This window comes from Clinocottus analis, unplaced genomic scaffold, assembly GCF_023055335.1.
Source record: "Clinocottus analis isolate CAN_PGR_092001 unplaced genomic scaffold, fCliAna1.0.p SCAF_10, whole genome shotgun sequence".
NCBI classification, from domain to species: domain Eukaryota; kingdom Metazoa; phylum Chordata; class Actinopteri; order Perciformes; family Cottidae; genus Clinocottus; species Clinocottus analis.
In genome coordinates this window covers 5,341,914-5,486,092 of record NW_027175821.1, presented here as the reverse complement: position 1 = coordinate 5,486,092, position 144,179 = coordinate 5,341,914, and the positions used below count along the sequence as shown (strand labels likewise).

The following is a 144,179-nucleotide window of genomic DNA, read 5'->3' as shown; positions in this document are numbered from 1 at the left end:
AGGGAGTCAGTAGTTTTTTGACGTTACATTATGAGCAGGCGCGACTTTTCATGCCTGTTGCTTATGAATATATGCCTTCTCACAACCATTCCCAGCCCGAGCTGTCTGAAGAACCCCTGCAGCCATGTCAGATACATTCAAGTACCCTTTTATTGTCACCACCCGCCGTGCTCCAAATATGATCGTGTGAATTGATTTTAAGATTGGGTGACATTTTGTAACATGTATTTTATAAAATGGATATTATTGCAATATGTTTTCATGATATTGAACTGTCAAAGTGTGCGTTTGTAAAAACACCACCCGGATGTTTCAAACATTTAACCGTTACTAACCTGACTATTGTAACTGTTTATATCTTGTTTTTAGCTCATTAGCATTTTATTTTTTACAGTAACTGTTTTCACAGTCAACCCATTACTTTTAGGCTTTTTTGCTATACATTCATTCGTTACATTCAGCAAACTATTTCAGCTATTAATCCGGTACTTTTGGCGAACCATTCCACAGTTTATCCGCTACGCAAGCTAACGGCTGGGACTTCTCTGTCCGCTTGCTAGCTAGCTTTCAGACACTCTCAAACAGCAACACGTGATGTTACAGCTCAGTATTTTAATTGTACTGAAATATGTTCCTCTTCAGTGTTTGTACATACACTAGCACCTGTCGTAGAAGTACCTCTGGTCAGGAGATACTGCATTCAACAAAGAAACCATGAATATATGTTTTTGGTCATTCACCATTGGCCCCTATCCACTTTCTTGGTTCTTTATTGCATCATAGCTTCATAAAAACATTTTAAAAGTGACCCACGTTCAATCATGAAACTAAAATGAACAAAGCGCATTGAGCAACAAACAAACCGAGCCCAAGAGCGTTTTCAACAGACGGAAAATGAAATGAAGCAGACTGGCTTCCTTTTGTTCAGTGAAAGCTCTATTGTTTAAATGAATTGACCGCAGAGTTCAAAGAAAACAAATCTTTGCGCGTAGCCCGTGCTGCACACCGGTCTGAGCAACACACATGACACGAGTAGAGGGAGGATACAACATGTATTAATTAATTAAATCCGCTCGGTCAGCAACATCCTGAAAGCTGTGTGTTCTTTTCTTCTTCTTTTTTCTTCCTTCATCCTCGGCCATCTGGGCCAGGTTTGTTTCCACCGCCGACTCCTGTGCCTGCGTTTAGCTCTGGGGTTATGCAAACACAGCCAGCCACTAATGAAATATGGGGATAGGTGTCAAACCTTTTGGTCCAGATGCCTCCGCATGCTTCTCGCTCTCAGCAAAGAAAAACACCTTATGTCAACACATTCACCAGGAGAGTGGCGGCTTTAATATCCGCGTTAGCGCTGTCACGGCGCCTTCGTCTCGATGTTCGTTTAGTTTGTCATACTCTGTGTGTTTGCGGTCTATTTATGGTTGGTGTTGCTGGAGGTAGCAAAGTCACATATACCTGCACACATATCGGGCACCTCATCCTTCTCCGTGCAGCGTTTCTCTCCAAGGAAAGTGTAAATTACATAAACAAGGTGCGAGGGAAATGAATGGATTCGCTTCCCTAAAAAAGGAAAAAAGCCGTGGGTGCAAGACACGATCAAAAGAAGCTGGGGTTGTTTGAGCTGCTCGGTGAGTGACAGCTGCCCTCATTTTGCTTTCGTTTAGTGACATTTCATAGTCGCAACTTGATCATCGTCAGATGTCGCACCTTTCGCCTCAATTTGTGTTGATGTGTACCCTCTGCTGAAGCAGTACGCTGCAATGAGCGTTTGTACTAATTACTGTATCGAATTATTCAGCAGTTGGTGATGAAATTATGCGGCTCACTCTCTCAGTTAAACTTCTTTCACTTTTTCAAGTAGCTTGTAAAATAAGATGTGCACAATGTTGTAGTCATAAGATGTTTATTTTTAATGTGCAAGATACATTTTTTCAAACAAACTTTTGGTAAATAAATGTGCATTTCGTTGCTCTGTACTTGTACATGTGTAATGACAATAAAGTTAAATCTAATCTAGTCTAGTAGGTTTCTTTAGTGCACTTTTTTAAAAATAAGTATTTTAAAAGGTGATTTTGGTCGGGATTAGGTCGTCCCTGGTATAATTTTTTCTTTAACCGCACAGTGATGGTCTCCAGACCAAGTGATTTCAGTGTGACCGTCTGTGGGCACTCACTGTAATCATCCGACAAAGTATCAACCTCCCATATAGAAATATCTAAAGTTTATGTCGAGAGAGATTGCTGTCACTTTCCCCTGAGGCCGAGGGCCCGAGCATCAAAAAGTAACTCCTTGAACATTTGTCGTCAGGCATTGGTTTGGCTTCTGCCCATGGGGGAAGCGAGGAGGGTGGGAGAGAAGGAGGCCCACTCCTGCTGTCTGCCGCTCTGCGACTGTTGGGCTGTGGGGAGATAAAGAGTTGTTCCAATCAGTCGGTTTCATGTTGGGAAGGTGTCGCCTGTCTCTGGACCATGCTGTCAGATAAGGGTATAACAAGCCGGTGCTCAGATTGCCTCGGCAGCTCTTAGCTGCCACAGCGCCGGGAAAGGCAACACTTTGTGTTACATAAGGAACACGAGCGGGAGACAGTTACATCTGCAGTTGTCAGTCTGGGTATGACTGATTGGAGGTGAGATTTTGAGGCTATGCAGCACGTTCCACACCTTGGTAAAAACCTACCGAGCAAATGGTATCGCTCCAATTCTCATTCGCCGAGCCCCAGTTAACACTTTGAAAATTTGTGATTTCATTTTTTTTTTACATTTCAAGGAATTAGTTCAGTGAGAAATAGAATCAGAATCAGAAATGTTTGATTGTCAAGTAAGTTAGTACAAACGAGGAATTTGTTCTGGTGGAAGATGCATCATAACAACAACAACAACAACAACAACAAGTGAAAGTATAACAATTTGGATAAAAACAAGTAAGTAATACGTAAATAGTAAAGATGCAGGAAATATGCAGGAAATAAGTAAGGATGCAAGTAAAAATAAAATAAAAATTAAAAAACATTTAAATTAAAATTAAAAATTAAAAAATAAAATAAATAAAAATAAATAATTATAATAATAATAAATAAGGGGATAGCAAGGGTTTCCTAATGTGTCCCGTAGGTCCTACTGCACAGGGTATTTTTCATAATGCATTGTATCACAGGAGTCTTTGACCTGGAACAACAACAGGCAAACGGGGTTAACAAGACGGGTAAAACACCTTCTTCTGGAACGCTACGCAAACTCTGGCCGCATCTTAAAAACCAGCAGTCAGCGAGCGAACCCATTTGTGTGTTTGGAACCAAGCTGCCAGTGATTTAACACTATAGATGTGGGAGGCGGGGGAAGAGAGAGTTGAAATTTCTCTCTGATCACTCGCATTTACTGACAGATGGAAACCAGCCTACACCAGATCCGACAATGCTCGACTCGGATCACTCCCACTGTGGCATCAGCGGTGACAGGAAGTGCAGAGTAATGACAAGCGCTTTTGAATATAACAAGCTTTTGTCCTATTTAGGATGAGATGAAAGCACGCGGGACGGCAATGTGTACATTGTGCACAAATGATTAAGAAACAGACAGTTGATTCGATGACAAATTAAAAGAGGATTAATCCGGGAGTCTTTTGAACTTCAGCACATCTGAGAATGTTATTTTCCACGCGCGTCAGCGTGGAAACGGTTAAAGCATTATGTTGTTTTTCTAACCTTGTTATTGCTCAGGGAGCCCACAGGCGCCACACAGGGAGGATTTATTCCACTAATATTGATTACACTAATTACACATTGCTGATTGTGTGCCGAAACCAGTAAACGGCCATGCATCTTTCTTGGTCGAAACAATGGATTGCAATTATGTTCAATGAAACACATCCTCGATATTATCAAATTAAACATGATGGGAAATAGACATACTTTTGCTCCCAGTTGGAAAGAGAAACTGCCGTTGATTTCGAAAAACTAAAATACAATTTCTGCTATCGGACGCCAAATGTAATTTAATATTACAAAATATGATTGCCTCCATGCAGATCACTGCCTGTGTGCTTTTGAAACAACAAAGATGGTTGAAAGTCTTAATCTTTTTGTGACAATATGTCCAGAGGAATGTGGATTAATCGCTGATATTTTCCTTAGTTTGTCTCCAAGGAATCGTAGCACTCATCCAGAGGGCCTAAACGCTGCCTAAATGTATTATTTAACAACCTCTGGAGTGCCGATACAGAATGTCAATGACTACAATTGATTCGGTGTTATAGACATTAGTGTCTGCCAGGAAGGTGATTTTAAGTGACACTTAAAGGAAAAAATCTGGACCAGGGATCAATAACACAGAGAAGGAGACCGGCTGCCTCGTATGCTAAGCAGATTCCCGTCATGTGATGAAATGAACTTAAACAGAGTTGAGCCTCATGCTTAAGGACGTACTAGAACACACTCTGAGCTTGACCTTTAAAGATTGGTTTGACCTCCTGGTTCGATAGGATTAGTTCATAGAGTGCGACTGCAGCGAGTAGGTAGCACGGCCTGACTACGTCACCTCGTACTTAAACGTTGACGGAGGAGGAAACCTGTCCATGACTGTGACAGATTCCAGTTCAACAAAGGTTGTCTCATTTTTTTATTTGGGGTTTTACACATCATTGGGTTAAAGCCACATTTTCTTGGAAAAATCATGAAGCAAGGAAGGGATGTATTTCATCGTTTACTGAAGCAGCAGCAGCTTTTTTTTGCAAATGGAAGTAAATGGTTGTTACAACAGTGACTAGGCACAAAACATAAATACCTAAATGAGTTATTTATGTCTTTATCAGCTGTCCACTGGACTGATGTACTTCCTGCTCTCTGCAAAACAAATCCGAACTCAGCCAACAGGGGTTCAACTGCAACAAAGAGTCGAGATCATAATTCACAGGTTTACGAGCTAACAGCTAGCGCCGTGGAGGTGGTGGGAGAGGCTAGCTCACAAACTAGCGCAGACCTGTAGCGCAGACCTGTTTTCCATCGCTCCTTCTCGGGTGACCGTGGTGGGTGCCGGCGGACAGCCAAGCAGGGTGAGAGAGGCCGCGGGGCGGGGAGGACAGCAGGGAGTTTGGCTGCTGCTGCTGAGAGGATCCTGTTTTACGGTGAGAACACCCGTGACGGGGATTTGGGAATATTTCACCTGAATTTTGAATGTCTCTGGAACTGCTGCTAAATTTAGAATCGGAGAAATCCACAAATCAGCCCCACAGGTCGAACCCGCATTTTACGATATCACCTTTTAGGCCCTACGTTTTTTTTTTCTGAACTTGTTTCATTGCCTCATGTTCCCTTTCCCTTCCTGGTGTCCTCAGACACTTCTCTTCTTGTTGTTCCAAGATCAAGACTCAAAGGTTACAGGACTTTTGAGATAGGGCTTCAGATTGACTCGCCTTAGAAGATCAGTAAAGTCTTTTTAGAAACCTATTTGTTTTTTTACAGCGATGCACCAATCCAACACTGATTTTGAGCCAACACTGGTGTCTGCGATATGGGGCTGATCTATTTAAAAGTCTTCAATTCTATGTTAAAGACTTCACATCACACGTGCTGCTGAAGCGTGACCATAGCTGAGCTTTGAGTCGCGCCTGATGTTGCCCGACACGTGAAAGAATGACCCCAGTCGCAGTGAGGCAAACAGATTATTGGTATCACTGGTGTCGGATCGGTTCTCTGTCATGCTCCGAACAATAAGAGAGCATGTAGATACGGGACAACATAAGCAGTCCTGGTATTTAGCTTTAAAGCAGACATCAAATGCTTTCGGTTATTGATCGTAAGCAGCTGTCATAGAATATGCCCAATTACGTGCTTTCAATATTCATATAAAACTGGTGTGTGCAGGTAAAGGTTTCATTTTTATTCCCCACGCCATATTTTTGGAGTGTGTGTTTTAACACCTGTAATTAGCAAACTCTTCTGTGCACTGACTCAAGAGAGAGAGAGATATGAAAAGGGGAAGGGGGATGGGGGGCATCCGAGTCGGTGCTGTAAAACACTGAAGTCAGAACCGAGCCCGGGGGGGTCCGGGTTTGTACATTTGAAAAATCACTGAAGGATGAAAGTTCTCTCAAACTTTCAGCGGGAAACGAGCAGAGTGTCTTAAAATGCTAATTCAGGTTTTTGTGCTATGAAAACGTTGAAAAACGAGTTTTCCCACCATCAAAGGATTATATGAAGGAGATCAGCCAATTACTTGTTCACACCTTGGAGGAGATCAGAGAGGGAGAGAGAACAAAAGAGAGGTAGAGGGTGAAGGGAACACTGATAACGTGGACCAAAACACTGCTAGTAGACTGGGAGGGAGGGGGGGGGGGGCGAGGGGGGTAGTAGATTAAGCAGGACGTAGACCGTTTCATTGCCACCACCAGCAACAAATCCCCAAATAATAACTGCACCGAATTTCAGTGTTGCACAAAAATAAAGAAATAAAAAGGGACGCGGCTTAGGCATCAAAGCATGAAAAATCCCTCTGTGTTTGAGAGCTGGATGCATGTGGTCTCCCTCCTGGTATTATGGCAGATCTTATCAATGAGGTAAGAGGGGGGGGGGGGGGGGCATTTTATTGGCAGGATTACCCGGGCTTTGTGCGAGGGGATATTCATTAACTCCTGTTGACATCGCACAGAGTGATCATAATCCCACAGAGGAGCAGAGGACGGAGCCCGCGAACCGGAACAGAAGCTTTTCTGCTGCTCGGTGGCGCCGAGACGTAGCCGTCCATGTACGCCGACGCGAAAAATGCCAAAGGTTCACCGACGGAAGAGGGCTTTGCGCTCAACGGATACCGGGCCACTTAAGCGGCAAATGACATCAGATGGCGAGCACGGCGGCGTCGGCCTCCTCGGGTGTCTGAAGAGACTCTCGGTTGTGTGTTCGCCGCTCGGCGCCACCGCGGTCGGCACCTGTCTTGAAGTTACCGCTAACACGCCGTGTTGGACGACCTGGCTTGTTTTTTTCGAGCTTTAATGAGTGACGTACGGCGTGCACCTCGTATAATGGAGAACTATTTATAATTCAGTTGACACCGAGGCTTGTTCAGAGCTTGGGGAATGAGAGAAAAACTCACTCACAGATCTTTTTTTGACGCATGCGAGATTACTGGGAGAGGGGAAAGAAACATTTACGCGTACCCGCAGTATTCTGTCCACCTCTCTCAGCGGGCTCTGCAGTGCCCACAACACCGTGATGAAATATGCATCGGCCATCGCCGCTCACCTGGTTTTCTGTCCTCCCCCTTCCACCCGTGGCCGAGCAGAAAACCTGACCAAAGCCAGGTGAAGTTGTCAGTGCAGACAGACGTCCGTGCAACGTGGATCCACCAGGGAGCTCTTACCTCACTGAGGCGTGCCTTCCCCGTATCATCATTCACAGTGTTGGCAAGTGACAGAAAGACAGACCACAACGCGGTGGAAGCAGAGGTGGATGAGCACACACGATCTCCAGTGACCTGCATGGAACGAACGTTCTACTTTTTTTTGACTGACCTGGTTATCGCAGCATTGAAGATGAACTATCATACTGGAGCCTCTTTAATTATGTATTTGTTTTTGCAGGGTTGTCCCAGACGTTTGATGGATGATAATCCATCTAAATGCCAGTCGTTGCCCCTCGCTGTAACACATCAGATGACAAGCAAAAGACCACAATGCAACAATTTCATGAGCGTGTAACACATTCTGTTTTTACTTACTCTACATAAGTATGTTATTACCACAGAGATTGGTGGTAGATTACTAGTATGGGTTAAGTAGCAAACTATGACAGGTAAAGAGAGAAAAGGGGAGCACTTTTCCCATTAATTCAGTTTTTTTTCTCACATACGGACACGCTTACAATGATAACAATACGGTACGTGACACCTGAAGGCTGTTGTTATAAAACTGACACTTTCAAACAGCTTTGGACCAAACAATCTTTGGTTATCTTTGTCAATGTTTGGCTTCTTTTGAGTCAGGAGACAGGGGAATCTAATCGAACAGAACACCTTTCGGATGAACAAAAGCCTGTCAATCATCTTTAAAAGTCCCCTTGTATGAAATATGGAGTCACACCAGTGTCTCCTCTTACACAAATCTGTTTAATTGATTCAGTATTCGTCTCCCGCCTCAGTGATTAGGCCCATTAAAGCTCTTTTAATGGGACAATCTCCTTCAAGTGATTGATATTTGGGGAGAGGAAAGTACAGCTCCTCAGGGGGCTGGGCTGTACCGGAGTTTGCAACCCCCCCCAAAAAAACTTGCAATTAATTAAAACATGTTTCAGCTAGACTTGGTCAGAGCAAGAGGAGGGAAAAAGGGCCATTGGATAAGCCAATTATGAATTGAATAATCAATACTTCGGAAAGCAATTAAGACATTTGCTAAAATAAGGACTTGGTTGAAAATGTTTATTGTGCTTTATATTCTGGGCAATTTTTGATTTTTATTGTTTACGCCTTTTGTTACTTGTTAAAACATCTATTTTATTATTTTGACTCAATGTGCTGACTAAAAAAAAGCTGTATCATATCCACGGCTATTGTTTTCTTTTAAAGAACGCTAAATATGGCTTTCCCACTGTACTAGCCTTGAAAGTGGAGGCAGCCTCAGTATGATCAGTGTGCTAAAATGTGGAAAACAACCCGAGGCTATATATTCAGTCTGCCTCACTCCGGCTCTCTTGCCTGTAGGTAAGGCCCCTGGCGGCTCCATTGGAGTGATCATCAAAGGTATTTTTGTGCGTGTGCGTGTGCTCAATATGGCCACATGTTTGCAATAATCAAAGCCATTACTCATTGGTTGGGTGTATCCACAACGCACAGCGATCTGCAGCCATTTGTTTGAGTTTTCTTTTTTCTTTTTTATAAAAAAACGCCCTGCCACCGTCATCTATCACAAACGATCTCAGTGGATTAGCCGCGGGAGCGCAAACAATTCATACGGCGCGCGCAGCAAGTTAAATCACAGCACATTTCTTTTGAACTATGCTGTTGTTTGTACTACTTTTTCCTCTTTTAAACTCAAGCAAGAAGTCCAACAAAGTTCAAACCCTCTCCCGGGTTGCAGACAATAACAGGAAAAGCACAGGATCGTAATAAAAAAGAAAAACATTCACATTCATTGCTCAAAGTGGGCATCGTCTTCGTCAGACACTATTCTATCGTCCCACGAGTCAAAAGAAGAGGTCGCCGCTGCGGTACATTCATCCCGTAGCAGCTGATAAAGGTCGTAAAAGGTGCCGATCCAGAAAAGGTATAACCGGGTGATTTGAGACACACACAGGGTCCCGAATGCCTTCACAGACTCCAGTAGCGATCCGCCCAGCAGTTGTTTAGACATTTCAATCCGCAGCAAAGCGGAGGGCCGACCGAGCGCGTTCCCGCTGTGTCACAGCTATTACACCAGCAAAAGAGTAATGCGACGCCTTGAAGTCTCAACGCCCGCGAGAGATCAAATTAGCTCCAATATGGGGTGAAAAAAAAAAAAAGAGAAGCACCCGAGGAGGGAGGTGTCACGCCGCATTACAGAATCCTTCCACGCTGCCTCGTTCAAAGACGGGGTAGCGCAGGAATGAAAAGTGATACCAGATGGTGGAAGTGATGCGGTTTTTAAATGTGAAGGCACGAAGAAGATCCTCAACCGTGTTTGTGGGTTACGGACCGCTTCGTCAGAAAATTACCTTAAAGAGCAGAGTGTGGTTAGAAGACCTGGTACATGCAAATGGTGTTTTCAGATTTACAACCATTAGTGTGTGGGCATAGCCTGAGCTTCTGCCCAAGAGGATACACAAATTGCACAAAGTGAGGGAGAGACGGGAAGAGTGTGTGTGTGTGTGTGTGTGTTGGGAGGTCATGTCCTATTTGAGTAGGTGGATTAAGGAGGAGAGTAAAGAGAAGCCCTCTGATGATTCCTCATGTATATTTCGCGACACGATTCTCCGGTAAATAATCTCCCTTCCAGTGTTTCTGCTCTAAAGATCTCATAATGTTTTATCTGTACATCCCTGACCTCTTAAGCTCGGCTAAACGCTCTCGGGAGGATTAGATATCAATCGCTCTCTGGCTTGTTTTTACTTGTGTGTATATTTCCGATATCCGTCTTCATCTCCTCTCTTTCATTCCTACCTCCGGTCGAGATTTCTCCACATCGATTTCTTCCTCCTTGTTCGTCCAGCCCTCTCGCCTCCTCACATCTTGCCCTTGGTTTTTTTTGTTTGTTTGTTATGTAAGTGCCACTCTCCTCCTTTTATCTCCCATGCATTCATTGTTTTCTATCGCCATGGCAATCTGCTGCAGACATCATGGCACATCCCCCGAACAATACGATTAATCTCTCGGATTGATCCGCCGCTCACGAATGGTGCAGTTTACAGTGATTGCCGACATATCGCGGGATGTTTTATCTTCATTCCAGTGCTCTGCATACGCTCAGCCGCTCGCCGCTTTCTGCATAATTTGTGCATTTCGCATTGCCACGAGCGCTTTGAGCGGATGGGCTTGTGTTTGTGCTTTGATGTCAACTGTTTGGTTGGGTCTTTGCCAAAAAAAACTTGACGTATCCCCGCTGCTTTTTTTATTCCTTTCCACTTCCTCCAACATCAATGCCGGTCGTAGCGCTGCGTGCGGAGCGAGCGTTGGGGTTTTGCTCTGAGCTAATCTCCCTCTGTATTCACAAAAGCTGAAGGCCCACCGACTCCATCCTGCTGACTCTCGCTCCGCTGTCTCCCAGCAGCCTGTTGCCATGGTTACCTGAGCTCGGCGGCAGGCCGATGCAGCGGCAGCCTAATGTATGATGCGACCTCCTTCACTAAACACCATTGCTTTTGTTGTCGCTGTCAAAAGCCACCTCCCTGACGCCCTCAGCTCGCCCCTCCAACTGTCACGGCGCTCTACGGGCCTTTGCCCCCCCCACCCCCACCCACCTCTCCAAGGCCCAGGTCCTCTCAGGTGGCCGGCGCAGTAAACGGGGCAGGTGCAATTTAGTTTGGTGTGTAGGAAATGTGCAATGTTTGCGAAAGGAGGCGCTACGCGGGCACGGGCCGTGACAGAGAAACGGCCGAGGGTTTCGTTTCCACTCGACTTTAGCAAACTCATATCCTCAGCGAGAATAAAAAAAGAGTTTTTGTTTGTGGGCGACGATAATGAGCCGGTGGACGTGCCCTTGAAGGGATGCATTGAGAAAAGGGAGGACGGTGGCGAAGATGGGGGAGATTATGCAGGAGAGGGAACAGCAAGGAGAGAGAGAGGTGGTTTGAAAGTAATAAATGCTGAATGTCCTATCGGAGGGAGAGGATATGCATTTGTGAATGCAACAGTTGGATGCTGTATTGTTGGATGCCATCGAGAACGATTGATAAATTACTCGCAGTAAAAGTACGCTATAGGTTCCTGTTTGCACTGTATTCATGAATGTACACAACTACGATGGAATCACTCTGATACTTAAGGATGCTAAATGATTCACAAGCAGGTTTATCAGGAGCATCTTTTTCTATGATTTGTAAGTGGGTTTACATTATTTATCAGCAGCAGATACCGTAAATAATGATATCCTCGGGGAGTCACACTGAATCTATAAATATGTATATCTTTTTTGTTATGATTTAGGGAAGGAGGGTGATTTCTGATGCAAATTTAGGAAATGGGGTAGTCAGATGATTGCAATGGAAAACCACATCACTAGATGCCACTAAAATCCTACACACGCTCCCTTTATATGGTTGCATTTATTTGGAAATACTTATTTAAATGTTTTAATACCGCTGTATGTTGACGGGGCTAACTGAACTTGGTACCTACCACCTATGACGTCATTGCACATCAGGGCTCGTTGCATTAGCTGGACGAAGTTAGCTTTTATTATTACATTTTTTCAGAGCTAGAATCCTCATATGAATAACTTCATAGGGGGAGAGGACTCAGTCATTTTGGGCTGGTAGTTTGCTCGCTCAGAGGTTTCAGAGGCACGATTCGCGATTTAACGTAACGGTTGGAAAAGGTTAGGGTTTGCTTTTGATTTTTCTCCAATACAATCTTTTACATACACTTTAATATGGTTATTTATGGTTGTGGGTCATAGATTTATTTTTCCGAGTCACGCAGGGAGACTTAAAGGTTCAGACAAAAACAAAAAAATATATAATTTAGGACCCATTGTACATTTTGTAGAAAACACCATAGACAGAAAAATGCACTCTGCAATATCCTCGCTACAATAGTCTGTGTCTCGTTACAACAGGATACAAAATAAATACACAATTAATTTTATGCTATTCGGTGCTTTCCCGTATTTGGCTAATGAGGCCATGAGTTATTTAAAGGCAAAGGGGGATGGATGGAGGGGAAAAACGAGGAGGAAAAAAATAAGGGGGGGAAGCTTACAGAGAGAGCGAGGGGAAGGGAGAGAGCGCGAGGGTGTGAGAGAGAGAGAGAGGAGAGAGAGAGAGAGAAAAATTCCCAATGTCTCCCCTCCTGCCCCAGGCTCATTGTCATCCCTAACAGATTCATGTAATATTAACATGTCAGAGCAGAGGAGCAGAGCCTATCGCGCCGAGTGCAATAACCGCCGACGGTTAGGCTCACTTCCCACCACAGGAAGGCAATATGAGACTATCCCTCCTTCTCACCCAGTGGCCTAAATTCACAGCCAGGTAGACCTCGAGCCTCCCATACCTCCCCCCACGGGGATATGTCTGATTCGGTTTGTGTCACAAACGCAACAGCTATAATTGTCATCCCAGAGCTCCGCGGTGAGTTATCACCGCCATGGTAATACAATAAAAAACATGTGATATCAGAGAGCGTCGGCAGAGAGACTACAGTCAGCGTAGCGTGAGTTTACAAGTCAGCGAGTGGACGCAGTGTTTGTGTGCAGGATTGATTCAGCACCCTCGTCAGGGTTCTCTGATCCTGAGCTGCAATTGGTAGCCGAGAAGAAGGAACTATACAGTCTAGTGATACAACAGAACAGCGCGGTTCATTTCCCAGCCCAGCAACACACACGGACACCTCCAGTGTGGATTTTAAATGAATTTGTCGGTCTGCATGAGACAAGGCTTTCTGTGCTGCAAAACACAAAGAAGGAGCCCGGATGAATTAGAAAGAGCCCATGTTCAATGGAAAAGGTATAACGGATAAAAGCCAGAATGAGGCCTCTCGGCTGTGATTAAAAGAAACGATCGCCGACGGAGCGATTACCGGTGAGCCGTGTGAAGGTGACAGATAAACTACGGGGAAATTAACTTGGTTGAGTGAACCCAAACAGTAACTTTCCGTCGTGGCCAAAGCCAGAGAGGGACATCGGCGTCTCTCCTCTCAAAGAGCACGTCGAACGGGCGGCTGAGATCAAAGACGAAACAATCCCGTCATTATCGCAGCTATTCAGCTCCGCCAGGTGTGAGCTGACTGACCTCTGGGTAATTTTCCTACTTAATTACACTGCACGCCTCCCATTGATGGAGCCGAATGACGTCGTGTGCCTCGGCTCTTTGTTGTTGAGACGTGAAGGCGAACTGGTATCGATCAGTGGGATGCTTAGAAATGGAAGTTATTAGGATTAGGTCTTCCTAGTCTTTTGGAAATGTACGAGACAAAAAAATAAATGAAGGGTGCCCGTTTCTTGAAATGTCACGGAACACAAAGCAAATTGAAAAACTCTTGTATTTTTCCCTGCTCAGTGAAGTAAAACTTTCTATTTGCTTTCAGAGTTTTTAGTCTTGGCCAAGGGATTTTATTGTTTACTCTATTAAACAATAATTACATCCAAAACACTTTTGCAGGTGTTGGACTGCAGAAGAAGTCGTTCCCAAATCAATAATCCCACTATAGTGCACATTGACAAAATCACATTGACAATTGTAGAGTAACGCAAATGCAAAGAAACCCAATCTTAATTAACAATATGCACACCTCATGAATCTAGATAAGGATATTAAAAGATATACAGCATATTATTGTTTATTTAAATGAAATGGCCTTTAATGAGGATCATTTCCTGCATACTGTAGCATCAGTAAAAAAGTTGGAAAAGCATCAGTAGAAGAGAAGTGTATATTTGAAGGAACAAAGTTATGTGCACATGAGAGGTTTCGCAGAATAGTCGAGCATCAAAGCATCAGAATCGTGATTATAGCGCGGAGCGTTATTAAAGCTGTGGCAGCGCCTTGCACTACGCCTGCAACAAGCGCTTAAGCAGTAGCTGCAGCTCATACAAGCTTCCTGGGTTTAGTCCAATCAGAACACAGCGTCTCAGAGTTAACCCTTTACTGGTTGCAACGTGAAATGGGTTGAACCGACAGAGACTTAGGCTGTCGCCGGACTCTGCCGCCCCTCAGGGTGTTTTAATCACGTCATGTGTTGGTTTTACAACCCCAAAACGTCACTGTTTTGGTTTCACTCTCATTGTTGTCAGCATCAGTAAGCAGCTGATCTCCAGGAAAAAAAGTCCGGGAAAAAAAAAGCCCCTTGATGCGCTGGAGGTTTAGCTTTGGTAAAATCTCAAGGTCTCACCCTCAAATATCAAGAGCTTTTCTACAGTAGATGCTCATTTAGATTGGAATATGGATAATAAACCCAAGGAACATGTTTTAAGGAAACAGAAAGTATTTTCGGAACGAGAGCCTGAATTCTGAAAAGCTCGTGGAACTGAGTTCAGCCTGAAGGTGACGGCAAGGTAGTACGTCTTTATTACGGCACTTTTTGTACCACTCAGATCCGAGTTCCAACAAAGTGGAGAAATCTAGTGATCGTGCAGCGAGTGTTCACTGCTCTTCCCTCTCTGATAATTAGTGCACGCCTCAAAAGGAATCCTGACCGAACCCATTACCCTATTTCTTGCACTCAGACATGCATTAGTGGAAACCAAAGTGAGGCATTACTTAATCCTGAAGTGACGTTATCGTGAACTTCTTATTCTGCATGCAAGGAAATAAGTGAGGAACGTTGACGCCGTGTCCCGGGAAAAAAAACTCTCACACCCGGCGGCTAAAGCACTCTAAATTAATTACTGGAGTAAATATCCAATGAATAAAATGATTAGCCAAATTAGCTTGCCTCGATTCCACTGAGCAAACGGTGATAGTGTTGTTGCGCAGCGTCACCGGGAAGACAACTCTATCTCTGTGCTGTTAGATGAGGTGATGTTGTGCGGAAAATAATAATCTGATGAAAGCAGTTTGTCCCAGAGCTGTGAAAAGATAAATCACAGCCGTTTGATACATGAGTGCCTTTAGAGTCTCTATAGCTATTTCTCTCTCTCTCTCTTTTTCTCTCTCTCTCTCTCTCTCTCTCTCTCCTCCCCCCCTCCATGTCTTCTGGCCTGTATTCAGAAGCATAGAGGGCGCCATGACAACAGCTTTATTAATCACATCAATCATCGGTAACACCATGGCGACCAAAGGGAGCTCTAATCGCTTCTCACCGAGCTGACAATTTCTTTTCTGAGGGGCTCATTGCAGTCTGCATTAACTTGACACGTGTGTGTGTGTGTGTGTGTGTGTGTGTGTGTGCGTGCATGTGTGTGTGTGTGTGTGTGCGTGTGTGTGGGAGGAAATCTGATTGCCTGTCAGTGTATTGTCTGTGAGATCTGACGGCAGCGAGGAAAAATAAGTCCTTGAACTTGTTTGTAACATTTGCCCTCAAAACTTTGCTTTGAGGGAGAAGTAAAACGTTTCTGTTTCATAAATATCATTTTTGCAACTGCACACCCCCCTGATGGATTTCCCACCTCCCGCTGTGTGGACGTTTGAGCATAGATCCAATTTTATTTTTCGGCGAGCAGTTTGTTGTTTTTTTCTGGTACCGTGGACATAGGTGCGATATTTTGATTTGTAGCCACGCTATAGCAGCGCTGCTGTAGCGATCGCCATGTGGGTCAGTCAATTGTCTATTTTGCCCGTCCACAGCTTGTCTTTTAATTCTCAAGCCATCGGCTCCTACCAAAGCTTTGCACTCATCAAAGTAGGTCCAATGGGGCAACAAACACAAGTTTGCCCCACAAATGTCTTTTGAGAAGGAAAACCACCATGGTGAGTGGTAGCTAATTTGGCTTAACTTGTATTGCTTGCAAACCTGTATGCCTCTCTACTTTTTCCCCCCTTAGTTGGACCTGATATTGACAAGAATGGAAAGAAGCAGAAGTAGGTCCAACTGGGCAACAAACATGATCGGTTAGAGAGTCTAACAGGCAGTCAACAAGCCGCCAGTTTGGCCAGATTAGCTATCAGGTCTGAGATGCTATCAATTACTTGCAGCTACAAAGTTATTATAATCAATAGAAAGCTGGAACTATAAGAAAGAAAAAAAAAACAGCGTGTTTATAATAGTTTTCCTTTGGGAATACAAATCAGTACACAATCAAATGTGCTACTTTTGATTGACTTGTTTACTGCGCTCGCCCGTTTCCATCCTGGACAGTATTTCTGGTGTCTTGGCGGAGAATCAGCCGTCTGTAGCAGGTCCCGCTTGATCTTTTTTGTTGCTGCATTGCCGTGTCATTCACTGTCATCCTGTATCTGTGCCATCAATCAAACTGTTATTTCCATGAAATATCTCCACACAACACCTTCTCCGCTTTGAGAACGATGTCTCTTCTCTGCACCTGGCGTTCACAAACAGTCCGAAAGTTCCCGTTTCACGGAAACGAGCGAACACTTGGCCAACGGTACTCGTTTGTGGCGGTGTGATTCCCTGGCAAGCATACAATGCCTCATTAATTAAGCATAACATGGAAGGAATTCCTCACATCATGCACAGTTTCAGCTGAGCAGGCAGATGGTTCATGATTTGTTAATGGAGAGCAATACTCGCCGCTTTGACAGATCAATGGTAACGAGGAGCTGAAATTCAGCCTTTTGCTGCGCGTGTGCGTCGCTTTCCAAGCAGGGCCGTTTGTCAGAATGCCACGCCACTTGCATGGCGCGTATATGAGAAAGTAACGGCTTCACACGAGACTCGTTCAAAGTCAGGAGAGTTTGCGAGTTGTGAATAATAAAAACAAAAGATATTAAGATATTGCGTCGGCGGTGTTAAAGCCCAACGGAATCTAGCTCCGTGACGTCAGAATTGGGACCAAAAAGATAAAGCGTTGTATCAGTAAGTTTTTCTTTCTTTTATCTTTTCAAAGACTCGGAGCTCTGCCGGCTGGCAGTAAGGCTGAGGGCAAGCCAAGGCTGTGGGCAGATCTCCATCAGATAGTTACTAGCTAGTGTTGGCCGGGTGACTGGCGCAGTCTCACCGTGTGTTTATTTGACTCTCATCGAGGTTTCCTGGAGCCCCATGTGCCCGACATGCACAGACACACATGCGCCCCAATATTGGTCTCGGCTTTCATTCACGGCAACGCCTTCGAGTGATCCATTAGTCTGTGCATTTTGGAGCCATTCATCGGGCCTTCTTGTGTGCTGGCGTTTTGAAGTGCTGTTACAAGTAATTTCCGAAAAGGGCCGGACTGCTGAACCCAGGCTTTTCAAGTAGTGTTGGGTGCATGGCTGTATTTCAACAGCTCCTCTCACAGGAAGTCAGAGGGCATTCAGATGCCTTTTGAATCAATTATTTACAAATGCAAATGATGACGAAAAAGCATCAATGTTTCATCATAGGAACTTAGCCAGCACAACTCCAGTGGCCAAATGATATGGAATTGATTCCGCATCGTTAGAGATCCACATCGGAGTTGGATGGAGTCGGCTGCGGGTTGGGAATTGTGGAGGCAACAAATTGGAATCACTCCACCATATTATGAGGGGATTGTTCCATTTGAACACAAACGTGATCGTGTGTGACTAGATGACTATCAAATCTAGCTGATACAAAACCAGGTGTCAATGCACCTGCTGCAGCAAAAGATGATATTAATGCAGTTGCTACAATGACTTGGTGGGTGGCTTCAAATGCAACGGATCCATATGTTCCTGTCTCTCATACAGGATGTGATTTCACGCCCGTCGGCCACGTCAACTCAGCTGCAGTTCCTCTAATTGCCACCAGAGGCGGTGCCACCAATAAAACTGGGAGTGCACTGCAGAGAGACTGAAGAAAATCCCAACTTCTGTCTTGAAATGATTTGCTGAGGCTTTTTGAAAAGCATTGACCTCATATTTCCATTTTTTTGTAATGTTTCTGGGGCGATGTTCTTGCTTACTGAGCATTTCTTGACGGGCAGGATACTGCAACTCCAGCAAGACACCCACACGTTAGCCTACATTTGGATTCTACGGCTCCATTCACTGCAAAGCCGGCACACCCGAACTAAAGCTTTCAAGTAGCATATGGAGGAAATCGCAGATGCTATACTGCTATTTTCACGGCCTAGCGATTCACTCATGTGGCCATCTTGCATGTAGTTCAGATATGGAGCATCGAATGCTGCAGAAACAACAAACCGCAAAAAAATGTGAAGCATCACAAGCAATGAAGCACTGCTGACCGTCCACACACTCATTATTGAAATGAAGCAGACTTGCAGGAACATATGTTCATTTGCATTTCAATAGAAACAGAAAATTCTACATATATCTATATATGTGGGGGTGCAGATTGTTAGCACCCGCTCTGGTGCAATTGACACACTGATGGTGACCATGGTTACTGCTATACTGGCCGAACATGGGCATTTTAGCATGCTGACGTCAGCATTTAGCTCAAAGCACCCCTGGGCCTGTAGCCTCACAGAGCCGCTGGCGGGGCTTTAGATGATACGAAGAGATGATCACGTGATTTCAGTGGTTCACTTCTATTCTGCTGCTGCACCGGCTTCACTCGCTAAAGGGCTCGCTGCTCGTGGAGCTAATGAAGTCTGATCTCTACCCACACCTCATTGCTTCGGGGGAGTCTCCAGGGTCGCAGAACACACACTCTCTCTTTTTCTCTCTCACACACACACACACACACACACCTCTCCCTGCTTTTATCCCTGCCATGTTTGATAGTACACAGAAGAAAAGCTGTTCTCCTCTCATGTCTTTTGTGTACATAACGACACCACCAATGATCAATGTGGAACCCTTTGGCTGGTGCTTAAACAGTTTTTATTGTTTCCTTAACTTATGTATTTCAGCTGCAGGTGAGGCTAATGGTAGACATGTCGCGGCCCCCTTTTCTGTGTTGGAAATGCATGGTTTTTCCTGCATTGGTGTCCAATAATCTTCTTTCCCTTTTCTCTATTTTCGACATTAGAGCCATAGCTCCTTCCCTTGATGCGATACGTTTCCGTCCCGTCCCCAAACATGCACCATCACGCGGCACTTTGCAGCACACGCGGTTAGCCGAGACGCGCTAATGAAGGTCAGCGGGGCCCTCGCTCACGTGATACCCTGTTGGCTCCCTCTTAGCCCCCCCTTGAAGGCTCGCTGACCCCCCTCTTCACATTATCCTATCAGGTTAATTTGAGCCGCTGCCACGGAGGAAATCCTCAGTTTGATGCTAATAAGCCAAGACACTATGAAATGAATGAGAACTTTTTTTTTCTTCCAGCTTTTTACTTTCCCACTTCTTGCAGGTGGAAATGTTGAGAGCAAATACCGCAGTGCAGCCCAGAGTTGTACTGTGAAATAAATACTCTAAAGTGGATTTTTTTGTTCTCCAGATCGATAAACTCTTAAAAATAGAGGGACATTTATAATTGGGCGATGTGCCCGTCTGTACATGACACTGACAGTAAAAGTACTTAATAAGTCAAAGTGGATTTATTGAAATATTTAAGATAAGAAATATTGCGATACAAACATACTTTCTGGTAGCTTCCTTTTCTCAGCATAGTTGTATTACTAGATAACACATCATCCTTCTGACAGTGATGAGGCTCTCATAGCTGGTAGTGTGTAGCATTTACTAACGCTTCGTGATCATTTCACAGGAACCCTGACAGCATACATTTCCACACGCTTCAGTGTAATCTGATGATCTTAATTCATTTGTAGTGGTTTGGATGTGGCAGAATGGCTTTGTTCCCCTAATTGGTATAATGCTGATGCAAATGGAGATTTGGGTAGTAATGAGTTCTCATTGGATTAATAGTGTGTCACTACTACTAAATTATTCTTTGAGGATTTTTTTTTATAATGGGTGACGTGACGTCTACTGTGTTTTTCTCTATCCCGACCTGATTTTTTTTTTTTTTTTTAAAGAGCTCACGGAGAAAAAGTCCTGCTCGGCGGTATTTCTCTTCAGGTTCCGAGACAGAGATTTGAAAGCTATTAGCGCTCGCTCAACCTTTTCCTTCCATCCCGTCACCCCGGGGCGAGAGAGAGGGTCGGCCGGGGTGTGTTTGATTTAGCTGCGATGACAGCTCTGGGTTCACGTAGTCTTTTAGGATTTTTCGAAAAAGACAACAGAAAGTCTCCGAAAGCTCCGCGCCCAGGCGCGACAGGTGAGACGTTAGCACCGCCGCCTCCTCGCCATGTTTGTGGCTCGCGAAGGGGGGGCTGTGACATGTTATTTCTACAGAGCAAAAGCCACTCAATGTTGTTTTCTCCCTTTCCATTTTTCTGCACCGGCAAATTCCGCCAAGAGCAAAACACATCAGGCTGCACCCTGTTTGTTTTTTTCTTTTCACCGGTGTCGTTGTGGGATAGGTTTCCCGCCGCTCCGTGTGGAGACGGAGGCCGGCACACGGCAACGTCTGGAGATGAGGAAAGATGAGAAGAGGGAAGAAATATATTAGCTAAACAAATCAATAGTGCATTTTAGTCTCCGGAAGGCATCCTAAAGAAGAGTAATACTGAGAGGCAGTAAGCAGAGAGTCCCCAGCCAACTCTAAACACACACACACACACACACACACACACACACACACACACACACACACACACCGACAGCTAGACATTCATCCGTTGATGGTCCCATAGTAGCTGACGGTGAAAGCTACTGGCTCGGTAAATCGGATGAAGTGGAGTGTGTGCGTCTGTGAAATGGGAGGGGGGGATCTGTTATTCCAGTGATGTGGAGGATTTTATTACAGGAGCAATAACGGGATGAGGAGACGACCACTGTGGAGTTCAGTTGACGAGGAGAAACAGTAGGACTGTGTATGAGATATATATATATATATATATATATATATATATATATATATATATATATATATATATATATCAAAAAACAAGCCGTAAAGCCTCCCTGATTGCTAATCCAAATTTGATTGATGGTTTATCATTACTCTTATGTCTCATACTTACTCGGCTGCTGTGTTATCGTCTGCTTTTGACTGCCGCATGAGGTTCTTATCAATCCAGTAATTCTTTCTGACAAGCCGATAAATGATAAAACGTGGGATCAGAAGAGCAATTTGGACCATTTTCTTTTATTTTTTGTGCGTTTACATGTCATAACCAGTGAAGATTGAGACTGTGTGCGGCTGGTGCAGTTCACTTTAATAGCTGTGCCTGCTGCCTCGGGCCACCAGTAAATCACAAGCAATACAGTGTTTATGCAACTTAAGGAGTCAGTGATCGTCAAACGTGATCCCTGTGGGCTAAATAACTGTAGAGAGATAACTCCATCTCTTCATCTCATGCCGTTGTTGGGCTGTCTATGATGGGATGATAGTTCCAACCCAGACTGTTTTTTTATTTGTATTTTTTTCATTTGTTTCGCAGAACCGGTATGGCATGTGGAAGTCAGGGGGAAAGTTTGTGCAGAAACTTTTGGTTTGTGTCCAGGGAAAGGTCACGGTTGCAGTTGGGATAATGAAACTCTTAGTCAAGGAGAGATAATGGTCAGGGTTTAAGGGGAGTGTTAACTGCAGGTCTGTGACAGGACGCCGTCTCCTGCATGACAGTGGTTTATGGCGCCTTGCCCACTCCAGCTTAAAAAGGGCACACTTGCTACTTCCTGGCGCTGAACTTTGGCACTCGACTAATTCATGACCCTCTTGTTCTGCGTTTCAGTATGAGCAGCAGGGTGCACAGCAGCAGCTTACCGCCCGACTGAAAAGAGTGGCATCATTTTAAATGGATGAAATTAATGGATGGAGAGGTGGGACGAGGGACGGAAAGCTCCAGAGTGCCCGTCTCCGAAAGTGGAGACGTTCCTCTGCTCAGCGGTTTTTCTTGTGGTCGCGTCTGCTTGTGGTAACGGTCCATTTTTCGGCTCATGAAACTCGGTGCTAAGCGTCTAACTTTAGACTCAGCGTTTTCCACTCAACGCGCAGGTAAAGATCCTAAGAGTTGCTAAAAAATATATATTTTGGAGAGCTTCCTACAGTGAGCTAATTGTGTTGTTTTGGGAGAACTCTGTGCAAGCAACCTGCATTAAAAAGTCAGTTTTACATAGTTCAGTGTTCCTCATTAATTATCCAGGCTGCGGCGGCCCACCACAGTTTCATAATGCATCCATCTTGGCCACCTACCCGACCAGATACGAACCCTGTCTTGTTTACTGTGCTTTGTGGGTGGGTTTTCTTTTGCAGTGTCATCACTATTCACATCTATACAAACAACATGATTAATTTGTTGGTACCAGCTCAAATCTGTTTAAGAGATGAGAAAGTTCTTCACAGATCTAGCATCTTATTTTTGCTCCCAAAATGCACCAGACTGACGCATGTAAAATCTGCAATTGTTTTTCTGTGAACCTAGTAATTGTTTATCTGATATCATTAGCTTAAGGAGACATGTTAACAGCATCGGCACTGCCCTTGTTTCCAGCTGCATTTGTAAGGATTGCAAAGTTCTTACAACATTGCAACATGCATTGTCCGTCCATGAATGAATGGTACGTCAATATTATAATTCTCCGCTGGTCACAGGTCAGATCTCTCTCCCACTAAACTCACAAAGTCCATGTGCCACTGAGAAACCCCACTCCACAGAAAAGTGCTCTGCACTTGTGTAATTACCCAGGTTTTTTTTTTTCTATGTTCCTGTGTCTGTCTCAAGGGGTCTCCCTCTGTTGCAAAAGGAACAATTAATTTTGGGTCACTGCTTTGGGGCATTTGGAAATTAAAACTGTCTCTCTTGGATTATTCCTACTAAAATAAAACAGCTTGATTACTCCCTCTAGATGTTTTCCACACGACTCATTTCCCTTACCTCTAGTAGCCTTGATAATGGATGACCAACCCCTTGATAGTTTTTGGGGGACTGGGATATTCCTTGCCTCAAACTTGAAGTCAGTCTTTTGTTTTCTATATTAGATTCTGGCATACCAACCGCCAGGGACCGTACAAACTATTTCACCTTTTTTTAAACGACGCGAGACATATTTTCTTCCTATTAACTTAGTGAAAACCCTCCAACCATTATCATAAAACTAAACCACAGTATTGATTGGTAAAACTCCTTCAACAGTAAATAACTAAAAAGATCATTTAGTCTCTCAAAAATGACTTGTCCAATTTACTAAATATTCCCGCCAAATGTTTAAAACAAAAGCCACTGGGACACCAGGAAGTTCTTGTTTCATGCACAGGGACATGTGGTCCTCCATGCAAAGTAAGATGTGCAAAGCATCTTGGGTTTGCACTCACGTGACAGTGTAAGACTCGCCGTGGACAGTTTTGTAATGCAGGTGTAGCATACTGTTGAGTTCCACGCGGCCATCTTGTCTGCCCGAGACATAGCACCAACGTGACCCACAATGCAACTGGATTGCAGACGGTTCAGTTGCAGATGTGGGCGTGTTGTTCGAGTAAATCATCAGGCTTTGCACAGCTCCCACTGGAGCCGCAAAAGGCTTTCCACGACTTTTGTTTTCCATACACGGTTGGGAAAGAACGGACGATGAAGTGCGTTCAACTCACGGACGGACGGACAGACGTGGAGCCTGTTGAAATCTTAAAACAAAAGCCGAAAGCTCGGATCAAAGCGGAGTTGTGCTGTCACGTTTTATTGCACTGCGTAAATCGCTCTCCCACGCAGACCAGTGTCCTCCTTCATTGCCTCGTCATGAAAGCGATACGTGACTTTTTGGATCATCGATTTGTGTCTAGACGTCAGTGCGGCTATCTTAAAGGTTGGGAAACACTGGCAAAATAAATGTACACTTTTTTTTTGTCCAAATGACTACTTTAAGCCATTAGGAGAGGTACTCTCATTTTTAACGTTCTGCCCGGGGACAAGACAACCATAAATCTATTTTGAGAGCAGTTTTGGATTCTCTCTCCCGTCAATTATCACGGCAGACCCTCCCCCTATCCCCTCTCCCCTTCGTCTTTACTTTAAGAGTGTGGCACTGTGTGTATGGGGAAATGTGGGCTGTATATCGCAGGTGTCCCTCTCCTGATTTAATTAGACTTATCCTGATGGCTAAAGAGAAAACGCTCCGAATTCTATTAACCTCGACGGAGAGAGGGGAGGGGTGGAGGGGCTCTGCAAGACCCCGATGAAATATTTACTGGTGAGATTTACATGCTCCTTTAGGCAGCGGGCATCGGGAGAGGAGGTGGAGGAAAGAGGGATCTGGTGTTAATCATCCGGTGTTTATTCTCTCTGCTCTACGTTGTCTGCAGACGCAGTGTGTGTGTGTGTGTGTGTGTGTGTGTCTCAGATTGAGAGAGTGGGGAAAGGCGTTCAAGCATTACTTCCAGTATGTAGGTGAAAGAGTCCTCTTTTATGTAACTGAAACGTTGATCCTCATGCAAACGCCAGTGACCTTATCTCCCACCAGCTCTGAGTTAAGGGTCATATTAGGAGCTGGTGTACAGTACGTGGGGCCCCGCGCTGCCTTCTGCAGACACAAAGGACAATTCTCGCCAAAGGCAGTGACATGCAGCCGGGCTTGTTAACAATGTAGAAAATGTCACACTCGTGCTTTTTTTTTTTTTTTTTTTTCTTTCACTGGTTCAGCTATAAATAACAAGGGCACAAAGGTGCAGTTTATTCGACTGGCGCTCCACTTTCGGGATCACAGCGAGATGCTTTGAGCGTTTAATTTCCTCACCTTCGCGGCAGCTGGCCTCTCTAAAGAGAGCATTTAAGTGCTGTCGCACAGGGGGAAGTCTTGCGTTGGCAGTTCTCGAGAAAGATAATGGAATTTGAGCTCAAATGGGAAAATGAAAAATACCAAGATAAGTATTCCAATTTAGCGATGGGAGATTTAATTGAAAATCTTCCGCGTTTGATCGGGCGGACGGATTCGTGGCTGAGACGAGAGTAAGGTGCTGAACAAGGTCAATTTCGACGTCGAAGAGCCATCAGAAAAAGCTCATTCAATTATTTAGGGGAGGTGGTGTCTTTCCCGAAGGAGGTGAACTACATGTTTTTTTTCGACAGGTGGTGATTGGATTCTCCGTGGCGGGGTTCAGTAGTGTGTGTGTGTGTGTGTGTGTGTAGGTGTGTGTGTGTGTGTGTGTGACCGCGGTGTTGTGGGATGAACATGTTTACCTCCATGTGTCAGCGGGAGGTTATTTTGATGTTTTTGACTAGCAATTAAGGCTCATTGTTTGTTTGTTTTTCTTTTTCTTTCACTCGTGTTTGAGCTTTTTTCTCTGTTCATATCTTCAGGTCATTCCTGCTGAGGGAAAATCTTAGTCACTCACTTCCGTTTAGAGTGAAGCTCAGAAAACTGACAAGAAAAATGGGACCAAAACATAAATGAGCCCCGGAGTCCTGAAGAGAAAAAAGAAAAAGAAGCAACAACTAGGTTTGCACTGCAGGTAATATTTTAGTAGTCACTTGTTACGTGGATATTCATGTTGACAAGTCTGGGTGGGGGGAGGTAGGGAGACTTCTCAAACTGCCTCTCCAGCTTAATCCACTTTTCTGCCGTCCATCTGCGCTCTCAATATGTTCCAAAAATTCACATTTTCCCCAAAATACTTCAGAGCCCGTAGGAACGGCACGGAAGCCGTGTACTTAGCCGTGTTTTGGCAGCGCTGCGATTGTAACATCCTGAGCATACGGGTGGACAGTGGGAAAGGAGATTATGCTGCGGCAGTGGCTCGTGGATGTTTCAGAATCCATTAGAACTGACGGATTCAAGCTAACAACATAGCCGTTGGGGGGGTGGGGAGGGGGGGAGTCTAACTCAAATATGGTGGTGTATCACCTTGGCAGAATCACAAACGCCTCTCAGTCCGAATCATTTCTAAATCAATGCACACTTTGCAGAGCAGCTGAAGGAGCTCCCCCGAACACCGACTCACACAGGACTCCACGGGAGGTCACGCGGATGTGGAGGCGGCTGCGCTGTGTGTCAGGTGGAAGGCATAAATAAGCAGGTACACCGTTGGATGCGCCTGCACACCTTCTTCCATTAGCAGGAAACAGCTGAGACACTTTGTGCGTCCAGCTGTTGCCGTTTCCCTGGAAATGCATCGTTCCCTTAGACCGTCGAGCGTATCCTGCGATGAATACGGTGATGCGGGCGCGCACAGCACAGGCCGACATCAGACGTCAATGAAATATGCATAGGCATATTATTGGTCTTCAGCCGCCGTGACGAGCCGTCTTACCTGATGCTCGAGCGATGAGGATGGAGGGATGACGGTATCGCACAGATGTGATGGTTGTACTGCGCTTATGTGGCTATAAACGGCACGTATCCCACAGCTCGATGTTGGAAACATCAACTAATGCTGAACAATGATACCTCTGATAGTACAAATTAAAAAAAAAAAATCACACAGTTGATGTACAGCTCGTGAAATGATCACAAGTCCCGTCACCAGGATATGAATGTTTAAGGAAGGATGTTTAAGTGTGGTTGTCCAAGGGTCTAAAAGTTAAATATGGTTTTTGCATGGACAAGGTGGAATAATCAGCACAAAAGATTAGGAAATGGGTTGGAGAAAATAGAAGCGAGAAGGAAAAAAAACACACCAGGAGACTTTGACTTCAACTCCCACTGTGCATTTTGATAAGAACAAGTCCCTTAGCTTCACATGCTGTTGCCTCTAATGAACGGGGAGAAGCTACAGCTTATACTATTGAGAAATATAAAAAGCAATCTGCAGCTTGAATGCAATGTCCTAAATTATGGGTTCACTGACTTGCTTGTTCTGCCGAGCTACTGCAGCCGATGCTCATGGGTAATGCAGTATTTGGAGCGACACGCCATGAAGACCTTCGTCTTTCTATGTTGAGGAACATGAGGGGGGGGGAAAGAAACAAAATGTTTGCATTGTTTTCAAGATAAATGCCACTTTTGCCAAAATTGCTGTGAGTGGACTTCACCCCTCCAAATGCTGCGGCAGCTCATCCCATCAGTCGCGGTGGCCGCGGTACTTCCTGGCATTCGCAGCTCACCCCAATGATGCTTCTCCTCCCAGTAGTCACGCTCCCACCTGTTCGACTGCTCCCGTCTAATTGACACCGACTGGATGTCGTCACCCGGCGAGGGACCGCTAATGAACAAACTGCTGTTGGATTACTAACCATGCTAAGCTAGCTCGCTGCTCGGAGTGGCGGAGGGCAGGCACAGCGAGCGGTTTCCCTCCCACCCCTCAGCCCTCCCGGGGTGGAAGCCAGGCCTTTCATCCCCACCCAGGCCTCCTGCCAACCGCGCAGTGAATAATTCACAACCTTCTGGATGGATGAGCTGTAACAAAGTGTCTGCTTTTTCAATGCCTTGATGTCAACATATTACACAGCAGGTCCATGTTTTTATTCCTTCACAAAAGAAGTGCAACAAGTCTCCTCGGGGAAAGACTGGTTGTCAAGTGTCAACGACATTTGAGGAAAACAGACCGGCAAAACAAAATTGTTGCTTGCAGGATTTTCCACACTTTTTCTTTTGGAATTGCATCTTTTTACTCACCGTTAATCCTTATTATTGTGTTTCCTTTTCTTCCCCACATAGTGGTTACACAACATAAAACCACAATCTACACTGACAATTCAGAATGAAAGCAGGGATTTGTAGAATTTGCTTATTGTTTTCGACTTGCAACAAGAATATTCTTCTTGGTATATCACACATTCAAACAGAGCTGGGAGTGAAAATAAAAGATGAGATGGTGGAAGTGTGTACACTTACAATGTCAGCACAAAGCCATATGCTTCCTCGCAGCATAATGAAGCCGGAGAGAGAGAGAGAGAGGAAACAGTGTGTGAGCCACAGCAGTTGTGTCTGCAGGCATTAGATACAAACTTCTCTCTGTGAAGAACTCTGTGACCTTGGGAGTGCTTGCATGTTGCTGACAATAGCAACAGTTTGCATCATCAACAGAACAGACACAGCAACTCAAGATGCCAAAAGAAAAATCACAATGCAGATTTCGCGATAGTTATGAGATTTGATCTCAATTTCCCCTCTCTGAATTGCTATTATGTTCATAATGATGTTATAAACATAAAAACATGAGTTTTCCAGATACAGTAGTGTAGCGATAGATTTGTGTTATGGTTAGATGTTTTGCAGTATTTTAATTGTTTACTTCACACAATACTGCACATTTGTTCTGTCTTGTTCCTTTTAATCTGTCGATGTTTCGATGGCGGTTGGTCAGCCTTTGTACTGATGCCTCTAATATGGCTATTTATGTCCATCCACTCCAGTTATCGGTCACCTGCTCTTGTCTTAGCATAACACGAAGGCTACATTTACCTCTAGAAGCAAAGCTGCTCTAAACTACTCCTCCGCTTGGCAACTGTCATGACTGTCATTACACCGATTATTAGAGTTATTGCATCCACTATTATAGTCTCAACCCCTCCTTGACTGGCTCATTGTGGGAGCCAAAATAGAAACAATTTGTGCTCATTAAATACTTCCTCACAATGCAAGATGACGGGGATGGGGGGAGGGAGGGTGATACCATCAGATGTGCCAGTGAAGGGTGGTGAAAACCTCATAAACCAGAGCCAGACTCCCAGATAAATCAGCAACTGAATGTCAATATGGCCTTTGGAACGCTGTATTTATAGCTCGGCTACGTCACAGAACTCTCTCTCTCTCTCTCTCTCTCTCTCTCTCTCTCTCTCTCTCTCTCTCTCTCTCTCTCTCTCTCTGTCTGTCTCTCTCTCCCTCTCTGCACTTCAGGTGGGCATCAACAAGCAACAGCACAATCACACGTGTCCAAAGCTGCACCTGTAGCTCCTCGCTGTCGGCTGTTTGGGTTTCTTCCTCTTTTTTTTTTTTCCCCCCGTTTTTGTGTGATGTTATTTTCTGGCTGTGGGCTCTTCAGAGCAATCAGATGGAGGTCTTTGAACACTTAAATTTGTTGAGCGGAACCAGCTGAGATGTACTGCTGGCTCTTCATTCTCATTCCAATGAAACATGCACCTTGAGCAGCGATGAGCAGCGTTCTGCTGCAGTCTTCTGCCGGGATGAGACATTCTCTACTCGGCTCAACGGCGTGTGTTGCATTCAGGGGAGCGTTGACCTTTGCTGCGATGCTTAGGCCTTCTCACAAGTTGCTGACACTTTGAGTTATTGATATGAACTTCCGCCTGAAGGCCACATCCATGCATATAGTAGAAAGCTGTAAATGAGACTTTGCCCAGCAGTCAAAGCCGTATTATTAGCTTTTGCGTATAATCATGGAGCGGGGCGGTCTTCCCGCGGCGACTCGATAGCTTACGTTGTCTACTGTACATCCTCGCCTCGGCTCAGGAGGTGACTGTGACTTTGTGGAAGTGCGGATGTGCGACCAGTATTAAACAGCTGGCTTTGCACAGATCAGCCTACAGCTTTGATCCCTTTCTGCAAATAGATTTAAAGGTCGTTAAAGGTCGCGACCGCGAGGAGTCGTTCTGTGCTGAAAACAAATTACGTCCCGAGCCTCGTCTCGCTTTCGACACTTCCCCGACACGCAACATTAAAAAAAAAAAAAAAAAAAAAGGCAAGGTCTTGTTTTCCAGCGAAACCGTATTATTGGCACATTCGCCCATTACGTGACGGGACGGTGTGGAAAGGCCACGGGCTGGAACCGCTCGTCTTCCTCGGCGCCGCAGGCTCAAGGTGTCTAATTAGTAACGGTACGAGCTTGGTCTCGTTGTACCAGGTTACATAATGTCCCCGAAATAAACAATTATGAGATGAAAATGTAACATTCATGCTTTGAATTATGTTCAAACTGGGATCATTGCAGCTCTGTGAGCACACAGTAGCAGAAACACGCGGCGCGGACGGTTTGAGGACAAGCGTCGGTGTGCTGCAGAAGCCCTGGCCGGACCAAAACGGCCCCGGGGCCAACAGAAGTGTCCCCAGATGGATTGCCTAGGGCTTAGCCAGGCTGACCGCAAAAAAACCCAAGAGAGGAGATTCATCGCGCTTATGTGATCAACATGATAAGTGTGGTGACAACCTCACTCCCAGAGAAAGAAAAACAGAAAGTCACACAGGGGTGACTTTGTTCAATAGAAATAAGTTGCTGCATCACTGGCGGCTGTCTGGGAGGGAATCTGACCTTGATGAATGTTCACTCACTTTATTTGTGGGGCTCTGTGCTCCGGGGGGAATGGAAGATATATATGTCGGTAACGCAAAAATAAGTAAAACTCTCCAAACTTGTGTTGTATATTTCAGTAAAAGAAAATGAAACGAGAAGATTTACCCCATTGGACTTAAATATGTGAAATTAAAGCCGTTTGTTTTGTTAGCGATGGGGAAGAAGTGGTTCTGAATCAGTTGAAGAGGATATTAAAAAGCAAAGATACAATGCCACACACACAAAAAAAAAATCCATCCAGATCCAGATATGTTTCACTGTAAGTTATGAACGTAATAACAGATAATTAGCCAGATCCATTTTAATGGAAAGGCAAGCGCGTAGAGGGAAAGATAGAAAGGGTTTGAAGGAGAGCCGGCGTGAATCGATGATGGAGGGGAACCGGGTGAAGAAGAGGGAGAAAGAGAGAGAGAGAGAGAGAGAGAGAGAGAGAGAGAGTATTGACGAACCAACAGGACATCACAATAAAAGCATTATCTGATGTCTGAAATCGGCTGTCGGAGGCGACAGTGTGATAACATTAAGATGGGGGCATCTTTCATTCCTTTCCCTTCGCGCCCCAAGTTACGGGATGAATCATTTTTAATGCATTCCATCAGTATTCACTCAAGTTAAACAGGCCTCTTGTGAGGAGGCTTCCTCCATGGTGAGGTTTTATTAATATTCATACACGTGCTCTTCTCTGGATAGAGCCATATGTTTATATATGTGGGGAGCAGCACGGAGCATCTGCTGACACTCTGGCTCGCCAGATAAGACGTTCAACGGGAAATGAGCTTTTGGTCAAATTATATGTGAAGTTCCGAACTGAGACAAACTTGGGGAGGGGGGGGGGGCTGATGAAATGTAACGCGAGCAGAAAGTAAACAATCTCTCATTCAAAAAGTAATTGCGTTGCGTTGCATGTTGTCACTCAGCACAGCTCCGTCAATGCCGCACAAACGAGAACAAAGAACTCACAGACGCACACACACACACACACACACACACACACGGCAGTATGCGATCTCACGGGCGGCGCTACGTGGAGATCCCACGTAGAGACCACGGGAACTGGATGATCGGCCGCCGGCAGAGATTGATTTGAAGGGAAGCCACCGTTCAGGAACGCGGGGGGAAGACTCGGCGGTCTTCTGCTCCCTCGCCAACACACGTCTGCTGAGAAGGTGATTGGCTGAAATCTGCCATCCCTCCGGGGACTTGTTCGCCTGCAGTTCCCGCTTGGCGGGCAAGACGGGATTGTAGCCAAGCCAAATCTCCCTGGACACAAACTCTTTAAGTCCCTGGCCTCAGGAGGCGAAGATCCACAGTTGGGCTCATCAACAAAGCCCCCCCACTGACTCTGACTCTGACACCCCCAGGACAATTGCATACCTTCACACACCCTTAAACTCTTCACTTTATATACAAGACACTTTTATAACAGACTTGTTTTGTCTTCTCTTAATTTGTTTGACCTATTTTATTGTGGAATTTCATATTTTCTATTCTTTAATAGTGTTTTCGTCACGCACCAATCGCCAAAGCCGGATTCCCGGGCTATAAGATTGACCTGGATGTGTCCGTCATGTATGTGCGCACGTGAAGCCCAAAGTTACTCTGTATGACAAAGTAACAGTAACAGTTGGTGGGAATGTAACTATGAAGCACAGTGAGTGACACATCCCTCCAGTGTGGCAGAGATGCGATCAGTGGGTTAAATGTGATGTTGAACTGTCAATCAAAACTACAACTTGACATGACATAAAACAGCCTCGATGTTACTCATCAGAAAAGTAATCACATTACTGTACACATTCCTAAGCAAAGCATCGGTGCCCGACACCGATTGCTTTTTTGCTTTTTCTGATTTGTTCTCCGTATTTCTATATCTGGAAAATTGTGTATTCTTTTTTTTCCCCTTCTCGTCCATCTCTTTGCCTTTCACTGCCCTTCCTTCCTGGTATTCTTTGCTCTGTCACTTCTATCTCATGGTGTTTGCTATTTTTCTCCTGTAATCAGACACACAGATTCATCTCTGTCGCCCTCAGACACCACCGAAATCAATTTCCCGGCACTCTCCCCACCTTGGAGGGCCGCTGTCACTGTTTGGCACCTTTTGCAGCTTGAGACACACCTATACGCGTACACACTCGCTTTCTCTTTCATTCACCCACACAGTCACTAAGGCACACAGACAAGGCCCATAAAATACACACACACACACACACACACACACACACACACACACACTCACGCGCCAATGATTCACCACATCACTGTTCTCTAATGTCTTACTTGCTTCATCTTTGCAACATCCATTTGTCACCGTTGACAGGTACTGGCAGCAGCATCTATCCATCCTACCTTTATCCTCACTCCTACAGCCCACACTCTGTCTCCCTCAGCCCCTCCCGCCCCACCTGCCCTCCCTCTCTCCTGAGCTCGGTCTCTCCCTGAACTTCGGAGGACGACCTGAGGATGCCACCCAGACGGTAGCCATATTGATGCGGGGCCATGTCCTCGGGTGGCGCGCCGGCTTCCATGGCAGCCAGCGTCTTCAATCCCAGCGCGCGGCTTTGGGTTGAGCTGTTTGCCAACCGTGCAAGTCAGCCAGCTGCGATCAGTACGTGTCGAAGGGGGGCATGTGACGCATTAGAAAGAAGAATCGAGCTCAGGTCGGCATCTTGGGGAGAATTACTTAGACACGGTGTCATGGCTTGTGCAGCTCTCGAGGACGATATGTTTCTAAAGAGCCACAGTACGTGTGTTTGACTATAGAAAACTGGGCCTGCCAATAGGCTTGAGATTCAAGGTGGGGATGGCTACGTTGGCTGTTTGGTCGCGCCGCCACTTTGGTTGAGAATGAAACATCTTTATCTGTCTATCTATTAAACTGAGATCATTATGCTCCCCAGACGATAAACCCTACTATCTTTGTTGATCATCTGTCGTTTCATCTGACGCCATCATGAGGTTGCATTGGTTGTTTTGAGAGCAATCGCTTGACAACCATTTGGATGGATCGCCGTATATATATATATATATGAGTGGAGCGGTACATGTATTCGCCTCGAAGCGCTCAGTCCAGGGCGTTCGGCTCGGCAGGCGACCTCCGTCGGGTACGCCCGGTGACCCGACTGTCCAAAACAGTTCATTGATGTCTACGATTCACAGTTTGCGTGCTGACGTTGTCCAACTGCAATCGGGTATGTCTCTTGATATGCGGAACGAATGCAAATCAGCACGAAAAACAAAGCTCGGCTCACAAAGCCTCAGCATGGCTGTGGACTCTTGTCGCGTAGTTACGTGTACTTTGGGTACGATGTGCTAAGCTTGTAGCCACAGTTACTATGAATGTAATAACTCAGGAACACATTCTAATTAGAAGATAGTTTGGAGCATCTTGGTGAAGAACTATGCATCTTAATAAGGATAAAAACATGTTTTTCTTGAAATTACTCTCAATGCTGAGTTCAAAGTAATAGTCTTGTGCAAAGTATTTCTTAATGAATGCATTATATTACGTACTGGATGACCTTACTAGCATAGCTGGTTGGGTATAATCCATCATGCTGGATACACACATGCATTAATTGGTCGGAGGGCCATTGTTAAATGGGGGAACAGGAGGGGCTTGATCCTGGAGTAAATGCTCTTAAGCACAGAGGGAAAGTGTGAAAGGGTCACTTAGAGGCAGAGAAATACAAAAAGGGCAGATAATGAAAGATGTGGAGTTATCTACAGTCCTGACCTTTCGTCCTGCTCCTCCAGATCATCCATCTCTTCCTGGTTGCTCTATCGCTTTCCCAAGACTGCCACACACAGTGTATATGTGTGTGTGTGTGTGTGTGTGTGTGTGTGTGTGTGTTTCCAGCAATCCGGAAATGCCTTGCGCTAATCAAATATTGATCCGTAGAGAAAGACAGAGGTAGGTGGAGTTACTGCTCCCCCTCCATAAGTCAACATCTTGGACAAATTATTGTATTTTTTTTTTTTTTTTTTAATGCCCACCAGCAAAGCAGTAAATATCCCACAATCCCTCAAGCCTTAAATCCACGCCCGGGTTCACTATCACCTATTAGCTTCCGTGTCCCCTCTTTGTTGATGTATGTCTGCCTGTTTGCCGTTACCCAAAGGCCCTTTGCTGACGGCTGCTATTTCGCCTGGTGGCGCGCCCCGGCCCCTCAGCGTTAATGAATACGTGGAGGCAGAGTCGTAGTTGTATTTGTATGCCTCAGCTTTGAAAAGGCTCCGTACTTAGAAGTCACTCTCCGCTGAGGCCGCGAGTCATCAGCGCGTGCTGAACAAAATCTGTCTTGGCTCTTTGATTCTGCTCACGGTCGCGATACTTGTCAACACCGGGGCATTTAACAAAAGGGCCTTGGCCTCCGCCTGACAGCAGGAGCAGCAACAGCATGGTATCGAGGCTGTCGGAACACACAGCTGTCTCCGCGCAAATTGAATACGTCGCTATTTTTGGGGTAGATGCTGCTGCTTTCGACTCCCCCATGGTCTGAGATGTTGATCTGCATTGAGTCCTTTACTGTAAAGAGAAACGAAACGTAGACGCGGCCTGCCAGGGGGGAGGGGACATTCAACGCCAAGCGATGTCCAATAATTGTGCTGACGTTGATAAACAGTGACGTGTTGAGGCGCACAGGAGCATAAATCACATGCGACAGCATTCATGAAGCGCGGCTGGAAGACATGCAAGCATGACGGCGTCTTACAACCTGAGACTGCATGTCAGCCAACACTCTCCGCTCTTGTTTTGTGCCACAATGGATCGCGCGACCCCTCGGGCTTTATCGCAGTTCTGTTGGAGTCTCAAACACGTTCTTCTTTTTTTTTTTTTTGTCAGGCAGAAGTGATCAAGCCATTTCACAGCTTCATCTATTGGTTAATACATCAAGATGGATTTGTATTTCTTCCAAATTCACGTGGTTCGTGTTAGAGGACGTTACGTTTAGGTGAGGCTGGAAGATGATATGAAATTTACAAGCAGAAGTCACGTAGCTCCCTCACACCGAAGACGTATGCGATAGAATATTAATATAAAGCTGCATTTTCTAGTTTATGCATTGCTAGAGACGCAAACTTATGTAATCTTATATATAATTCTCCTTCACCGCAGCAACACAGCCCCACGCCGGTTTTGGTTTGCCTCCCTGATTTCTTTTTTTTCTCCGTGCCTTCCAGAAGGTGCTGTCCGTCTGCCGTCTCCCATATTCACATTTGAATGCAACGTTAGCCAAATCTTCCAAAGTTAGTCTTGATCATGTGAGATTTTACATCGGTGGTTGCGCGCAGGTTTGTTTGCTGGCCATGTATCAAAGTCTGTTCTGTTCACAGAGTGTTTCAAACGGTGCTTTCTTTAGTTCTGCCCTTTGTTGTTGGTCTTGGGTCCTAGGTTAGGTCATGGTTACGTGTGTGGCTACAACCTTATGGGTTTAGGGTCATTTGGGGTTAAGCTTGCAATAACAGGGGCTTAGGGAGATGGAAACAAGCTACCGACACAGCAAGGACTAATTACTACCCTTTGAGTTGATTCAATGAACTTGTTGACCCTCTCGAACTCAAGTAGTCCCTGACCCGTTATGGAAATGTTGCTTAAAGCATCGCAGAAGAAGACTGGTCGAGTTAACTTAAGCACTAAGGTTTGTTTAGGTTCTGGTACAGGAGGGAGGGGGGGGGGGGCACACAAATCAATGAGGGAAAGAGAATTTGATGCAACACTGCAGCAAAACACTACTAAGATGAAGATGGCACTCGTATGAACCTCGGTCAGGTGTAGCTGCCTCACGGCCAGGAGGAACATTAACATGTATACGTAAAGTAAAACGTACATTTTTCCCCGCCCATATTTTTAGAATGAAAAGACAGCGTGTCGGAATCAAATTCAGCAGCGTCTCCGTGATACAAATCTATCCGCGTGTGAGCCGAGCTCTGTGAAGGCAAAGTGATCCCCGTGATCTCCACGCTTGGCTCGCCTCTCTGGCATTTGAAGTAAGCGTGTATTTGTCCTCGTTGTTTATGTTTTGCGAGCCTCGCATGGTTTGGCGGCAGATATCTTTTCCCTCTCTGTGTGCGTTAAAGTCTCTCGTGTGTGAGAAGGGTGCACTTTCATTGTTCTTAATGTCGCAAAACACGGTTTTCAAAGAGCACTGCAGCGTATTCACCGTAGAACTCAGGCCGCTGATGCGGTCCACCCCCCTCCACCTGTGCTTTAAGATAAATACATTCAAAAAAAAAGCCCCAACCCAACTTCATTCAAGCTCGTGATCCTCTCATCCCCCCTGTAAAGCTGTGCCCCGGAACAGTGATCAAGATAAGTCTGGCAATTTTACACAGCAACACTCCAGTAGAGCCACAGGGAATACATCTGTATACGGTGTCCAATGCTCGCCGAGGATTACCAGTTATGGAAGTAAAGAGATCAATGAATGAAAAAACTCACCAGTCATTAGCGGGAGTGCTGGGCTCAGCAGTTTGCAGAAGTTTTTGTACTTTTACATCTAGGGAAAAAGGACACAACAGAGGGGTTTTCAGTTACACTGGATTTTTTTTGATGAAGAAGCACTAGAACGCAAACTTTTGGAGCTCTAGGGGTGACCTTGGTGTGAGACTGACGCTCCGTTATTGCGACCAGACTCTTTTAAAAAGGGGGCCAAACGTTTTTTACTGCCTTAAACTGGAAACTAGTTCTGGGAAGAAAAAAAAAAACCTGCCTCTCTATTACCAGCTTCTCTGTTCACAAAATGGGCCTCGCGTGACTCATCGTATCGCCCGGGCAATCCGCCGTTCACGGGTAATTTCACACGCTCGTAAAAATGTTAATCTGCAATGATAATACTGCAAATGGAGTTCAATAATTTGATATGGCCTGGTAAAAACACCTTTTGTCCGCTCCAGCCGTTCCCTTCTCTCAGTCTGCCTCTGCTCCTGTCTGGTTTCTTCCTGCCCGGCACCCAGTGTAAATTCAGCTGAAGAAACTACTGTCGTGCATGAAATCGCATTAGTCATAGCTTTGCCTTGCTGGCTGCAGCCACGCTTCAGAGTCGTCTAATGGAGGCTTTTAGGCGGGGGAGGGGAACTTTCAGACGGCCAGTTTAGGTCACAGGGGGCTTTGAGGTGAAGCCTTTACCTCAGGGGAGAGTCAGCAACGATCCAGGTGTCCTCCAACTTCCACCGTAAGCTTACTCAGGCTGCGTTGTATGCAGGTTTAGCAGGAGGAAGACAAGGGTTGGGTGAAAACAACTGATGAGGTACGGTATTACTCACGGTGTGTGGATGGTATTGATTCAATGAAAGCACGATGACTGAGATGAATGGAGAAAAAAAAAATGTACTGATTGTAAAATGATCCATACAGTTCTAAGCCAAACCACTTGCTTGTAATCACATGGATTAAGGAAGAATATAATCGTTTCCTGGCTACGGCGAGTGTTTGCTGGCCGTGCTTCAAAATGGATGTAATCAGCTTTAGTTTCAATAGATTCCTGAATCAGTTAAACCAGAACTCAGATTTTTTTTAAAGGATGTACATATTGACGAGAAAAGCAACGAATGCATGCACTCCATTATTTTTTTTTACAGATTGCGCCGCAATGTATGCTGTTGAGCTCTGAGCCCAGCTGCTGTGACCGCAGCTCTAAGCTACTGCTATTCCTGCAGCTTGTGCTATATATACACATGAACATTGACTCAATCTCAACCACAAGACATGAAGCATACAGACACCTGATTCTGTGATGGTGTTGCTGAGTTAAAGCTGGTTTGGAGTGAGCTAATGACATTGTAAGGCAGTGGAGGCACCAACTTTTAGTCCGTATATATGCTACAATCATGCACGATGAGTCCCCGCCGCGGGTTAAATAAATAATCCATTTATTAATTCGTTGTGACAATTAAGTGATGAAGGTAGCAGTTTCAGCATTGATTTATCTCCTCGGGCAGCTTGATAAAAACCGAGTTACCTGAAAGAATCAGTCCAACCCCCGCAAGGTATTAGGGAGCGCAGTGGTTCATGTTTAGCACAAGAACTGCACAAGGCAGCAACACGTTCTGCCTCCTAATGGTCATTGAATTGGATCACCAGCCACAGTCATTATCAGGCCTCAGCGTGTGTGTGTGTGTGTGTTTGTGTGTGCATGTAGGGGTCAGCAAGACAAACACAATGCTGGAGGGAGAGTAGAGCAAGATGTCCACCCAGAGCACCCAATTAGTATCACATTGTTTCTGGTCGCTAAGCAGAACAACAAGAGTGCAGCGTGCTTTCGTTAGGCGACATAGACGGCAGTAAACTCAGCCCCCGTCTGCATTTTTATTTATAACATATTTCTCACTTCATCATCCGTGATGAGCCGAGATTTATTCCGATTACATCTCAGCCACAGTCAGCTGTTCACGCAAATCACGGGGGGAGACTGCTCTGTTGTCCATATGTGATATATGAACACACTGTGCGTCCAAAGCTACCCCTCGAGATACCAATGAAAGGATGCATCATGGGGGATTTTGACTGGTACATTAGATCATTGATTCATACTCGGCTTGAGGAACGGTTACAGGTTGTTTGCATTATCCAAACCAGCCTGATATATGCAATGATGAAAAGCCTAAAGCAGTTAGACTGTGGATCAGATAGGAGGTTAAAAGATGATGTCACTACATAGTTTACTCTGGACCATTTGTCAGGAGTATATATACACACACACACATAACTGAATTTGTGAAAGCAGATTCAGGAATCTATTTAAACTGAAGCTGATTGCATCCATTTAATGTTAATTTAAATTACCACAGTGTTTTTCTTTTATAATTGTTTTCATTATCTGACAAAGCATCGTGCTCTTTTGAAATCAATAAACACTGCATTAACACTAAAGCCCTGAATGAGTCACAGCGTCTCACGCTATCAGGTACAAGCAGTTCTGCAGTTCAAGAACAGGTCACACATCTGACGGAGACTTTTCTTAGGAGCGTCATCAAGAACAAATTTAAGAACAAACTGATGGAGATACTGGTGAATGGGGCCCAATGATGTGAGCCGTTCAATTTGTTTCACACTAAAAGTTCCACTATCAGGCTTTAGCGGTTTTCTTTTGACACCGCAGATTTGCTATTCTTAGATTATGGGATTTATCTTGCGAGCAACGGACGTGGACAAAACAAATGGATGAAAGTGGACGATTTCAACAAAGTAATCAGAAGCCATCCCTGTTGAGACCATTTCTCTCTCTCGCCTAATTTCCCCGCAGCCTGGCCAGCAGCTACGGAGACGGCGTTAGATAGATAAGGCCCCCGCCACCAAAAAGAACGTTTCAAAACATCTTTAAAAGCTCCACCACAAAGACTTGGCAGACTCGTGTCATCTGTAGCGTTGCAACGTTCGCTGCAGTGTTGTGGGTGAGCCCTCTCGTCTGAGAGTGACTGAATTGAAACCCTTTCATCTCGCCAAATATTGTATGACAGACTCAGATTGCCGATGAGTCACCTTGCTGTCTTTCTTCCTTCGAGGCTCCATTGTGGGTCGCTTAATAAAAGCTTCTCCGGAGCCGCAGTGTTTTTGGCGCCGGCGTGACTTTGAGTCATGGGTGTGTGACACGGCAGTGAGACGAATAACTCTGGGCTTCAAATTGAAATAATTCAACCTTATTGTCCTAAGGCAAAAAGCAGGAGAAGAATGGAGAGGAAAGCAGTGGAAGTGTTATGTCTGAAATGATTGATGAGATGGGGCGGGGGGGTGGGGGGGGCAATATGAATTTTACCTCCTCCAGCTAAAAGCCAGCAGCTTGCAGTAGGAAAGCGGAGCAGCGGGGTTAAGGAGGTGAGAAGTCTCCCATCGTGACAGGAGTGCCGCCATTATCACGCAACAGCTATGGGTATTAAATTGAGTTATTTCTGCCATGTCCAGCTGCCAGCTGGAGATAAGCGCTGTTTGGCTGAACCTGCGAACCTACCAGCATCTCTTGGAACCCGTCCTCGCCACGTTAATTGATGTGTGCGCTTTTAGCACCGTCGCCTCGTGGTGGCACAACAAAAATACTGTAGTAGGATGAGGATGGCTTGGCGGGGATTTGAGTTCTGCATTATTGTACCGGAGGGACGATGAATATGACGAGGCATTGAGCGCTCACCAGAAGATGACAGGAAACGCATCAAGCTTCCTTTTTTCGTTGTTCTTAGAAACGAAGGGATGTTTTTGTTTTTTTTACCTGGAGAAAATGCCTTCTCTCAAGAAGACAAAGCATACCCTCGATGAAGGTCGATAATTTACTGTAAAATTACACTCACATTATGTTCACACGCTCTTTTCTACACAATGCGTGCCAAAGAAAAAGCTGTGTTCACCAATTATTATAACTACAATAGTGCATTGCTACATTGGCAGGTTGGCAGAGACATCAGATGTTGGATGGAAGATGAATTGGATTTGTTCAAATTTGAACTACACACAACTTTCTAATCCTAGTACTATCCTAAAAACTAATTTATGAATCTTTAAATGATAAATTACAGCTCAGACATGTTTTTCAGAAACCTCTGAAAGCTGAAAATACCCACCCCCCCGCCCGCCCGCCCCTTCCACCCGCTGCATATCATTTAACAACCAAGGGGAATGATAAAACGAAACAATATGGAGGGATATCTAGTCACAAAGTCCGCCCATCTCTAAATCTTGCCCACCTCAGTCTCGTCGCCTCGCTAGCATCAGAGCACTTGTTTCCAAACGAATCAGGCTCCCACAGCTTTTTCACAGCAGCTATTTATATTAATAGTAATAACATTAACAATGTCTTCATTGTTGCTCTAATGCGATGCAACCGTTTTTAAGTCATTATTTACACCTGCTTTTAGCGAGTTAAGACGTCTTCACTCCACATTTCGCCCCCTGGCCATGTGTTTTACCTGCTACATAACAAGCCAGTTACAGCCCCACAGGCTCCAAGCTTCACTTGGATCTACTAAATACAGTACACCCTGCTTTTTTTTGCAGAGTTTCCTTCCTTTAATGTCTATTATAGTATTGGTATTACTGTCATGCCCCCAATTCCCTGGGCCAGGGGCCTAGAGCGAGCAATTTGGACTGACTCCCCCACCTCCCCCTTGACACTTTGGAGACATGGATCCTCTGAAGACTCACCACACTGAGGTCATATTAGTGCTCCGGGTTGCTGATGACAGTCAGCCTACCAACGGGAAGATAGGGAGCGCCACAATAGAAGCATTCATTAATATGCATTAAGTATATGAAAATGAGTGTTTTAATTGCAACGACGGTAGCGATGGTGATGGCAATGATGATGATGATAATTTAATGTATGCCTATAACGTGCAGATTATTAGATTATTCCAATTATTATACAATTATCTCATGCTAACACAGTAAAACCCTTTTTATTTTTTATTTTAAATCAATCAGGTTTCTATTTCTTCAAAGGCTGTGCTGCTTCAGTTTTTTTTTGGAGAATGTAATGCAGTATTTATCCTTTCTGGCCTGATTGGTGTTATATTTCCTTGAGTTATGTTGCACTTGATTTTTAAATAGCCTCTTGTTTAAAGACTACGCTCATTGGGTATTAACCTTCACTCCCCGTTGTCAGGCTAAGAAGACACACATCAAAGACACAGTTTTGTTTTTAATTTCCATCCCATTAACCACCATGTTGATTGGCTCTGTAAAAACCAATTACAGCCGCGGACTCAAATACCGTTAACTGTTTTACGCTCAGCTCAAAGAAACGGACGGGGGAGTGATAAATACAGTTGACATGGAAAATCATTGTGTGTTTAATTGCAGTCGAAGATATGTTTCACCTCAATATGGAGTTAGGAAGAGTGTTGATGTTTGGCCCAGGACAACGCTAAGCCTCGTGATAGGTTCCTGTAAAAACAGAAACAGCAAAGTCAAGGTTGAGGATTTGCTTGAGAAATCGCTGCAAGGTCAGATAGCAAGGCTAGTCTGCTCTAGAACAGGGGGATTATGGGCTAAAGATTAGCCCATAATGATCCCCAGGTCTTTGAGGTAAGAGCTTCAGCACATGGACCATTAAACGTGCTCATGGCCTGTCATCAAAAACAGTGCAAGCGTCTCCAATAAACCCTAACCCACAGGCCAGTTTTCCCCCCGTCTTCCTCTGCATTCACGTAATATGCTGATAAAACGCTGTTAGTGTTGTGGAGCGCTCTCTTGACCTTGATAAGGCAACCAGCCATGATGAGGGTCTAGGGCGAATTCATACATCATCTTATCTAAACAGCTGGCTGCCAGTTTACACACAGAGAAGGAAGGAAGTGGGAAGAGAGAGAGGACGACGAGATGGGGAAAAGGGAGAGACAGAAATAAGAAAGAACATGGGGAGACGGCACATGTGTGTGTTGGAAGAGGTGTTCAGCAACTGAACCTGTATTCCCTCAGAAATACTGTATTCCTGTATTATGGATGGTTGTACATTACAAATAACTGGCTCTAATGCTGGCAAAGCTGAATATCTGACCTATATAGTACCACTCGAGGTGACAATCTGAAAACAAATACCTCTGGTACTGAGGGATTGAGGACGACCAGCAGCAGCTGAGTCTTTGCCCTGTGAGCAGAGATTACGGCCAAGACCCTTTGAATACCGCTCTGCCTTTTAATGGGGACCACAACGATGCACCTCCATTAGGGATCAGTCTGAACTAATGCCAACCGTTTATTTTACCACCGGGACTTCCGGGTCACTCTAATAGCCGACGCGGCTAATGTGCAGAAATACCCGGCAGCACCAAAGGATGAGCTGCCAACATCCGATACGCTGATGCATAACAATCAGAAAAGTTGGATCCGAATCCTCGTGCTATGTTCTCACTACGAGTAGCAAAGCAACAAGTCATCTTGAATGAAAGCCAGTGACGTGAAAATACAAATGTAAGCCTTACACTCCAGTGATGCAGTGAATCATCAACATATGACATGCTTTTGATTTTTGATTGACCATTTCCACCCCTATTCTATCTGCTCACACTTCCTGTTCGGATATGTCTGACAACTAGAAAGAAAAGCAAAATGTATTCTTGCTGATAGCCGGTTCCAAGTATCATTTCACTTGGGACTTTGCCGTTACGTGGCTTTACCTTTTCAAAACTGTGTCGCTTGTAGCGTGAACATATCAGTCCCCAAGTCTGCACAATGTGGCTCCTTCTTTTAACCTGGCCATGATAAAGAAGGCATTCAGTTGGAAGTAGACAGGCATTACCTAACTGATGCTACAGTGTCTTGAGCAATGTGTTCATACACTTTGAGTGCAAGGCACTAGGGAGTAGCCAAACAGTAAATTGCTTTACTCACTGAAAGGTAAAGATGAGAAGTCTTGCTGTGCCTGGGAACCACTGGCACATGATGAAAGTGAGGTTTTTCAAGTGTATCTTTGGAAACCAGTCAGTCAGTCAGCGGGGAAATCTTTGTAAAAAGGCAAGTATTCTGTGGGTCAAATCCAAGTATGCATCCTGGCCTATTTTTGGGAAGGTACCAGAAAATGAGCAGAATAGTGACTTGTTCCTGTCGTCTTATTCCAGTTCTGTAAATCAGCAACTTGTCTTCCAAAGAAACGGCACCAATTTCCTCTTGAAAGGGCACGGTTCACTCCAGGAAGCACACTTAATCGGGAATCCCAGAAAACCGAGTACCATGATGCAGGTGAATGTAGCTGGAAAGCCCTCATGTGTCCTTCACCATCACTGGTCCCAGCGCCAGAGATGAACACAAAGGGCCAGACTTAAGTGAAGAGCTCCTGTTCAGCGACACCCTCATGCTAGACTGGCCAAGGCAAGAGAGACCTGCAAGAGTAAGGGATTAACTTTCGCTTCTGTGATGCTGCTCATGAAGGCATGAATGAAAGGACCTGAGAAACTGAGCCCATTGGGAAGAGAGGAATTCCCTCTGGCTTTTCCCTTTCAAACCACAACATGCACTGTTTGAGATCTGGCCATTCACTTGAACAAGGATTTGCACGCTTGACTGAACTATCTTTAGACAGTGCTTGCACTGAAAAATCCTGCCTTGGATTTGCACTTAGTGGTGGTTGACACAATTATTCCAAAAGTACTAAGGCAGCAAAAAAAAAAATGGTGAGATGATTCGCTTTACGGAATTTATTATGCAGCTAATTTTAGCCTCATTACTTTCTGTGAACCAAGGAACAATTTAGAGAGCCCTGCAAATGTCATAGGGTGGAAATCTTAAACCCGGATGGCCGCGAAGGCGCGATACAAATACAATCACTCCTGAGACCACAACCTACCAGGAGACCACACACCCTTATGGCTAAACATCTCGCAAAGTGAGACACTACCTCATCATTACCAATGCATTTGATAATATATGTCTCCAATAGTGTACATTACTGCAATTTGCCTACCGCCCGGTGTTTTATACCACGCTAGGCATATTCATTTGCAAAAACAAAATGCTTCAGGGCTTTGTGAGGGAATATTATAATTACACTGACATTACTCCCCATGAATATGTCACTTCTGGAGATGAATAAAAGTAAGAGTGTGCGTATGAGTCGTAGGCAAATGTGGGAAATAGCAAAACAAGATTTAAAACTGTGATGCACTCTAAAGTAAAAGAAGAAAAAAAAAACACTAGTTGAGAATAAATGTTTCTCTCTGTTTTCTCCCCCTGCTTTTTTTTATTTATTCATTTGTTTTATCCATCACAGCCAAATTACCACTAAATTTTCATCCATCACTTTAGGGGGCGGCTGCATAACAACAAATTATTGTGGCAGAGGAATGAAAGAAACACATAAAAGAGTGAGCTTGCAGGGAAGCAATAGCACAGGAATGCATAATGTCTGCTCTTACAAACCGCACTACAATAACACCTCCAGACTATTATCACGTAACGCACAATGAGGCAGACCTGTTTTATTGCGGCGGCAGTGTTATTTTCTAGCTTCGAGACATAACCAATGAGATACACAAGTGAAAGTGCGTTGCTGTGCTGTGCACAAGCAGCTGAACGAAGAAGTCAGCCAAGGGGCTTCTGCCTCACAACTTGTGTATGTGTGTGTGTGTGTGTGTTCGTATCATACACACACACACATATGCAGTATGTTTCTGCACATGCTTGCAAATGCATATTCATTTTTTTTTTCCTCTTTTTTCTTTTTGCCTCACGCGACATGGAGACATGCATTCGATCCTTCCATGTGCGCGCGGTGCGATGCCTTCCTCCGCGCTCGCTGCGCTCGTATCTTCTCCGCGCGTGTTCTCTGAGGCCCGGTGAGCTCATCCCTCTGCAGAGTGTGCGTCCAAACCATACGTGTAGCACTATCACCAACCCCCAAGAGAAAAGGTGATGAAACATCCCCCCTCAGCAGCTTAAAAGAGAACTGCAGTTTCCATAGGAACAGATCTAAAAGCAATTAAATGTGGCGCGCAGAATGAGGCTTGATGAGCCATCATTCAGGAATGGCCCTCGAAATTCCATCTGAGCCCCCGCCCCTTCTCTCTCTCTCTCTCTCTCTGTCTCTCTCATTTCCTTCTCTTCTTTGCTTGTGTTTCTTCTGTCTCTCATTTCCTCCTCTTCACCAGGTGCTGGACTGAAGCAGGCGCTCTGCAGTGAATCTCATCTTTACATCACGAGGGCCCTATTAATCTTCTGATCAGCCAGCATGTCTGGAGTGGAGATCGATGACACAGTCTCGCTATTTGAAGAAGAAGAATGGGACGGTGAGGATGAACCGGGGAGGCAAACACAAGGATGAGTTTAGGGGAGATTAGGAAGTATATGGGGAAGGCATTAGGGAGAAAATTAAAAAGAAGGAGGGGGGTAAGGACACAGACCATTTGAACCATGAGGAGAGAAAGAGGGCGGGCAGATGGAGGAGACGAAGAGGAGGAAGAGGGAGATGTAGTGATCGGTGACCCTGCCTCCGGGCTGTGGTCCACGCTCCATTAAGGCTCATTTGCATAATGTTCCTCCTAGCCTCATTAAAGATGAGCAGAGGTGCTCGCTACATTCTGCCAGGTGATACTCCTCCTTTCTCGCCCCCCCCTCGCCGCTCCCCAGTCCATCTCCGCCCTCAATCTCTGCTCCTCAGCCCCTCCCACCCTCCTCCTGTCCCACCTTCCTCCACTCTGCCTATCAAGAAAAGACATGAGAGAGATAAAGGGAACATCTGACAGTTTGCATCCCACTCCACCTCTCATCCATCATACATAAATGCTCCCCCCCCCCCTCCTCCCCCTCACCCCCCTTTTACTCATTTGTTGGTATATGTCCTGCCTCCCTTCCTCTCCCCTCCGGCGTATCTCTGCTTGCTCTGGGCGAACGAATGACTGCACGTCAGCAGCAGTTTAGCAAAGTACACATTTTTCCAGGAAGAGATGAATGGGTTTGATCTCTATTTCTGGCTCCTCCTGCTTCCTGTTCAAATAACCGAGAGTGACGACAGCTTTGGCGGCGGTGTAAAAGGCCACTAGCAAGTGGATAGCATGTGGAAAGATGTTGTTTTTTTTGTCCCCCTGTGTAAAACAAAATATTAGCTACCAAATGTGAGCACCGTGCAATAAAAAACGATGGATCCCAGGAGGAAAAATTCCAAATCACATCAAATACCATCCTTCCCATCGCCCTACTTTATCTGCCTTAGTCTTTTGACTTAGAGAATAATGCCTGCTGTGGCAATCAATAGATTTCTTCACAACTAATGTCACTCCGTGTTCTGCTCTCTCCCACACACCTACTCACTTTTTGAGAGGCTAGATAGCACAGCACTGATTATTTTTTTTCCTTCTCATTTTCCGCTCACACACTCCATTTGTTTTTACATCTTTGTACTTCTCTCCAGCTCTGGTCCCTTTTTCGCTCTCTCCTCCTCTGTCGCTCCCACCCCCTGTGTCTTTTCTGCCTCCCTCTCCTGCCTCTGACAGCTGTTGTTGCTTTGCTGTGTTTGCAGCCTACGCCTTATCTGGGCATGAATTCATTTAGCTGCCATTAGATGCCTCTCCACAGACCCTACCCAGAGCTCGTGGAAAGGAGGGAACCCATTTAAACGGCATAATTCGTAACACAGAGCAGCCGCACAGATGGAGGAGTAATGTGCTTTAATGCTGTCAATGTGAGCAGACAAATAGCTGGTCATTAACCTCCATATCAATGCATAGGGGGTTGCAAGTAGATGCTCTAGCGTTATCATTTACATATAGGATATGTTACAGTAAGCGCTGCTTTTTTTGACATCAAAGTATCCCCCTCGAAAAACGACACATTCCGTGGGATTTATGCTGAAATGTAGGGTCTTATTTTGCTCCCACTGCCTACGTATGCAAATTCCGCTCAACTTTTAAACCTTTTATCCAACTTCCCTGGATTTTCTGGCTTTCATGCTTGCCATCAGCATATTTCAGCAGTCACCTATCCAGCTTTGTGTACCATATGTTCTGAAATCTGCATGCCTGTTCTTAGTCTTTTTTTACCTCTTCAACATATTACTTGACACACTAGAAAACTGGGTGGGACTGTTCTGGCACAGTGCCAAACTGGTTTGAATTTGTGTCAATGAGTCGTTACACATTTGACCAAACACAAATTACTTTCGGCGTTGGGTACACTTGGGTTTTTTTTTTCAGTGGGACTCAAAACCCAGCTGTGTCCGTCTTTGTGTTCTCACACTTGACACTTTAATGCGACCTGCCTAGTGGGATATTGATCGCTTTTTTTAAAACCTATTTTGTTAATTAAAAGCTTTTATTTTGAAGCTGCAAAATAAACAAATGTTGGGTTTTCGTCAGCAGTATATGAACACGACTGGAGATGCGCTACAGCCCCTCTCTGCCCTTTTGCTCTGGAGAGGACTGCCATGTGGGGGGAAGATGACGCGATATTTTTATAAATTGTCTGGATTGTGACCTCACAGAGATGCAAACTTAATGCTCGCCAGACCGCCTCGGCACGCGGTCTGGCTGATCGGTGCAAGAAAGGTCCGATCTTGAAGCGTAACGGCCATGATAGTTATTGTGACCTGGCATGATCGGATGACGAAAGCCACACTGAAAAGAAAAGTGTGACCGTGGCCTTCGTGGAGTTCCCCAAGGCTCCATTCTCGGACCTCTTCTGTTTAACATCCTCCTACTGTCACATCCGATTTAACAGAGACACTTTCTTCTGGAGCCAAGGAATACATATATAAGCAAGCTTCAGGCACTGACATTAAAGACCACAAAGCCAGTCCTCTTCGTGTAGTCATTTCAAGGTTCAAGGTTCAAGGTTTTTATTTCGCCGTTTGTGCCTAGACCAACAGTCCAAACACATTGGATTTTTTTTTTTTTTTGTGCAGGGCTCTTTAAGTCAACAGTACGTGGAAATAAAAACACTATAATAAGACACTATACGTTCGGTATATGTACAAAAGGTTAAAAAAGTTCATTTTAAAAAGTGTTAAATAACATGAATAAATAGCTAAGGTATATGCACATGCAAAAGATGCCACATACTGCACATGATGAGTGAAGTGAGGTAGGGTTTGGTTATTTAACACATATTGCAACAGTTTGGTTTTGCCATCAGTCTGACTGTGGCAGGGAAGAAGCTGTGAGTCATGAACTCAGATCTAAAATACAATAGCTACATGAGGATAATTACTAAATCCACCTACTGCCAAGAACATATCAAGAAGTAAAGGAATTAAGAAGGATTTAGAAAAACTGTCCAAGCGTTTATTTTCAGTCGGCTCGACGACTGTTACTCTCTTTCCAGGTTGATCAGACAGCTGCAGCCGGGTTCTCACTAAGACCAGGAGAGAGAGCGGATCAAGTGAACACACAGAAAAGGATGTCCCCAGAGTCACAACTAAACACTGAGACACATCTCCATATGCACCACATATCTGGAACAAACTGGAGGTCTGCTCCTCTCAGTTCTTTTCACTCAATACTTCTCGGTTCGCCACTACACATTTATTCATATATTAAACCTTTTATATCCGAGAATTCACGTCTCACACTGCACTTTTTGTTTTTATCTTGTCTTAATGCCGTCCATATAAACTGGCCTCGCCCCGCCTTGCTTTTGTCCTTGCTCTGCTGTCTCAGTTGGGCAGCCATTAATAGTATGGTCACTTCCTCTTTAAGCCAAGTCATCAGATAGCTTTGTCACCTCCGCTCAGCTCTGATAATGTGTCTTCATATCATCCCTCTCACACAGGTCCACGCATACATATTAATTGGAAATCAAATTGAAGAAGCTCCTCCACCCCACCCGTCCTTTTTTTTTTGTTGCCGAGGTATTAATGGAAAGCCATTAACCTGTTAACAACCAGACAGTAATGTTCAATTAGCTGACATTAGACATGCATTTATTCAATTTGAGTTGCAGGGTTCAATCATAATAGCAAAGCACAAAATGAGATGCAGATAATGTTAATGGTATGTATTGGTGTTTGTCTGTGTGTTGAGTGTGTGGCGTATTAGTCTCGTGCTTCCCCAAAACCAAACACTACGCTTTTGCTTCCTGCAGGGTGGAAGAAAATGAAGCCGTTCTCCACTGAGATTTGTCCCGAGTTGCAGTTGTCATCGCTTTCAAACTGTTGGGTCATTACTGCGCCACAAGCAGCTCGGCTTAATGTCTTCTGACTTAACACTAATGACTGACTCTGCATCTGTCCCAGCGGGGACGTGCGCCAGGCCGAGAACACTATGAAAAGTCACTCTAACTCTGATTTGCAACAATTAAGGCGGCAATTTTCATTTCGTCAGTTCTGTTAAAGCATTTCCACGAGGAGGTTTGGGGCTCTCATACGGCCGTTAACGAAAGGAAGTGTGTCCTAATAGAGAGGTGACGAGACGAGACGAGAGGACGGAAAACAAGGAGGAGAAAGTGCCTCCCTACCGCCTCTCTCCGTTTTTTTTTCCCTTTCTTCCTCGCACCTCTTTCCCACCCCTCCATCTTTTTTTCCCTACTCCATGCACTGCGTTGGATATCCCATGCATATTTAACATAGCTGCATCTTCAAAGCTATGAACTTATTCATTAGCATTTAGACTGCTAATGAAAGCACGCAGAGTGCTAGCGCCCTTGCCGTTTCCCTGCACACTCCTTTTGACTCCTCTCGACCATGCGTGCGCCAACACTGCTACGGCGCCTCAACCTGTCCGAGCCGCCTCCGTCTATCTCTTTCCCCTTTTTTTTGTGCATTCAGCACAGAAAAACAGACTTAAAGCAGAGATATGTGTGGGAAAGAAGAAGAAGAACCCCACAGGGTTTGTCTTTCTCTTCACCACTTCCACCCATGTGCTTTATTCCTATTTCGGCCGACTCTTTTTTGTCTTCTTCATCCCTCATCGTTCTCGCATGTCTTGCAGGTTGGAGGGGGGTAGAGGAGGAGGAGGAGGAGATGCACAGAAGTTCCCAGGGGTCATGGAGGTGTGTTGTTCATACCTTCGCTTGCCCTCATTCTCTCTCTGTCTCTTCCACCCTGTAATCACTTTCTCTGAGCCTCTCGCTACACTCACACAACAGACAGGAAGCGGCTGGATGCTCGGCTAATTGGACAGAAAACAATGTCCTCCGCTCGCATTCGGGAGGTGAATGGAGGCGAAGAACAGGCTCCTTTTCTCACAGCGTACCTCTTCCCAGCCTGTGGCCTCAGTTGGTGTCCGTCACCCCCACGTCTCTCTCTCTCTCTCGCGCTCTGCCCCTTTCTGACGAGATAAGCTTTTTTTTTGATGCAGAGACTATATAGGCGCGCTGCAAAGAGGGGGTGGATCTTTACGCCGCCTCCTGAGCTCCAGCTTCATCGCTCTCCCACACAAATACACAGGGGCCCATGCAGGTAGCCTGATTGACAGAGCTCGGGAAAGTGAGAGAGAAGCAATAAGGGAGAAACTGGAGGGAGTGATGAGGGAGGAGGGAGGGAGAGAAGGAGTGAGAGAGACAGACGCTGGAGATAGTGAGTGTTTTGGAGGAAAGTGGGGTTTGGAATGAGAGAGTTAATCTGCAGAGGAACAGATTGGCTTCCCACCCCTCCTTCCCTGTCCTTCAAAGCGAAACACAAATTCAGCACTCTGAGACACACACGCTCTCTCTCTCTCTCACTCTCTCTCTCTCACACACACACACACACACACACACACTCGTGGACATCCACACACACACACAATAGAAAAATAAGCATGGAGCTCTTACTGAGAATGTGCTCAGGCAAATTTTACTTTAGGCGGATAGAAAATGAAGGTAGTCCAATTGCATTACACACACACACACACACACACACACACACACACACACACACACACAGGAGATCAGGTATGGATGTATCGGCTACACACTGCTCTACCTCACTCAGTGGCCCATTGCCGCCCTCCATTTTTTCCCCTGAGACACTCGGGGTGACCAGGGAACGGGTTCGGCGACTTGGAAGATATGGGTCAATAAAACACGAGGGACATTTTAGTTCAATAGGAAATTGATTTCCTCGGCAGCCAGAATGTGCGTTGACCTTCACAAACCTTCACGGGTTCCTTTTCTTCTCACTTTATGAGGAATGAGCTGCATCATGTCCCTTGCTTGTTCCAAACAAGTCCCCCCGCAGCCGCCGTGGCCCTTCAGCATTTCACACTTTATTCATCAATATTATGGACTCGTCCCCTCGTGGAGGAGCTCAATTGGTTTCACTGTACTTAAAATCTGTGTGCGAAGCCCCAGACTCGTTACATTTGTTGTTTTCCTATTTCACAACACTAACTCCTAATTAACAAAGAAATATATCAGTGAATGCATATAGATTCATATATTTTGTCGGTAACACGTTGGTGTGCTATTTTAAATGCTTTGCATTCACCGTCTTGTCGAGTGTCAGATTAACAACACTGTGTCGATGGTTTTTATAAACGCAATCCCCATCTTTGATTATTATAAATGGTTGGCATTTTTCCAGCAATTGACCCTTCGATAAGTACCGCCCCTTGGACACAGACTGTGAAGGGTCCATTGCCATTTAGTGTATTTAAATTCAATAATGACCTCTCTATGTAATTGTTTTCTTTGTTCATGGCATGGTCCACCATCTCTTATGCTTCACTATATATATATATATATATATATATATATATATATATATATATATATATATATATATAAAACTTATGATATATTTGACTTTCACCACCAGTTACCATGGATTTTAAGGATGCTTTCTTCATATTCGTGTGTTTTGGCTCTTTGCATGCATTTTCATACAATCCCCTGCCAAAAGCGGTGGCTGGTTTTTGGTTTGTTCATATCGATGTCCGCCTGATCTATTCTCATGAACGCGATATGAACGCCTGGAGGAGTTGTATTTAAATTTGGCACAAACGTCCACCTGGACTCGAGAATTAACTGATTAGATTTTGGCAGCCAAGAGCCCGTGACCTCTAGCTTCACTCCGGTCCCGTGATATCTCAGGAGCACCTTGGTGGGATTTCAACAAATTTGGCGGAAACGTCCACTTGGACTTGAAGTAGAACCTGATTTGATTGTTGGTGGTCAAACACCAAGCGCTGGGCTTTTTTTTTGAGAAACAAAGGACGTAAACTGCAACCACGATGCGATAATTCTAGTAGGGCTCTCTTGCAGATCCACCAGGACATTTTTTTTTCTTAATCCAGAAGATAAAGAGAAGGTAGTGACACAGTAACAGTATAGCTACAATAACATGCAGACAGGTACAGCAAAGTGGACATCCCAGCACGTTTGTGTTTGTATATGCAGGACGTGCATGTGCAGCTGACCCAGCAACGGTGGGCACGTCCATCAGTATTACTCACACTTGTTTGCGCTGCACAGATCCAGCCGCCCAACAGCGGGCCGCAATATGTCAGGCTGTAAACCGTTCTTCTGGCATGCGATCAAAACCGAGAGATGAGCGATGCAGAAGAGATGCTTCATGGACAAGCAGCAAGCATTCACAATTTTGCCGTACCGTTTGACTGGGAGTCATGTTTCAGTCGGGGACTAGAAATTAGTGTTGTGAATAAGTGTGTGTGTGTGTGTTAAATGTCTCAAGTTCTGCTGCTTTCATTGACTGCCCTCCCTCTCCCTTTGTCTCTTCTTCCATAACTTTCCACTTCTCGCTGACCTTTTCCACCTCTGCTTCTCTCGCCCACTTTCTCTGTAAGCATCGAATCAGTCAGACTGCACAGAGCGGCGATTGAGATCATTAGAGCTGCTGATTTAACGAGCTCATAGCGTCCCGTGCAGCTGCGCTAGTAAAGGTTTGCGCTGTTGACAACACACACACACACACACACACACACACACGGAAATTGATTGGGCCAGCGCTGATTTCCCTCGGCAAATATGTGATACGTTGTTGCTTTCATGGGAAAGAGCTGTCAACTCCATCGCCTGAAATGTATACTGCAACACATGAACCATGATATTGGACCGTGTGTGTGTGTGTGTGTGTGTGTGTGTAAAAAAGGAAGAGAGGAATGAAGAGGCACAGCGGTTATTCAGACCAGCTTCTTTCTGAGGGATTTCATGATTAGAAAATTAATTACTTTGCATGCACATTTTTTCTTCTTTATTTTTTTTAATGTTTTTATACATGGAGGCTTCGAAGGACCACTGATACCTGCTGTGTGTAATAATTAGAGTCGACTGTCTAAAATAATAATACTAACCATTTCAACACTATTTTTTTTATCCTGCCCCCCACCCCACACACACACACTCTACTAAAAAACTTTTGAAAGTGTTCTTCTGATTGCACTTCTGCAGTTACCTCAGGTCAGTGAGATTGACAGCTCCAGGTCCCGGAAATCATTTATTTTTTTCCCCTTGACCATCCCTGTAAGCGTGTCTGATCTTATTTGGGCTGACCCTGTTTGAGGCGCACTACGTTAATTTGTTTTGATTGATCCGAAATGCTTGTTAGCGAAGGCAGAACATTCCTACAGACACGGCCGGGCGAGATATTCAAAATGATTAGACAGTGAGACAGCTGTCTGACGTATTAATTTAAGACCCACAAAGTTACTGTTGTGGTAGCGCACATTCCCCTGAAATGCGACCTGGCCATCATTAAGTAATGTGTAATAAACAAATCTAAAGACATGGATGGATTCTGTAGTGGAGCAAATAACGTTTCCCCCTAATTGTTTACTGCATTAGCAGATGGTGGAGGGACTAAAAGGTTTTATGTAAATACCAAGACGTGTTTATCCTCTTCAGTAAAGCAATTAAGAATACACAAGCCATCTCAGATGTTTATTGTAATTAAACCAAGTTGTCATAATTGCGGCGGCCATGCAGTAAATGCATAAACTGCTTACAGAGTCTGTCACAGGTGTCGGTTTACCAAACCGAACTCAGACAAAGGACGATCTCCTCTGAATAGTTTGTGATGCACACCCCCAGTGGAGATTCACAAGTTCCTAATAGGTCTTATTCTTCACAGAGGACATTTTGACATGTCACGGTAGGAAAAAAAAAGCACAGGTGTAAATAACACAATTAGTTAGCTGCTTCCGTTTCACGGCCCCGGTGGTGTGGTGGATGCCAGCTCGCTGTCACACTGTCACGGCTCATGGGACACTGTTAATGTTATTAGTGAGAGCTGTGCTTTCACTGCTATGACAAGTCAAAATGTCTCCTTAAAGCATTGTCAAAAAATAAATAAAAACTACTTCTGGATCTTCCAGAAATACGTTGTCATAAATATGCACCGTGTGCATGAAAACATGTGTTGCGTACGGACTGAAATACCCACGTGTATATACAGTTATTATACTTAGCACTTCCTGGATGAGTTACAACGTGAAAAAAAGAATGCTTCTAAATTAATTAATAATTCAGGCATTTGAGTAAAATCTTGAATAAATGAGTAATGTTAATTAATATTAGTGTGCCTCCACTGTTTTATCGTGTGGTTCAACAGGTGTTACATCCAAATAGCTCTAATTATTGGACCTAATGTTAACTCTGAGTTAAATTACCACCCATGACAGCGTGTGGTGCCCACAGAAGAGGTGTGTGTGGTGAGGTCTGGGGAAAGGCTCCAGAAGTAGAGGGGTCAGGAACAGGTGAACACGCCCACTTTGACTTGATTGGACAAATGTAATCCCACTTTAAAATGGTCTCTCGTTTAACTAGTATTAATAATAGCATGATCGTATGATACTTCGGGCATGATTACATATGTTTTCTCGCCGTCTATTGGGTTTTAAAGGGTTTTAGTCAACATAAATCATATGGAGGAATATTAGTGCCTGTTAACTCTATTCCTCATTTGAACTCATTCACAAGTAAACAAATCCGTAATCATCAGATTAACAAGCTACTCCCGATGTGGGTTTCAGTAGCTTTGATTTATTTCACGACGTGTTGTTCTCGCACAGCCAATGATAAACATCAGGTCAGTGCACCACGGCAGCAGTAAAGTAGCTGTAAACTGATACGGATCCTCTGGGCTTCTTTTCTTCTTCTTTTTTTTACACTGAATCACCATTCCCTCAGAGCTCACAGTGACTTCCTATTAATCAAGATCTGGAGACAGTCTGATGGATTCACAATCATGTCAAAAATCTACATTTGAAATGTGGCTGATTTATCATTTGGTTCCCTGTCACGGGTTGTCAGGCAGCCCTCTCGCTATGAATTTCCACTTTTGTCGTCGTCCTCCCCTCGTGTGTGCACGGTTATACAACAATGGGTACAAAGCCCCCCCCCCCCTCCCTCCCCCTCGAGTGCGGTCCTATTGTACGGCTCTATGTCCTCTATGAGTTCACAGGTATTCACAATATTTCCATTTCGCTAGAGGGGATTAATCAGGCCACTATAATTTGTTCCCTGAAATTTGTCATGTCTGTGTGCGCCGATGCTCGATGTTCTGGAACCGCACAAGCATCGACTCCATCAATCAGTATTACCACGGTAACGTTGCGAGGGCTTCACTTCCCCCGCGGCCAGTGGAGGGGAAAGGCAATTATGCAGGTAGCATATGAGGGAGAGAGAGGCAGAGAACACCTGAATGGCGACAAAGGGATAGACGGGAGGAGATCGTGTTTATTCCCCAAACTACTAATGGTTTTCTGTTTGTACTATGCCTGTTTGGTAATTGCTATTATCTGATCAACTGTGCTCTCTGTGCACAAACGGCCTCCTTGGGTGTATGACACTGAATGATACAAATTTTAAGTGTGACCATCTGCAGTTCCTTTCCATAATTTGGGAACTGCAAACTGCCAGTGTTTTTCCACTGAGCAAAAAACAACACTGCAAACAGTTTTGATCATTTTACTCGTCCCTCAGGCATCGACTATTTACATTCAATTCACTAGTTATTTAAATATCAAAAACAAAAAGAAAAAAAATGAACACTATCTATTATTTCCTTGATAAGAATATATAAATATCAACTTGGGGATCCTTAAAAAGTGCAGTGAACAATAATAAACATGTTTAAAATATGTCTATCAGTGGATATGAAATTAAAATTACTTTTTATATTGTATTTGTTATTTTAAATTATTTTTTATACTAATGTAACACATCATATCAGCTAAAAATCACTTTAAGGACTGACAAGATCTCTTCTACTAAAAAAACACATCAAGTGAATTCTCACACAACTTTTGTCAGTATTTTCAAAAGTCCCAAACTTTTACTTCTTAAAAACACACACCTCTTTCAGCAGACCTGCTAAATCAATTACAGGGGAGACTAATTAAGCATCATGTCAATAACTCATCCCAATTAAGGTGCAGAGTAGAAATCAGGCATGCACTGAGTCCAGGCATTTCTGCTCCTATTGATTCTGTGCTAATTCCAGGCATTTGTCCAAGGCCAGTGGATGTCCAGTGTCTGTCAATCAACAAGTGCTGTAATCAAGTGTGCAGATAAAGAAAGCAACAAGCCCAAATGTCAGAATCCATTACTGATTTCTATGGGTGACATAAAATTGATCACTTCTGCACAGCAGGTGGATGGGGGGAAATCGCATTAAGCGAGATGGGAGGACAATCCTCACACTGTTTAGCGCTTTATGAAATCATTTTTCATCTATTAGTGAAGAATGGGAAACAATAGCTCTTTACATAGTGTACGCTAAAAAGGTCAGACCAGCTCACCAGATGGAAAAAAAACTAAGTCCTGTTTTATTGTGCCCCCCCCCGGCCCCTTCAAAAAAACATTTCTGTTTCACCGCCATTAAACAAACAATTACAGTCTGTATTGAGAACTTGTGTTCCTGTTACAGTGTGAACAAAGCAGGGATGCGTAACTGTGCTTATCTGTTTTGATACCAAACTCAGAACATATTCATTGCTTTACCTATTTACCAGATAGAAGTTGACAGCTCTTGCGTAATCTAAAGGTTTCTTCAGACAGTAAAATATAAAAATTACAGTACCTTGATTGATTTTTGGCTGTTAGGGAGAAGAGAAATACCAAAGGAAGCTGTAAAAACCCACGACCACCACCGTAGCACTCGCCGATGACGTTGTTGTAGCTAACGCATTAGCAAGCATTCTGCTACTCGCACATCTAGCCGACACAAAGCAACGCTAGCGTTCATTTAAAAGCTGTGTGTTACACCCAGACCTGGGTAGTTCTGGGTTCACTGTCTGTGTCTGTTGTGTTGGCTGTCACTCACCTTGTCTCTCGTTTCAGACTCCTCCCTCCTCTGTGTGCCAGCCTCATGTGTGATTGCAAACCCCGCCCTCATTGTTTGCACCTGTGTCTCCTTACCCTGAGTGTTTAGGCTGTGTCTACCCTCTGTCCAGCGCCAGTGTGTCTTTTAACGTTGTGAGTGTTTTGCCAGATAAACCCTTTTCGAAGTTCTTTTGTGTTTTGAGTAAACCTCATTTTTGCAACGAACTACGTCGTCTTGTGTCTGCTTTTGAGTCCCGCCTACTGTGGTCCTGTTTCACTTAACACCGTGTTTTTGGCCACCTGTCATCTGTAAGTCCAATACTTGCCGACCCTTGCTCGGTTTTGGTGCTGGAGAACATATGACGCTCGTTAGCTAACGTTAGAGGAATTGTTATGTTTACCAGTTGCTAATTTTGTTCGCTTGCTGTTTGGCTCCATGCAGATGGCTTACAGTTGGTTAATCATAACTTGTTTGTTGTAATTAGCTGACTTTTGGGGTGGATGGAAGCAGTAAGAATACAAAAGGATTTTGGGGGGTCAAACAACAACAATGAGCTAAACAAAGGCTTCGTAGAGCTAACGTGTTTGGTAATGTGTTTGAAGCACTGTAAGATACATAGTGGTTTCATTCAAACATGTTGACTAATTCAGACTTAGTAGGGAATGTATCACACATAATATGACCAAATTGTTGTGATATATTTGTTGGACCATACCCAGCACCATCCCCACTACCAGTTGTAAGCTAAATGTCAATAGTTCCTGTTGTCCCCAGAGCTATGGCTGGTTGACATTATATTCTACTCCACATCTACTTTTAGACCTGTTTGACATATTTAGTTCCTTTGTCACCTCCACAACGTAGTTTTTTTTTCATATAGTTTGGCCTCCAGCAGTATGACGTATGCAAGTACTTGACAACACAAGTGCGGTGGCTCAATTATAGAACTAACACGCTGGGGACTTTTTCCTTTTTTTCCCCTCCTCTCCCCTCCTCACTCAATCTAGTGAAACCAGCATATTTTGATGGATTAACCTCATTATACTCTTCACATAGATTTCTATAAAAAACCCTCAGACAGACACTCGTGAGCTATAATGGAGACATCTTTACGGACAAAAAGACGGCATATTTCCTTTCTGTTACATCGTGTCTGTCTGATAGTGGGGATATTTTTAACCTGGAACAACAAGCTCTGTGATTGTTATTACTCTACTAAGCACCATCAAATATTTAGCCATCGTTACCAATGCTATTCTAAGATCTATTTGCATTCATCAAAAGTTTAGAAAAAGATTGCATGGCACTCATTACACATGGGACACTGCAGGCAAACACACACACGGTGCACCCAAACATTGAAGTGTGCACTAGGAAACAGGCTAGTGGAATATGCATGAATCAAATGTGGTCTCACACACGGAGAATAAATTGTCAGAAGATGAAAAGACTGAAGTGTTGTAATGTAGGCCCGCCCAACCATTTATCTTGAAACTAACCCCTAATCATGTTGAACAAAGGCAATGAAAATGGTACATCATGCTTGTATTTATAGGATATCCATCATATATAGATTATACAACCTTTTACTTCTTACATTTTCTACATTTCATTTTCAGTAAGAAATGTGTTAATGGCTGCCTTTTGTGTGGCGGAAACAATAATTGAGGGAAGTGATTTTTAACTTAGAATCATGCCATGGTCTGATAAGTAAGCTCATCCTTAATCCTAAATTGTGTCAAGGGCAGGATTTACTACTTCATATTCTAAACAAGGTGTGGTTCGCAGTCAATCTGACGTGAACATCGGCAGTGTTGATTTGTCTTTCAGTGTGTACAAAAGCACGGGGGCTTGTACCTTTTTCTTCAGGAAAATAATTGGCTGTAGCTGTCTGTAAATACATGGTTTAAAATCATAACCCTCCTTATCAGCTGCTCGCCAGTCCTGCACCGTGTGAGGAGGAGGGGGAGCGTGCAAAGCGAAAGTCCTCCCTCACATTCAGAATTCCCAAATTTTGTATCAAATTGAGCCAGATTCTCGAGTAAATCCTGGCAATATTAAGCCCATTATCCAGAGTTTACATCCGCATTCTGAAACTTCAAAAACTTTGGCAATGTTTCGCTTGCAATCCAAATGGCTGGCCATGTGCTTCCAGCTCCAGTGATATCAAAGTGCAGTAATCCCTGGTGGAGATGTTGCTCTCCATTTATTGTTTTTGTATTTTTTTAAATCCTGTTTTAGTGATCAAGCAAAGGCAGAAATGACTCATTCGCTTAACCGTGCTAAAACTGTTAGACTTGTAAACAAGAGCAGATTTTAAAAATAGGAAAACCATCATTTAGATATGTTTTACTACGGACTGCATCAGCTGATCTCATCTAAACTACAGTTCATATTTATAACAATGGTGTACAGTAACCTGTTCATCACCAGCTTTAACTGCATTTGGTTGTACATATTTGCAGTGATTCTCCCTTGATGCTTGAAAGGCAAAATTAAAACGTTCTCATGAAAATGAAGCACATTTTGTCTTTTATTATCGACTTGTTCCACAACTCAACAGCATTGCCTCTAACTTGTGTCACTGTTCGGAAATTCATGATTTAGAATATAGGCAAAAATTAAACTCCCTTTATTTTATCGTGCACTTTTTTTTTTATTTTTACAAATGCAAAGATTATTAACGAGAGAACAAAAGCTCATATAATGTGCATCCTGAATGGATATCCATACAATCCCGTGCGTCTCCCGAGGAACCTGTGGGTGCGCTCTGAGGGTGCACACTGCAAAAAATATGCAGCCCGCAAGTCAACCAGGGAAGTATTGAGAGTGGGAGTGTTATTTGTTGTTCTTTCTTCAGACATCTTCCATAAGGCTGAGATGACGACACTTGCTTTCTGTGCAGTTGCGTTGTGTCGTGTGTCATTTCCTTTATGAGCGATCGGCTCCTGCTCTACCTTGTTGCATTGCCACTTAATTATTATCCAGACATTTCGAGAAAAAAGATCCCAAAATGAAGCAAACGACCAAGAAACAAGTGGAATCCCCACCGTGTGGTGGAAAGAAACCTCTGTTTGACGACAACACACATTTAAATTGACAGTTTAGCTCAACAGCTTGTCAAGACAGGCAATTTTTGTTGTGTTTTTATTTTTATTTATTTTTTTGCAGTGCGGCTAATGCTGAAGTCATTCTCCGTCTCGTACAACAGCCAAGGACGAGGGAGCATCAGTAGAGAGAGAGAGAGAGAGAGAGAGAGAGAGAGAGAGAGAGAGAGAGAGAGAGAGAGAGAAAAGAGGAGAGACAGAACGGTGCCTCCTCTCGCCATTGCGATAACTGTCTCGGTGCTGAGTCCATGTCCGTGCGCGCGCCGCTCTTCTGAAACAGGGGGCGACAGGACACGCGTGAGGAGGAGGAGGAGGAGGGTGGGGGATTTTAACTTCACACACGGACACATCTATGCTTGGATTTCGGCTCTTTTCCCCTTCGCCAATGCAAACGGAAATATGCAGCGAAGCTTCACCATTCTCTACACCAGTTTACTGGGGGTGTGCTTGGGATCAAGCTCAAGTTTCCCAAGTAACATCAATATAGGTGAGACACGACCTTTTGTCTCAGTGTGGACGCCTCTGTATCTCTTTTAAATATACCTATTTAGGTGTGTGTGTGTGTGTGTGTGTGTGTGTGTGTGTGTGCGTGTGCGTGTGTGTGTGTGTGTGTGTGTTGTCCTGATTTGGGTCCAACATTAACTCCGGCTTCTTTGCTGCTCAACAGGAGGCTTGTTCCCAACCGAATCGCACGAATATGAGGTGTTTCGTTTCGCCCTCTCTCACCACCAGGACATCCCCAAACTGGTGCCGCAGGTGGATATGGTCAAGATGGGGAATAGCTTCTCCATGACATATGCCTGTAAGTAGCCCCATTACATCTCACTGGGAGCAGAGCAGCCTGCATTTTGCCGGCGTTTTCCCCACAATGTCTGTTCAACATGTTTTATTCCGTCTCCATCGCCCTCAATCTGTCTATCGACTCCGCAAAGAGCGCGTATAACTCCACGGGGATACAACCTGCGAAGGTTATAATCGCATATATAATAAAAAAAAAAAGGCCCACTGCAAAGACCCGCGTGCGTTATAGGTTATCTCAGTAACTGTTGCGTGGGACCGAGAAGGACTTATTTCCTCCGCGTGATTGCAGCGTTATTCTGTCGCTCCGGGAGGGTGAACAAAACCCACGGGGATTGCAAAGCAACCTCTGCAGCAGAGATCCTACAGTCATGTAACATCTTTTTTTTTTTTTGTATATAGCTATGATTTGCAAACGGCTGCGCGCCTTCCCGTCTGTAAACCGAGGGAGAAAAACAAAGAGAGCCAGGGCGCTGATCGACGAAGCGAACAAAGAGGGGAAACGACTCCAAGTGCATTTCATAAGTAGCCACGGAACACAATCCGATTATCATTTTTTCTTTTTCTTTTTCCGTCAGAGCACACATTAATAAACCCTCCCTCCTTAAACCTGGACAAAGACATGCGCATACGCGCGCTCAATACATAATTCAACTTTTAGGACTTTGGGACTACCTTCCTCACCTTCATGTTTTTTTATTATTATTATTAATGTAGCCTTTTACTTTTCTCTTTCCCACAGCTGAGAGCATCTTTAATCCGTGTATGTGAGGGGAAAGTGTTGCTTTCTTATATTGAGGTAATAACATGCTGTCAACAAAGAAGTAAAATATATATTCAAATACATAATACTTTGGTCAGAGCAGTGGGCGGGACTACCTTCCTCACCTTAATGATTTTTTTTCATTATCAATGTAGCTTTTTCTTTTCTCTTTTCCACAGTTGAGAGCATCTTTAATCTGTTTTTTGTGAGGAAAAAGTGTTGCTTTTTATTTTAAGGTAATAACATGCTGTCAACAAGGAAGTAAAATATATATTCATAAATAATACTTTGGTCAGAGCAGTGGGCACACCACTCTCCTGGGTGATAATGCGTGCCATTACGCCAGCCAAACAATAACTCTGTGTCGATGCTTGACAAAAGAAATGCCAGTCTGATTTGTTTCTTCTTTGTTAACCCTGCACTTATCCCTTCTTTGAATTCTGACACAATGTTGTCGCCCTTGAGGCTTTTCAGCCGTGTTTTTCTCATTCCATCCTTGAGTCCTCTGAATTTGCCTGTGGCTCGCTCACACTCGCTTTAGTGAAGTCGGACACTTCCAGGAGATACCCTTTGACAACTGTGCCTTCCTGACTCTCTGCCAGGAGTGTGCCTCAGCGACAGACGTTTGATTACTCCTTTCAGACATTGATTTTGAGCATTTCTTCTTTATAACGTGTCTTGAATAATAAAAATAAAAGGTCTTTTATTCCATTTCCACTAGGTTGGATCCAGTCGCAGATATCAGTGGAAAAAAAGATGATGCAGTTTCATAAAAAAACCCAAATACATGCACAATGACACGCTGACTCAGAGGAAACAAACTTTATTACCTTTTGCAGGTTCTGCTTTGGTATGTTACAGATGTCTGACGAGAGATGATGCATTCAATAGTTGTTCTGAGTCACCACACTCCACCTGTTGGCTAGTGTATTGTTATCTACAAAAACAGATTAGCAAAGCTTCACACCAACAAGCAAATCCCCACAATCCCACACAATGGAGAACTAAACATTATCTGTGATTTTCTGATTGCACCTATTAGCAGCTATCGGAACCCTAACCAAGCAGTTAGCGGCTTTGGGAGTTTCATCAAGCGTGATAAAAAGCCTGATATGGAACACGTTTATGGTTTTGGTTCAGACACATTGGCGGGCGACATATCCCGTTGTTTGCAGAAACATACAATACCAAGATGTTTTTCTGGGTTTGGCGCCCACAGGCTGCTTGAGTCGGGCATTGTGGGCATTGCTGGCCACTCCCCTAAGGTGGCGGCTGGTGAAACTCGGGCCAGTGTGACCGCCGAGTTGGAACGGAAAGTTTGGCAAGTCTTGCAGCGGGTTATGTCTTCCATGGGGGTCGTTCTTTGTGTTCATGTAGTGCCAGTCTTCATGAGTCGCCAATTGGGCGCCGTTAAAAGATCACAGTGTTCTCGCGGAGGAGTTTACTGCTGTGTTTTTTTATGGTGGAACCCTAGATCTTCTTGAGAGGAATGTGACTTTAATCTATCCATCAAGACTCTCTGTGACCAGTAAGGCAACTTGAGACTATAACTAATATCTCCTCTGGGTCGGTGAACTCTGCTTGCCGGGTTCCACAGATTTACTTAGCTTGTGTGGTACAGGGGGCAATATCCCCTAAGGAGTCATATTAGCTCTCCAAAGTCCTGTGAATATATGCTCTGCGTGGTGATCAGGGTGGTAACCAATGGGGCAGCGCCCACGAGATAGCTTGTCTGCAAGTGGAGTGTGGATTGGTAGAAGGCCGTGATTGATCCAAAGGTCAGCGCGGGTTGATCTGACATCTGCAGGAAGACAGCTGATGACAGACGGGTTGTTGTTTTCCCTCTGCTGCAGTTGGAAGCCAACGGCCAGGAGATAGCAAAGCTTCACCACCAGGGCTTTGGTCTTACTCGCCAACATTAAAGAACTTTTCCAGTGTGCTTAGACGTGGCCGGGGGACTGGATCCTGGGTTGGGATTAACTCCTGCTCTGTTGTTGTTTTCGAACCCTCAGCTGCTCATCAGCCTTGCTTGTCTTGTCCTGAGTTGCTTCATCTTTTGCTCCATTTCTCTGAATGCCATAAGGACTGCTCTGCTGTTAGATACAGTTCATAATCTGCTCATTCCATTGCTGCTTCTATACTTAAAATTATACTCAACTTTTACGAGACTACACAAGTCATGTCCGTCGCTGTTTAGCTGATTATCGGCAATTATAAAAATTAAACGGCAATGATTATGATTGGAAATGAAGCATGTACGACAGCATTCATGCCGATAGATATTGCGCTGCTGAATGTTGAACACTATCGCAGAAGGAAATTTGCTCTTGTCTGTCGGATTATAGCGAAGATACCCCTGGATGACACACGTTGCACATAATTTAGTACAGTTGTCCTACATGTTGATACAAACAGACTTAATGAAGTCCACCCTGTCCAGAATGGCTTTGCAGTATGTGTAATTTTGCAGAGATGCGCCCCTCCCTCCAGCCATTTAGGTCCGGGGAGCCGGGCAGAGCTGCGTAATGAAATGTAAACACACGCAAGATGCCCTCATTAATGAGATGGTCCTCTGTTCAGCAGGGAATGTGATGTGAATATGAGGGTCAGGCCGCAGCTCAACGTTTCCAGGGATGTTGCTCGTGAAGAAAAAAAAAAAACAGGGCGCTTGTAGCAGTGGGTGGGTGGACGGGAGGAGGGTACAATGATGTCTTAGTCACAGCGGTGGAGGGACAGTGGAGGGACAGCAGCACACATGCGGTATGAGTAGGATTTGTCGTTTGAGGTTCGCAAACGAAACATTGAAAGTTGGCCCCTCCTCAGCGACGGCAGAAATGCCGCCCACGAGCTTAGTGTTAGGGTGCTCGCCAGTGAGTGCCACCCGACCCCAGATTCACTCTGACATTTGTCTGCTTACGGCTCCGCCTACTTATTTTTGTGGGCTCTTCTGCCTGTGTGTCCACCATTTTTGGAATAATTTCCTCTTGCTTAAGATGTCGCACCTGGTCACTGCATTTTGGCATCGAGGTTGATGTCCCCGGACACAGCGAAATAAGACAATATAGGCAGAGGGCAGTGTCTCTGTCTGTAGCTCAGTCTTGTCTTATCTTTTTACTCAGTTAATTGGTAGAATTTCTTCCAAAATCCATTTCAAATGTAAAAAGTGCCCACAAAGATCAAGTATATTGGCCTGAAATAATACAGGAAACTCCCTGAAACTGATTATTTGACGAGGGATCCCTGCCAATATTCAGGTCTATCTAGATCCAGCATACTTCAGTACACATATTTCCCCTCCATCCAGTCATCACGCCCTCCGTCTCCCACACGATCCCATCAAATATGACATCTCTCCTTCAACGCATCACGCGTATCGCTGCGGCGCGTGGCCGTGATGGTGGGCCGTGGAACAAGCGTGTCAGGAAGATTCGCGGTGCGAAGGAGACGGCTAAAATGAAAGTGACACCTCTTCCTGCTCCGTGTCACTCGCCCTGAAAGAGTTTTCGGATTGTGGAGGCTGCAGCGACGTGTTTGTGGGGAAGGGAAAGAGAGGGGCCCCCCGGGGCCTGCTTATAATGAGTCAGATGAGAAAAGCCGTCTATTCCTGGGTTTGCCTTTCGTGCGGAGGAGTGCATGCGCACGTGTGCGTGTATGTGTGTCCCGTTTTGGCATCTGTGTAGGACGTTTTACGAGTGAGTGACAGTTCACCTCTGTACGTGTGTGCGAGTGTGGGAACGTGCCCGGGGGGGGGGGGGGGGGGCTCTTGGGGTTCACAAGTGTGAAAAGCAGCGGGTGAATGGGCCCTTGTGCACGCCGATGAATGGAGCTCCGGATGAGGGTGATACTCATCAGCTGGCTCTTATGACTAGCCACTTCCTCCAGAAGAAAGCCCTCCAGACACACACACACACATACACACACACATGCACTCCCTGGCACCTGCCAAGAGAGCAGGAGAACATGGAGCAGGAGGTTGGCTGGATTAGGGCAAAGGTTGAACGAGAAAACAAAGAGGAGCGAGATGGGAAAACATAAAAGAGACTTTGACTGTTAATGGCGAAGCGATCCATCTTATTTGCCGCCTGACGAGTCATCGGGGAAGTAATGACGATGGCAACACTGTCGGCATAATGTGAGACAGGATACTGGGGCTAATTTGCATTTCTTCTGTCTCCGTTCTTCCACTCACATGCACAGGCCATGCCACGAAGTGGTTGAACGCCTGTATTTTTTCGGTGTGTTTAGCTTCTGTTATTATGGATCGCGGCTCTTTTTTTCGACACGCGCCTTTTGTTTTCACGTCGGGAGCGAAAGTGCTTGCTGGACTGGCTCATTTTACATGTTTCCAGTGGTTAAAAATAACTGCCAGGGATGCTGTGTGTACGTGGAGAATATTAGTCACTGTTCCCCTCAGTTAGATATCACATTAGCATAATCTGCTATTGACTTGGTTTGTAATAAGGACGCCACTGAATCGCTATAGCTTCATGTCAAATCCCCTGCAGGCTCACGCCTATATGATCTACTTTTCTCTTTGATGTCCCTGATGTGTGTGGTGAGATTGAGGCTAAGCTTTGGCTATTTTTGGTTGAAATTCCTGTGTGCTGGGTATCGTACCTGCAAACAAAATGTAACATTTCAGACTGAATTAGCTGTACATTTAGTTACTATTTTACTACTAAATACTCTTTTTTTTTTGATTTTGTGTCCTGGTAATATAGCTTCCATTAAGACTAATTAGTGGTCATGAAATGGACGATTTGGGTTGTCACTGCGATGTAGGCGGCAGTATTTCTCCGGGTCTCTGTGGGTCGTTTAAAGAGGACTTGAAGAAGATCTATGAGGCAGCCATGATCAATGAACTGAGCACAGCACAGAGGCCGATCAATACGGCACAGATGAGGCGGCGGGCGGATTGGGGTTGCTTCCCTTTCGCGCAGGCCGAGAGCGCAGATATGAATAACTGTCGAGCGACGGGATGAATGGCAGAGAGAGCGTACAGGTGCAGGTCAAGCACGGGGATGTTTAAACGCTGATGGTAAATCAAGTCTATAATATCAGTGATGTCAGTGATACTGAACTTATAGCTATATGTTCATGGCACACGATGTATTCATTAAGTTCACTGATTAAAAATGGAAGTGTTGCTTCAAGAGCCCAACGATTTGAGTCCAACACTGTGATGTTCTACACAAGTATGTAGTTGTGGTGCTAGGTTGTTTTATCCATCGCTCTTATCAGTAATTGTTGTTGTAGTCGCCAATTCGATTTGTAATTGAATTCGGGAACGCTGTGTCATCCCTGAAGAGACGTTTGACAGGCGGGCTGCTTTTTAAATACAGTCCTAACCAAACTAATTTAAAAGAGGAAATGAAGGAATGTTGTGAAATACATCACTCAGACGGACGTCCTGATTTAACTTGACATAACACATTCCCAAGCTTTATCTCAACCTTCTTTGACGTGTGACGACTCAAAACAAAGCAGTGTCTATCTGTGATCCATCCTCTCTGCTTCTCTCTGTTGGTATAACCAGAGAGGGATATTTTTTCCTGCTCTATTCCAGTCTTTGGTTTGCCTGAAGAGCTCAAGTTATCCAGTAAATCAAAGCCAAAATGGAGTCCGCCTACTTCGACATTCACCTGGCTTTTTAACTCATCAGACTTGTTCCTTGCTCTTACTGCTAAATATAAACGTGTGCGAGCATGTGGGACTGCTTTGTGAAGTTCTGCGGTCACACACTTGCACATGCACACAATCGCTAACAAGAGACAGCACTCGAGCAGATGCATTTAATGTATTATTCAATGCAGCGCATCCAATACTATCACTTCATGGAGACATAAGCATTAATATGTAATACTAACTCAGTCGGGGAGAAAAGACAATTGAGCTGCACTTAATATGTTATGCACTGTAATGCTGAAGATTTCTCTGCTCTCCGTTGGACCCAGCAGGAGAAAGTGAAAATGAAATGATTGTCTCCTGGAGACTGTATTTCTTTCACCTCTGCGGGGGCAAACAACACCCCAGAAAGGAGAGTCTTAGCTGGGATGGAAGTGAGGAAGAAGAGGGTGCGGGGTGGAGGTTAAGCTGCAATTTCAGAACCGGTAGCTGGTGTCACCGAGTGCTCTGGGGGGTTTTGTATTTATCGTGGAGCTACTGTGTCAGTCAGTGAGGTACAGACGTGGCGACGGACTTCAACAGTGCGTGCATGTTCGGAGGGATTACCGAGTGTTCCACGCGTTATTGAAAAAAGCGGACGAAAAGAAACAGATCACCGCTCCCTCCTGACTTTTCGGGACATGACAGTTATTTGTCGAGAAGAAAGCGGAGGGCCATTGGAGGGGGGGAGAAAAACAAAAGAAACGGATGGTTGTTCTCTTGGGCTGGAGTCTGGCAGGTGCTGGTTTGATGAATGAGAAGGCTCGGATTTTTTTTTTTCTTCTTCTTTTTCTCTGGAGCGCCAGAGATAGAGAATGGCCCATAGCAATCAATGTAGATCAGCCAAAACTGCTCCCCGAGCAGCTGAGTGATGGAGTGTGGAGAAGAATGGGGGATGGAGATTGTTTTGGTGTGATGTGTGTGTGTGTGTGTGTGTGCCAGCATTGCTTTGCAGAAGAAAGGAGGAGGTGAGGTACACGGGGTGAGGGAGGAGAGGAAATGTCATTTAAGCTCCTCACCCGCTGAATGACCTCTTTCTGAGAAACACCCGCCGGATCAAAGTTAACCCAGCCGCCATTTAGTGCCTCGAGGTTTGGAAAGTATTCCGTGGCTGAAAAGACAGCAGTCTTCACTGATGGCTGTGTTCCTATTTGTTCTCCTTATTGTCTTTCGAAACCCGCTCCGAGTGCTTCTCTGTATTCACACCAGCTCACCAAGTATTTAAAACAAATCTGTCGTCTCTGGTGGTAACGGCAGCTGGGACGTGGAGGTCTGAGCTGAGACGCGCGGGCCTGGCAATTAGAAAACAATGTGTTCTCGCGACGAGGACCAGGATTTGTGCGGCGGGGTGGAGGGACGAGCGGCGGATGGTGGCAGCTGTCATGTTGTTGCGGCGAAGACAGGATCGGGTTCCTCTTTTGTCAGACGGTACATCTCAGGAGCTTCTGTGTTCTTTAATGAGGAACAAAGCCTACAAGCATATTAAACACTGTGACATATCGTGTTGCTGCTCTTACAGTGACAGCACAAGGCTGCTGTTGTTCGCAGCACTTAATAACTGCCTGGCCACGATGACACCGGACCGCCAACGGTTGTCGAAAGTTGGGGGAAGCAAACGACAATGTATACCATGAGGCAATATGAATTTGACTACTGTCACAGATTGTATTACTGTTATATCCTCTTATATCTGTTAAGCTGTTGAGCCTAATGTTTCAGATCTGTGAGTCAGACTCTTACAAGATGATATTGGATATCTGCCGTGACTAATTGACCGCTCTCCAAGTCGTGTCACTGGAACACAGACTGGCCAATTACAGCGAAGCCTCAGCCAGCTCCAACGGGGCGACTCAGCTCCGTAAACGGTCATGCAACGGTTTCAGATGATCTTCAGGCTACGGCTTTGTGGATTTGCAGTTCGTCGTGGTCAAACCGCGTTGCGTATGAGTGATGCTGTGACCCGTAGATGTTGGAAGGATACATTAGTTTCTAACATGTTACGTTTATCCATAAAAACCTGTGTCGCTAACATTAGCAGAGTACGTGTGCTCATCACGAACTAGCTAGCGTTTGCACTTCTATGCTAGTGTAGCTACTGAAGGTATACACATGCTGCTTTTACTTTTTAATGATTGCAATAGTGAATAAAGACACAGCTTACTTCACAGGAACAATGTTGTTCCTCAATATTCTTGTCTTCAAGACGCGGTGGTCCACCTTCACAATGTCAGCTTCACACAACATTTCTTCAGCGAGTACAGTTCGTGACAATGTGGGCGCCATTGGAGGGTGGAACTCAGCGAAGGGTCAATTGTCTGTTTGCTAAGCCCCGCCCACCCCATTAATCCATATTGCTATGTTCTGTTCTTGCACAGGAGATAGTTTACAACGATATCTGTTGCAGATTTGCTTGAAATTCAAAGAATAATTGAAGCAAAGGGTCCTTGACTTCAAACAAAGGTGGCTTGTTTTATTAAGTCCTTTAACACTTTTGCTCTTGTCTTTTGTGACCGCACCCTCCAAATGTTTTAGATCTCACAGTAACCATAAGCCCCATGCACATCATTTCAACATGAGCAGAAATGCAAAGACTGACTGGCCTAGCATGCCTGGTTACAGTTGCTAGGCTGTGATTGGACATTTGCGGTTCAGCGGGAGGCTTTTAGCAAACTGTTACATCAGGATGATGAAGTACCTTTGTCAAATGTTTTGTTCCCCGTTATTTCCCAAAATATACTCCTGTCTGGTCATTGCAGCTATAGACGGTTTCTCTCCTGTTTGACAATGAACTGACAACAATGATACATTCATTTAAGTCATTTATCAAACCAAATTGGCCATTGTAAGCTTCTCAAACGAACATAATTTACTTGAAGACGTCATCTTGGGGAAGTATAACCACATTATTATCCTTTTCCAGTATTCTATATATTTTGGATTGACTGATTAGTCACATGAAGATTCTCCAGCGTGTCAGCGATAACAGCCCAGTTAGTTGTTGTAAAGGAATGAATCCCACGTCACTGCTTGCGCTTATCGATTCCGCTCATGTCTGCTTCATTTCCCACCGGCTCGGCAGGAATTTCTCGAAGAAAAGTCAAAAAAGAAAAACGCATTTAGAGCCGATCCTAATGACTTGGCGTGCAGGTTGTGCCGTTGCCTCTTCCTGCTCCAAATGTCCACCTTCAGCACTCCTTCCGTCAGAGAAGGTGTGTGAGCGGCACCGTCCCGCCGCACCTGTCGACACTGATACGCAGATGGGGAGATAATTGCGATGGGATGATTGTTAAGGAGATAATTGGAGTTTTCGTACCCCCCTGACAGGAGCTGGTCTGCGCTTGGTGTCTGACCCGCTGCCCAGGTAAGCATTTATTCTGCAGGCGGCAGGGCTCTGCAGCGAGCCAGATGGAAAACGTGTCGAAACAGCGAGGAGGAGAGACAATGGCCTAGAGTGAAAGGGTTAGAGCGTGAGACACAGGCGGCGAGAGAGAGAGAGAGAGAGAGAGAGATGTGTTCGGTGCCGAGGGGAGTGCTCTCACACCCTCGATTACCCATTTAATGAGGCGATGCAGTGCCATTGTTTTATTACTTAGAGGAAATAGGAGGAAATCTAGATTTCGCCGTGTGGTCCCCGTTTCCCCACTGCTAGGCTGGCATCTGTTCCCTTTGTTCCCAGCAGTCCCTCTATCATCTCCTCTCACAGACACTAACGCTTCTGTTTCTTCTCCTCGCCCGGCTTCGCCCCGACGTCCGCCCTCACCTACATTTTCAAGACGCGCTTGCTTTTTGGCTCATCCTTATTAACCTTCCATTACCCCCGTTTGCACTAATTTAATCTCTCATGAGTAGCCAGCGCTTCTCGCCATTAATCTGAGATCTGTTTGGCTGGTCAGCTGCTCTGATCACTGCTATTCCCGGCGGTGGAAGCTTGAGAGTTTAGAATCTCCCTGACTGCCATATTTCTCTATTTTCCTCAGTTTTATTTTTTAGCCGTCATCTCATCGACTCCTCATTTGTCTTTTCCTTCCTTTCCCTCTATTATTCTCGCTCTGATTTTTTTTTCTCTCCACATACACCAGTAACAACAGTGACATAAACACAATTTTATTGCTCCTGCACAGGCAGTAAATCTCCCTTAAGCTTGAAAAAGCTAAAGCTGTTCATACCGGGGAATTGTGAGCGCACCTCTCTGGGGCGCAGCCCTCCATGGGGTATATGGATACTCTCGGGGGGGACGGAAAAGGCAGTGAGGCAAAGCCCGCCTCCACCTAAAACCCTCTAAAAACACGTTTTGCATGTCTTGACTCGGTATTACAGCCTGTGCATGGATGAGATCATCTTTTTGCAGGAGCCTACATTGACATATTATCATGGAACGAATAATCTTCAGAGTAGATTGCAATTCGTCTGTAGGAGATCCAGGAAAAACAAACTGTAAAACCCTCCTACTCGGTAACGTCTGGAGACATTCACGAGGATCCACATCGGTTCTGCGTCCCCTCTGGGTCTCTGCCCAGCGAATAGAAGCAGAGATCTCCTATGTGTATGGCTTAACAAGTAGTTGCATCCAAATCAACGTTGCAATGGTAAAAAAAAAAATGCAAAAAGCTGCAATTAATTGAAAAAAAAGGGATTTTTCTTTTTTGTTCATGCCACACAATCCAACCAACCAGAGTGTCTTAACGCTGCCACCCCGCTACACGCTTAAAGAAAACCATGCATCCCACATGTTTAAATGTCATTGTTATAGGAGTAGCACAACTCCTTGAGGGAACAGTACAGTGTGTCATCGAGAGAGAGAGAGAGAGAGAGAGAGAGAGAGAGAGAGAGAGAGAGAGAGAGAGAGAGAGAGAGAGAGGAGTGTGGAATTAGCAGTAAAGTGAAGTCAAGTGGCCGCAAATATACAGTGGAGGTTTCACTTTGCCTCTGAATAAAAGCTGCGGCTCCTCAATTCCCAATTAAAGTCCTGTGTCTTGCTTTCCCCTTTCTGGGGGAATTAAAGGGCCCTGACGCGTCAGCGTCAGCAAAACAAAGTCTCCCCTGCGCTTCCCGAGGAGCCGGGATTGTTTAGTGTGCACTTTAGTTTGTGTGATATTGTTACTGTAACAGGAGATCAGTAAGATTCATATTTATTGTTCTTGTATTCTGTTTGTTTTTTTCAGGTTTTATTCAAGTAAAGGTATGATAATTGCAATCGCAATATTGGTCAACATTTTTTTTTTAAAATCACAATTAGACTATTTTCCCATTCCTTTCAGCGCTGTATGAGTCATTGGGTGTTGGAGGGTTCACGGAGGAGGCGCCCGCACCCGCCACCCCGAGGGATTCTTCACAAGCACAAGCTGTGTGAGAGAAGCTCTCTTTTCAAAACCCAAGCGAGAATATTTTTCGGGGTTGAGGCGGGGTGCAGGTGGCAAATATCCGCGTGCGGATCGGCCATGGACTTCTTTCGCCCTGCCGCTCATTAACGTCGCTGATTAGCTCTCCGGAAGATGGATGGGGCCGGCGGGACTACAACATGCTCTCTGTTTTTATTACACACATCACCTGACAGTTATTAGCCATGGGTGGCTGAGTGGAGGATGATTGTGTGAGTCTTCCAGTGTCTGGTGTCAGATGTGTTTATCTCCCCTCAAAGTGCTCTGTGGCTGATTGAGCGACCCTTCACCCTTGTGGAGGTGGTGTCTATTACTGTCTGATGCGACAGCAACCTCCATGCTCCTGCCACCTGCCTTCTCATCGTCAGAACGGACACCTTGAACTAAATATGGAAAAGGTAGTAAAGCGTATCTCATTGTGAATGTGAGTCTTCGCAAGCCAGGGAAAAAACTGTAGGCCGGCCAAGATGAACACCTGTTTTCATACCTGCACTGTTAGAGTCATTTTTAAACGTGTGTGTGTGTATTTATATATATATATATATATATATATATATATATATATATATATATATATATATATATATATATATATATATATATATATATGTGGGTTTTTTTTTAGCTAACAGTTCACAGATGACAGGAAAGGAGGGGATAGGTAGAGATGGCAAATGACATGCGAAGGTGCCCAAGCAGACTGGATCCGGGGACCTTCTGGTTCACAGTCAGCACCGTGACCCTGAAGCCCAAACCTGCAGTGGTGATATCAGCACCTAGAACATATGGATGGGCTTTACGCTGAAATCCTTCTGGGCTGAAAGATTTGTGGTAGAGCATTGTACATCGCGCTGCTCTCCAGTAGAATGATGTTCACTTCAATTCAGTGTATCTTATAGAGACCAACATCACAAATTTCCCTCCGAGGGCTTTACAATCTACACAAACTGCATCCATGTCCCGCTGTTCTCACCTCATGAAACGCATCAATCAATTGAAGAAGTTGAGCATACTGATGTCTGCTACTGAGCTGATGAGGAACCAGCATTTGGCATCCCCGGACCTTGTTTGCCAGCATGGCTAAACAACAATGAATGCTGCTCCCAGCCTCTCAGATTTGAAGATTTGCTTTTATATCACAATGATTATATCTCTGGGTTTTGCGGCGTTGTTCGGAAAACAACAATACTTTCGAAGCGGCGGCCTCGGGGTGTGGAGATTGTGACATGCGGACTAAATGATTAATTGAATAATGAAAACGGAATTAGATTATGATGATGAGGGTAAATAATAGACAGTTGCGACCCGATAATATAGTGCCCATGCCCCATTTTGCGAACCGTTCTAAACCGAAAAAGGAAAAACAGATTTGACCTTCTTGGGCATCAGCTGGAAATCTGCGGCATAAAGGTGACTTTGGATGGAAAACATAAACCCGGGTGGAGTAATAGGATTGAGGCTCACTGAAAGAAGGTGGTGCGTGACTCCAGGAGTCAATCTGGCAGGGTTATGGCGAGGCGGAGGAAAGTTGGACTGGATTCAGCTGGTCATGTTTCCATTCCATGGTCTATATTCATCGATGCCCGAGGGAGTAGGGGCGGGGTGTGAGGGTGGGGGACGACATCTTTTCTTTGGAGCGGCACGGCACAATATAGACAGAATGCTACGTCTTATTTCGCAGAGTTCCCGAATATGTCAGTCCTCAATAGTGAAGCTCTTTCTAAAAGAAGAAGGAAAAAAAAGAAAAGGGACCTTTACAGATGGCTGAACATGAACCCTCCAATCAGTGCGTTCTCTCCAGCTGAACCCGGCTTCCTGCTGTGAGGTTCCGTCTGTACCGCTGACCTTAATGTTGCACAGGATAATGGGCATGCAAGTCCCCGGGGGAGGAAACAGTAGAAGCCCCGTGTTCCTTCAGCGTGTGTTTGTGGAGGCGTATAATGTATACGACGTCCTTTATGAGAATCCGCGGCTGGCGTGCGGTCACGGTAAACCCGTGGGCCCAGGCTACGTGTTTTTCCCCCGGGCCAACGCGCTCCACGGACATTCCTCATATCGATCCTTGCGAAACCCTGGTTGCGGCTTCCTCTAAAAAAAAAATGAATTCGAGAATTATTTTTTTTTCCCCCGACTGCACCCGGTACGATTCAATGCAGCTGTATTGATTTCCTTTGACATATCAAGCAATGCAGAGCTATTGATAAAAGAATCACACGCACGAAGGAGCTGCTCTGCAATTCTACAGTCGTATACTGTACACAGGTTAGTGTGTGGAGCTCCAGTGGAGCAGCTGGGAGGCAGGTAGCATGCACAAGGGCACCTTGACATCTTTGACTGATGCAGTTAGCCGTCAGAAATATTCTTGTGTTTGCATGGTGCCCATTAAAAAATGGCCTGACTTTGATATCAGGATCATTTCTTTGCTTATAGATTCTGTTTCTCTTGCATCTGAACCTCTGTAAAACATAGGGAATTAGAAGGCGTCGTTATCTCAATTGCATGTATCTTTTTTTAAAAGCTTCATCATCGATGCAGTCAGACTTTTATTTTTGAGAGCGAACCAGCAACGGTCCACTCGCACTGTGTGAATTTCGACGGGGCTGCAAAACATTCACGGGCAGAAGGACGGATGCATCACCCTCTTCCTCTCCTCCGCAACTTCAGATGCAGGACCGACTGTCACTAACACGCCCTCTTTGTGCAGCCGGCACAGACACATCTGTCATTTGATATTTGGCTCATGCTAAGCAGAGGAACAGCTGCGGGGCACAGGAAACAGAGAACAGGGAAGACAGTAGCTGCGTGAGTTGTCTCTGACAGCTCCTCCTGTTGTGAGAGTATCAGTACCTTTGGGATTTGAGTTTTATTCAAGTTTTTTTTTTGTTTCCCCCCCCCTCACCCTCCTCTTCTCCTGCGGCTCGAAAACTCTTCGACCACGGCAAAATGCAAATCAACTTATTGTTCATTCACAGGAAAAAGTTTAGGACGGGGTGAAAATACAACATCAGAAGACAGTTGCGGTGAGCCCCCCCCCCTTCCATCCCCCCTCCATCCCCTTTGTTTTTTTTGCAAAGTCAAGTCAGTTTTTGCAAATTTGCAAATTCCTTGAGGGGGGAACCTAATTATGACAAAATGTCCAAACACTCACAATTCCCACTTCACCCCCCCCCCCCCCCCTCCAGACCCCTCCACAAACGTCCTTTAGCAGCTCTGCGCGGCTGTAAATCCCTGCCAGAGACATGGGCCGTTGCCCGGGCAACCTCATTTCTGCCGCCGTGGCAGCTGTAACCGTGGCGAGGAGACACGTTGCCAGGGCGGACAGGTGTTGCCGGGGTCTCGGAGATCACTTTTGCGTCTCTCTCTCTCTCTCTCTCTCTCTCTCTCTCTCTCTCTCCGTCCACGCCTCCGATGTCGCTACACATGTCGGCGCGGCGCTAACAAGCCGCTTGCACCCTCGCGCCGCTTCCTCACGCCGCTTCCTCGCGCCGCTTCCTCACGCCGCTTCCTCGCGCCGCTCCTTTTCTCTTTAACGCCCGCCGCCAGAACCGGACCCGAGACCGCTGACAGAGTTTACACTAATGTTCTGTGTCACGCTTTGTCGAATTAGACGAGCACATGCTTCTCCGTGCCAGCTCGGAGCGGGAGGTCCGTGCCACATGGCTGCGTGTTTTTTTTTTCCCTTCTTCTGCCGGACACACATACCGTAGGTATGAGAAATGACTCATATTCAGCGAGACATGGTAACCTGCTGCAGGGCAGAGTAATGGGACGCTGCACAAAAAGTCAAACAAGCTCTCATTACCTTTCATCCAGGCAGAACATGGAGGCCACCGCTGAAATTGGTCCGAGAAAATTGTAAAAGGGGAGGAAATATAAATGTGTGCTGTTGGAAAGCAATAGCTGAGAGTGTGTCTATTTAATAGCAACAGCGTGTGCGGACCATGAAGGAAAGATAGTTCTGTTACTGAGTCGGTGTGGCGAGGCTCAAAATGTCTATTTCAGGGCTTGCTTTAAGTAGGGTGAGTCACCAGGATTTTGGAGCACTGGAAACTGCATGTGTATATGTGTGTGTGTGTGTGTGTGTGTGTGCACATGTATTTTTATGTGATACGGCTGAATTTCATCCCTCTCCCTCTATCTCCGTCACACACACACACACACACACACACACATGCCTGCCCGGCGGGTGCAGGTCTGTGACGGGTTCGGCGTTTTGGGCACGGGCCATCCTTCTCTCTGTCTTGCCCTGAGCTCCTAGCAGCAAGCTGGCCCTCGCGCAGGGACAGGCAGCGACTTCAATCTGTTTGGTAAATACTGAGATAAGTAAGGCACCACCCATCGCCGGGGCAGAAAATAGCCCGGGCCAGACCCGCGAGGGCCGAAAGCGAAGACCGCGGACAGACATTGGTGTGTGTCGAGGGGGAGTCGGGGGTCGGCGAACGGACAACGGGAGAAAGAGAAATGGAGAAAGTGAGGGCGTAAAAGCAAATAAGGGATGCGAACCGACTCCTGCTGCCAGTGAAATGTCAATGGAACCCTGGGGATACATTGATTAACCTCTCTCCTCCTAATCTGCCTTCAGCCTCTGCACCTCTCGCTGAAGGCAAACACACACACACACACACACACACACACACACACACACACACACACACTGATGGACAAACTGCTCGGCTTTGCATAAACATGTCACAGAGTAGTTGAAGTGAGGCGAGGACGAGGCCATTAGAGCTGTTTTCAACTGAGAACGCAAAGGCACTCTGGGATGACAAATTGTTGCCAATGGCAAACATCTCTTTTCTCCTCTCTTTTTTTTTCCGTCAATTTTGGGGATGGATAGGTGGATAGCTTCTTTTTTACACATTTGGGCATCCAGGCGATACAAATGAAAACGTCCACGCTACCTTTAACTCAATATAGTTCAGTTCCCTCAAGAACAAATTCAATACAGGGCATCAACGATTGGCTATTTTCATTATCGATTAATTGAGTAGTTGTTTGGTCGAATAAGCATAACAAAAATGAAAAGGACATTGAGCATCGTAATCTCCCAGAGTCCACGGGGATGTCTTAAAATCCCCTTGGACTCTAACTGATTATTTGACCAATAATTTGAGCTTTGATTCACTGTGTCTTTGTCTTTCCCACATGATGAAACCAATAGGACATCATTGAACGTACTGTGCAACGGCTACATAGGATGTATACGTGTCATGTAAAAACGTGACACTCTATAATCAGATGAACGTTGTGTCGCATCATGCCTAGTGTCAATCCACTGTATGAGGCTTACGTTTTCATTTGGCTTTGCTATAACCGCCCAGGCCTTTAATCCAAAGACTAACGTTCTCTCATTGTTTTTGTTTTTTTTAATTTTTCCTTTCCTCCGGCAGTTTGCTCCCAGTTCTCCAAAGGCGTGTACGCCATCATCGGCTTGTACGACAGGAAGACGGTCAACATGCTCATGTCCTTCTGCGGCGCGCTGCACGTCTGCTTCGTCACGCCGTCCTTCCCCATCGAGACCGCCAACCAGTTTGTGATCCAGCTGAGGCCCGAGCTCCAGGACGCTCTGGTGGGAGTGATCAACCACTACGGATGGAACAAGTTTGTCTACATGTACAGCTCCGACTCAGGTAGGAGGCTCACTTATTGCATTTTACATCTTACTATACATAGTTGTCATAGTCGTTTTTAGTTGATGGACACAACCTTTAAGCTGTTGTGACACATTTAAACGCTTAAAAAAAAACGTTTAAAAAGCAATTTAAGTACAGCCACATGAAGACAGTAAGCGGCAAACCAGTCATTGAACTATCCACCATTAGCCGTCTTCATATTGCCATGGCGACAGCAATGGGGTCAATCGTAGCCATTGTGCAGCAATGAGCAGCCATCAGGGCATCTTTTTCAGAACCGTCGTCTTTGTGCAGACGGAGAACAGGGGGGGGGGATGAAAAAAAACAACAACATTGACCTGCACTGGCGAGCAGATGAATCACACAATGGAAGAAAAGATGGAGCTCTCCATCGAGCGGCCCTCAGCGGTTACCGTGAATAATGCTGAAGCACACGATTCAAACATCTTCGAAACAGTGCTGCAGGAATAGAAGCGGCACACCTGTCAGCCTCCTTCTCTTTCCCCCCGCCTTCTCGAGCCAATCATTTGTAGCCTTCCCATAATGCCGCGCCATCTGTCCCAGGTGTTGTGGGGTTTGGGAGCAAGACTGTGAAGGGTGTATTTCAGTGCCCAAAAGCATGCGCGCACATTTTGCACATGGAAATTATACTGCAACGTTCAGTTCGCACTTGTGTGAGAGACATAAGCAGGCTTAAGTCGGCTTTAAAAGACGGATGCCATCATGTCGCTCTGCAGAGCACACGGAGCGGCGAGAGGCGAGATTTCACAGTCGTTTCTCCCCCTATTGATTCATAATGGATGCCCACCATCTCCCACAGATTTCATTTTTTTCTATCTTCTGTGATCCCTTTATTACCAACTCAAAAACTGCTGGGTAGTAGGTGTGTGTGTGTGTGTGTGTGTGTGTGTGTGCAGGGTCACTTCTGTGTGATTGAGTGGTGGGATGGAGCAGGTGGAATTCATATCAGTAGTCCTCTGTTGCCTGGATACTACGCTGTAGTCACCCTTCCTACAGGGTTATTTTAAGCCGTTAAGAATTTGTCCGTGCATTTGTGTGCGTGTTTGTTTGTGTGTGTGTGTGTGTGTGTGCTTTTTCCAAATAATCTATCTTTTTTACGGACTGTTAGGGGATATTGCCTATAAAAAAAAAGGTCAAGAATTATCTAGTCTAATATCTTTTATATAAGATATTTATACTTCCCAGTTTTGTTTTGTTTTTCTCGTTTCTCGATTAGTGTACACTGGCATACAAATATATCATTCGCAGTGTAGTGCAGAGCTTACTATTTATTTGAACCTTAGGGGGGGTTTCTGGCACAGAGAAGGGCAAATTGCTCAAGAGCTCAAAACCCCAGCAACACTTTTAGTGTGGGAAACTATTTTTTTCCACTTTTTTTCCTATTAACATTTGTCTTGCTGTCTTTTCCGCACAGCATCCACTAATAAAAGTGCCTCTCGTTTTTATTTTCAAAAGCCAAGACTGGAAAACAAATTTAATAGCCCATTAAACCTATCATAAACAATATTCAGGAAATGGTTTCCCCAAAGTGTTATTTTCTCTACCCTCGATTGCCGGGCGCCCAGGTCTCCGTGCATTGCCTCTGGCCAGAAGGATGCTTATGACAGCCAGATTCTATTATGATATTATTCTCTTCCAGGATGTCTTTTGTGGACCATTTTTACCTTGGCCAGTCTCACGAGCCTGTCAGGCTGGCTCTGATTTATAGGGGTGCATAACCCAAATAGCTACATTAGCAAAGGTGAGAGGCTATTCAATGCAAACGCACTGAGACTAAAAAGGCAAGAAAGCAGGGGAGGAAGGAAAAATAGATGGGGGGGGGGGGGAGGGGGGGATAGGAACAGATAAGAAATGTAATACTCCAGCCACACTGATAACATTGAAGGAAAGTTGACTCCATGTTTTCTTCCTCATACTTTACAGTACAGAACATCCTCAACGCAAGAGAACATGAACAATACGCCTGTTCCTGCTCGTCTCGCTCAAGCGCTGGGACTTAATGCCCGTGCTGCAAAACCAGATTAACAAACAAATGAAAAGATCAAATGTGCTGCTTTATTTAGTTTGGCTGAGTTTCCTTCGCATACTGCCGGGTCAGAGTACGCTGCGTGGCGCTGTCCATGGTGCTGAAACCAGGGACGCGAGCGCCGCCCAGTCACCTCAGGACCCACTGGCCTGATTCACGCCACGATTAACCCCCCCCCCTGCGCCCGTCCCCCTCCGTGCTGCCATGCCTATCATCAGTTTCCCAGCGACTTCTGAATCCGTCGGCACCGAGGACTACGATTATTCATGTGCCAAAGCGAATGGATGGCGACACTGTGAAAGGTGCTATACGTCACCATGTACATGGTTTTTTTTTTCTGGGGGTGTCTAATTTATATATCTAGACCTGTATTGTGGTCATATGTGGAGTTGAAAACAGTATCCATCTTTTCTTTTCTTAATGACCTGGTGTCAAATAGGCAGCAGGAATTGCCTGGAGAGCAGCTGGCGTGCATTTTAATAAGGCCAGGCAATCATCTTTCAGAGGCTGTGACGATGCCTTTCTCATTCTTCTTTTGACAAGGTCTCTGTGCTGCTGTTGTTGTGGATAAGCCACATTTACATTTGCTCTATACGCATAAAATGCCTGTAAGAACATGAACAAACACACATGGAGGATAGCACATTATGTATAGGCCCACTCGGGCTCCACCAGAGAATACCAGCTTAGCGGAGGGAAAAACAAATACAGCTACATTGTGTATTAGTTTACATTTTCAAAAATGTTGTAATTGCTATAATTCATTTGGATAATGCGTGCCAGTCTGCTGCGGGTTGAATTACTTCATTTACTCTGGGGAACAACTGTGGCTGCCAGCTCGAGAGGAATCCGATTGGTCTACCGCCAGGAGCAAAGGAGTGCAACTGTGAGTCAGATTGTAAATCAGAGCTCAAGATCAATGTGTTCTCTAATCGCCTCTTATTTCCTGCCTTAGCATGAGTCTCCAGCTCATTGGCTGCTCTACCTCTGCCTCCACGGGGCTCGAGTGTCTCCGAGGCGCAGTGGCGACACTGTAATTGAGTAACGCCGCCTGTAATTGGTGCGCCGAGGACGTAAAGTTGGCTGCGAGTGCGTCGACCGCGATGATACACGGGCTGGTTATTTGTTAGTGTGGAAGCGGCGATTATTTAGCCCTGCGCTGTACGCACTGGAAAAGCACACCTGTATGTGTCAGAGTGCTGAATGGGCTGTCCCACTCGTTATCCTTTATCACTGGAGCTACAGGGGAGGTTCTGACGGATGCGCTGATCCAGAGCAGTTTGGTTTCCGGCACAGCGTCTGATTCTTTCCCAAATTGTTTTAATTCATCTCTCGGCTCGTAGCACGCTCCACACACTCGCTGGTCCCTGCTGCTGTCGGTCCGTTGAATAACATTGTGTAAACCGTGTAAAATGTGCTGATTGGTGCGATTGTATAACTGCTGGCGGTGCAACAAATTGCCTCCCCCCCCCCCCCCCAGAGATATTAAAGATCACCTTACTTTGCATTACCTTACGCTGTGTACGATTAACCTTACGTCGTCTCTCAGTATGGTTTGTCATTCAGCGCTTGATTCAACGTGAACGTCTTTGCAGAACCTTTAATGAAATTGGACAAACCTTTACTCCCTGCAATGAGAGGAGGTTCACCTCTCTGTACTCTTCTGTGCAGGCCTGTCGGTGCTGCAGAAGGTTCTGGACACGGCGGCGGAGAGGAACTGGCTGGTGACCTCGGTCAATGTGGAGACCATGACCGAGGCCTCCTTCTTGAAAGTGTTCCAGGATTTGGACAAGAGGAAGGAGGGCCAGATCATCATCGATTGTGAGACCGAGAGGCTCACTGGCATCCTCAGAAAGGTAAAGAGCTTTTCTCTGTTTCTGCATTGAGAGGGGATTATGTAATTATGTTGCAATAGCATAATGCAATTTCAACTGAAAGGCTTCATAGCAGAGTGAAACCAGAGTGTATGCTATGCACTCAAGGAGGTATTTCACATGCTCAGTCAGTTTTAAAGGACTCTTAAAATAATATGTGTATACTGTGTGTGTGTATATATATATATATATATATATATATATATATATATATATATATATATATATATAGGTCATTTAAAAGCTGCAATCATTAGCATGTCTGGCTAACTAGCTTATTGCCTGAAAGAAACAAGCAATGCTTTCAAGTATTTCACCACATGAGTTTGTAAAGTGAAATATTACATGTATGTATATATATATATATATATATATATATATATATATATATATATATATATATAAACAAGCCTAGTTATCGAGCCCTAGTTAAAATGAGCCTAGTTTGTTTACAATCCCTACGTGCTAGCAAACCCACCCATGCTCCTTACCAGAGATCCAGTATGTATTGTACTATACTATATATATATATATATATATATATATATATATATATATATATATATATATATATAGGTCATTTAAAAGCTGCAATCATTAGCATGTCTGGCTAACTAGCTTATTGCCTGAAAGAAACAAGCAATGCTTTCAAGTATTTCACCACATGAGTTTGTAAAGTGAAATATTACATGTATGTATATATATATATATATATATATATATATATATATAAACAAGCCTAGTTATCGAGCCCTAGTTAAAATGAGCCTAGTTTGTTTACAATCCCTACGTGCTAGCAAACCCACCCATGCTCCTTACCAGAGATCCAGTATGTATTGTACTGCAGTAAACCTTTCGTAAAATCTTCATCTAAAAGCTTTTTCTCTCGTTAAATTGGAATATGCTGTTTGAAAATACAAAACCGTACGCAAGCTCGATGAAGCCAAACAGGGCTATGTAAGAACAAATGAACATAAAACTGGTGAGCTTTAGCCTCAGTCTTTAGGCACAAAATCATAGCCATCGAGTGCTTTAAAAGGAGCATTTAACCCTTCGACCCATGAAATAACTCAGACGGAAACTGCTTCTTCAAACTCACGTAGCTGGGTTAGCTCGCGAGCGACAGCTGGTAACATGTGCGAGGGACAGTTGACCTTCCAGCTGGCTGAATCGACGCTCGTCAGATGAAAGCCAGAAGCCTGCATTTATCTCCTTCTCTCCGCAATCAAGTACCTATTGTTTAAAAACAAAAACAAAAAAGAGACAAATAATAGATCTAGTAAATCTGCGACTTTGATTATCCAGCAGGAACATCACAGGTGTAATTAATAATGAATGCATCCACGTCACCTCGTTCCGGGGCTCCGGTACCGCGCATGCTGGCTCGCAGTCGTGGCTCATCGTTAACACAATGTGTTTCACCTGTGCCTTTTCCCCGCCACCGCAAGTCAAACTGCACGTTTGATGTGCATGAACCGAAAGCCTGCCGCAGTTAATAAATGCAGGCGGTTGCGTCCCCCAGAGATGGGTGACACATTCGTCATATAGAGATTGTTCTGCGTGTCGATGTCACTTGTGTGATTTATGACTTTTCAGTCAGATTTTAATAGCTTTTCTTCTGTTGCAGTATATTGTTGTTCGTATGAAGAAGAGAATCCACATATGCACTTTGATGATGTTCGCACACAGACACACATGCACACACACACACACACAGTCTTCGGTCTATATGTGAAAGCAATGGTTGCTCTGTGTGACTGTTATTGATGGCCCGGTGTCTACAGTTAAGGTTATTGCATCAGTTCTCACCAGTTTACAGGAGCTGAGCCGGAGAAGTTCTCCATTCAGACGGCCACCATCAATCACCTCCATCTGCTCCCTGCTTCCACTCTGCCCCGTCTGTGCATCCAAACAGTGGGCGAACACACACACACACACACATCTCTGCCTATGTTGCCCTTTAAACTCCCTCCTGTGTTCATCTCGTTCATCTCGTATTGTTTCTGAGGCTCAATAGTTACAGACTGGCTACTCGCTAAGTGTGCAACTGCGAGAATGCACTCCCTACGTTCTCCCAAAGGTTGATGTAAATACAGACGCCTGAGACGGATGATCACTTTAATGCAACACACTTTTGCCGGTGTGTATAGGTGTGTGTGTGTGTGGTTTTGAAAAGGTAAACGATACAATGAAAACGTCAACAGGTCACTCTTAATAAAAGGCCACAGCTTTCAATAGCTGCATGTACAATCATTTACAACTGAGCTCCAGCAGCCACCTTGCCAACTAACAAAAGGGAAAGTCGTTGCAGTGGGTTAATATAACACGAGGAATTCACCAGACATTTAGATAAGCATTCAATAAACTGTATGCATCATTGTCAGCATTATACTGTATATACAAGAAGGTAAAATTATAACAAACGGCACAGCATTTAAATGACATATTTCTACCGCTTCCTATACACACTGCAATTACGTAATCATAAAAATGACAATAATAGCCATGTATTCGGTAAATAAACGCCATAACGTACAGTTCTCTGGACGCACAGACACCGGAATGTAAACATGGGATCCACCGTCAATCTGCGTGGCACATCCAACATAAATAAAATAAAATACGAAACGCGCTGTTCCCACGCGTGAAAGCCCACTCGGCTGAGTCTGCGTCAGCGCCCCCTAGTGGCGGGGGGGGGCTCCTCAAACTACCCGTCCTGTTATGCCCTTCAAAACACATCCAGTACACAGATTCTCCCCTGCGATAATGCCACTGACAGATTCCCGCGGGCGACTTCTCACATGAACTGAATGTTGTTGTATTCTCCTCGGGGAACATCGGTCGTGACAGAAGAGCCACCGCGAAAATGTTTCCCGGAGACGAAAAAGTGACCCGTCCTCTTGGGGTTGAACTGTGACTGACTCTTATTCTATAATATATTATTAATTATATGATTAAAAAAAAAGCTACTCGCATCCAAACCCTTTCCAGTTTGACGGTCGACCGTGGCAGTAATGTGTGTCCCCCCCCAGTGTCTAGTCTAATGGTGTCAGCGCTGGTGTCTCTCTCTCTCTCTCTCTCTCTCTCCTCCTTCCCTTCCGTTTTTCCTCGCCTGGGACTCGGCCGCAGGGCCCGCCTTGTGCCGGGGTCACTATTAATAACAAATGCCACCTTCTGTCATGACCTACAGCATCATTAGACACACATAACACACAAAAACAAATGAGTGCACTTCCCCCAAAGTAATCGCGAGGGGAAATTCTCACTGAGAGGGAGAGGAGTGAAAAATGTGTGAGGTCACGCGTGGTGCCTGTGCAGAGACGGTGGAATGAGCCTCTTATCCGCTGGCCTAAGGCTATTAATTGGATGGTGCATGGCTTTGAATAAGTGCTGCCCACTCGGCCTTATTTCATGTGAAAGCCCAGTATGCTGGGACGACACACACACACGCACGCACACAGTTGTTGTACAGCAGGCCCTTTTATTTTTTTTCAGCAGTTGTTTTCAGTGCCACCAGCCGAGACGCTAATTTATAGATTTTTTTTGTTTTGTTTTGGTCTTATCTCGACACCACATCTACAGTCAAGCGTCGGTCACACTGGTGTCCCGACGGGCTTATTTCTTTTATAAATACATCAGATCCGGCGCTACTCTACACACCTCTCGAGGTGCTCTTCAAGCTGCCCCCGACCCCCTCGGTGCTCGGCTGACCCGCGACGAGAGAGCGGCGTAGGCGTGGTGGGAGAGGGGGGGGGGGGCGTGTGCGCGGTTCAGCACTTGATGATATTATTGTGAGCTCACGATGGAGTTGTAGGATGCTCGAATATTGTAAGTTATTTAAATATTAGATCAAAGATCAAATAAGAGCTCTCAGGGGAACACTATTGAAAACAGATGGAGGAGGAGGAGGAGGAGGAGGAGGATAAAGGAAGGAGATAATGTGCAGTATGCAGTATTATATTTACAAATTGTTGACTTATTTTACCACACGTTAAAGCCTACAGGACCTGAAGTATGATGTGTAATGCACTGTTTACTTTTAAGAATGGAATATTCAATTACATTTAAATTTGCTTTCCTTTTTTTTCATTTCATTGTTTATTTTGTTATAATAACTATAATTTCTTGCTTTCCTAATGGTCGGATCGGTGGTTCCAGGGTGTGATTTGCATTTATTTGTAGCGGCAAATCCTCATTTTCAATGAATTTGATTAACTCAGTTGCGTTTGTTTTCATAGGAATAGTATCAGTGGTGGGTTTGTGTGTGATGGACAATGTGTTTTCGTGGGAGCGGGTGTCTGGCCAAAGGCACCAAAGTTTGAATTAAGAGCGAAGAGGACGAACTAAAATGTGATGAGAGAGAGGAGAGAGCATTTTCTCATTCGTAGCTGTCTTCATTTTCCTTTTTCTATATGGAGTCTTTTGGTAGATTGAAGTTTTAATCATGTATTAGAGCTGCTCTTTGTTCAGCCACTCCTCTATTACTTTATTCGATGTATAGTGTTGAGTCGATTTGCTCTGATATGTGAATCTATTCTCTGTCTGTCCTCACAAGGTCAGGTACCGTGCACTCTAGCAGGGATGCTGCCGAGACACTGTTCAAACCACACACACACACACACCAAGCCAACTGTCTGTTTTTCTTTTAATTTATATATCTCCTCTGACCTTCTCTTGCAGATCGTGGAACAAGGCAAGAATGCAAAGAGCTACCACTACATCCTGGCTAACCTGGTAAGACATCGTCATTATGCCTCTGCTTTTTGTTTGATCTATTTTCCACATACTTGTCGGCATGCTTTCAAGCCTCGACGACTTTATTTGCGTCGCTATTAAAAATGTGGCTTTTAACAGGATTCCAGGCTTTCAGCGCTTTATTGCCAGTTTAATAGACTTGCATGGGCCAAATGATTTAGCCTAAAACTGCCTGTTTTATCATTTTTGTTTTGATGTCTTGCATGTTCTCGATCCCATTTCCCCCCTCGGCTACTTCATGTATTCCTTCACTGGATCGTCAAACCAGCGGCTGCACGGTACAGCACAAGTGTGCCGTGACAGTCAGAAATCTTTGCAGACGCACAGTGATGGAAAATGTCAGGCAGCGAATGTATGCAAGCTCACATCCATTGCCTCTCTCTGTCTGCTGCCATTTTCACCGTGCAAATGGTGTGCAGACCCCTTCAGCCGCCGCCAGACTCGCTAACTGCAACCAAATGAAGAGAAAATTGACATCAACCGAAGCTGTAATATGATAATATGCATTAATATGCAGCTGCTGGCTTGAACAATTTCTCCGTGCTGCCGTTTTAGATTGGCTCAATCTCTCTTGTCTCGCCAGTTTGCCAGATTTAATTTTGAATGATACGGCTCAGACGGTAATAACAGATGATACACAAAGTGGCTGCAGTCTTTTATAAGAGGCCCATTAAAAGGTTTGCGCAAAAACTACTCTTTCTGTGTCCTAGCACCATTTCATATCGTTCCTTATTTACTGATAGAGAAAAGAACCGAGGGTTTCAGTGGTTAGAATGTAAAAATATGTCAGAAATACCAAGCGCCATGTCCTGTGCTGGCAAAGGCTAGTTTCTATAGTAACCTCTTCAGCTCACTGCGCCACATTAGCTCACGCATGGAGCAGAAAAAAAAGACACTAGTCTGTCTGCTCAGCTGAGAAATATGGACACTCGGAAACACACACACACACACACACACACACACACAGGTACTTTAGGTAGACTGAAATGAGACAAGTTTGAGCTCCACAAAACTGTCTTTGCTGCGTGGATGTGACGACAAACGGCACAAGCGAAAGCTCCAGATAGACGCGCGGCCAAGAGGAGCTTCAAATGACATGAATCAAATAGCCTCAGAGCAGAGAAGAAAGAAAAAAGAATAGAAAGGTACGTGTAGCCAGGTCGAGCAGGAGAGGCACCAGAGAGACACCCTTTTTCTTTTCATCAGTCTAAACTTTGCTCTTAAATCTGAGACAAATTGTCTCCACTCCCACCCGGTCCCACTCATCTGCCTCCTCTTCTCCCGGCGCTGACAGGCGGCCCGCTCAGAGACCGGATCTGCCTCTCCGCCTTTCTCCCGCGATGAAAAACAGCCTTCTAACATAATAGTCAGGGGAGAAAATGCATGTCGGAGATACCATTACAGTAAATCACTTCTTTCTCCATTGTGCTCTGCCCGAGGCATCTCCTGCTTTGTTCCCAGTGGCCTGGAGAGTGTACGGTTTTGATGCCTCTATTGTTACCGGTAGCCTATGAGGACTCGGCCTATCACAGATTAGCTCTGGACCGGCCGCAGATGTGAAATTAGTTTTTTTTCTTCTCACGTCTTGCTTTTCTGAAACAGGCGGGGATGATTCAGGGATGGATGGTTATCCTCAATTGGGTAACCTCTCTAAGTGCCGATAAAGAAAAGGGTTGCCACGCTTTCTAAGCAAGTGACAGGAATAAATAGAGACACAGCATCTGACAACTCGTTCAAAGCTGCTGCTCATTGCTGGTGCGCTCGCCGCCGTCAAAATTATGCGCGAGAATACGCAAATGATGCGCAAAAACAGATTCAATTATTGTGAACCTGTGTCAAACGTTGTATTTGGCGTGTCTGTACGGTTCAATGTTCAATGACAGGCGTTTGTTTCATTACACTCCACTGAGGAATCGGCTCATCATGCATTGTGCACATGTATGAAATAGTAATTCTCTTGCTCACCTTCATTTCTCAGTCCAGCTCTCTTCCTGTCCACTTCCTGTCTCAGGGCTTCCTGGACATCGACCTGACAGACCTGAGGAAGGGCGGAGCAAACATCACCGGCTTCCAGCTCGTCAACAACTCTGAGCCCGGCGTCAGCCGCGTCGTCCAGCAGTGGATGGAGTTCGACAACAAAGACTCCAAAGTGCCCAAGAGTGGACTCAAAGTACTGCTTTGCTCTCTGATCCCTCCTCCTTTTGTTTTCCTTCCTTTCGTTGAAGAGGTCGAAAAGGCACGCTAAGATGCTAAGCTGTCAGATTTGAAGTCACGGCCAAGAAGGTTGTTATTGCCCCTGTCAGTTTGTTTGTTAGTGACTTGTCAGCATCATATTGCAACAAGCTATGACATGATTTATATTAGATTTGCTTGACAGATAACACATGATGCTATCAGAGGTAGGTGACTCAGATCTGGGAGTTCTGCTATGAAATGATTATTGATTTTTAACCATAACAACCGGCTGAGATAGAAGAGTGATGCCAAATCTAAACAGCTTCTTTTTTTTTTTTTTTACAAGGCCAAGAAATAAGCCTTAAATTAAAGTAATATAAATGATTTTGGTGTGAATGCAAAGTATATTTAATGCTTCCTTGCCTTGCACAAGACTGTTATGGTTGTTGTTGTTTTTTAATCGCTATGTTTGCTTCTGTTTGCTCTCTCCTTGCAGTACACTGGCGCGCTAACATACGACGGGGTGAAAGTCATGTACACGGCCTTTCAGAATTTAAGGAAGCAGAGGATAGACATCTCTCGAAGGGGCAACGCTGGAGAGTGTCTTGCCAACCCACCAGCTCCCTGGGGGCAGGGCATAGACATCCAGAGAGCCCTGCAGCAGGTCTGCGTGCATACATAGGGACATGCTAATGTGTGCACATACAGACACACACACACACACAGACACAGACAAGTGCAAATTCTTGACTGGCACATTGGCTAACGGCTCCTGAGTTGGGGCTGGCTGAACAAATTAGGTCTCATTCTGTCGTGTAAAGTTCACATTAAGGCGTAGGAGAGCTCTGCAGTATCAAATGTGACATCATGGCTGGTAAACAAAACCTGCGGGCAATAACACTCAGCCATGATCATCATGGAATATGACAGCAGCAATTGAGTTTAGAAATGTAATATTTGGCACTGGAAATAGAAATGTTGGGCTGCCCTTGAGACTTCACATCGTCTCACGGAGACGCACGTGCATGCGACGGCATGTATTTCGAGGAACCGACATTGTTTTATCACTGAACATTTCAAATTACAGTTTCAAAAAGTCAGCAGTTTCCAATTAATAACACGATGACAAATGTTATTTATGTACTCTCAAACAGCATTTACAGGAAATATGGAGGTGTTACAGATGCACTTTTTTGTGTGTGAGGGCGTAGATGTGATTGCGTGCGAGTTTGTGAGTGTGCGCGCAGCCCCGGGGCGCTGTCTGCAGAGTGACTGTGCAGCGGCCTGCTCAGTGTCAATCTCGCCATCTGCCTGCGCCTGGACTGGAGATTGAGGCTGTGTTCGCTCAATTAACTCTGTCACACAGCCAAGACAAACACACTGCACTGTACACACACACACACACACACACACATCACCGTCTGTCATTCACCTCCGCAGGGAGGATTGTGGACTTTCACAAATGAATACTATACAAATGGGCCGCGAGCCGCGATGAACATGCGTCGCGTGTAGGCGTGTCGCGCTAATGCCCGACCAGAAGCGGACTGGATGAAACATCATGCTTCACCTCAGCCATTATTTATTTACCCATCTGCCGAGCCTGAGAATTACTCATTCGCTCTCCGTGACTCCATCACAGGTCCGTATAGACGGATTGACGGGTCACATCCAGTTCAACGAGAAAGGTCGCAGAACCAACTACACCGTCAGCGTCATGGAACTGGCCCCATCCGGACCAAAGAAGGTAAGCCTGTATGTAGCCTCAGGACGCCTGTGGTTCATTTTAGGCTATGTGGTTCATTTTAGGCCATATTTGTAAGAATTACACCTCAAGAAAGCAAGCAATTTTGGAGTAAAACAGTTCTTCACTGACTGAAATAAAGACATATTTATCAAGCGGCTTATTCCTTGAATAAGTGAAGAGTAACATATTAGAATAATCCCATTGTAATCCCATGTATGCTTTGAGTAGAAAGAAGACAATCAGAAACAAGTTTTGTAACCTTTTGAAAAATCCTTGACATTTCACTCAGTAATGCTTTGTGCAAAATCTTGCGTAGTTCAAATTGTTTTTTAAAAAAAAAATGAAGAAATCCTGAATATCTCCAGCAGCAATTAACATGTGGAATCAGCAACAATGTGATCCACTGCAAATAGTTCAGTGACGCCTCATCTTGCACATTATTCACAATGACACAGTGTTCTCCTAAACATGTCTCCGAAAGCGTGCGCTAACCTCCGTTTCAAGTGTCGCGAGACATTCGATAAATTACTTTGATTCACTCAAATCCAAAATGTCACTTTAAGCGTTTGTGACATTCTCCTCGTCCTAGGTTGGCTACTGGAACGAAGATGAGAAGTATGTGCCAACTGCCAGCTTCGTGAGGGGCATCAACGAGACGTACGGCCTGCAGAACAGGACTTACATAGTCACCACGATCTTGGTGAGTAAAATAGAGAGGAATGACAGATTTCAGGGGGCGGAGACGCGGGAGAGGCAGAGTAACATTTTTCATTTTCTTTTATGATAGAGTTCCTAAAAGTTCAGGACCCTGACAGAATTCAGCAGACATTTGTGATTGTATCTCCCTTCCGTCCCGTGCCAACGTCTCTCTGTCTGACTCGCGCCTGCTCAGAATTGCAATCGCTTCACTGCGAGGACGCCGGCTCGCTGCCTCGCGGAGTTCCCCTGTGCGTGTTCGCGATACGTTCAAAAGAGAGTACAGGTACAACACAAGCTCGCGCTAAATGGGCACAAAGTGTGCATTCAGCATTGAATGGTACTTAGGACATATATACAGTAGCAAATAGCACAGGAGAAGCCTCATTTCTATGCTTTTCATTCCTTCAACAAGATCTGGCCGTGTTGCGTTCAGTGTCCCGGCCGACATTACCGAGACGGAGGTCTTGTGAATGAGGTCGTGTCTGAGAGTGGGGCCCCGGCGATTCAATCTGACCAGCTCTCCTCATGACATTTTCTGAAAGGAAAGCTACATAGCTGGCAATACCTGGCTCATATACAGTGGGGGATAATACAGATCTGAGTGTATCTTCCCAGGTACAGGATGTTCTCTGGGTCTGCATCATGTTGAACATTTTATCTCAGAGAATACTCCATGTCTGTGGAGGCCTGGGGCCCAGCACTGATTCTTTTTGTACTCCTGGTTTTATTTTATTTTTTTCAAGTGGAAATGTCTTTTATCTCTGGAAACACTGCCACCATGTTGTGTGTTTTTTTTTTTTTGCTGGGCTTGAAGCAGATGTAGCTATTCCATGCATAGATGAAATGTGTGAGAGAAAAAAAAACAACAACAAAGAAATACTGGTTGATATTTTGAAATTCTGCAACAGCCTTCAGGTCTAGCAGGGCAATGTGTGTGCAATGTCTGTTCTCCACTGTGAGGGTTAATGGGGTAAAGGATTTCAACTGTGTGCTTCCCTGAAGAGAAATGCACTGCTCAACAGATAAAAGCTCGAGCAAGGTGATGGAGCTGAGAAACGATGTAAGAATAATAGAGGGGTAAAAAAAAACTCGAAAACACTCCAATCTGTGCAATCTTTTTATAGAGGCAAGCTTTCAGTCAGACCCATTTCGGCATCAGCGGGAAACAGCTGAACACAACAATATACAGTGACATTACCAATGTGGATCATCCGTTTAATGCTGCCTTCATGGCATACGGACTTTGTAAATATGAGCACCCGATTGGGGGGGGAAACACAGCCGCTTCTTCCTTATGTTTAACAAATGGGAAGTTTCTGGCGACAACGGTCTCTGGGGAAAGAATTGATCGACTGTCAATTGCAAAAAAAAATAGCCGTAATTGTCAGGGGATGCAGGAGGTAGGACCCGAACGCCGTAGAACAGTCGAATAAAGAATATTTATTTCCCAAAAAGAATAGATTCCGGCGGGACGGCACAAAAAAAAAAAATGCAGCAACTGGACAGCGACAGGACCACAAAGGCACACAAACAACATTACACAGGAGACAAATGGGGTTTAACTACAAGAGGAGGTAACGAGCAACAGGTGCAAACAATGAGGGCAGCACAGCTGCAGGGAATCAACAATCAGGAACCAGGTAGACAGACTATCCCAGACAATCAGCAGGGCAGGAAGTGCAGAGACACAGGGGACACAAGACTACAAAATAAAACAGAACTCAAATCATGACAGTGATAGTGTGTGTATAAACCACAGCATTAAACACTATTGCAATCAATTGAGCAAGTAATACAGGAGCTACATGGTCGACACAGTTATCAGTCTCTCTACTCCCAGACTTCTGCCACTGCTTGCAGAATCTCATCTCGATATCTCTGCGTTGAGATTGCCTCCGATGAAGCGCCTTCGGTGTGCCGGAAGCTCAAACCAAGAGCAGATTTGGAACATTTCTCATGGGCGCAACCCACATGCTCCGCTGTGCTGCTCATCCCACCAATGCATGTTCCTTACAAATGAGGCACAATTTGAAAGGGAAATAAACAGGCTTTCCAACGGTGTAACATTTATGAACCAGGAGCAATGTTAGTAACAGAGAAATAATCAACCAATGGCAAATTTACAAACTTGTTCTTCGATGTTTAGCTTAAAGTAATAGATAAATGGTTCGAAACATAGATATGGATGAATGATTGAACTAACCTCTGCCACACACGTCAGTATTCCATTTCCAGTATAACCTAAATATTGATAGCTCAAGTGTATGTTTATTGTAACAATAGGACTCAAATTAATACAACAACAGGTTGAGAGCTGATGTGGAGCATTGGGTACATGATGCAAATCTTAACATGTAGTCTATTGGCATCTAATTTTAAAAAAAAATGTTTTAAAAAAAACATGAACATTCATTTAATTTCAAAGGCTGCAGTCTCCCAAGAGGACGGACCTAAAATAAGTCTCGCTGACATAATCTCCTATCAGTGTCCCCTTTTCTTGGAAGATAAATTGGTCCTCTGTCTTGGAACCGAAGAGAAGAGATAAGGTGTGAACGGTTATTGGGCAGCAGGCGAGCTTTTGCATCGTTTAACTTTTTCGCTCGCTGATTCGCTGCTTGAGGGAGTCTGTTGTTTTTGCCAATGTGAAGGTAACACGTCGCTGTGCTTTCCCACATCCCGACTGTCCCGGGCTGTGAACACAGACCGGGCCGGGGTTAACGGGAGATCTGGAGGAGTGAAGCGGAGCAGGTTTAATGGAGGACTGCAGTTTGGTGTCTTCGCGATCGTGGCTTTACACTAAAAACCAGGCAGTGACAAGTCCTGTTTTGCATGCTAGACGTTGGCCGTTAATGGCATACTGGCTGTGTGCAGCGTTTAGAATAAATATAGTTATCTTAAAAGGCTTTCAGAAAGAAATGGTATCACGAAAGAGCAAATAATGTAATGTGGAAAATTCCTTCGAGGTCTGTTTAAATTAGTCTCAGAGGAATGAAATGAGTTGATTTTAACAATTTTGCCAATGGCAGAACCACCCAAACATACTGATTCTCATGCATGTTTTTACTTGTTTGCATTCAAACACATTTGTGTGTTTGAAAAGCATTCTGTTGCCTGTCTGCATTATATTTAACGCGGCGGAGTGACAGCCGATCTCAGAGGAAGTGTTCGAGGTCAATGAGAGTTGTGGACCTTCTGTGTGCCGCGTCATGCCTCAATGTGCGCGCGTGTGCCTGCGCGTGTGTGTGTGTTGGGTGCAGGGAGTGGGATTGCATGCATACTCAAATGTGTGTGGGTGTGTATCCGACTACGTCTGTGACCGCAAGTGAAAGTTGCATACCGCGTCGATGCGCTGCACGCCAGACCTTTCTCACTGCCGTGGTTGCTGTTTCTTCGCCAGCCGGCCGGCCGGGGGGGCTTCCGTGTGCAACAATGATTACCTCCACTTCAGCCATAAAAGGCAGGAGAACCCAGATAACTGTAACACAACGAGGAAAGCCCCCCAGCCCCGCCCTTCCCTAAGCCCGCCCCCCCCTCATCTCTAGACCCTGATGAAATATGATGGCAGGATTTGCTCCGCTCAGCACAGCCTCGGCTAAAAGCAGGCACGCGTAACAACTTGAGGGAATTGAGGCCCTCCGACTGCTGGCGGAGGGCTCGCAGCTCGAGTTGACTGGTGTTCTGTAGGAAATGCATTTTCCTTAAAGTGAAGTGGGGCCCCAGGTGTCTTGTCAGCTGTAACTTCTCAAGACACCCAATCAGTGAGATATGTGCTAATGTTGGAGTGATATAGAACAAGAAGAGCAGCCTGGCCCTGGAGCAGAGGGCAGCAATGTCTGCTCCACCATCTACATGACACACACACACACACACACACGCAGACACACACACACACACACACACAGACACAGACTGCTGTCTTCCCAGCCTTTTATAACCATGTCCTATCCCTGCGCTTCCTCATGACCTGCTTCACGTTAGCGACACTCCTTTCAATGCTGGCCTAATTATCATACTTTGGCACCTTTTATAGTTGAATTACACATCATACCTTTAAGGAACAAAGGCAAAATAATACCTGGTAATTTCATATAATTATCTGTTCTTTCGAACCTGTCACAGAGAGCTCTTCTTTTTCCAAAGCATCAGTTATGAGCAAAGGAGAAAAAGAGAACGATAAGTAATGCACTGAAGCATAAAACACATCCATAATACCGCTTCTCAAATGATTAAATAGTAATATAAAACTTTACTAGATGCTAAAGCTTTATTATCATCCGTAATGCTGTTGTCTCTGACTTAATTAGCTTAAAAAACAGCTGTAAAAGCTATGGCTGGTCACAATAGCCTGTGTCAAGAGATGACACACATCAGGGCACATTTAAGCAGCAAAAGGACTACCTGTCTGTTCTTTTTTGGCGTATTTGAATTGAGGTTGATGATTGTCTGGTCGCCCCTGCATCCAACAGGAGTCACCATATGTGATGCTGAAGAAGAACCACGACCAGCTTCTCGGAAATGACAAGTACGAGGGCTACATCGTCGAGCTGGCCGCCGAGATAGCCAAACATGTGAGCTACCAGTACAAGCTGAAGGTCGTTTCGGACGGCAAATACGGAGCCAGAGATCCGGAGACCAAGATGTGGAACGGCATGGTGGGAGAACTGGTGTACGGGGTGAGAAAACGCACATTCATACACTGATTCATACGCATACACGTTCATACGCAAGGTGCAACCTACCCATTAGGATCCAAACTCATTCTCTCTCTCTCACAGACACAGACACACACACACACACACACACACATCCGCACACTTTGGAAGCAATTTGTGGTTTAGTGTCTTTCCTCCACTAGAACATGCCGACTCAATCAGACTGGGATCGGACCGCTAATCTTCCAATTAGTGGACAATCAGCTCTACCTGAGTTACAGCAGGCGGCTAACAATCGCCATTAAAAGCTATAAAATGGACATAGACTACGACGACATGCCAACTTAACATGCCAACACCAACAAATCAATGTGAAAATTCATTCTAATTTTATTTTTACTCGTCTGCCGCGATCTTTTTTGCATTATCTAAAGACAGAAAATGTCCGACTTTGCCACCCAGTCTAAGCACCAAAAAAAACAAAAAACAATGATCCATCTGGTGTTTCAGTCTTTATCCACAAATTCATAATGCAACATGCTTTATCGGCCAGCGGTGTCATGGATAATTCAGGTTCTGGTTGTTTGAAGTCCCTCAATAAATGGAGGTGCTGGTGGAGTTCAGTATAAAACCTAGTGAAGTTCAAAATACAAAGATGAAACAAAAGAGAGAGAGAAATAAAGTAGGCCTACATCATGAGGATGTGATAAATATATTTCATCGATAATGGTATGCTAATGGTATGAAATTAATGTATAGCTTTCAAGGCAAAAATACTACATTGCAGATGAATATAAGGTTAGAAAATAACACATTCAATGTTACATCCGGTATAAACAGAGAGAGAGAGATAATAACGTCACTATACACCTCTAGTGGCATGCTAGTATTTGTTAATTAACTCTATACTATATATAGCTCAGGCCTGCTGAATGTTGCCATTCCTAAAGCAATGCTACTAGCTAGAAAATACTACAAAGAATACTATTTGTCGTGGCACAACAGGTGTTTTGAGGAAGACACTCCTGTGCTTTTACCGTTCACAAACACCTATTGTCAGCCATAGAAGACGAACAACCGCCTGCCTCTGTCTACCTTCTCCCCACCAGAAAGCCGATGTGGCCGTGGCTCCTCTGACCATCACCCTCGTTCGCGAAGAAGTGATCGACTTCTCCAAGCCCTTCATGTCCCTGGGTATCTCCATCATGATCAAGAAACCCACGAAATCCAAACCCGGCGTGTTTTCCTTCCTGGACCCGCTGGCTTACGAGATCTGGATGTGCATCGTGTTCGCCTACATCGGCGTCAGCGTGGTGCTGTTCCTCGTCAGCCGCTTCAGCCCGTACGAGTGGCACGCCGAGGACTACGAGGAGGGCGGCGAGCCGCAGACTCCCACCCAAGCCTCGGCCTCCAATGGGGTGCAACAGGGCCAGACGCCGACGCAGCAGAACATCAACCAGCAGAATCTTGAGCAGACCAATGAGTTCGGCATTTTCAACTCCCTTTGGTTCTCGCTGGGGGCCTTCATGCAGCAGGGCTGCGATATCTCACCACGGTAAGCAACTCAGGGGCCGCAAGTGTCGATGTGTTGCTTCGGGTCCCCGCAAAGAGACACTAAGCTCCACCCACGTACAGTATCTTTCTTTCTGCCACGCCTACGCTCCGACGTGCTCCGCTGCTTCGTGTTCAACTCCGTCGGGCTTTGTTTATTGAGACTTTGTTCTTTTGCCAGTCACTTGCCGCACGGAGCGCCGATAAAAGCGCGATGGAGAGCAGCAGCAGAGGGGGTTTACGGCGTGGTCACGTGATGTTTTCGCTCTCCTCGTCCCAGATCCCTCCCTGTGAACGTGCCGCGAACTTCGAGGACGATGCAAACTTGCTGCGGGTAGCTTCCTTTAATGTTTTTTTTTTTTTTTAAAACGCCAGTCCGTCAGTCAGGGCTCGGCTGCGTATCTATCGATCAGGCAAATTGCGGGTAAAGGTACACGTTAAACCCTTTGGAGATTGTCATTAAGGATCCCGGTGTGAGTATTGAGTGGTATGTGCCGGCTTCCCCTCAAGTGCTCTCACGAGCAAGGGTATGAAACCGTTCTCAAAAGGTCACCAATTAAAAATCTCATTAAGTGTCTGAAATTAGAGACACGAAGGGTCGACTTTCTGAGCTTTCCAGAGGGACTGGCAGGAGGAGATGAGATTATGTCAGTATCATCACTGTTAGCTGTGAACCAGCAGAGACAGGTTAGGTCACGGATAGACACAGAGCTTCTTGTCTCTTTAAACTTTAAACTACATACATTATGTATGTGTGCGACGTGGTGGTGCACGTATACATAATACATCTGTAGCGTGGTGGCTTTTTTTCCCTGTCTTTTTCTGTGAGGGTGGAGAGCCTGATGCTGTTGCTTCGGGGCGGGGGGAAAATAGCAAGCGGGCTTTGATGATCTGCTTTTCTGAGATATCCGTCGCTGAGATTTCTGCCTCGGCCAGAAAACAATGGGGTGCTCACAGGATTGACTTTTTAAAAAAAAAAAAAAAAAATCTTAGCCTCATCTGTGTCCAGAAACAATATGCGGTTACCCTGAATAATCGGAAAAGAGCACACGCAAGGTTCATATCTATTCTCAAGAAATAGTCTTGAGCAATGTTTCCAATGAAAACCTCCATATGTCATTTTTCTGACCAGCTGATCAGTTTTCCGGGAGCCCTGCTCTTGAATGTGCTTTATTTGGATGGAGAAATATCTGCAGTGCTCAGTCGACCATCCCCGGATTGAGCAGCTGAAGGTTAGAGAAATTACAGCAATGTGTAACGGTCCGTTCTTGTCTTGACTTCCATCTTGTGACATTTACCGAATGTGTTTTCGCGTTGCTCGTACCTTCCACAAATATCAAACGGGAGAAAATCTGTGCACCTCGCCGGCTGCAGGTGCTCGGCAGTACATTATGGAGGCACCGGATCCCTACTCACGCGGGCCCTCGCCTGACATTTACCCATTTTTTTCTGCCCGGAGACTCGGCTGTGCTCCGTGCGAGGATGGAGCCCATTGTCTGAGCGTTCTTCTCTTAGAGCCAGAAAATGCATCTTCAATAACTATTGATTTCCTCAGACAGAGAAAGAGCGAGAGAGAGAGGGAGAGAGAGAGAGAGGGAGAGAGAGATAGAATGTGACCATGCATCCACAAATTGTTCGTTCCCTGTGGTCTCTTTTTGTGTTGTCTTTCGCGTGTGTGTGTATCGCTCTGAATTTGTGCTTGACTACACACATGAGTTCACGCATATTTGCACAGCATTTGCATTTGTTTTGCTTTTGGGGGAGAGGAGGAAGGGGGGGGGGGTAAGCTCTGCTGATGCAAGACGTTTCACTGACTGTTCACAGAACAGATGTTTTTTTTTTTTTACTTGCAGCCGCTCTGACGATGCCGCCTTTGACTGCAAATGAACCATCTCTGAAAAACGTTGCATTTCATCTTCAGCTGTGAAAAACCGAAACAACCAAAAGTTCCAGTCACCTGCTGATGAACGGAGAAGGCACATAGTCGCGATGAGATTGTTGCATTTGGGTGTTGTTTGAACTTATTTGGTGCTTTTTGTATGCTCTTTTTTTCAAAATAGCTTTCGGAGAGAATGGAAAATGTTCCTTTGGTGTCATCATAGGGACTCCTATCCTCCGAAGACTTGAATTCAAATGTCTTCCGTTCCCTGCACTGTCCTTCCAAGGTGACTCCGACTGTCCCTCTTCCGTGTCTCGGGAGTCAGCATGGCGGCATTAAATAACAAATAGGCAATAAAGCACAAGTTGTTGAGCGTGGGCAGCGGTCCTCGGGGTCTTGCTGGTGTCTTTAAAACCAACACAGTGAATGTTTCACCCCGCTGAATGCCGCCCGGAAGGAAACATCTTCCCCTTGAATATTTGGGTGACCTAGTTGCTCTAGTTAGCGCGGCGCGGCCCCTCATTCACGCACGGTGATGTATCTCCTGAAGCGGCGCGAGCGCCTGCTACAATCTAAAAGGACATGTGATGCCGTTGCGTGTGTTTTGTCGCATGAAAGCAATAATACTTCCCATGTTCTGTTGTCGGGGTTTGAATCACCGTTGACTTTTTGTCTTTTGGGATTTGCGAGGTTGTTTTTTTGTCATCCAGAAGTGGTGAGAACGTTTTTTCTTCTTTCATTACTTTAGATTATAAATTTTGTCCGCATCTGATTTCACCTGCTCTTTCTTTTTCATCTATTCCATAATTAGCTGTATCATTATGATATCAGGCGTGTGAGGTGTGTTTTGGTCCTCTTACTTCAATTTACTGGATTGTTATTTGACTGTTAAGTCAAAGAAAAGAAACAACGACAAATATGATTTTGTTTATTTTTTACTGTAACAATAGATTCTGAGAAAAGTCAGCAAAAAGAATCAACATTACAAGTTTACAAGTATTATCAAATAATGTACATGGGTAGTACAATTACTCATGATGCAGAATGATACATTATTATAACATGAATTATGATTGATTAACGTGTCACTCTCTGTGATCATATGGTTTATACCTTAAAATATATATTGAAAAATATAAGCTTTCGTAGAAACGTAACTGAGTACGAAGAACAATATTTCCCTCTGAAATGTCCAAAAGTAGAAGTATAAACTCAAATAAAAGTGTCTCAAACTTCAGTCTTTAGATAAAATATGAAACCCTATATATGTTTATTAATGCCCGGCATCTGCAATCTCTGTTTCACTCAACAATAGTTGAGGCTAGTGTCTGGTTAGCTGCAGCTAAAAGAAGCTAGCTGCCTAAATGTATGAGCACCTGTTGAGCTTCCCGATAGCGGCGCGGTCATGTGATTGGCTAAACCATGAGGGGTCGGTGTCTCACCAGCTAGCCAACAATATACAAAGTAGAATTTGTTGCATAATTGTGTTGCTGAACTGTCACCTCACAGCAAGAAGGGCCCGGGTTCGATCCCCCGATCCCAGGAGATCCACCTGTGTGGAGTTTGCGCGTTCTTTCCGTGGCGGCGTGGGTTCCCTCCGGGTTCTTCGGCTTCCTCCCACAGTCCAAAGACCGCGTGATTTAGGTTAATCGGACGCTCTAAATTCCTCGTCGGTGTGAATAGGACTGTGCACTGTTGTCTCCGTACGTACCGAGCTATAAACGGTGTGAACCCTGCTCGCCCAATGTCAGCTGGGATTGGCTCCGGCGCCCCGCGGCCCTGAGTAGGATGAACGGTTTGGAGAATGGAACGGCCCATTTTGATATACAAACACACATTTGCCACGTGATTATTGATCTCATAGCTACTTTCCTACTTTACATTCTTCATCAGCACTTGTCCGCCTCAACACTTTTCCACCGCTGATGGTTTACGAACGTGCCATTGTTCTAAAATATTGAGGAACAAAAAATGGGTGGAAGACATTCTGTCTGCTCCGTGTATCTGCCGATATTTCTGAGCAGGTGCTTGTAAAGCCTCCAGTCACTGAGCCTTTATTGTCACTGCTCGGTGAGAACAGAATGTTCTGGAGGTGCATTCGGCTCACAGCGCCTCACTCTTCATGCGTCTCCATTTAATCAGAGACAAAAGGCCAAGGAACAACACTGACGAGCCACTCTGTCCTGGATTAATCAGTAGGCGTGTTTAATTTCCCTGTCTGCCTGTATCCGTGGGTGTGTGTGGGTGTGAGTGGGTGTGTGTGTGTGTGTGTGTGTGTGTGTGTGAGAGAGAGAGAGAGAAAGAGAGAGAGAGCTAGTTCTATTAAAAGCAAGCACTTATTGCATTTTCTTTGTCTGCTGCCTAACTGTGTCTGCTTGGCCCAGTCTGAAGGTATCTCAAGGTTCACTGGCAGCTCTGTGTGTGTGTGTGCGTGTGTGTGTGTGTGTGTGTGTATGTGCGTGTGTACCTGTAGGCATGTATTTGAACATTGATGCGATGCATTAATGTGTACAGTACTTAAGTATGTGTGCGCGTGCGTATGATTGTGTGTGTGCGTGCGTGCGTGCGTGTGTGTGTGTGTGTGTGCATTAGCTCCCCTTGCTCCCTCTGCTATTTATTCTCTGAGACCTTGTTTACTGTGCTCTTTCTAAATGTCAGCACTGTCAGTCAGGCCCTCCCATAAGCCCCAGTCCGTGCTGTTGGGCCCTCCTTTTGTTTATCTCTGCCGACAGGTGGACTCTCAGAGTGAATCCCCCCCCCCCCCTCACCCACCCCTCCCTCCATCACCTCCATCCCCGACCCCCTTCACCTCTATTCAATCTTCCTTCCCTCTCGTCTGCCCTGCTTTCCATCCTTTATAGCTCTCTCTCCGCCTCTTCCAGTGGTGGAGAATGTACCGCGGGTGGCACATTCCCTCTCGTCCCGCGGCCCCACCGATGCTTCCCGTTTCACCTCACACACTGGGAGATTCAAGAGAGGGAATTTATCTTCTTTTTCCAAAAAATGGTAATAGCGCTACGCATGCGGCGATCGTTCCATGCGACTCCTTTTTCCGAACCCTGAAAGCAGTCGTAAACGTACTGGTGAGACGCTTCCAGCCCGGGAAGCCGCTGCAGGGCAAAAAGGTGACGGAACTCCAGGTGTGTCAAAACAATCGCAAGGGAGGAACTTCCTTTCATGCAGCACCAACAAATCATGGCGAAGGGGGAGCAAATGACAAACACAGCCGCAACGTACGCATTCAGCAGGGCCCGTGCCATACTTCAGCTTGTCCCTCCAGCGTTCCCTATGAAGCTTGCTGGCTGAGAGCTGTTGGCAGGAGGAGAACTCGACTGAAAAGGCGTGGGTTCAGGACGTTCCTCCCGTGGATGTGTGAGATGTTTCCGTCTGATGTGTGAGTGTGTGTGTGTGTGTGTGTGTGTGTGTGTGTGTGATGGCCCTGTGAAGCAGCCTCCCCTCCTCAGCGCCTGCGTTGCTCTCGTTACATGATTGTAGACTGAAATAAATCAGCTCTGTCACTCACACTCTGCCCGCCTGCCACAGCAGCAGTTTCTCAGCCGGGCGGTCAGAATCACTCAATAATGTATTGAGTACATGGTGTGTTGTTGTAACCCGGGGAGAGTCGGTATTTATTTCTTTTCTTTTTTTTGTCATACAGCGGTTCTCGTCATGTATTGTTTGTCAACATTGGCTCGGAGTAATTCTATTCTGGGAACATATGCCTGTTTTCAAAATGCTGTTTATGCATTTAGAGTGTCCGAGTGTCCCTGAACACAACGCCGCGCCCCCCCGGAGAGCTTCCCCAGTGGTCCCTGCGTGCGGCTGCAATGGCGCCGGATGATGGTTGAACTTTGACAAACAAAGAAGGCGTCCAAATATTCACGGTGGTAAAAAAAAAAAAAAAAAAAAATGTCGTCCAAGTTTCCAACTTGATAGTCAGCGTGCGCTCGAAGGGGAGTGGAAGCTGGTGGCTGGCTGATTAGTGTCAAATCCCTAAAAAAAGAAAGTGGGCTTGGAAGACTTCACTTGGCAGCGTCACTGCTGGTACTATTTTTATCCATTTTTGTTATTTTTGCATCTCTCTCATGCGCGCGCGTTTGTGTTTATTTCAGGATGCTCACCTTGTCACACAGCAGATGCTTCTCTCCCGTATTTACGTGGCACACTGTACTTTACATACCTCTGGAAAAATGCCACGATCCAAGGCGTCTGTGTCGCCGCCAAACCCCCGCTTCACAAAGTTGAATAAAATGTCACAAACGTCGCGTGTCGTCTGATGTGTCGTCTGATCAAATGTACGCGGCTCTTCAGTTGCTAATCACGTCCTCTGGGAGGCGCCAAGACATTTATTTTTTTTAACATTTTTTTCTAATCTATCAATTTGTGTTATTGTTATCATCCCACTGTTGCCAGCCAGGGCGTTACATAACTGTGGTGTTAGTGAGTTGCTGTCAAAGCAGTTGGGGAAGACTTGATAGGAGGGGATGATTTATTCATAAAGAGACGGTTCAGTTTAGTTCACGGCATTGCTAATGTTTTATTTATCTGGAGATTGCATGGAGGCAACTTTTGATCATACATGCATGCGCGCTCGCCAGCAGAAACTAGCGAGACACACACACACACACACACACACACACACGCAGCCCCAGAGGAACTCGTTGGCGTGGCTCATACTTTGTACACAGACAAAGACACCACCCTTCAAAATCTGCATGAAACAAAATCACAGAGGCGCACGTATGTTTCCAGCGGCAGGAAGGTGTTTGCTGTGATCACTCTGTGTGTGTGTGTGTGTGTGTGTGTGTGTAAACATCTTCCCTGCCACCATGAATTAAACACCGCGCCTGAGGCCATAGGGGAAATCGACCTGGACCAAAGTAAACATTGCCAATAGTTTGTCTGGGGAAAGATGCGTGGACGCTTATCAGGCAGCTCTGTTTGCTCCCCAGTAAATTGCGAGGAGCCCTAACGAGAGCCTTCACGCCGCAGAGCGACTCCATCCTGCTATAGGCCTGGCTCCCTTATAGAGAGGGAGGCGGAGGGAGGGATGGAGGGAGATGACGAAAGTCTCTCTCAGCTCTACTGTTTGGAGTGCAGAGTGTGCTGCTATGGCAACCAGAAAAAAAGAGACACAGATTCTTTATTTTTTTTAATTTTTTTTTTTGCCAAAGCGGTGCAGGCTCCACATCAAGTGGTCCGCGTAAACCGCAGCTGAGTGCACACGCGCTTCGTGTGAACGCGTCGGTCAAATTGCATGCGGCGCGTCGATGCTATGGATTTTCAGCGGACGGTGGAGATGCATCCATTTTTTTTTTTTTCTCGGAGTCCTGTTTCCCGGCTGGAGTGAGGAGACGAGGAGGCTGCTGCGTATGCGCGTGGGCGCAGGAGCCGGAGCCGGAGCCGGAGCCCGCCAGCGCCCGACTCCCATCTCCGTTTACGCGAGACTCGACACATCACTCACTCAGCGACCCCCTCCCCCCCACCCCCCCCGAGTCCGGCCGCGGACGCAGCCATTAGCATATCTCAATCCTATCCATTCCGCTCACGTTGGTTTTTAATGCGCCACCACTCAAAGAGGGCCGGTCTGTCTGTACGTCGAAAAAGCAGCAGATAACCCCGACAAACAAACATGCATTTAACAATTACATAGCATTTGATTCACAATGCTTTTGGTCCCGTTTGAATGTGTATAATTAGCAGCTTTTGGCGAGGTTCCGCTCCAGGCTGGTACCAACATTATCATAATATTCTCTTTTTAACTCAATAACATGGTAATGTTGACCTTTTAGAGGCAGAGGGGAGAGGCGTTTTAATAAATCGTTCTTTATTTTTCGCCCCCTGCTTAAAGCTGGCATGTTGGTTTGGCCTTGAAGATGAAAGCTCTCTGAAAAATAATCTAACAATCGCACGGCTCTCAAAAAAAACGGAGCAACCAAGCAAACAAAAATCAGAAGTCAACTTTGCAACTACTCTAGCCGGTTGCACAATATCATCCCCCCTCTCGCCTCCCCCCCCGGAGCATCATTTAGCAATATCAAGACAGAGAGGCGGAATGAAGTGGCGGAAAGACACCGTAAGCGTCGTGTTTTCCGGGAGCCGGCCTCCACTAAAAGCATCGCGTGTCGCACTTCAAACCAATTCGGCGCGTCTGCTCGGAGCTTAGTTCAGTTTTGAAGTCACGGCGGCGGACCAAACCTGGCCTTCTGCGTGTGGTTTCGGCAACCACGGCGACCTACATGGCAGCAGAGTTACATAAAACGGTAATCTCGTTCATAAATACTTGATTGTGGTTAATTATCCAGACCTGCCCACATTATCATGCATGTTTTTTTTATCCGGCTGTTTTTTTTGTTTTTTTTTCCGCTGAGGAGGCTGTGGGGAATCGAGAGCGTAATAAAACTTTTATCAACTCATAACATTTACAAGCAGCGAAGGCATAGTTGAGGAAATGCTAATTAACAGAAGCCCTGCGATACACGTCAGCAAATTGAAAGGAGCGTTGGAGCATCGCAATGCAGCTGAGATGCGTGGGACAATCACTCGTGTTTTCGACGATACACATTAGCTCCGAATGGCGTGCGCCGTGCAGAAAGACATCAGGAGACATGTTGCAGTAATTCCATCAAACATGATGAAGCAGCAGCAGCAGCAGCAGCAGCAGCCTACTGTTCTCCGCCTGCACCGGGAGAAACAAAACAAATGACGTAATCCTATAATAGTTTCCCTCAATTAGGAAACAAACGCGTCATTTACAGATTCTCAGGAGGATTCACAAAGGATGGATGGATGGCGGCTGCTGACAATGCCCGTCACTAGAAAGCGTCTCAAGGTGCGACTCACAAAAGAGATTACGTCCGCTGATACGACAGCACAGACACGCACACACACGCACACACACACATCTATGCAGCCAAGTGCAATTTTCCTACGCGGCAAAATGTAAAAGTTGTCTTTTCATCCCACGTCCAGAGTCCATCGTCAAATCCGTTGTGTCTCTTTGGCGTCTCGTCTTTTTTTTGGGGGAGGTTTCAAATGTGTCGACACAGTTGATTATCAGCCAGCCAGTTGAAAAGGGTTCTTTTTCGAATAAAAACAGCACGTTAGAAAACACATCCCAACCTATCTGATGATGCTTAGATTCATGAATGGATGTTAAATGTTTCATCCAAGCCAAATCACGTGGGAGCCTTCAACACAAATTCCCTGGCCTTGTTCCATCCGCTCGCTTCTTTTGAGGTTGTTTTTTTTTTACGCTTTACATACTCTGTGTCTTTCTGAAAACAAAGATTAACGTTGCTGATTATTTTGTTAAAGATGATATCTGTTCCTCTTTCACCTTTCAGGGAAGGTGAGAGAAAACGGTTGTTTCTCTAGATTCAACTTCCCTTTTTTTTTTTTTTTTTAGAGATGAAGGTATCTTTGTTGGAGCATGTTGTATTTTTATTTATTTGTCGTTGTCCTCTTTCTCAAATGTTTTCCTCCACAGCATTTTATGCTTTTCGTCCGATATTTTCAGAATTTATCAGCGACGGTTAAGTCATCTAAAAGCTTGACGCTTAAATTTCTGGCGTCTGTACCGTGTAAATATTTTTACAATTTCAGGACGGCCGTTAGCCGTCCAAATCCGCCAAGTGTGATGTTCCAAGATGGAAATAGATGTTCATCTTCAAAGGGAGCCGGCACTCCTTTTTTTTTGTCACATTTCATTCTTTTATTCATTACTTTGTAATTCGGCACACATGGTTTGAAAAGGAGAGTGAGTCCGTGCAATGTTTTCGGGCAAAAAAGTAAATAAATCCATCACAGTTTCTCGAGGATTTGTTTTACAAAATAAGTTTCCCCCACTAAAGTTGGGCCCCACGAGCCGACAAGAAAGGAGAAAGTCCACGGAGCCCCGGATAATGAGTTTCTTGTACTTCCCCAAAGTGACAGACATTTTCCTGCGTCGCTCCCTTCTGCGTGTGATACGACAGTTCCTTGGAGAGGGTGACACGGCACTCTTTCCTGTAACGGCTCCAAGTAAATGTACAGTTTGAAGACGCGCGTGGGCGGCGCTGCTGGCGAAGCAGGAAGAAAAGCCATCTTTGTTTCGTTCGGATGCGCCGCACTTCGTGCCGCTCTGTTGTCGAGGAAAGGAAAAGAAAAGCACCCGACCGAAAATGTTCGCCGGAAACATGAACTTGAAAAACACTCGGCGGGAATCAGAGATTATTTCCGTTTTGCAAACTGTCCCCAAAAAGTGTTCGGACATTAGTTTGATTGCTGGCGGTTCACCGATGCTCGCGCATGAATAGAGAGTTTTACACATTAAAAGTGGCAAATGAACGGCGTATTAATAGCACAGCCTCCAGGGTTTTGGGCAATTTGGTCAACAAATTCGAAAGTGCCGTCTGTGCCGATCTAAGAGGTTCTAAAAAAAACAACAACTGAATCGTACATTTTATCCTCTGCGGTCACCTTCAGAGCGAGGGACATTCAGAAGTCGTGACTTGCGCCTCTCGTCGAGAGCGGTCTGTCTGATTCAGGCCGTGAACCTACAACCTAAAAGTTCCTCCTCTAAAGATAGCGAGGCGGGCGGTTCTTGTCCCGATAAATCGTTCAAAGCTCTGTGGAATTCTTTCCAGTCGTGTTCACAGCTCAGAGCTACATTTTCTGAGCGCTCGAGTTGTTTCCAAGAGTTCAATGTTTAAAGCCTGTCAGAAATTGCATTGAACAGCGAGGGCAGGCAGTTCTTGTACCGATAAATCTTTGTTATCCATACTGAATATTTAAAAACAAAAGAAAAAAAGGCACAAACTGGTTCTCAGCATTTGCAGCTTCTGTCTATATGTGGCACCGCAGTTTTCTACTGAGCCCCAAACAAACCGGTTGTCATCGCTGATTCGCGGTCCCGACCCTCGCGCCTCCTGTGTCCAGCTGCATTGTCGGTGACCGGATTGAAAACTACAATTAACGGGGACATTTTGTGTCAGAAAAAAACATTCACGTTCTTGATTGAACATTAAAATCCGAATATGACATATCCTACCTCAAAAAATAATTGAGAAAAGACCAAAAGCCTTTACCGTCCAAGGCTTGTCTTTCCTCAAACAGATCGCTCGACCAATTTGATGTGGGAACGCTCCACATGCCTTATTCATCGCGGAAAATCTTTCCTCAGTTCCTTTTGAGATGAACGTCTCAGAGGGATGCTTTTTTTTTTTTTTTTGGGGTGGGGAGATGCTGGCGACCGGGGGGGATGCGGCATATTCATGATGCGTATGAAGCCATTGAAGGGCCCTGGACATCTTCTAAGTTATGAATCCCAAGACAATCTCGGTGGAGAGGCCCAGAGAGGAGAGAGGGAGATTCTCAGTTTCAGGTTCAGTCACAGCTATGTTTTGGATCATTTTTCCTCTTGCTTGCATCAACTACAAAGCATCTAGAAGCCATTTACCAGATTGCTGATGGAACCATGAGATATTCTGTCTCTACTGGTTTAATCTCCTATCTTATAGTGCTTCAGCATACAACTCTTACACATTTAACGATTGCCGGCAGTATTATTAGCCTCTATTACATCAGTATTAACGACGTGGTCCCGCTCAAGGTGCATCATCATCGATCGATTTCTTTTTGTCTTGTGGCCCTTTTGTGAATTCTCTCCTCGCTGTGCGCTCAGGGAGACTCTGATGTAAGGCAGGCAGCCCTTGACTTTTTGACTGACTATTTGTATGTTAGAAGAACTAACTCATGTGCCCGGCAATATAGAATATCAATTTCTACTCGGACAAGTATTTCTTTGGCTGAAGCGCACAGAGGAGGTCTTTTTGCGTGAGGGCGCATAGAGCGACACACAGTCTCCCTGTATCTGCTGTAATCCTGTTGTGGTCTTGATATAAATAGTGCTCCGGTTTGATCTTCTTTTTCAAATTCATATCTCTGGTATCTTTTTCACATTGTTTTTCACACGTGAACCGTGCTTGCTGAGGACGTTTCCTGCCACAACAGCAGCCAATTAGTCAGCACGTACACATGAATACCTCAGACTCTGAATACTGAGTCTGCATGTGTGTGTATATATATATATATGTGTGTGTGTGTGTGTGTGTGTGCGTGTGTCTCTCTGTCATCTCTGCTTCTATGTATGCTCGCTGGCTTCACTCTCGCAGCCCGTCTCTTCTATCGACTCGCTCAGAACAAGTCTCTACCATCCGGACGAGGCATCGGGAGCGTCTGTGCCCAGTCGTTAAGAACACACAGATGTCTGGCTAATTTTTGAGAAGCAAAAAAAGAAAAAAGAAAAAAAAAAGCAGTGTAGCAGAAAACTCCCTTTCCGTCGCTGATTTGTCTTAGAATCACTTTATAATTAGAGACCATTTTCTTTCTCATTTAAAGCTCTGTAATTCCTAATCCATTGTAATGTGGCCATTACTGGCTCATTTTTTACACTTGCTAAAGTCATTAGTCATTGCTAATTACCATATCGAATAGAGGAGGCCAGCCGGGGGGAATTCTAATGAGAGTTTAGTGCTTCTCAAGCAGCTGTGGGTGGAGATCATATAGCAGGGGATGGAGATCTGGATCCGACATACTGTGGAGAGATGGTCCAATTCGTTTTGCCGTCCGTCACAACAAAAGGAGTGGTGGTCTCCCTCACATGTGAGCTCATGAGCATGCACTCCTCGTGGTGGCAATGCTACTGCGCATATGCTCACACACTCTTGGAATCATTAAAGCTGCAACAATAAGTAGGTTTCTTATTCACAACGGGTCAGATGACCGTGTGACATCCAGACGACCCAATAGATAATAATCTCCCGGCTATGCAGTTTTCCTCAGCTCATTTCTTTCTTTTCCAGCTTTTAAATCCGTCGAATAAACCCCATTTCCACACTTGTTTTCTTTCATTGCACTAACTCCAATGATTCATATTGTACACGCCCCCTCATGTTGTGAACAGCTCACTCGTTCTACTCAGAGAACACGAGTTACAAATCAGTAACTCTCAGTTTCCAACAAACCACAAATCTGTGAAAATGAAGCCCAAACCTTACACTGTGAACTTGCGTTTCTTAATCCTTTGAGCGAGGTATTACTTTTTGAACAGTCCTTCTGTTATCCATTCAGATGGCATCTCGCTGGTACAGTTTCTCCGCTTTGTTGCCTCCCCGTGTGCACCACCGCGGCGGAGCGAGCGCCGGGGCTGCTCCCGATTCTTTTTCTTCGTAGTGCAATAAAAGGAGCGAAGGAGTAAATATTTGATTCATCATTGCCTTAACAAGACCATGAAATTACAGCGCATTGGAAAGATGTGCCCAACTCTAATACGACAGCTTAGTTAATGTTTTACCCCGGCACCAAGGTTGGCTGCTGCCGTGCAATAATGTATGAGCAGCGGGCGAGGACGCTCCAGGGAAACGAGTTCAAAAGGAGACAAACAGAGACAAACAGGTCTGTGTTTGCCAGCCGCTCTGCTCTGCTATAGGCAGGAAGGACTGCTGCAGGAGACTCACGTCTCTCTCTCTCTCTCTCTCTCACACACAGTAAATGGTGACCTGGTTGTTCTCTTGCACAGACAAACTCACACATTGTCTCCTGGAAGAAAGAGTGTGTTTGTGTGCGCGCGTGTGTGTGTGCGTGCGTGCATACTTGAATGCATCAGTGTCAGTGCCAAAGCGTAGGCCATTGTTCAAACAAGCTGCTGTCACCCCACCACCCACCCTTCCAGCTCACGAGGAGACAGGCAGGGAGCACAGTGGACGCGTCGGCTGGATGGAGAGGAGAGGGGGGAAACGAAAGGAGAGGAAGAGAGGAGAGGGCGAGGGAGGGAAAGGGAGAAGGAGGAGAAGAAAAAAAAAGGCTGCGATTGAAGGAGAAGGATTAGACAGCTGTTTACTGCCATCTCTGGAGGCCGGCAGCAGTCAAAGCTAAAGAGTTTGTCAGCCTCTGGTGGTACTATCCAGTTTACTTTTCATCTCTGCCGTTCCTCTCTCTCTCTCTCTCTCTCTCTCTCTCTCTCTCTCTCTCTCTCTCTCGCTCTCTCTCTCTCCTTTACCCCTTCTCCCCTTCTCCCCATCTCTCCTTTGTGTTGCTGTTTAAACCGAACACCCCCCCCCCCCCCCCCTCGCCTCAATCCCCGGGTAGTCCTTTGTTTTGTCGATGTTTCCGTACTGAAACCTTCGTCAGGTGAACCGTGTGCGTGTTCTCTGCTGAGCAGACGAGAAGCAATCAGGACAGAGAGGCCCACCGGCCTCACGGTCACTTCTCTCTCAGTGGTGTCGTGTCAGGCCAGGAGTTGGAATAGTTATTGTCACCCATTTTCATTTCTTTCGCACATTTCATGGACACATTCATTGAGATCATAATCACCAGAGCTCTTACTGTGGTCATTATGTTCTCTGAGTATTCTCATTTTCACCAATTCGATTTTCAAGCAATATTTATCTTTTTCACCCAACTCTAACTCATAACGTAATGTTATAAAACTCAGCTTTTTTTTGGATCTTTTACGTAATCCTGGCAACATGTTCTTGACATGTTATAATCATCATACACTTGATCCATCCTGTGACATTTAAACCCCACACTGGATGATGTGTACCTACTGCATGCATTTTCATCATCCTCGTGTGTGTATTTGTCGTTTATCTTTCGACATTTCTCAATGTTAAATTCTTGTTTCCAGTTCGAAAGACGCGATACATTCACATAGAACTTTATTCATCTCTCGGGACATTGGTGTGCAGAGCGGGAGAAGAGTGCACGTGCAAGTAATAGCGTAGTAGTATAGTGCAGATGGTTTGAGCTCATTGACCTGAATTTGTTCTGTTGAGGTGCTGCTTGCACTCTGGGATGGGTGGCTTGTTCTTGAGCTACGTTTACACTATTATATATGTAACACCAGAGCTTGTTGCCTATTTAAACTCCACCTGAAGGTCTCGGGACCAAGATGTTGTCAAGTCATGAGTAGCAAGAGTCATGAGTGTCTTGCAGGAGAATTGGGTATTGTTTGCTAAATATGCACTGAGCTATCAGGAAAGGCATGTTGCATTTCCCACCAAAGAGTAGAAGGAGGGGGGGGGGGGAGCTTATCCTTACCCGCTATTGCACAGTGATCAGTGAACAAGTCAAAACACACACACACACACACACACTCCCACACTCAGAGAGAGACACCCTGCAGACAGCTCTTGCTCTCTCCCAACTGAATTTCAAAGGCTCTGCATCCATTCTGTGTTTGCTCCCCGCTCGCTCCCTGACTGCTCTTTCATCATCCACCCGTCATCTGGAAAGCATCTTAAATGATTATGTTTCAGCTTCTCTCCCCTTCTTCCATTTTTTTTTTTTTTTTTTTTTTTTGAAACATTTTTTTCTTTTTTCTTTTTTTTTTTTAATACTTAATCTCGCCTTCATGTTCACGCTCCATTTGGCTTGACGGCACAAAGGTGAATCATGAAAGCCCTTTTTTTTTTTTTTTTGTTTCAGATTTGTGTCATTTTTCGTTGCGTAAGCTCCGCCGCTCTGCGCCTCGGCGCATGTCGGGGGAACCGATATGTAACGCAACATGATTTCTGCTGTTGGAGCTGGCTTCTCTTGAGGTGAAGCACACAGAGAGAGAGAGAGAGAGAGAGAGAGAGAGAGAGAGAGAGGGATTTGACTCAGGGGATTTTGCTCTCAAACCATCCAGTTGTTGTTTTTTTTGTTGTTTGTTATTTTGAAAGTGCAATTAGAGCAGTGGCTAAGTGTTCTCCTCTGCCTATTAATCCCTAACAATTAATGTGCGTGGTTCCGTGAAACATATTGGCAACTTTCTTAAAGTGAGATTAATTTGGCAGGCAGGAAGCTGAGTGGGCCTTTGTGGAGCCGGTTATCTTTCCTTAGCACATTGGTCTAAGCTCTCCAAGCCTGGTGGAATGACGAGTGTGTGAGTGCAGTGGGAGCACGGGGCAATGTAGGTCATTTGGGTGGTGTGAACACGGCACGGCTCTCCGATTGCCCCTCTTGATTGCGGAGAAGAACTGCGTCTTCCAAGTCAGCGCGTGAACATTGTATTTGATTCTCCGTTCGTCTTCCAGTTACCTTTTTGTTTGTGACCAACCGGAGATGTTGTCCTTCTGCCTTCAGCTCTCTGTCCGGCCGCATCGTCGGAGGCGTCTGGTGGTTCTTCACCCTCATCATCATCTCGTCCTACACCGCCAACTTGGCTGCCTTCCTGACAGTGGAGAGGATGGTGTCTCCTATAGAGAGCGCTGAGGATTTGGCCAAGCAGACGGAGATCGCCTATGGAACGCTGGATGCCGGCTCCACCAAAGAATTCTTCAGGGTGAGAAACAAAGAATCCGACGCTCATTCCAACGGTTCCCCTGTGGGGAATCTACGCTCCTGCAACTGCTGCACAATGAAATCCACCCTGTGGAAGGCTTTTAATGTGAAGCAGCAGGTAGAGGGAGTTAACACTATCAGAAACGTAATACAGACAGTAATTACAAACAGCAACGCATCACATGCACGCATCATTTCCTGTTAAATCCCGCACTGCAAATTGAAGCTATGTTAAATACGGTCGAGCAGCTCCTCAACCACATTTTCTCCCTTTTTTTTTGTCATTTATATGATTTTGTTGATTCACTTTTAATATTCAGAAGACCCAAAAGGTTATGAACTCCTCCTATAGCGAGCTAACTGAAGAAATTGATTAGGCATGCCAACCATGAATAAAATCTCCAATGAATTTCATGAAAATTTAACACAACAGCTTTACAAGGCATCAAACAGAATGGAAAAACAGCTCTTGAAATATTCACGCTGACGCCGTCGCTTTGTCTGTCTCGCTCGTTCACGATTCTGCCTTCCAGAGGTCGAAGATCGCCGTGTTTGAGAAGATGTGGTCCTACATGAAGGCGGCGGACCCGTCTGTGTTCGTCAAGACCACGGACGAGGGCGTGATGAGAGTCAGGAAGTCCAAGGGCAAGTATGCCTACCTGTTGGAGTCCACAATGAACGAGTACATAGAGCAGAGGAAACCGTGCGACACTATGAAGGTGGGAGGAAACCTGGACTCTAAAGGTTATGGCATCGCCACGCCCAAGGGCTCCCCTCTCAGGTAAGCCACTGCCACTGCGCCGCATCCGGATAAAAGCCTCCAAGGGCTTGTGCATGAGCATCATCTGTGTCGCCGGTTCAGTTGTCCATTGAGCTTTAATTTATCCCAGCATTTTTATATCCTCATATTAACACAACACGCCACACTATTTAGACACCGAACACACGGCATCCATTTGCATGTCTTCATGATAACTTTTTCTTTTGCACTCTGTCACAAAGACATTTACACCTTCATCCTGCCCACGTGGCACTTTGTTGGCGTCTGCATATGTGTGTATGCAGCCAGCCTTTCCGTAGCTGACTTGTGAGCCCTAGCCGAAGTGTAAAGTAGGGCGGTGAGTCCTCTTTAAGCAACACTTGTTTTCCCTGCTGCCCTCTGATTATATTCAGAACCTTCTTCTTGAGCATTTTGCGGCGGCTGGTTTCACGTCTCCTTTGAAACTGAAGCATCCCTCAAACACACAGCAATGCTCATTAAAAAAACAACCTAAATGTACCTCTCACCGCCCAACAGGGCCCTTGAAAGCAGGATTACGGCTTAAAGGGCCCCGTCCCTTATGGCCACTTTGCAACTTCTGCCAAGGCTCACACCCTGAAGTCTGAAGTCAGCAGGGCTGAACTCATATTTGCCACGTTCACTGTGATAACTGATGTAATGAACGCTAATAATTCATACCGGATGTACTTTTTCTGACCAGCAGCCGCCTTTTCATATTGCATTAGCACCCTTAACCAACGTCCCATTCATAATCTTTCCTTGCAACTGCAGAGAGAGAGAGAGAGAGAGAGAGAGAGAGAGAGAGTGCAGGAGCTGGCGGCGTCTGAAGCTTTTAATCTATCGCTAATAGGTCTCGTTCATTTTAATGAAAGGAGCCATATGGGGAGATTTTATTCAATCTCCCTTTAGATTCATTCGGGGGTTTCTACCTTGGTTGACAGCAAAAGGTCAGAAGACGGCGACTAGAAATGTCCCATATGGCTTACTCAGAGGCTCCATTTAAATGTAGCACAAATGACATTTCCTCCAGCGAGTAACCGCCGCGTGACAAGACACACCTGGTGAAAGGAATCCGCTCCCAAGCCATGTCGTCAGATGGGTCCAAGCCGACAACATACGGTAGCAATGGGATGCAGCGTTGAACTGCAGAGGATGGCCCCATGTCCTCCCTCTCTCTCTCTCTCCCTCTCTCTCTCTCTCTCTCTCTGTGATGTTATTCTCTGGCCATTCACAGATGTCTGACATGGAGTTTCGGCAACAGATAACATTCGTAAACTGGTGTAAAGTGTTCCAGTAAAGAATCTGAATTTTGAGTGATGAGTAGAAATTCTTCTCGCCTGAGCTCAGACATCAGTGAGTGTCCAGTGAATTCAAAGAGTTGAGTTCAATCATACCTGCAATGCATTGCTAGAGCATCAATCAGTTATTAATTTTGTTTTATACGTATAACACACACATTTCTTCCTATGAGATTGCTAGTGATGTCTACATATTCAGGCCATACGAACAGCACAGATGTTACTCTGTCGATGCGAGATTCTGGAGCGGCTTACTGACAAAAAGTGTCGAAAACGCTCAAAAGAAAACATCATGTCAATTCTTTTTTGCTTACATTAGCTAACTGGGAATGACACTGTCAGCACAGTAAAAGCTTACCACTTTCTGCACATTGAAAAGCTTTTATTGCGCTTAACAATAGAGAGTAACAGCAGCACCGAACATGTGTATCCAATATATATATTGCACTGCAGGCCTAATTGAAAGTAGCGCTTTGAAAATAAATATACTAAAATTCTTCATTTTACAGGATGTGCTGACGGTCTTCCAACTGCACTCTGTGATCAGTCTGTGAATTGTTCTGTATATATTCTCCCTGTATTCATTCCTGACATGTCTGCCCCCATCCCACCTCACACACAGTCCAGCAGCCTCGCTGACATCCGCTCACCTCAACCCGACTGACCAAACTAACCAAACGACCTGCGGGTCACCACGTCCGCACACTTTGACTTCTTTCCTTCTGCCCGCTCCCAATGGGCCGAGAAAGAAATCGGAGGTTTTACCAGCTCCCGGGAGACCTGTGTTCCCTACAGTTGCGTTGTGCGCTCATGGTTTTGGGGGGAAAAGACTCTCCCCCGGCGTCGGCTGGTGAGAAAGGCAAACCAAATGATCACTGCGTGGAAGAATTGACACGCAGATTGTGCCTTTCTGCGGTCCGTGGGTGGGGAGAGTCTTTGTCCACAGCCAGTCAGCTGTAGTAAATACACACAGCCACCAGAGAGAGAGAGAGCAAGCCTTGGAGAGATGCTTTGGATGAGCTGGTTCATATGGATCCGTGCTCAGGACTCTGTCTGTAGCTGGGCACACCGTTTCCTGTTCAGCCTGTTTGAGGAACACACTTGTGGAAGCAAACCAGGCAGTTAAAACCGTAAAAGCCTAGGTCTGCGTTTGTCTCTGCTGATACTTCAACATCAAATCAACACAGGCTTCTTTCTACTCCCCATCACGCAGTTATGGGTTGAATATTGATCGGTAAGTTACCATAGCAATCTGTATGCCGGCGCCACAGAAAGGAAATTACCATCTGTAGACAGACGTCCACATCCAGAGCATCTCCATTTCTAGTGTCGGCTCTGCCTCCTTCTGAGGCCCCTGCTTGGTAAAACCTGACTCTACTGCTGTATGGAGCGCTCGGCATTTCAGCCCCCATTGCAGAAACACAACTAACACGCCCATCCGAAACCAGCGCTCCTGCTTCATATCAGTAGTTACACGCAGGAGTTTTCTAATATCAACTCAATGTTTCCATGATCACCACCGCCATGCGACCAATCTCTCTATATATCTGTCCCATAGAGTGTCTCCTAATGGCTATCATTTTACATTATTTTCAAGAAACCCAGTAAACCTGGCAGTGTTAAAACTGAACGAGCAGGGCCTCTTGGACAAATTGAAAAACAAGTGGTGGTACGACAAGGGAGAGTGCGGCAGCGGGGGCGGGGACTCCAAGGTCAGAGCCAGTTTGATAAACCCTGCGGGTAACCCACCACCACTGGGAGTGGAGGGTTGTGGGGAGAGGGGTAGCCGGCAGGCACACGCTGAAATACCTCTCGAGCAACACTTAATGCCTCTGCGGTGTGGCGAAGGTCAAAGCAACAGTGTCAAAGAGAGAGAGGGAGGGGGGGGGGGATGATTATAGTCTATTTGGCAGGCGCTGGCTAAATTTGAAGACCGCAAGCGGGGAATTTTGTATCATCCACCCTGCACAAACGACATCTATGTGGATGCTTTGAAATTGACCAGTGTGTCGAACCAGCAGCATCACTGGTGCTCAATAATGTTTGAGCAGCCCCCGAAGGCTTTAAGGATTTGTTCAGTTGTAGTTGTTAACTTTGTGCTTACCTTACATTTTGTGACAAAAGATACAATTGAGACACCCGTGTTGCATTATTGAGGGTGAGCAGTGTGCCGGCTACCCAAAGTGATATAGTAATACACATCTACTGCCTTAGGGAGCAAGCCAATGAAGATAGATGGAGTATTAATGCATATCACTTTGTTTCTAATTATGTTTACGCTGTATATGTATGTGTGTGTGTGTGTGTGTGTGTGTGTGCGTGCGCTTGTGTGTGTGGTGTGACTGTGAAAAACTGTTTTTTTTTTTTATTATCATGAAGCAAGCTCAAGCATTAACGTGTGTATGTATATTTGCTGCTCTGTGTCTCTGAATGAATAACATAAAATAACATGGTATAATATGTTATTTATGTTATTTCCTTATGGTTGGAAGAATCCCAGTAAACCTAGCGGTGTTGAAACTCAATGAGCAAGCCGTCTTAGACAAACTGAAAAACAAATGGTGGTACGATAAAGGGGAGTGTGGCAGCAAGGACTCCGGAAGAAAGGTTAGTCTCCGACCCAAACCCGGTACCTCACAGCACCTCCCAGCACAACCCTGCCTGATCCTAGACCAGCCCCCAAGCCCAGCCCCCAGCCTCCATTACACGCAGCAATACTCCCCATGTGGTTTTTGACGAGTACCCCTGTAGTGGCCCAAACATAAGACCTATTTTGCAAACACATCTATTTGGGGGATAGAAGGACTTTAAGGGTGAGATGCACACAATGACGATGTATGCAGACGCAGCGCGTGTAACGTACTTTAAAATGCACTGCGCATTGAAGTAAAGACGGCGAAGATTATTCAGTCACGTAATGAAGGTAGCAGTAATGCACACGTTCAGATGAATTTGTTCATTCATTGTAAATGCTGTCAAAGCCATGCATCAATCTACTGAAACAAACAATTTAATCAAATCCCTTTTGGCTGCAGCTTTTGATTTGCAATTTTGATTCAAAACAACTAATGAGAGTGACTGCATCATTGCTGTCGCCGACACTTTCTGCCGCTGCTACGACCTCCGCAGCTCACACTGCAGAGGGCTAATGGTGAAAGTCATCAGCCAACATCAGTTAGCACTTCTTTATTTTGTTCTGTCCGAGCCATGACCGTCTAATCCATGTCTGTTGTCACATGAACATGAGGCAGCAGTAAACTTTTATGGGTTAAGAGAGCAGTGCCAATTAAAAGACCATTGTGAATGCTGAAGCATAGTGGAAACAGAAGTACAAAATAAAGCAGGGTCATAAAATCAGCAATATAATATCCGCGGTTTGCTAACATTCGCCAACGTTGGCAATAAAAAGCTAAACACATTGTATATATATATACACATCTTATATTCGGGCCAGTACTCTGGTGGTGCTCTGGTGTCTATTTCTCCCCACTGAGTTTGTGTATTCAGAGATTTAATGTTCATTACCAGCGTGTAAATAAATATTGTTTGGTGGATTAGGTAGGATTGTTACAATGTTTTATATATAGACAACACAGTCACTGTGTACTCCATTCCCCAAAATAGATTACCCAAACACACACACACACACGATCAAGTGCGATGATAACCTTGAGCTTGTGTTGTAGATTGAATATGAATCAGTCTAGAAGCAATTTGCAACTCCTTCCCAAGGAGAAAGAATTAGAGAAAGAAACAGAGAAGGACGCGAGGGAGACGGATGATGATATTAGGCCATCGGACTTTGCTGAAACCCCTCGAACACGTTGACCTTTGCATTCTGGCTCTTATGATAATCCTAGCCCCACTCCCCCAAAAAAAAAAACTCACCGTCACCGTAGCGTGCGCATGTATGGATGCAAACCCTGTCAATCTGCCCAGTCACACCAACTGACCTTATGTCATCCAGTGTTACGGAACAGCGTTTGCTCTCCAGCTCAGGTATCCCTGGAGGAGTTTTGTCAGCCGACCTTCTGATCCCGTTGCCACAGCAGCAGTGCCAAATATTATTTGTTGTCTTCCTTTCCCCCGCTCATATTTTTTCAAACCGTGTTTCATGAGGGGCTGAGAGTCCGGGGAACGCTGCGCTTTTAACTCCGCCGCAGACTCAAAGCAAAGAGGCCCGTTTAAAGAGAGAAAATGCCGTCGGTCAGTCAGGAACATCTTTGCAGTACACTCGCATGAGTCTATATTTAAATGTGGTTTACTGCGAAATTTGAAATCCCTCTGTGTAGAAAATATTCATGTGTTGGGCAACACATCTTTCCTTTTAAAGGAACCGGTTCACAGTTTTGGGAGACGCGCTTTATTCGCTTCCATGCAGGAAGTTTGAGGAGAAGAAGCTTTCCCCTCTCGTGTCTGTGTGCTCACTATGTAACTCGAGCCAGCACCTACGGGTGACAGTGCCCTCGATCTTCTTCTACAACTCTCATCACGGAGCAAATAAGCTCTACTTTTAATATTTGGGGCGGCACTTACAACCTTGAATATGTGCTGCTTTTCATTTGCAGCAATTTTCTCATCTGCTTGAAAATCTCCCAGGCTCTCCAAAACAACTCCAACTCTGCTATTCTCAACAGTTATTATCTGTGTGAGAGAGGGCTATGGCACTTCATTAGTCGCTTTTTTTTTTTATTGGTTGGTGTTAATGGGTTTAAAACACACGCACAAGCACACACAAAGCCTATTTATTCCAAAACACTTCTAAGGACGTGGCCTCTAGGACCGACACTAGGACACTTAGTGAATACAGCTCGTAAATTCCACCAATGAGACGGAAATAATTTGAGAAGTCACCTCAGTCCTCCATAGCACATAGTTTGACGCACGTTCCGCGGTGTTGAAACCAAATTTACATTAAATAATACCGCTTAATGACAGCGTGCGTCTCAATAACGTTTAGCCAAAATGCTTTTATTAGACTAAATGTATTCAAATACAAATTTCCCCAAAGCAGATAAAAGTAGAGACATAATACAGCGTAAACCATCCTCACAGAACAATAGCTTGCCGTTTGCCCTCAATCTCCTCGAGTGACACCCCCTATCTCTCGAACAGATTCACATGAAATAGCATCCTCATTAGACAGCGATTGTTCCACGAGAGCCCTTTACGTTGACTGATTTAAGTTTCAGTGAGCCCATTTAATTACAGGCTATAAATAAGCATGAATGTAAGTAAGTGCCATTGAGATAGAGAATAACGACTATAATAAGGAGCAATGTGAAACTGAAAGACTTGTTTTGTGCTGTTGCTGCATGAACGCATGTGATGTGGGGCGTTGACACACTTTACCTGTACCTCTCCCCTCACACAATGTGATTTTGAGAAAAACAGCCATGTGTTTGGGTTAACGTAGGGGGTTAATATAGGCTTTGTGTGTAATGTTTAGAAATGTATAATCAAGTCATAGAAACTCTTGATCAGCAGCTCTTTTCAGTATCTCGGGCCTGTCTCACAAAGCAAGGTTCAGGCTTTTACATCTTCCTCAATAATATGGCTGACATTTGAATATGCTAAGTAGCCTGGAACTGGGAAATAAATAGGTTTGTCTTTTTCTTCTTCTTGTGAAGAAAAAGCAGAACATGGAACTTTTTCATTAATGTTGCTTGGGTTGATGTGGAGAGTAGCACTACGACTTCATAAAACCTGAGACCGAAATGTAGCTTTCATAAATCACTGGGACCGAATTGGCAGTGTGACATGCTTCCTCTTTTTTAAAATTAAAAGGGCTGATCTTCGCTCAGTAAAAAAATACCTTTTTAGAGTCTTATTGAATTATTGAAACATGAATATGACTACATTTATCTACATTTATGCAAAGCATTTCAAATTATATGCAGCAGTTATTAAAGTCTTTTTAAACTACTTCTTTGTTAGAAACCCTGTTTTTTAGCGAGAGAGGAACACTAGCATATATGTCTTAAATAAACATCTGATGGAACAAGTTTTCTTAGTTCCTCTGTGCTCTCTCCTTCTCTAATTTTGATGTGATTGCCGTATTTTGTCCCTCCCAGGATCCTGTAGGGCCGCTGCTTGCCCTTATTACGTTAGCTAGTTTTTGTCAAACTGAAAAGCCAGAGTTGCATCCAAAGTTATCCAGCTAACATATTAAATCCCACTTTGTGAGACAGGCCTAAACAATGCTTTATTGTTGATGTTTTATGTTTGTGTGGCGTTTTATAGCTGTGTCTTGTCCTTGTTCTTTCATGTGTGTGTTTGTGTGCGTGTGTGTGCGCATTTGAATCCCTGCACTTGTTTTCCTGCTAGTGAAACTTAATATGGTGTGTGTGTGTACGTGTGTGTGAATCAGTGTGTCTGTCCTCAGTTTTCTGGTCCTACATGTGTGTGAAGCTGTAGAGTGTGTCTCCACGATCGCGCCTCACCGCTCCCCTCTCCCTCCGCCTCCCTCCCAGGACAAGACGAGCGCTCTGAGCCTCAGCAATGTGGCGGGAGTCTTCTACATCCTGATCGGCGGCCTGGGCCTGGCCATGCTGGTGGCGCTGGTGGAGTTCTGCTACAAGTCCCGGACCGAGTCGCGCCGAATGAAGGTGTCCACCGCGCGGGCAGCTGCCGCCTCAGCCGCTCAGGCCTTTCACTGCTCAGCCTTAGACAGTGGTGCTAGCGCCCCCTACACAGAGCTGCAGAGCTACGGCCTGTACGCCAACAACACTGTTAAGATATAAGGGCAGAGCACAGCCACGGGGTAGGAAACGCTGTGATTCATGATGATGATGATGATGATGATGATGATGCTGATGACACCCGCCTCCTCACCCCTCCCGCCCATCTAACCGTGATCACAGTAGGGCCTCTCACGGCTTCCACCGCAGTGCAAACGCTGTCCTGTGCCTCTCTCTTCCTCTGCAGCTCCCTCGCTCAGTCTTCACGTCACTGGTCGTCTGCAGTGTTGTTCCATCACTTGATTCTAAAATTGCCCTCATGCCTGTTTCTTCATGAAGTCCACGTCTTTTGTAGCACGGTAGCTTACATGGTAACAAGACTAACAAGTCTTTTTTTTTCGTGCGTTAGCATATAGCATCTCTCGTGTTAACCTTTAGAGGGCAACCCTTTACACTGTATTATATTGACTATATTTTGTATTATATTGACTATATTTTATATTATATATATATTAATATATTATATTGACTATATTTTATATATATATAAATATATATTACATTACACATGACACCTTTTTAAGAAAAAGGCTCCCTGTAGTTAAATCCCATCACTAGCGTCATTAAAAATAATCTCGTGGCACACAGTCACAAATGAAGGCATTCCACTTGGCAGCACAGGTATGAAGGCAATTTGAATTACAGTGGTACATCTACCTACCTCTGTCGCTCTGAGCAAATCTCTCCCCTGCTCCCTTCTCCTCTTTTTGCTGACTGTCTCGCAAACGCAGGGCCCATTGTAGTGAACATCTTTTATCTGTACACCATAAGGCAGGCCTGGTGCGGCTCACATGTGTTCCATCTCTGCTTTAACCTCGAACACTCGAACTGTTGTATGTCCACAGATCTGCAGTCAGGACTTGTTGCTTGTAAAAAAAAACACCTCCCTCCTCCCGACAGCAGAAAAATCGTAGCTGTTAGTCATCGGCTTCGTGGATCAATTTGCAACAAACAACCTTTGATTCATTCTTCAACATGAAAGCCTCTCCCTGATATGCTCTTCCTGTGAACAGCCAAAGGAAAAAAAAAGAGAGAAAGAAGCCAAGCAGGGCCAAGACAAGGAGGGATCTTCGAAGTGAATCTCTTATGTTTTAATCAGCCCACGAAGAGGCACCTGATCAGTATGCTGATGAGCTTGGCGAGCGGCCTATTAGTGCAGCGGCGCCTTTATCCTGCATGGCTTGAAAGAAACAACAACGTCGTTCCAATTAGAGGCCGGTATAGTTCTCCAATCCCCACGCAGCACTCACCGGTCGCTTCAGATCTCACGCACTTTGCCCAATTTAATCAGCGATAGAATACGGGAGGCAGGCAGACACCAGAGAAGGAACACACACACATCATTACATCGCCTTTTTCGAGCCCAGTGGCTTTTATTGCGCTAGACTGGAGAATGGAGCTCTTAGACCAATGAGTGAAGCGTCAGCTCTCTTCTTACTGCCCACACTTCACTCTGCTCCTCCTGTTACAAAGCAGAACATTGATGCCCATTGTCCGGCGCCGTGGTTTACCACCCGCGAATATCACCCGGGCCCAGATAGAGAGGGTGAAAGGTAGCACCCTAGACTCCTAATGGCTCACTCTGCTCTGGGTTTTCTTGGCGTGCCAGCACCACAGTCAGATAGTGACATAAACAGCTGCTAATGCGCATATAGTCATGTAGTAAAGAAAGAGAAACTGCATAGTTTATCTTTACTACAGTATACCTGAAAGACCTTTTCAAGCATATATTGCTTCGCGCTGCTAGCTGTGACTGTTTCTCTGCTCTGATAATGATGCATGTATGCGTGTGAGACTAAAAACCTGGTGTGTAGACTAACTGTAGTCCCGTTTTTCGTTTTGTTTCTGACAGCAATCCATCAACGACGCCATGCGCTGCTCCACCCTGACCAGGATGAGTGGCAACGGGAGCGGCGGAGAGAACGGGCGAATCCTCACCCACGACTTCCCCAAGACCGTTCAGACGCTGCCCTGCATGAGCCACACCGCCAGCATGGGACTGGGTGCCTCCGGCATGTGATCGTCACATGACTGTGCTGGCGGCGGGGAATAGGCAGGGCGGGGGCAGAAGAAGAGCACTAAAGACTCTAATGACCTCAAGAATCATGGCCGTCCGGTTTGACCCATCCACCCCCCTACTGGCTGTCAACGCGCCCGACTTGAACAAGACTTAACCTACTGCCAAAATGCACTCTCGAACCGCTCCGTACAAGCTAGGAAGAGACTCGCGACATTTTTTTTTTTTTTTTTTTTTTTTTTTTTTTAAATACGTGGATGTGATGAAAAAAAAAAAGGAAAAAAGAAGTGTGCTGCAATAAAGAAGCCGTCGACGGGGCGTGTTTTTGGATTTTGTTTTTTTACAGTGTTCATTTGTGTGAGAAAAAAAAAATAAGAACTTTGTTCTTCAGTGTGACGCCTGCGCTGTGCCATCTCGATGGAGCTGTTGACGTTAGTCTGCGTGTGCAATACCTTCACCTCCACTGCTGACCTTGTACTACCTAGATGCTTTCTGATGGCGTGTCTTTGCACAGACGTGGCAGAGGAGGACAAAGACTGCTGCGATGGTGCCATATTGTTTTGGGACGCTCTCGTTCACTCACATTTACACGCCATTTTTGTATTTATTTTTTTCGGAAGGACCGCGTGCTCTGTGTAGCATAGCCAGTTTTTATGATATATTATATGATTCATACTGATGTTAAAACGCAAAGAGCTGTGTCAAAAGTAGTTTGATTTTATTTATCCTCAGCTGAGGGTCAACGGCGGTTCAATCCGCGGCTGACCGGGCGACAACAAAACGTGCATTGCTGCTACACCTCATTCAACACGTCATGCCTTGTCTTTGTGCCATAGGACCATTCTCACAAATGCACACAGATACACCACACACTTATTGCTCCTGGGTCACGTGTTCGACCAACAGGTAAATGGAGAGTTTGACTATTTAATGATGAGGGAAAAACAGATTCATAATGAGAATAAGGCGATAGAATAGAGAAAACACACTGACGCATTATTCTGTGGCTACGTACTGAGTGACCTTACACTGTATCCTACTGTGACATTCATAGCATATCCATTGATATACTAGGGGTCAATTTGCAGCAAGCGCTGAAGAAGAAAGATTGACAGATTCTGATACAACCTGCTCAAACTGTTGTGGGATGTGTTGCTGCATGGTCCACTCCCTCCTGTGATGTATTTCCAGCTGTATGTCGTTTTACCGGAACGGCAGCGCAACTATTCACTCCCAAATTATCGAGCCCCCCTGCAGATCGTGCACGGCCTGTAAAAGGAAAGTGGGCCTCCTCTGGCGATGGAAACACTTGCTGTGACTGACAGATCCACAGTTAACTTTATCTGTGTTTATTGGAAGTCAAGGTCCCCGCTGTGGAGTTCTCCCTTTTCGGATCGAGTCAAGTAAACAGAAATGAGAAATTAGAGGGGTGGCAGGCCCCTGAACGGCAGAGGGGTCAAAGGGCAGACAGCATGGCTTTGGCATGCAGGCCTTAGGAGAAAATTCCACCTGAAAACATTTGCAATACTCGCAACTCAAAATGACTATGGATGATGTACTTTGCATTTCTTGCCCCATTTGGATTTATTTTCTGTTCCCATGAGTGACTGACCAACATTGACAGCAGCAGAAAACAGACTTTAGGTCATGTGATTTAGAATGAAAGGACAGAAAAAGAACACGGCTGGCATGACTTTATATTTACATATATTTCATATTGTCAGAAACCCCCAATGAAAGGACATGACAACAACATCTTCTCTTTCTGTGAAGCGACACTGAACTTTGACTGCATTTCCAAATGAATATATGATGTTTTGAGGGGATTTGATTCTTTCTTAGCTCACTGCCCTGTCTGTGACACTCAGCCATAAGCTATTGATTACTACAGAAAGCATACATAATTATTCTTAAGCAGTTCCTAATGATATAGCTCAGTATTTTTCTAAAACAACTGGGCACTGTAGTTTTAAACGTTACTTGAACATAAGTATATAATGCATGTGTTGGGGACTATTTTCAGCAGCGGATTCATACAAATTTGGTGCCATAATGACAAAATACAGCAGTGTGGCGAGTGCCCATGTTCATAAGGTGATGAAGGAAGCCAGTACAGTTGTTTTACTGTCAATAATAGCAAAGGATTAAGTACTAGTACATCAGGCTCTGACTACACAGGCAATACTTGTTTGGTAGGATCAAATCCATTGTTGATTTTGTTCTTTTCATGGGAAAAGGTTGACAATAAGAAAAATATCCTTTAAACTCATCAGTCTCACAGGTGAAAACTATCAAAGGGACCCGGTGAGAGTTGTGCACTCTGCATCACAGTAAAGGGTGTATTATATGCCCTCTTCCAGCTCCAGCACCGTTTCCTCTCACCTCCCCCCCCCCCCCCTCTCTCTCTCTCTCTCTCTCTCTCTCGCTCTCCACCTGCACAAATAATCCACTGCAGAGAGAGTACAGCCGTTTGATCACCTGTGTGAACAGAAATCATGCGGAAAATTGGAAATCATCAGCTTAAGTCCAAGCAGACGAAGCAAGTTGAAGGAAGAAAAGGAAGAAAAAAAACACCAATTGCTGTAATTCATCACAACACAAGTCCTGAAATGCACTGAACATCATCAGCATCACCACACTAAGAGTCCAACAGTGTCCAATGGTGTGATTTTATTGAAATGGGATTTCCCGTGCTGCCGGAAGCCAGCGGTCAGCTTTAGATTACGGACCGCACAGTGTAACTGACCTCTGGTTTCACAGCGGAGGTCAAGCGTCTTCACAAAAGCTGCACTCATCCCGGCTTCCACAGTGGGTTGTGTGTTATTTTTCTTCTCCTCTGAGTTTTCTGCTTTAAAGAATATGGTACCAAATCTGATATATGACCTCTCTCTTTCTCGACGTCGTCACACGTGAAAGACAAATTGGCTGTCAGAGTTTATTGGAATCATACATACCTCCACCTATTGTGTATATAAAAGGCGTTTCTCTTCCCATCGTGAAAATATTTGTTCCACTCCCCCATCATGCCTCAGTGTACCTGAATTAGTTACCTACCGCGTGAGTACTTTTCCTTTCTTCCCTTCATCTATGCGTCTTCTTTTGCTGATGTTGTATTAATTAGAACAAGGCACAGCACTCTTCAGTGAAGGCTTTACCTTCAGACAGATGTTTTATATGCCATAACGGATTTGTAAAAAAAAAAAAAAAAAAAAGAAGACAAAAAAAGACACTCAATGTTTGTATTATAAAGGAGAGTTGGGTCGCCGGGAGTGTTACACTTTGAAGAGTTTAAAACAATGAAACACTCACACACTGATGTTGAATAATCTGTAGACGCTAATGTTGTTTAAAGACAGTTTTGAGTTTATTTAATTTTGTTTTTGCAGTTTCAAAAAGGATTTCTTGTTGGTGTTTTTTAAGTGCTTGAGATTTAACACCATTTGAGTATTTCTTTGTCGTTTACCTTTTCCACAGTATTTTACTACTGGAATTGAATCACCAGTTTGTTCAACAGAAACATCATTATTGTTGTTTTTTTTTAGACTATGGAAAGGGTGTTATTGAGTTTTTAAATTAAAACAATGGTCAATAAAAAAAAAAAAGTCAATAAATACAACTATTAGGATTCAGTATTTTGAGAAATAATCTTTTTTTTTTCTAACCAAAGTGTCCTGGAAGGAAGTCATCATGCTTTTGTAACAGAATAAAGATATAAACAATTTTTTTGTTTAGTTTTATTTCCACAGGAGTCGCATATCTCGCTCCGTGCCTCGGGCGTGTGGGGTATGACTGCGTATGGGATATGACTTTTGATATGACAACAGAGAGCTGCCTGGGCCAGAGAGAAGTGCAGCGATCCAAAAATAATCTGTCTTGTTTATTTTACCGGGAAGACCTATCGAGATCAGAAATCTTTTTTTTTTTTGAACCTGGCCAAGATAGCAGCCGTTCAAATTCACATGTAACACAACATGGCACACAATCACAATAAACAGACGAACAGCTGATTAATGCAGTCACATATCAAGACGTACAGCTTTCCTCGATCACCACATGCTTTATCATGCACTTAAATTTATCATTGGACATACATTGAACAAAACATTTGAAAAGCTGCGTTGTGTGACAATCATAAAGAAGCAACTTCCTCGTGAGATTTATACAGATTCAAAGGTCCAGACAACATTTAGCACCGATATAGCAAGAAGGAAACAGAGTTGAACCGCAGATTAGATCATAACATGTTTCTGCCGGTCTTTCTTTTAGTAAGGAGTGATTCGTTCTGTGCTGAGAGAGAGGAAAAAGGAGGATGACATGCGACAATCGTGTGAACCTGGTGGTTGAAACTGTTGGACCCAAAGCTCCCCTCCAGCCCACCAACGTGGTCTCTCTCAATACTAAATACTGCATCACTATCTCTGACCGTAGCTGGTAGTCTTGTAGATTGTGTTTAATGTGTGTGTCCACCACACAACAGGAATATCCTAATTCACTTTCCATTGACATTGTTTTTTTTTGTGCTGAGTGACAACGACAATGTCCCGGTACATGAACTCAATTAATTGCATTTTATGCCTATTTCACGACCTGCCGTGACTCTGCACTGTTCTGCCACTTAATTCAGTAATCATTTTAGGTTTTGACTAAGACACATCTTGCACACAAGCTTTTTTCCCCCTACAACCATGATCCCACCTTCTTTATAATGCGCTCCACCCAGTGGCACCATCAGGCAAGAGTTGAGGCCCTTTTGGGGGTTTAGATTCCCATAGTCACTCTTCTTTTTGCTCGGTTTTTGGTCCTCATCAACTCCTGTTGGGAAATGTCTGTCTCTTGAACTGCTTAACGCTAACAGCTTCCTTCAACAACATTGGAAACAACTTCGAAGTCTGGAAAACCAAAACCAACGAGCTGAAAGACAGGTGATCTCTCTCTAACGCTTGGTCACTGCGAGAGGCCCCAACAGAATAGTCTGCTTTCCACTTGTTGCTTCTTCCCCTGCAATTAAACGCTTCTTCACCGTTTTTGACATCAATATCTTCGCCTTGCCTTTACATTACTCGTCTGTGGCGCATTAATCCACTTAATTCAGTCGGACAAATCATTTGGGATAGCCCATTATGTAGATATGGATCATATACAGCGTTAATAATGGCGTCTCAGCACTGTCCTCATCACTCAAGGAACAGCAAGCTCAGCACAGCAGGGAGTGGGGAGATAATAATGACTTCCCCTTGGAGGGAATTTCAGCTCAGAGCATGCAGGTGGAGGTGGGGCTTTCTGTATTTTTTTGGGCAGTGTTTTTTTTATTTTTTATTGTACTTTGGTGCATATGACGACAAGTCGTAGGAATGTACCCTTGACAATCTGAGCCAGTTATATCGATGGCCATTTTGAGTCTGACAAAAACAGCACTTTAGCAAAGTTAATCCAGTCTTCAACTCGCTCTTTATTAGACATCTGTTTTATGCCTTTTTTTAGATCAATTCACCAGAATGTTATCACCCTACACACAAACTGACAGTGGCAACATCAATGAAGTTGAGCATTCGGAGAGAAATTCTCAGCATACCTGAATGTGCCCGAACTCTGCGTATTGACTGAATATTTAGGTTGTCATAATATTTATTTTTCTTACCTTGATTGCGTGCATTCTGCTTTGGAAATTGCATCTGTGTGCAAAACGGTTGAAACGAAATGTCACTCGGGGAAAAAACATGCAACAGTCATTTCTCATATTGTTCAGTAGGGAAAGGGGAATTATTATGATGAAGATACAAATATAGAATGTCCCATTGTGTGGCATATTGTTTAATGTGTGTATGAGTGTGTGTGGTAAAGAGATAGCAGGGTGTCATGCTGTGTCACACCCGGTGATTAGTGACATCGCCGACTGGAGAGGCCCCGCTCACCCTCACTCTGACACCCCAAGGCCTATACTGTATAATTATCATCTCTATCTTTCTCTTTTGTAAGCTCGGTGCTTCCGCAGCATTTTTTTCTTCCCTCACCCAGTTCTGAAGATTCTCGTTCATGATTGAGAAAAAAAGGTGTTTGAAGAGAGTTGTCATACACTTACTTTAAATGTGATTTCCAGCACAATATATATACCATCAGACATATAGTGCTGTGCTCACTACATGTCTCGACTTTAATTTCCAAGGACTGCCCACTGGATTTCAGGAGTCATTGGCACTCTGAGCGAGCTCCTCAGGTGAAATTAAACTTGGGAGAATGAAACCACGTCCCCAGGTTTCAAGTAATCAGTCCTTATCTAAAATTAAATCTGGAGGCGTCACCTGTCCTCGATCATTTGAAGACCATTAAATCACGTCCTGAAGATACAAAGTCCTTTGAAAGTGTAACGTCTTCAGTTATTACAATTAAAAAGAGACGCCTCCACCAGTGAAGTAATGAGGATGCTCAAAAAGAACACCTGCAGGTGCACTGATGGTGGCGAAGGCAGCAGATAGAGGACGTAGGAGTGAAGAAGAGACTTTGATAAGAAAACAGAAATGCAAACAAAGAACAAAGAGAGATCTTGTTCCAGTTTCGAGAGTCATCGAAAGCAATAGTTAATTGTGTCCAGGTGCAGATTGCTCACACACACGCTCTGCCGCTCTTTGAGGAGCAGCATCACACAGTGGACACACACACACACACACACACACACTCACTCACACTAACTAGCAGATTAACTGATTCCCTAATCAGGACAGTTGATGAGCAAATGGGAATGTTTCCAGACCAAGAAGACAAAAGAAGGCTTTTCATTTCTAATGACAACTAAAATGACTTAAGCAGATTCCATCAGCTGTCGCTGGCTAGCTAATTTAGCTAATTTTAGTTAGATGAGTGGGTCAGCTGTTGCTGGCTAGCTAATTAAGCTAATGTTAGCTAGATGAGTTGGTCATATTTGTGGCTGACAAGTCTCTTGGCTACGTACGGACAAGCTACCCGCGCTAGAAGACTTAAGCTAAAGCTACATGTCCTTGGCAAAATGATTCATGTAGCGCATTGTAGCATAGAGAGCTAGCGTTAGTTTTATATTATTAAGTATGATAAGAAACAATCTAAGGATGTCATTCTACTTGAGCACGGAGACCAGAGGTTAACACTTTATTGTTGAAATTTTCTAACAGTGTCACGTTTAGCATTAACAGAGAAAAGGCTTTGGGGACTGGAGACAAATGTAGGCTAATCCTGTCTCAGATAAAACCGTTATGCTGGCTTTGCTGGATTGTAAACTTGCCACTTAGTGGATCTGTTATTATGGGATATTTATCTATGTTTTATGTAACCTGCGACCCAACTTAGCTCATGACTTGCTAAGATGTGTAGTTTACATTAGAGCAGACAAACATACAGCTTAATGATTTTTCTTGTTTTTTTCAGGATTTTTTGGGATCGGAAAAGCTTTAAAAAAAGACATCACCCTCTGAATTATTTCTCCATGGACTATTGCTCAGACGTGACACACACTCTAGCACACGGACAAATCCAGAGCCTGACAGGTCGGCTGTGCCTATAGTTACGCTTACGAAACTGTGATTGGACCATTGCTGCTGCAGCAAACGCTCAATTTCACCAGCAGTCATGCTTTCTTTTTTCTTTACCTCTATAAGATAACACAAGGACACTTTTTTTTTTTTTTTACCAGATAAGTCGATACATGTAATTTAATAGCTGAAGGATGTTTTTATTTTTAATGCCATTAACTTCAACTCCAACACCCAATGTTTTTGGTAGTCCATGAAAACTTTGATCTTGTAATTTGTCTTAATTTTGGTTGATTTCACTTCAGTTATCATGCTTGTGGCGCTTGCTATTGATTTTTGCTCTGGGCATTTTGTTTCATAAATGAGATCCGATCCCAAACCATCCTCTTCTCTTCCTCTGCATTGCAATAATTATGTTATGAAGAGAGGAGGTCTAACTATGTTGCAGCGTCTCCTAGCATGTGAGCCACATTTTTCCAAATAGTGAAGGAAAGGAAATCAATAGTGGGGAAGATGCTGCTGCCAGCTCGTGTTGGGAGGGTCCTGCAGTCATCAGGGAGGTAATGATTGCTCCCCTTTGGAACAGATTCCGTAAACTGCCTGAGTCCGTAGCAAAAGGGCACACATAGCCTCATGGATGTGGACTCTTCCTCATTACTTTTATCTTGGAAGTCACTTGGAATTCAAGTCTCCCTTTCTGTCCTTTCTTGTCCCTGTTCCCTCACTGTGTGCCGCATACACCCACAATCGGCTGTAGGCAGTAGCCGCGCACATTTCTGCGTGGGAGTTTTTCTTCCCGCACGTATAACATGAGCAAAGACATAGAAACAGAAATGGACATGGGCGCACATAAGCCCGAGCACACACACACTCGCCGCCCACGGAGATGCTGCAAGACTGAGTTCAATGGCGTGTAGCACCTCTCGTCTCTCATCCATCCAGCCCTCAGGCCGTTTCTCTCAGTCTGCGAGACTGGTATACTCACAGCAGGATGAGATCTGAACACAGCATCTAACGGCAGTTTGACGGAAATTGCCCGAGGACGGTCTTGTTGCTTGCTTGATTTCCATACACATATACACACGTTCTTCTTTCACTGGCCAAAGACTGTTCTCATTCGGCCAAATCATTCACCTGACTTCAGACTGACTGAACAGACTACATCGCAGCCCTTAAATCTTATGTCATACTGGCTTTACGTTGTGTATTTCAGTCCCCTATGAGTGAAGGGTGTCGATAAAACAAGAGCCACACACTGTTTATCTGATGTGGATGGAAAAAAGCTTTAAATCAAGCTAAACGTCTCTCGAACTATAATTCCATTTTCATCATTTCAATTCAAATGCACTGGTCTTCAGTTCAGAGCCAACACTAGAAAAAAAGTCATTTTTTTGTCCTCAATGTACAGGTGAATAGACACGGACCCTATACTAGCCTGAAGCAGGTTACTAAAGGAAATATTGCTTTAGCATTTCAGCGGTCGTAACACACATCAAGGCTCACAGTGTGAAGCTTCACGTCTCCCATTAGCTGCTGATTTATACCTCATAATGTGGATCTATTGGTCTGTGAATGAAAACGTATGAGGATATAATGAGTTATCATCCAGTTGGAGCTTTATGGTTCCTCCCACGTCCCTGTGGTGTTGAGGGTTACCCAGGGACCCACCGTATGGGACAGTCAATCACGAGACAGAGCCTGTTAGTCCGATGCTCTAGAGATTAACTGTCCCCATTTGAAATATATGTGCTTTCCCATTGTCGGGGGAACCAAAAAGTTGCTCCCCTGCCAGACCTCCTGAAGTTAGGGGGAAAGCCGGCGCCCTGAACCCAACTTCTCTTCCTCTGTTTGCCGTCTGTCCATCTCGGTGGACGGATGAAGGCGACGGCCTTGAGGGGAAGATGGATGGGGGTAGTAAACGGGCGCTGGATACAGCAGGAACAGGAGAGCGAGTGAGGGAGAGATGTATGGCAGCACACATTGCCTCAGACAGAATGACAGATGAGGGGATTATGGAACAGGGCTTCTTTCCACGGTGATCAAAGTTGGGGAGGCTCCCTGCACAACCCAGGTAGACTCCCAGCCAATCACTCTGGTGGAGGGGGTCCAAATCCAAACAGCAGGAAATACCCTCTATTTCAATGTAATATTTCACTCAATAGGCCAGAATTCCCGACTTAAATCTCTACACTGCAAAGCAATGCTTCAGCTGTCATTTCCTGTTTCTTTTTTAAAGGAACAGTCTTTTCGGACAATAGTAGACATTTGTCATTCTATCAGTGCATGGTGGTGTATTTGTTAGGAGCTGTGAGTGGGTAATCTCTTCTGTTTAAGCGGACAGGTTTTTCTTCGTCTTCTCATTCTCAATGCCGGAGCTCACTTGAAAGACACTCACATCCCTATAGAAAAAAAATCTGAACTCTACATTACAGCCAATGCATATTTAGCAGGCACAACACAACTCTGTTACCTAAAATGCCTCACTGCAGTAGCGACGCATTCGGACGAGTGCATTTATCTGCAGTGGTGTGTGAGCGTTGGGCGGGAGCTTGCATTTAAGCCCGAGTGCATGCGCAGGTCTATGTGCATCGGTGTGAGAAGCTTGCAGGTGTGATTGTGATTTTTTTGTAAACACACGGTGTGAAAGTAAACCTTGAATAATGGATTCAGCCCCAGTAAGAGTAATCAGTGAACCCTGAGCTCAGCCTATTGAAGTTTAATAACATTCTGAATGTCAGAACACATGACAGCAGAGAAACATAATCCCTTCTCTCTGTAGAGAGAGAGAGGCCAAACTAACTCGCACCCTCTCTTTCTATCCTTCTCCCACCTCTCTCCCTTGCTGTCGCTCGCGAACTGTATACACACACACCCACACGTACACACACGCACACACACACGCACACACACAGATCAACACTGGTAAAGCCTTTCAGATTAGCTAGTGTGATTTAAACAGCATTTAGAGAGCAGTAAATAAGTGAGAGTTCCAGTTGAGCGGAGTTCACATATCCCTATCCCCTGCAGGGCTGGAATCAAAGTAACACAACGCCCTCTGTGGCATGTTTGTGTTTTGGGCGGTGTGACTGTGCGGCCCGTATCAATGTTAAACACCTTTTCCTTTGTGAAATCACGGCCTGTTTATTACAACCGAACGAGACAGCAATATTAATGAGAAATCATAATTCTACATGATGAGATCAGGCGTTACACCTCTGGATGGTTCACTCACTCACACACACACACACACACACACACACACACGCGCAGACACACACACACTCAAAGGTAATCACTTAATAATATTCACGCGCTTAATCCCACACAAGCTCTTCACATAAAGTGGAGGATTTGGAATTATTCATAAATAATTAAGTTAGTTGTTGTGTTTTTTCCATTCATGCTCACGTCGGAGTACAACATCACTGTACTTTCACCCAATTTGACTCTATTACCATCCAGCCCAAGGCATTCTTATCGTTATCCGCACTCTGCCTCCACCTTTGTTTCACTCCAAAATTCCCGCTGCTGTCTGAGAAACAGCTCAGCGTTCATAATTCATGGGCCCCTGCCGTATATCATCCACACATGAGAGCTGTGAGAAGTTGCAATGCACACATTCAGTCGGTCCCACTGTGTTCCTCTCATTCTGCTCTAATCGAATTTGACCCGCGTCATATGAAATGATGGTTCGATAAATAAATGTGTGTAACAACCGCTACCCTTTGTGCCCTGATCATGCTCCGACTCAGAAATGAATCCTTTGCATCTGCAAGAGCGATTGGGTCGTATGTCAGAATGGAACGGGTCGTCGGCGGGCCTCCCGAATCAAACGACAGAAACAATGGGGGTGAATTTTTAAGAGAAACTAATAATCACACGTGAGCGGCCCCTAACCGGTGGGGGGGGGGCCGGCTGAGAGGAGGGAGTCAGGAGTCAGCCGGCAGTCAATGGCAATATAAAACAGGCAATAAAAAGGTGTTTTGAGAAAGTGTGAGTCACCGCAAGAGATCCTTGCGCATGCAGCCATAACAAGGCACCCACAATATTATGCAGTTTGTTCCAGCAGAACGCAAGATCAGCCGTGGACGGACACAGAAGTGCACGTTCAGGTTCCTATCAGCTTTACAGAGCGTCTGTCGGCTCATTGCTTTGGTTTTTACTTCCCTCGACTTCACCGCTTTCGCTTCATTTATGGCTCTCATTGACCTCATTGACCTCATTTACAGCTGAATACAGTTGCTCACAGCTGTATTCAGCTAAAAAGCGCTCATAAACCACTATACCTGTTGGTGCGAGTGGCAGAAAGACCGGGTTTAGCAGATGAAGAGCTAGCATCAGGTGTTGATGGAGAGCAAAAGAGAGAGTGAATATTGGATTTATTTTCATCGGGTGGCAAAAACACAACTACAAATCCGACTGACGTTGTGCCGTGTTTGCTGGTCGTGTAAATAATTTTAAAAAAAAGAGTCAATATCACTTTTGCTTTTACGGCCTGTTTCTGCTGCCAAAAAAAAAAAAAAAATCACTTAATGCGAGTCGGCGGCCGTGTGTGTCCCTCGAGCAAAATCAGAAGCTGCTATCACCCGGTGGATAAACTCCTTAATCCTCCTGGTGCAGTACACATAAAGTACACAGCCAAGTATATGTACAACGCCATTGTGTCACAGTCTAAGCTTATCACAAGCCTTAATGTCACATTAACATGTGACATTTCCAGGGAACCTATATTGATAAACGTTATGATATTCCTCCCACTGACGCTGGAAATTTCCATAATGAAATGCCAGAAAGTTGATTGTTGACATTAAATGGGGAACATGTAAATAAAGTGACACGGGAAGACAGCGCACAGGAACACTGAAATCGTGGCGGCTAATGATGCCGCTGTATTTGAATGCCTCATTAGCATGAGTTTGCATTAATTCAGTACTTGAATGCCTCTTTATCTCTCTCCATCTCATCCCCTCTCTCTCTCTCTCTCTCTCTCTCGCTCGATGACTGTGCCCCCTCGCTCTCTCGCATCTGTCTCATCTCCTCCTCCCCACACCACCCCCGTCTTCACGTTTCCTCACTGTCCGCCTGTCTAATCTGTAAAACTGCACATTTGGCTCGGTGCAGAGAGAGTGATGAGAGGAAATGTCACATTCCACCGCAAGCCGGAGACTATCGCGCTGGAATGTCAATTGGCCGACACTTGTCGGGGTGGAGGGACGGAGAGATGGCGGGATGGAGGGATGAATGGGCGAAAAGGAGCGGCGGGGGGATGACAGGGGCGGCCCTGTTCCATTGTGTGTTTTTTAAAGACATGGCGTTTTTTGATGATTATTCTAATCCCACCAAGGACCTCTCAGCCCGAACTGAGTGCCTTATCTCCCCTCCGCAGTCATTCTCTCATTAAAACACAATCACAGGCCACCAACTCTAATAAACCTTCAACTTCCTCTTTGAAAGAGGGACGAGGGAGGGCGGTGGGGAAAATGCAGATTAGCGTAGGTCTGTCTACCGGTCCCTCTATACGTGACGCGGGGAACAGGAAAGGCTGCTTCTAATCACTTCCAGCGCAAAAAGGCCATTTAAAAATCATTGGATTTGGAGATTTTTTCTTTTTATAAATCCTTGTTGAAAAAGGTCACTTTAATAAAGGCTATGGGGGATTATAGAGTGCCTAGTGGGATTTAGGCTGTATGCACCTTGATTGTTTTTGGTTGCCTTGAAGAAGTGACTTGGAACACATTTCACTGCTCTTGGGGCAAGTTGTCCAAAGTTAAAATCAAGCCAAGCACTGGCGGGCATGCAGCCTGCAATCCTTTTTGACTACCACATCCCACCTTCTCTCGCTGTGACACACACACACACACACGCACACACGCGCACACGCGCACGCAGACACACACTCCAGACAGGATTTTAAACCCTCTTTAATCGTGAGCTCAAGTGAATATTTCAACCCCTGCAGCTTGGCTTAAATTCCAACATGGTGCAGTGAAGTGGGCCAGTTTGTTGCCTCCCTCCCACCTTTTTGGGATATCTTAAGTGTGTATGTTGTGTGTACTACGACTGAACAATAAAGAAAATGTATCGACATCATAATTAGTCTCTCGCACATATCATTAACCAGAGAATAGATCAACCAATCAGCCCAGACCCTAGTCAAGAAATATAATCTATAACTCAAATTGGGCTTAATCCAGAAAGAAAATGTAGAATGTCTAGAGAGAAATGCACAGAAGCATTCAGATCCAAGTTAAGTGACTCAAAAACTTTGCCTGGATGTGGTCCCAGGCTCATCAAAGTATATCAAAAGATTTGCTCAGAGTTTTGAAGTTCTTCTGCTGGTCAACAGAAAAAACTAAAACAAAACATGATGAACAAAACTATTGTTCCTGGAGATTATGCACATGTCACTCATGATTCAGCTTAACTGCAGTAACAAGCTCTCCTTGTGTTGTCTCTGCTGGTGACAGTCAAGGGAGTGTGAGATGGTAAATTAGTACAACATCTGGAGTTCAGACAACATCTGCTTCTTTAAAGGTTTGAATACTGATGTGAAGCATGTTTCTGACTGATACTGGACCTCCGCAATGCAGCAGACCATTTCTAAACATTTTCCACCAGCTTTTATTACCTCCTCCTCCTCCAGCTCCTCCGGCCCTTTCCTCCTCCTCCTCCTCCTCTTCCTCCTTTTGAAATCAACAAGGCCACTAATCACCACCCCCCAATTATATCTGACAGAACATTGCAAATCAATAAAGTGTCTGCCCTTTACAAAATGCTGATAATCTAAGTGTGGGTCTCTCTGCGAGATCATTTTGTGCTTCATCATCTGTAACTTTGCAGCGATGTCTTTCTCCAGCCCAGGACCTCTACGCATCCTCCTTTAAGCCACTTTGGCTTTAATCCCGCAAGTAAACTATGAGTCAGATCTCGCAGTGTTATTGTTTCTAAAAGTCATTTAGCTTTGTCCCTCAGACCTCAATCCCTGTTCGCGTGTCGGAGGTTCACCGCTGAGCACTTTGCGTCCAGACACAGCTTAGAGATGTAAGGAGAGGAATTTATGGAAATAATATGCATTAAAAAAGATGAGAGAGGAGTCAAAGTCAGAGCAGGCAGCTGTCATTGGTAGTGATTCAGAGGTCTATGAGGCCTCTCACTTTGTTCCTAAATTATTCATGCAATCTGTCAATGCTGCTGTCGAGGCAGACTCCTCTCCCCATGTGTTCAATGATGACAGAAATCCTGCGCTATGTTCACTGCTATCTCCTGCAAATCCCTCACAGGAGGCACTCGCACTAGACTCACAAAGCTCCAGCACATCTTCCTGTGTGTGAGTGTACATGTGAGAATGTCTACTTCCACTCATAGGATATGATACGTCGATATGATTATGTCTATATATGGCGACATACGTGCTTGAATATTTTTAATCTGAGTTTTCGAACCCTTTTTGCATCTTTACTGTGCACTTTAAAGCCCGTGAGTGTCGTACGTCTCTGTAAGTGTTCCCTCATGCAAAACAGATACAAAACACACATTTGCAAATGAATATTCCGACACACACACACACACACACTCTCTCTCACACACACCCACACCATGCTTACAACCACACAGCGTGTGCTTCCTCTTCCCCTCTCATCCCAGTGAGAAGCAGCTTTGCTGCGGTTCCTCTACTCTTTGTGGGGGACTATAAAAGACAAGATATTCTTCAGATGTTGGAAAGCATGTATTATTGAGACTCTCCCTCAAAAGAGCCTCCTAAAGTCCCTTAGTGATACAACTAGCGATGTACTGTATATATAGAAAAGAGAAACAGCCAAACCACAGGATAAACTTCCTGTAATGAACATTCACACTGAGTGCCCTGTGGTCACATGTCAGGACGTGTGGATCTAATAAAGTCTATCCGGCCCTGTAACTTTGTGCCCGTTGTGCTTTTGAGCAGGACCACGCCGCTCAAACTGGGACGGAGACGACTTTGCGTCATGGCGATCCGTCACTCAGCATTGGGACGGGTCGGTCTCATTCAGTAACGCCATTTCTTTAAATGTCTTTAAATGTTCTATTTGTTGTTGACTTGAGTCGGAAACACTGTACATAAACCCACACACTTAGTCAAGTGTGTTTTTAACTCACATTACATGAGGCATTTTTAAGAATTCCAAACAAATAATGATAAATGAGTCTTCTTGCGAGCACTAAGGGCCTGTTTATGAAAAGGGAGCATTGTTTCTCTACATGGATGCTGATGTCAAGAGGCTGAACACGCGCGCCTGCATGCGCACACTGATGCTTATATGCAGATGTAGAGACAGAGAGTTATGTATTTGCATGCACACACAAACAGCATTGAATGGTGTCCCTGAGTACACGGGACGTCTGTGTCCAACAGTGATCTAATTAGGCTATGCCCAGTGGGCAGATTATCAATGTAATGGTAACCAAGGCCGACCGCCTCGCCTACATGACAACCAGACATCCCAATCTGAGAAAGTTAACGTGCTCGGTGATGCTGAGCTGCTTCAAATGAAATCAAAGCAGTTAGTCACTGGGCTGGTAGTGTCTCTACTTCATGTTGCAGAGGGGAATAAAACTTATTTTCCATCGTTGCGCTGCTCCCTGTTTATCTCCATCTGTACTGTAATGATGAGACTCAAAAGTCGAACACTAATTATGATGTCATCCATGCACTGTGGCGGATTTTTGATTTCCAATGTAGGGGGGTAGCTCACATAGTATATCTAGTAATCATTTAGGTGGCAACTATTTGATTTGGTGAATTCAACCAAATTATATCGGACAATTTAGACAATTTTTTAATGAATCCTCTCATACATCTCACCTGGTGACTGTAGCGTTTTGCACGTGACCTTTGCTGAATATAAAGTTGGAAAAGGCTATGTGTCATGGTAAAAATTAGTGTTTCAGACCGTTAACCTTCCTCTAGTGTTAGGGTCGGCACCGACCCGTTTTAGGTTTTAAACGCATAAAAGAACCACATAGAAAGTGTTTATTGCATTAAGGCTTGGACAGGAACCTCTGTTTCAACAAAATAAAACAAAACGTTTTTTTTCACGAAATTATATAATGCTTTGGTTGAAATGATAACCTTTGTGTTGTTACGGTCGCTTTGGACCCAGTTATAAAAATACAATTTGCTTAATTGGTTGTTGTTTGACCTTGCAAATCTATATTTTGTGTTATGACTTCTTGTGCTTTTGCCTTTTTGTGTTTGTATTAAAGTTCTATTGCTTTTTGAAATTGAAATTGAGGGGTGTGCTGACAAAGAAAAGGTCCACACCAAAAATATTAAAACATATTTTCATGGATAAGGAAGCCGTCCAAGGTAGCTAAGAGATGAGAAACAAATTGGATGATGGAGAATAGTTTTTAGTGTATTTTACAGCTGATGGGTCCAAACCGACCCGATAACACAAGAGATACTAGAAAGCTAACACAAGAGGATGGTTAAACAACATCTCTGCCAGCATTGCAAATAGAAATGGAGGAAATTCCATTTAAATGAAGAAGAATGCAAATCATAATGACATATTGGGTCAATTTCGCAAGGACATACCAACTATCCAACAATAAGTGCTATTGAGCCATGCTGGGAACATGATAAAAGGCCGACTAAGAGCTTTGGTTGGGTTGTTAAGAAGAAGGTTAGTGAATTGGGAACACAGCATGGGAGTTAGACTCCAACTGTTGTTGTGCCAGCTATTCCTCCTTGGCTATTGAGACAGCCAGAAATTGATCTCAGCCTCCTTGAACTGATAAGAGATGAACATTGGGGAAATTGTAAGATCTTGAAGTCATACATCAAAAGGAACGACTATTTACAGATGCATGCAGATGGCTCTAAACACCCTAAAACCGGGAGAACGGCGGCAGCAGCCGTAATCCCAGAATGCAATGTCGAGTGTGGGAAGAGACTCGATGATGATTTATCTGTGTTCGCTTGTGAGTTGATGGCCTTAGTTATTGCCATACAATTGGTAGAGGACATCGGGTCAGAGGGGGGGTTAATTGCATCTGATTTATGTGCGGTATTAATGAGTTTGAAATGTTGCCACTCCAGGAGTAGAGATGATTTATTGTAGGAAATACCATCACTATTTAGAATTCATCAAATGCGGCTGTTTATTTTGTGTGAGTCCCTCCCACGTTGGGGTTGATGGGAGTGAGAAGGCGGATAAAGTCGCAAAGGGGGCTTTGAAGAGTGGGAGAAAATAACATTAATGTAAGTATAAGTAAGTCAGACGGGAAAAATCTAAAAGATATGGCGGAACAGATGGAACAAAGGGAGTAAAGGAAGATCTCTTTTTAAAAATAAACCCTTGGTTGGGACCGAGGAGAGTGGACGAAATGGGAAAATGGGGAGCATTAAACTAAGAAATGATCATACTGGTCTCAACAGTTCCCTCTATGTTACTGGAAAGCATGACGATGGAAAGTGTGAATTTCGTGAAGAAGAAGAAACTGTTTGCTGTGTTTTATTGTTCTGTCAGAAACACCATCCAGCAACAGAAGCTTTGAGAAATGGACGAAGAACGATTAGAGAGGAAAATATCAAATGAAAGAAAAGTTCTATTGACAAATGTTAGAAACTTCTTTGAGAGTATTTAAGGTCAACACGACTAATGAATAGGATTTGAAATATTGTTTCTATTTGTTTCTTTTTGGTTGCTAATTGTATTCTTTTCTTTGTTTTGTTGTCGGATGAGAGAGAGCGTGGATCCTGAGTGGGTGAAGGAAAACGGTCCGGCCATTATTATGAGTTACGCTCTCCGGTAATGTGCTGTTACCTCATGTCGCCTGACACGTGTGACCACGGTGGATGGCATGTAAATTATGACGACAGTTACGACTACAGATAT

General features: G+C 44.9%; 1 protein-coding gene across 1 annotated transcript; it reads left to right on the top strand.

The window, feature by feature from the left end:
• The first annotated feature begins 61,244 nt into the window (after nucleotides 1-61,244).
• gria1a (glutamate receptor, ionotropic, AMPA 1a) lies at nucleotides 61,245-129,521 on the top strand. The gene is given in 19 exon segments (XM_068584034.1): nucleotides 61,245-61,526; nucleotides 61,707-61,841; nucleotides 79,036-79,275; nucleotides 82,997-83,181; nucleotides 87,880-87,933; nucleotides 89,966-90,124; nucleotides 90,626-90,793; nucleotides 91,772-91,876; nucleotides 92,466-92,576; nucleotides 97,042-97,248; nucleotides 98,337-98,782; nucleotides 114,767-114,965; nucleotides 115,498-115,745; nucleotides 118,641-118,755; nucleotides 123,517-123,651; nucleotides 125,636-125,689; nucleotides 125,691-125,727; nucleotides 125,730-125,797; nucleotides 125,799-129,521. Coding segments are annotated over 19 exon segments (2,913 nt in total). The 5' UTR covers nucleotides 61,245-61,438; the 3' UTR covers nucleotides 125,958-129,521.
• Nucleotides 129,522-144,179: the final 14,658 nt, after the last annotated feature.